This window comes from Lonchura striata, chromosome 19, assembly GCF_046129695.1.
Source record: "Lonchura striata isolate bLonStr1 chromosome 19, bLonStr1.mat, whole genome shotgun sequence".
Lineage (NCBI taxonomy): Eukaryota > Metazoa > Chordata > Aves > Passeriformes > Estrildidae > Lonchura > Lonchura striata.
The window spans coordinates 5250421-5390822 of record NC_134621.1 but is presented as its reverse complement, the minus strand read 5'-3'; the positions used below and the strand labels follow the sequence as shown (position 1 = coordinate 5390822).

Below are 140402 nucleotides of genomic sequence, written 5' to 3'. Positions count from 1 at the left end.
AAGAGGAGATGCATGAATCATCCCCACAGCATTTCCCAGGCCCTGCCACGAGAATATCCCACAGCCTGGAAGTTCATGGACAGACACAGCTGACACTTGTCACAGTGTCCAGCTGGTCCCCTCCTTACAGCAAACTGTGGGCTCAGTTTCCCTGCATGGACACACAAACTGCTCTGTGCGGGCTGCTGGTTCCTGCCAAAACTTTCCCTGCAGCTGGAGCCAGGGAGAGACTTTCCACAGGGATTCTCCTGTCCCACAGACACTCTATAGAGCCATAGCAGAACAAACAAGGACTCTGTTTTTAAACTAATGGATGGCATTTACATAAAACCCAAAGGAGCCTCAGATCTTTATAATTTTATTGTCCTGCCAAACATATCTAAACCAGCCCAAAGCTCCAGAGACTACCAAAGGAGATAGACACACAGCACAGCTCCATAGCTTATTTCCTTAGGAAGTCATGCTAGAACAGCAAGATAAGAGCTTTCTGCCACTGCTGGTGTGCTGGGATCCAAACCAGTTATCTGGTTATTTCATTGCCACACCTAAGGTCTGGGGAGGAACAGGATGAGCATGAACCAAATTAGGGAACGAGAATTCCAGAAATAGAACAAAGGGCAATTTTTCTCATAGATCAGATTGTAGGCCTTCCAAAAAAGAAAATTAAAAAAAGTCATGACCCCTTGAATTACCTGCAGCTTTTTTTTTTTTCACCCAGTATTTGTTTAAGGAATACTCATTTAAACAAAAAATCTTGTTTGTTTATGCAATGTAATAGCCAAATTTATGTCTACTGACTATATTTACAGGTTTCTGCTTCCAGGAACTTTTGACCATCAACAGTCATTGATCTGAACTCTGGCAGTTGGAGCCTGTGGAAATGCTGACTGGAGCCAGCACTCCTGCCCTTTACTCTGATGCAGAAGCCTTTCCCTCACTATGGAACAGGAGTGAAATGAATGTGAATTGTCACTTCTTAGCAGTAAAACTCCCAGGCCCAGTACAGGATCTTAAAATGAACAATTAACTTCTAAGGGAAAGTGTTCAGCACAGCCTGGATCAGCAGTTTCCTTGCAGAGTCCTGTAAGGCACTCGACTGTCCTGTGGTGACCATAAGGAAGCGTGAAGTCTGGATTCACAGTATTTCTAATTTTGTGTTTCATGCATGTATACTGATTGATAATCAGTGTCTTCTTCCAGGACAGCCAGCCCTTTACAGAGGGATGTGTGGGTGAGAAGTCTGCCATCAAACCATTCACTGAACCCTCTTCTTTACCTACTCATGTTCTTGCTCTTGCCTTGCAGCAGAACAATAACTTACTCAATGTTCCCTGAGCACTCTGCACGTGCTCACATGGCTCCACAGAAGGACAAGAACTACATATGTTTTATCTGAGTTTGTACAGAATGAAATCCTGCATCCATATTCCCTCTGCATGCCCTGACAAGCCAAGTGCACAGCAGGTAAGAGATCAGGAATAGCAGGAGAAAGCTGGTGGGACACCCTCTGTTCATGCAAAATGCTGCCATTTTTAATGATTGCTAATGGCTGAATGAGTAACAAAAAGGTCTGCAAGACAAAATTACAAATAGTGTAAATGCAGACTTCACCCTTCCTTCTGGTCACCACAGGACAGTTGAGGACTCTAAGGAAATGGAACAGATGCTGATCCAGGCTGTGCTGAACACTCCCTAGAAATTTGTTGCTCATTTTAAGATCATGTACTCAGTCTAGGCATTTTTTACTGCTAAGAAATGACAATTTCATTTCCCTCCTGTCCTACAGAGAAGTACAGGCTCCTGCCACTGGCCGATAGACAGGAATATGAATCCAGTCAGCACTTCCACAGGCTCCAAACTGCCAGAGTTCTGATCGATGACTACTGATGGCCAAAAATTCCTGGAAGCAGAAACGTGTAAACACAGTCAGTAGGCATGAATTTGATTATCTTACATAAACAAACATGACTTATTGTTTGAATATTAAACAAATCCCATCTAGGTATGCATGGACAAAAAAAAAAAAAAAAAAAAACACTGTCCCCGCGCTGAGCTGCGCACAGCCCGGGGCGAGTTTCCCGGCGGGGTGGGGAGGGTGTTGGCCCCGCGGCCGCACTCACCGCCAGCTCCTGCCGCAGGCTGCGGTACTGCTCCCGCACCGAGGAGCCGCGGCGCTCCGCCAGCTCCAGGCGCGGCTCCGCCGGGAAGCGGGCGCGGAATTCCCGCAGCACCGCGCCCTCCAAGTCGGCCAGGACCCCGTCCATGTCCAGCAGCACCCGCAGCGGCGCTGCCCATCCCCATCCCCATCCCCATCCCGATCCCGATCCCGGCTCGCCGCTCCCGCACACGCGGCCGCAGCGCCGCCGGCTCCGGCGCACGCGGAGCGCTCATGAATATTCATCATTTATGAATATGCATGAGACGGCGGGGCGGAGCGCCTCCAAGCCAGCCCCGCCTGGGAACGTGTGGTAAGCACATTTCTCTCTCAGGATTTTTCATAGAGGAGCACAAAGAGAAAGAAAGAGAGAACAATTTCTATTTCTGCTCCTTGTTTTTCTCATGTGGAATGCGTTTGGAAAATTGTTTACCTGGCGTGATTGCTTGGTTGGATTCTGGTGAGGATTGTTTGAGCCTGATGGCCAATTCAACCCACCTGGGGCTGGACTCTTGACAGAGAGTCACAAGTGAGTTAAATATGGCAGTTAGAGAAAGTAGGTTTGCAGTTTTAGTATCTTCCTTTATATAGCATATTAATGTATTATAGCATAGTTATAATAAAGAAATCATTCAGCCTTCCGAACTGGAGTTGGCCATCATCATTTCTTCCCACTGGGTTTGCCTGCATTTACAATAGGAACAGGGCTGGGCTCCAGCAGGAATAGAGCAAAAGCCCACAAAAGCCCCCCTGCCACCCCTCGGGACCCCGCAGTGGCCAGGCTGCAGCTGCCAGATCCCTGCCCCGAGGAGAAATAAGCACAGAGGAGCCTCAGCAGCCATCAAGGACCATTAACAAGCTCCCTGGGCATGAGGCTTGCAAAGGAAACATTAATTTATGGGTTATCCCCATGCTCTCTATGCAGTTGGTGCAGGGCACGGTGCACATCAGCTATAGGGAACCCCCCTGGATGGAGGACGGGAGGAACATGTCAGAGCAAATCCAGCACCCCAGGGCAGCGCTTCTCCAGCAGTGATCTGGGAAGCCAGGGTGTTTTCAGGCACCAGTTCTTCCTGGAGAAGGGTGGAAAAGGCACCAGCACACAGAGCTGCTCCACTGAGATCCTCTGCTGTAGCTTACCGGGCAACAGAGCCCTTCCAGAACAGCAGACAACATCATGGTTTGGTCTCAATTCCACCCTCTCCCTTTTTAGGGTCCTGTTTTTTTTCTTTTTAATGAGGAAAATAAACTTTTCTCAGTTTTCTTGCAAAAAAAAGTGTGTTGGATAAACTGTAATATTTATCAAGCCATATTCCACAGTTCTCTGATCGAGAAGCCAAAAATTAAGAGTTAAGTCAGATTGTCTCTTCAGGGGAAGCTGGCACATGGTGGTGACCTCAAGGCAGGTGCAAAAACTCTGTTAGAGCAGGGAAGATTGGCTGAGACAAGGACAACTGAGAAGAAACCAAAACCAAACCCGTGAAATAAAACCCACACAGGAAACACTGATTCAAAATTTCTATATTATTTACTTTTAAGCAACAATCCAGCTTTGTGAAATTACAACACACACTTTAAAGGATGAGATTTTCACCTCATGGTCAAGCACCAGCATGATCATGCACAGCATTGAGTCAGTTGTAAAAAAAAAAATGCCCTGTAATTCTTATTTATATGATCCACTCCACATTTACTGAATAAAGTCTGAATCAGCCCCTTCCCAGCACTAGGCCAGGTGGCTCTGGTCATCAGCCCTATATTTGGCACAGACCCTGTGTCATAGGAGTTCAGTATCAAGATTTATTTTGTTTTTAAAGGCAGCATGGTGTACATTAACCACTTAATGATTGATATGGCACAGCAGGGCTCAAGGCATTTACCACATGCAGTCAATGAAGCCTTTTAGATAGCTAAATCCCACATGTGGAGGAAGGGACTGCTCTTGCTGATTGTTTGCTGGCGTGGTTAACCAGGATTCTAGACCCTTTGTAAAGCTAAGGGGTTCTAAAAAAAAAAATCTCAGTACAAAAACCCTCTAAGCACACTTAGAACCAAGCTACTCTCCTTTGAATTACATTACAATACTTCATAAAGCTTTCCCTCAAGTCTATCACTAGAAAACACTCATGTCACTTGCAGCAGATCTGGGGTAAACACAGGACAGAAGTGGAAAAAAACCCTTAATTTCAAAAAAAGATGGAGTACATAAAGTGCTTCTTTTTAATGAACGAAATTTGAGATGTACAGTCAGGCTCAAGTTGTGCAGTTCACAAGCATGGGGGAAAAGAAAACAGACACGAGTTCAAAACAGTCAGGAAAGGAAAGGTTTAACCGAGCACTAGGCTGGACTTGCCACCGGGTGGATTTCTCCTGGAGGGTGCAGGTGCTGGTGCTACTGGGCTAGGAACAGGTGCAGCAGGCAGGGACTTTTCTTCACTCTGACCTGGGGCAGCTTCTACATCAGCCTCAGTGTTTTCTAGAAGAAAAGAAGCTTTTAAAGTGTTTGATGTGGATGATGAGAGCCAGATGTTTGGCTGGCTCAGTCGGAAGCTCAGCTCCTGTCAGTTTTGTCCAGGGGTACAGACACACTCCAATGCTGTCACCCACTGGCAGGGCAGACTCAGCCCTCAGAAGTGTTTCTCAGATCAAATCTGAGGCCTTACAGCTCAGTCTCAGGCCTTCAGGCAGAGCTACATTCAGCCAGCTGCTATTAAGAGACACCAGCAATTCATTTTTTTTTAATGACAAGCAGCTTAAGCTTAAGTCTTGTACGTATAATCAGTCAGCATTGTGACTGTGGCATTGTCATTCTGAGCAGGTGCTGGGAGCCACAGCAGCACCAGCAAGAGCTCAAACTGCATCCCCAATTTCCTAACTGGAGGGAAAAGGATCTGACACACTTCTGAGGCTTCACACAAGACACACCAGGGAACAGCCATGCATGGGGAGGCTCTGATTGTACACTCCCTGGAGAGCACATGATAGTTTATTTTAAATCCTTCTGAGCAAACCACAAGTGAAGACAGGGCACAGAAGGAATTCTTCACAGGAAGCACTTTAGATACTGGAGGAAACAACTAATGTATCTGCATTGTTGACAGCTGAGTACAGCAAGTACTTCAGCATCTCACCTTTTTACAGATTAGCATGACCAGTTCTGAGCCAAAGGCCCAAATCAGCACCAAGCAGCCCTTGATATTGGGAGTGAAGATAAACCTCACCTATTTTCAACAGACCCCTTTGCTTCCTCTCATGATCACTAATTCTGGGTTTTCAGAATTCAAAGAACTGCTGCACATTCAGCTTAAGTTTCAAGATTTAGTACATCTTGATCAGTTTTCCTCCCCCAGCCTTCTCTTCAAACTGGAACAGGCACAACTATTCCAATCTCCCCTCACAGAACAGCCACTACACCCCTTCATCTTCCCTGTCACCTCCACTACAACCCCCTGCTCTTCATGTGTGAAAGACTGTAGTCAATTCAAGATATGGGGGTATTACCACTGTTTGCAGACAAAAAGTATGTAATTTTCCATCCTCTCCCTGATGACTTTCATTTTGCTGGCACCTCCAAACACCTCAAAGAATTTCAAGGGGAAGACTCAAGGCAGATCCTGGGAGCACCACAGCACACAGCTGAACACAAGGCTGCCATGGTTTAGTTTTTGGGGTTTTCCCCCCTAGATTCATTACTTTACACTTGCTTACACAGGGATTATCCTGACTTTATACCTGCCTGCCTCATTTAGTGGAATCCTTCTAGCAGTGAGATTTTCCCACCATCAGCACAATTTGACTGCTGGAAAGAGGTAGTATCACCAACAAAACTGGAGACTTCACTGTTCATTACCTTTTCCAGGTCACAGACAAAGGCACTGACTAAAACCACCTCTAGCCTCATCTCCCATAGCTCATTTTTCCAACCTGAAAGGTAATTACTAAGTCCTACCCTTTGCCTCCTATTCTTCCTACCCCTAGCAGCAGCTTTCCTCACACCCCGTGTCAACCCAGTTTATTTTTTTCAGTGCAAAATGTAATGAGAAACCTCAAAACCCAACTTGTGCCCACTGAACCCCCCTATATCCATGCTTATAATAATCTCAGAACAACTCCAGCATCTGAGCACAGTCCTCGTGCAATCAGGAATAATCTCCACTAGAGATCTCTGCTGTGCTCATTAACTGTTTGTTTCAGCTGTGCTGGGTTAACACATTTTAATCCTGAAGCTCCTGTAGCTGCTGTGTCCCAGGGTCTGCTCTGACTGTCCCTGCCTGGGGACAGTCCCAGCACTGTGCAGGATCCAGGCTCCACCTTCCTATGGGTCATGTACAGCCAGGCACTGCTGACACTCAATTGGGCACTGCCTGATTCTCCTTAGCTGCTCACATTCATTCAGCTCACACTGCCCCTGAATCACAAAAGAAACAAGAATTACCAGCACAGGAGGCTTTGGGGGAAGTTTCTGTAGCTCCTTGTGTAGCTGATATATTTAGCACTTCCCACATAATCAAGGTAAGTTTGCCAAGCTAATGAGTGAAGTGGTAAAACCAACAGGATCAGATAAAATATTAAAGTTCTCCCTTCTCAGAAAGGGTCTAATCCCTGAGACAGCTCCCTGCTGAGTGCACTGGAAGCCACTGGGAACTCTGATGCCCAGAAAGGAACTACATCTCCCAAAGAGGAGACAAGAGCCCTGCTGCAAAATAAATGTTTTTTCGTTTTTTTTTTTTTTACCCTAGACAGGCTTGATTAATAAATATACACATCCCACCTAACACATACTTGGGGTTTTATTTACATACAGAAAATAATGTCCACATTCAAAAGATTAAACATTTTTAATGACAGAAACCTATTAGGAATCTGGTTATGCTGTGAATTTGTCAGCAGACAGCTTTTGCTTGGAGGTGTGTTCATTGTTCCTTTCCTAAGCCCAGAGACCCCTACAAGGCCAGCACAAACTCTCAGGTGTGCCAGTGGGATGTTCAGCAGCCCAGATCTGCCATCCCATCTGGAAAATCCAGGAGAGGAGGGACAGCCAGATCTGCGAGACTGGGCTCCACTGAACTACAACACCCAAAGCATCAGGGGTAGGAATTAATTTAACAATCAGATTAATTCATTTAACAATCAGGATGCTTAGGTATCTGCCACAGACACCATTTCCAGAAGGCATTAATTTCTACTCCTTCCTAAGTACCATCAGGGAAAGCTTAACATTCAAACCTTTGCCTGCCATTTTTATTTCATCTTGGCCACCTTAAAAAATTTATTTTTCAGTCCCGGCCAATATAAGAAGCAATCCCAGTGACCTTCCTTAACACTTGTTTTTTAACCACCTGTCAGCATAGATTCACCTGACCCTTGGTAAGAACTTCCTTCACTGTCACAACAAACCAAAAGACAAATACAACACCTGTGAAAATGTGAACTTTGTTAAACAAGTCAGGAATATCACTTTGCACTCAGAATTTCAGCCAGCTGTCCTGATCCCAGGCAGCCCTATTTCTGCTTCCTGGCATCTCAGCCCTTCTCACCTCCCTGCTGTCTGTGGGATCTCCTCTGCCCTGTGGGGAGCTGGTTTAAACAAGCACCAGGAAAAGCAGCAGAGCCCTTAGAGCAGTTTTCTTCTATTAGCAAACCACATCCTCCTACTCAAGGCATAAATACTAGATGCCTACAGTGCTAATTAAGACCAGACAGACATGGGAAAGAAATCCTAGAGCCTGTGCAGTTGGATTAGAAGCAGCCTGCTAGAGAGGCAACACTTATTTTAGGCACAGATACCACTCAGAGGTAGTGGAAATGTTCTGGACAAGCTCTCCCCCCTCGCTCCCAGCAAAAGTCTTTTCAGGACACGGAGGTGCTAATGGCCTCAGGGATGTCCCACCACTCCTAGGTGTTGAAAGCAGCACTTGGAAAGCAGCAGTCAACACATGCATTCCTGTCATCAGGAAGTCAGGTATTCTTAAAGTGAATCTTGCAAAGGAGGCATTTCCATCCTTAGAACTAGAAAAAGCACTTCAAGGGGAAATGCCTGTTTACAGATTTGCAGTATGCAGATCAACTTCCTTGGCAAAAATCAGCATTTAAAAAGCAACAGGAAGTCAAGAGCTGGTTAATACAGACACTTGCAGAAGCAGTAGCTGCTTTTGATTCTTCCTGTGAATATGGAGTTTGCTGTATCAAAAGACAATGGGAAAAAAAGGAAACTGCTAAACTAAAATCAATTACGTTGATGGTCCTATTTAATTTTAAGCAACTCAAACAGCAGCGTGGCCTTTCAGTCACTGAACTCTTTGCAGGAGTCTCCACCTTACCTTCCAATACTCAGGCAAATCTTCACACCAACAGCTGCTAGCAAAATAAACCAACAGGACAGTTTTCCTTTTTACCCTGATGAGCATCAGCACTCCACCATTTCACTCCATGCCCACACTCCACTGAAGCAGTTGGTCACTTTGTTGATTTGATGGGTTCCAGTGACAACCCCAGGCTGCCTCTCTCCTAATAAATGACCATTTATAGATCCTACATCCTTTTCTACTGCAAAGCCACCTGCAACAGGCTTTTACTAGAGGAGTCCAAGGAAGTTACTCACCAAAAATGTCACCACCAACATCTCCTCCCTAGAAAAGAGAGAGGAACATGTTACATCTTGTGTTTCACAAAGCATTTTCCTATTCCATGGAGTGGGTACTCCTCCATGATGTGACCATGGTGACTGGGAACACTGCTCTATGTGGCACCACATTCTGAGCCACAGGCTCAGGGAGGCACTTTTGGAGCAGCAACAGGCTCTGAGAGACCCCAACAGGCTCTGAGAGAGATCCCAACAGGCTCTGAGAGACAGAACCCAGAGTGGCACAGTGGGCTCTGCACTCATAATTCTGCAGATTGAAACCATGGGTTTGTAAGCACCATTTCTTACACACTGACTTATAATTTAACCAGTTCTTTATTTGCCTAACATTCTTCTAGAAGTTGAAACAGATATTGGATTAATCCTGATTACACATGGCACATTTGTTATTCCCATGGTGAAGGACAGAGGTGGGTAAGAACACTTTATTGTACAGAGCATCCCATATTAAGCAGCACTGACAGGACCTATAATATTCACACTGCCCAGCCAGAAGGGCAAAAAAATTACACTGACAACAAGCAAGAGTTGAGCATCCTCTGCTTTCTACTGAGCAACTCTTTGCATTTATCTGTTGGCAAGGCCAAGAGCATTTGCCCTTTCCAGGGTATTTAACTTCATTTGTGAAACAGATCAGCTTTATTTTTTTCCCCAGAAGTTTCCTTCACTACATGAACAGTTCAACATTATTTACATGCTGAATCTGTTTGCAGGCTGCAGCTTGACACAAAGATAGGGAGTCTCCCAGCAGCAGCCAAGGCTCTTCAACGGCATCAGGTTTATCAATTGTCATAGATTTAACATTGTTAATTACACAGTGAAACTGCAGAAATTCGAATTAAAAAAAAAGGCAGAAACTGACACAAATGTATCACCTTAAGTGCCAGGCGGTTTGCAGCAGAATTACTGCATAAAATATTCCACATGGGAAGAATCTCTTTGCAAAGCTGAGAGCCACAGTATTTAAACAATTTAGAAAGAATTAAACTAAACAGTTTAAATTTAAAGCTGCAAATATACAATAAAAAGTAAACTTGCTTATATTTGCTAAATTGAAATAGGGCATTTTCTGTAACAAAGAACAGTACAGTTTTGTGACTTAAAAGCTACAGCTAATAACAAAAATGGATTGTGATGCTTGATGCCAATTACCAAAATAAAATCTAAGATAAAAAGTGTCTGCTACAACATTCGAGATAATTATTTATCTACCCAGTTATTTTCAGAAAACCTAAGGCTGGAGAGTTTTAAATGAGATTTCTTTTTTCTTTGTTCATGCAAATACAGGCTATCCTGCATTCCTAGGGATCTAAGTTCAGACAAATTACTAGTTTTTTACTGAATTTACTGTGTAATCCAATACTTGGATTTATTGAATTCAAAAGAACCTTGTTTTTCCCATTAAATGTAATTACACATCCAGCAAATTTTACTTAACACCATTAATACTATGAATTATGCTTCATATTGCTACTAGGTAAAGAGTTTACATAGAAAATAACACATCTGATGGTATTATTAGAACAAAAAAATCACTAAAATTACTGAGGTGAGAATTTGCTGAGATGTGAACCCAAGTTTGTTGTCAGACCCACACAGAATGTGCTGTAGTTACTATTGTCTGTGAGATGTTTAAACCCACAATCACACACAGAGCTGAAATTAGATTTCACATCACTTCATTACTGTCTCAGCAGTTAAGAAGCTCTACAAAGGTGGTCCTTGTAAAAAATCCAGCCCTTTCTTTCTCAGCATACTGAAGAGTATCAGATGGAAAGGGGAACCTTCATGAAAAAACAAATTTGAGAGAAAGGATTCAAATCCTACAATGCTTCCAACTGTGCGAACATCCGTGATAAATCAATCCCACACAGAGTGTGAATTGTCCATTACCAGGTTCTTTGTAGCCAGGTACTGACCTTGGGATCTACGAAGTCTCCACAGTTTGCCTCAGTTGAGTTTGTTCTTTGTGGTCCAGAGGATTCACAGCTGTCTCTGGTTTCACCTGGCTTAGCCCCTACAACCAGAGATTGAGTCTAATCAGGCTGCAAGGTAAACTTAATGTGAAAGTAGATCACAGGTTTGGGTACTCTGGGAGAGGTTTTTCTTAGAAATTAAAGCTTTACCATTCTAAAAAGTCCTGGTCCTTTAGATAATACCTCACAAATTATTGTCTTAGAGCAGCACCCCATGCAGCGAGAATGTCATTTAAGCAGATGGAGTTTGGGGTCCCAAGGCCACCCATACTGGCAGTGCTCTGCAGAAAGGGAAGCTCAAATCCAGCTGTGAGAACACAAGGCTAAACTTCCTCTGAATAATCAATCAGTGCTACTCCAAACAGTACGACACAACTCCACTTGTGTGACCTGGAGAAACTGTACCCAAAACACAATTCTCTGCTTGCAACATGCACGACACTTACATAAAATAAACCCTTCTGGAAGAAATTAATGAGAAATAAACAATTCTCTGCTAGTAGGCATCACTTATAACCTCAAAGTACCAAGTGGAAAGGGAACTCTGGTTTCCACACCAGCCACCAGCAGCATCAGGCTGAGCCACAAAATGAATCAATGCCTGTCAGCATATATGGAAACAAAGCACTACAGCCTTACCTGATGCTTTAGCCCAGGAAGGTGGGTTCTCCTCAGGGGTTCCAAAGATGCTGGATGCCATTTTATTCCTCCTCACGGGCTGTTCTTGGGGCTCATCAAAGCCCAGGGAGAAGTTGGAGCCGCCGCCAGGAGGACGCAGCACTCTGTGGGGACAGGCAGCTTTACACCCTGTGCCAGCCCCCAGCTGCACTCCCAGCACATCACTTCAACCATCCAGGTAAGCTCCTGCCAGAATTCCATGCTGGCACTCTATCTCCACTGCTCTTCAGTGGCACATACAAAAATAAAACGCTCTCGTGCTCTATTTGTGCCCTTGCTCCATCCAGTATCACACCAAGGGCTGCTCCCACCAATCTGAGCCAAAAAAAAAAAAAAAAACAACTATGTGGGCATGTCAAATTCCAGCTTTTTTAAGAGTACCCTGGGAAGGTTCATTTTTAATCATCAAACTGGCTGCACAGCAAAGACTGAAGCTTGAACCAAAGGACTGGCTGCACCACTGATAGCTGGGTGCTGCAGCCTTTATTTAGATTTGTTTCCTCAGGAAAAAACCCTCAAGTCTGCAGCATGCTGCCGGTCTAGAAGTAAAAGTTGAAATTAAACAGCTTGGAGTTGACTATTATTAGGAGAGACACGTGTACCAAGCTCCAAATATGTAACCTAAATCTAACAATCTGCTCTTAGACACGAAAGAAACCTGCTCAGTACTTCAAGAGCTTGATTGTAGTCTGCTTCCAACCTGCAGAACCCAACCAAAATGAACAGCTGCAGCAAAATAAATCTTGAAACATAAACTCCTCCTGATCTCATTTTCATAAGCAGGAGATCTTCTGTTAGCTGGAGAAGCCAGACAAAAGCCAGGAGAACAAAACTGTGTGTGAGAACCTTACAAAACTGTCAGAGAGATGCGAGGACACCAACAGAACCTGGGGCTTCTTGGGCTTTCAAGACCTCCAATACTCCAAAATGAACACCAGGACAAATTAAGGATGGCGAACACTTCCTCTTCTTAAAAAATAATTTAATAAATCAGAGTTAGACCAGGAAACAGTACTCAGCTTAATGCTCCAAACCTTGGAATGAAACACAAAGAGCATGTTCAGTTGTCCAACTCACATCTTGGGAGAATTTGTGCCTGCTACATTCCAGCTGCAACACAAAAATGCTTCTCCAGCATACAGAGCTCAAACACCCCACGGCAAGGGAAATTCCTTAAGGTGTGTGACATGGATATTTACCATTACGTAACCAAAAAAAATACTTTTCCTAAAAAATTCTTTTTCTATGAATTACTAACACTCAGCTGCTAATGGGAAGATCCCATCAGACTGGAGAGTATGTTTTATTATTACTTGTTTTATCTCCTTTCTGAATCAAGATGTCGTGCAATGGTCTTGAATCACTCCTTTATCTTTTTTTTTTCTGAGGAAACGTATAGAAGGTTTATTTTCACAGTTATAGCTGTTGCAGTTACTATTCTGAAGAACAGCCTGTCCAAAGCAGGGCTTGTTCCCAAACCTTAGATCCCCTCTTTTTACCACAGCAGTGAAACGAGCACTCTCTTAAGGGCACAACAGTTTCCACTGACAGACTTAATGACATTAACAGAATAGACAACTGAAGGGGGAAAAAATATCCATCACTCAAACTGTTAAAAATGAATAATGCCTTCTATCAACCTCAGGTAAATGCTGACAGATTTTATTAGAAGCCTCTCACAGCCTCAAAATGCTGTAACCTGCTTTATGAAAGCCATGTTTAACACTTTAAGCAATGAAATGCTGTTGAATTCCACCTGATACCCGGTGATGTCCACCTATAATCCACCCACAGCTCCAGGAAGAGCTCTGGTAAAAGGTTTGGAAACAAGCTTTGTAAAGATGATTTTTTTTTTCCGCTTTAAAAAGAACCGTGGAAAACCGTAAGGGAACAGGAAGCATCCGCTTTGTCAGACTAAAACCCTTCTGAAAAAGGCCACGACAGCGTGGAAAACGACACGATCCTCTCCATCTGTGACTCCCGAGACCGCGGGTGCATCTCCCCCAGACCAACCTGCCAAGTTTTCTTTGTTTGCAGACAGGCTCCGCTCCCAGCGCCGGGAGCGGGGCCGCGGGGAACGGACGGCCCCGGCGCCGAGCACCGGGCACCGAGCGGGCCCGCCCGGGCAGCGCAGACAATGGAGCCCGCCCGGCCCCACCCAGCCCGCGGCGCTCGGCGGGGCCGAGGGGACGGGCGGAGGGGCGCGGTGCCCCCCGCCCCGCCGTGCCTGCGCGGCGAGGCGGGCAGCGCCTCCCCTCTTTGTTCGGCGGCGGGGCCGCACCGAGCGGCTCTCGGCAGCTCCCGCACCTCCCTCCCCCGGGCACGGCGCGGCCCCGGGGTGCCCCCACAGCCCACGCGGGTGGGCGCGGCCGCCCCCGCCTCCGGCCAGCCCGCCCGGGAGGAACCGCACAGCCACAGCCCCGGCCCGAGCCGCCGCGCCGGAGATGCCTTCCCTGGGACCCCCAGCCCTAACTGCCCCCCGCAGACCTGGAGCTGTTCCTGCCATTGGGGTCCATGCCCGAGAACGTGGCCGTGGTGGTCATGGCGGAGGGGTCGGACCAAGGGAAGGGCTCTGTACAGCGAGGTCCCAGGGAGGCAGCCGCCCCTGCCGGCAGCCCCTGCCGCTACCGATGACAACTGCGGCCGCCGCCCGCACCGCCGCGGCTTTTATACACCCCGCGAGCCCTGCCCACCTCCGGCCTTCTCATTGGGCGGTTCAAACGCAGTCGCGAGCTCTTACTGGACAGCGCTCTGCCATTCTCCCACCTGCCCCGCCTCTCTCTCTATTCCGAGGCGCCTTGCCTCATCGCTAAGTGCCCATTGGTGAAGCACTACGTCTGCTCTGCGGCGATTGGCTGTGAGCCGTGGCACCTGTTGTTGCTGATTGGCGGAAAAGCTGTCGCTCACAGCCGGCGAGCTGTGATTGGCTCGGCCGCACCTGCGGCCAGACAAAAGTCGCCGCGGCGCTGCCCCTCTGACGGGCCGCGGGAGGGGCTGGGCCGTGAGGGAGGTTCCGCTGCCCCCGCGGGGCTCCGGTCCCCACGGACAGCGCCCAGGGCACGGCACTAACGCGGCCGTGGCGCCACCAAACCCGCCCTGGTACCCCCCTGGCCCCTCACACGCACGGCCGTGCCCAGCCCGGGCAAGCCCCGCGGGTGCCCCAGAGGTGTCAGGGAGCGGCTCCAGGGTACAGGGATGAACCGCACCGAGGCCATGGCACGAGGCTGCTGTGGCTTTAAATGTTGGATCCAACGAGAGCTGTGTCCCTGCAGGGCCACAGGTCTGGTGGGGAACGCCAACACCTCAAAAATCATGGCAGAATAAAATAATTGGCAATTTATTATTGTAGATTATTGAGTTAATGGCTAGTGCAGCTGGGCTACAAGGCCCAGCAATGCTGCTCACCCGGCTGGGAAAAGCACGAGGCTGCACATTTTGGGTCACAGACTTTAAATCACCACGTGTTGGCCAACCCATCTGCCACATCCACCTTTGATTTCGTGACTGGGAGGTCCCTAAAACTTTCACAGACACAGATGCCTCCCTGATTACAATTTTTACTCCAAAACCTATGCATCAGCAGTATTATTTCAATGAGCACTTGCATAAAGGAAGGAGAAAGGGGAAAGAAAATCCATCTTTTCCAGCTACCCCTCCCACTTTCCACTAATAACAGCCCTTAATACCCCCAAAACACTTTCTAGATAATTTTTTTGGTCTGGAGAATACAAGGATTGTGTTACATCCCTCTATGCATAACATCCAGCACCTGAATTAACCACCAGTCTTAATATTAACACAAATTATTAAAGATAAGAACTGTTAAATATACACAAACAGGACCAATGTATTATTTTTTTTAATCTAGTATCCATTTTTAAAAATCCTGTTTTGTTTTGTGTTTTTTAAAGCTCCAACCACTATTTAGATCCCCAGGGAATTCTCTGTTGCATCACATTTTTTTAGAGGTAGATTAAAGGGAAATTTTAAGTAACATGACACAGTTGTTTTAATTCTATTATCCCTTAGGCTTGAGCATTAAGAAGTCAAATGATACCTACCTGCACACAGGTAAACATCTGCTTGCCCAGGAACTTGCAGAAGTATTTTGTCATCTAAATGCTTCTTATTCAAACCCACAGGATTTTACTCTTTAATTTGTACCCCTAAGACACACACACAGAGCCACTTTTTAAAAGTCAAGATGAAGAAAAACCCGTTCCCTATAACACAGCCAGTTTTCACACGGAGCTTTAGAATTCTAAACCTTAAGTGCTTCCAAGGGACCCCACTGGCCTCTCACAGGCCTGGCTGCAGGGTGCACCTTAAATAAAAGCTGCTTTTCTGATTATTCATCCATTACAAGATGAAGGGGTTTATGAAGATGGCTGGGCTTACAGTCCATCTCAGGATGATGACACTTGACCAGAACAATTCTCAGCAGCTGTCTGGAAGACTCACACCAAACAATTCCACCTGTTGTTGAAATTCCACCAGCAAGGAATGCACAGTGCATTGTGCATTCTGGAAGTCTGAACAAGACTCCAGGAAATGCAAGGGTTAGGCAAGGAGAGATACCATTGGTTTGAGAAAAGCCTCAGCTTAATCATCTTTCTGTGACCAAGGGTTTCTTCATGCCAGTCTCTGCTACTTATGGCTGTCACAGAGAACATCCTTCTTTATTCCAAGCAAAAGGCACAAAAAGAGGGTTTGACTCAGTTTTCTCTTGCCCCATTTCATTCACAGCTGAAGTGCCAGCTAATAAACAATCCTTGCCACAGCTGGATTTGCTCCTGTCAGATTTTTGCATCTGGAGTGATGCATGGAAGTTCAGTGGAACGTGGATCCTACAGATCCAATTGTTTGTCCCACAGAGCTGATGATGTTGTTTGCAAGAGCTGTGGAAGTTGCACTGGTACCTCTCTACATCTTCAGGAAAAGTTCCCAACAGCCTGTCACTGTTGGGGAAGCAGAATTGCACCACAGTGCCCAGACTCCTCTCAGAGCTGCAGAGATGTAGCTCTGAACAACACAAAAAGCAGAGTGGCCAACTCATGCTGCTGTTCTTGTCTGGACATCCAACACCACCAAGCCTGGCCATGCACTCCAAAATGTTCCTCCTTACTGGGAAAAGGCAGGGACTGCTGGAAGGGGAAGTCAGTGTCTCAGTCTTGTTTGGTTTCAGATTTCTTAAACAGTGATATTTTCTTATTCAAGTGATCCTTCAAGAGCCCTTGCAGGGCATCAGATGTGCTTGATGGGATCCATGTACTGGGTGCTGAAAGAGGGAGATCTAAGTCACCAAAACCAGCACAAAATTCACCACAGAGGGTATCTTTTGCATCCATGTTTCCCTGAAGAATATTCCTTTCCAAAGGATAAACTCTATTTGCTAGTTGGGCTTCCCCCACCTCAGCCTTTCTCCAGTACTCCAAAGCCATCCTCATACAGGGATTGTTTAAACCTACAGCTCCTCCCAGAGTCCCCATTCCCACTGCAGCTCCTCACTGACTCACACGCATCCCCTGTTCTTCTCCAGCACCTGCTGGGTGGGTGGAACAGAGATCCCAGCAGGGAAGGTCATTCCCTGCTGGGATTTCTGTTCCACCCACCCAGTCCTTTCACAGCACCACCCGCCCCACCTCACCCATCCCACATAAACCAAAATCTTTCCAGGACAAGGAAAAACTCTTCCCTTAACGGGACTTCAACCATTCCATAAACACCAGGTGGGGCTCCCAACACCTCACCTTCCCATGCTGCTAGGGAAGAAACCAGGAAACCCCTGGAATTAAGCATCTTGGAGACCAATCAAAAACTGAGAATAGGGATCAAAATTCCATCTTCAATTTATCCTCACACTCCTACATCCTAATCACCCAGGAGAAGTTCTGTACCACCAACTCCTTCTGCCACTAAGTACTAAAAAAGCAAGACAAACTAAAGGATTGATTATCCCCTATCAGAACACACTGTCTGGAAACTTGTTACAGGCAGAATGAACAAACATTAATAAACCAGAGAATTAAATGCATTAAATTATGCTGGTAGTATAATTAATAATAATCCAAGATATTTAAATACTTTTAGATTAATACTCCACAAGAGTCCACCACAGCAGCTGACACACATGTACTGAGAAGAGGCCACTACCTAAAATTCTAAGAAAAATACTTGGATTTATTGTTCACATGATGACCAAGGAGGCATCTTTTTATCTTTAGCTTCAAAAACAAATTGCAATTCCTTAGAAATTCAGTTACTTCCAGCTGGCTGAAGCCTAGGAAGTCTCCTCTCTTTAAGCCAGTCACATTATGCCTTTTCATTAATGTTGCAGTAAGAGACACAATAGAACCAGCATCCACCAGGCAAATGACAGCACTTAGATTACACTGACTCGGAAGTAATGAAGTGAAGGTACTAGAAAGGAAAATTCCTGCTTTGGAAAACCAACTTGCTTTGCCCTTAACCCTTGCAGAAATGCTGTCTCTGATATTGCAGCGATCTTGAAGCAGCAATTATCTCAGTATTACTTCAGGGATTTTTTCTTTTGTTAAAAAAACCTCCATATGCCAGTACAAGAATCTCTCTCATGTTACCACTTGGAGTATTTCCTTACAGTCCTGGCAGCCTGGAAGATTCCATGTCAGAGCAGCCTCGCACTCCTCACCCCCTTTTGAATCAGCACCTCTGGCCAGTTAGCACTGACCCCCACAGGAGCCCTCTGGGGTGGCTGTGATCCCCACTGTGCAGATAAACAAAGGCATTGATTTTTCAGGTGTCAACCACCCAAAACAGCTGTGATTTCGATCCGTCATTATCTCCCCTGCACATGAATAAAAATGCATTACTTAAGGTACCTGACAGAATTTTGGTTATCTATTTTTAAATAACTGGTCATGTCCATAACTCATTTGAGAGACTAAAACCCCAGCACAGGCTGAAGGCAGGGTCCACCCATCCACCAGAACTCACCAGGGGACTCTATCCAATTATAACTTACTCCATCCTTTTTCATTTAAAAACCATGGGAGAAATATTAACTAAATTGCATGGCAATCACTTTAGAACACATTATTTGAAAATTGTAGGTAATAATGTAATTTTCCCAGGCTCTTGAAAGATCCCAGCTGTTTAATAAAACATGAACTTACCTCCCAACTAGCCTGACAAGACCTCTTTGCCCAGTCTTCCTTTATCCTCTGACAAGTGGATTTCCTTAAGTTCATGTGGCTACCAGTTTAAACCTAGGAACTGCCACAAACCAAGCCAAGCAGCAAAGTGAGCTCCAAATTAGTTGATACAAAATGTCCATATCCTTATACTCCATACCACTTCCAAATCATCACTCCCAGCAGCAGCTTCCTTATAAGAGGTAGTCAAACCACTGAGGGTTCCAGCAATCAAGAATCCACAGGTAAATCTGTAGCACCAGAAGAGCAGTACAGACAAAAGCAAGTTCTGACATAAAGAGAGCATTCGCAAGACCACGCAGAATGAGTGATTTTCTTTTTTTAAAAAAAGGACTGTATTTCTGCATTACTGTTACACCAACATGTTATATATCAGAAACAGAAATCACCCACATTTGCTACACTAATGGAAATTCAATATTTGAGGCTCTTGAGGAATGAAGTCACTGAAGTCCAGATGTTTTTGTGATTAAAAAAACAAGAAGTTATCTCAGAAAATACTATTTAACACTTTTTGGCTGTAGTCACCACCTAACAACATCATTCAGCATTGTTAGAGGAATCATTTCAGGAACATGAGCAAGCCCAGGTAACAGCAAAAAGATGAAAAATGAAGGAATGTAGGTGAATGCTGCACATAAGTTCACAACAGATGAAGTAACACTTGACTAGTTCAGGAAATGAAGACATTGTTTTTAAAAGCTCTTCAGTACCTGTCATTTGACTTCTGGTTGCCTCAAGAAATAAAAAGTACAAGGCAAGATACAACAGGGAGTTTTGAGCTTCACAATCTTAAGTTGAACTGAAAAAAAAAACCCTGTATTTAAGGAGACCTCACCCTTTCTAACAGTTTCTCACAGAAACTAAAGCAAGTCCAAACACCTTTTTTTGGCCAAACAAGATAAAGACAGCTTTCTCCTGGGAAAAGTATTGGCACGACATCAACATGAAAGAATTTTATACACTGATATCAGAAGTTTAGTCAGCTTAAAAGCCAGAGATTCTAAAGCCAAAGAGCAATGTATTCCATGTGTAACCTAGGAAAGATGTTGAAATATATTTCCCCACCACCCTCTTCTTTTCTTCAAAGTAGATTTTTCTAGGCCTTTTAGAGTTTGGATATGTAAACATTTGTTCACAAGTAGGAATTTCAATCCTGCAAAACACCACAGAAGTCTACAAGATACATCCCAGGATGAGAAGTAATCTGCTTGGCAATAGCATTTCCTTGAATTAAAACAAAGGCACATAGTGGATTACATTCTTCAGCTACAGGCTCAAAAGCAACTGCAAAAACAGATGTTCATTTTCCCTGTATCTCCATTAGATGGAACTAATGTAGCATCAAATGTGTTATTCCTGACAGAAGACAAATAGATCACAACTCATCAGTTAAATGCACACTCCCATCATTCTGCCACAAAACTTTCAGCTCAAGCAGGCATAGGCCCCACATGTAATAATCACTCCTTGAATTAACTGCTACAAAAACTACCACCAAAGAGTGGCCTTTTCTAAGAAATTTATACTTTAAAAAGCATTAACTTGCTGCAAATACTATAAAATATCGAACATTCCTAGGACATCAGAGAATGCTGTGGGTTTAACAGGTATATAATCTTCCATTAATGTCCATGGATTTCACTCCAACCTCTAAATTTCCCCCAAAAAGTTCCCCAAGAACTCAAGCACTGTGGAAAAGACTTGTGAAAAACACCACCATCACTGTATCTCCCTTCAGTATTTCCAGCCTCTTTCCCTCTTCCAAGTAGAACAGCAGAGTGGGGTAAAGCAGAGCTTGGAATCTCCACCACCATAGCTAAATACACCCAAAAACAGAACTCAATTTTTTATTTTTGCTTTACATTTCCAAGCAGCTCCCATTTGATACCATGGTAAACTGAAGGTTGATGAAATTATTTGCTCCCTTTAACTTGATGTTTACATCAATAAGCATTCAAATACAGAGTCTTAAATAAACTACTGCAACAACAATATTGATGCTTCCATTAAAGACTGACAAGAAGAGCTCAACCCAAAGGCATTACTAAGTAGCTCAGTATTTTGCAGTTTGCCTAATCAAACATTTTTGGCTTAGCAGAACATTCACAACAAAAGAAAAATAAATCAAAATAAGAGAAAACAGACTTCTCTTTCCAGTTCAACTGCTGACTGACAGACCTCAAGGAAGCCTTTCCTTTTTTAACAGTCTTCTGCCTAGACAGGGGGATTATGCTTACTTACCACAGAGAAAGCTGAGATTTGAGAAGCATAAAGCACTGCAGAGAAAGAAATACAGGTGCTGAGTACTATTATTCCATAGAAAAAGAAAGAAAACTGGTTATTTTAAACAAGAAGTTTATTTAAACAACAAGACGTTTTACTTGAAGGGAAAACTATCTAGGACTTTTTTTTTCCTTTTTTTTTTAAAGAGTAATTTACCCCTACTTAGACAGAGATTGCTCTACATGTAACAGCTACGTACAAAAAAGTTATAAAATTGCCCTTGGTTTTACAACGATAAAAGAAAAACATTGAAATTATCCAATCAAACAAGTTATGCAAGGTTTTTGTTTTTGAAGATTGAGAGCAAAATAACTTACTGGAATATAAAGATAACTCGGCTTATTCTGTGATTCTGTAAAAGTAGAAGGAGCATGCCACTAACGGAGAGAGGGGCATTTTCACAGAACCAGTTTGTTTTCCCACCCCATCTCCATTAAATGTTGATCAAAACATACCATTGGCCATTTAGTTAAAAAAAAAATATGCATTATGTCTGTGCACATCACCAGTTACTTTATGTACAATAAAAGGAATAAGAAAAAAAAAATCAGAGAGAAGAGAGAAAACTATACTGCAGTAGTCAGGATGTGGCTGAACCAAGTCTCATTTTTCTAATTGTGAAGTGTCGCCTGTGGGAGCACAGTTCTGGAGAGGAAAGTAGCAGGTTCTTTTTTGTGTGTTTGTTTTAGTAAACTCCTCCTGTTTGCTGCTGGAACACATCAATTGTATCTTCATCCTCCATTTCCAACTACAGCAAAAAAAAAAAAAAAAAAGAAAAAAGGGCTTTCAACTCTTCTCACATCTCTACAGCAGTCTGGGTTGCACTTACAGTTCCTGACTTTATGTTTACTTTTCATGGAACTTAACCTGAGAAGCCCCACTCCCCTCCACCACCACCCTTTTGTACATTTAACAAAACTCACTAACTCAAAAGCAAAGAAACTGCACAGAAAAAAAATGCCAATTGATAATTGTTGACCTAGAATGAATTCTAGTACTAACTTCAGGGTACACTGTGTGACTTCTAAGAAACAGACTTATAAGATTTGATTTCTGTTGTCTGCTTTGCCATTGCATCTTTGTTCTCCTATTTACTCCCTCAGTTTACCTTAAAACATTGCCACAATTCCAGTTGGCTGCTGCAGCTCAAATGGCTACAGCACTGGGGAAGCAGACTGGAATTAAAGCCTCTGCCCAACCAGGCAGTAAAACCAAGTATCAGCAAGCACAAAAAAATTAAACACACTTGGCATATAACCATATAACAACTGCCAGTGAAGAACAGCAATGCTTCATTGACATAATTATCTTTTTTCACCCTAAGTTTTACAGTTGATATTCCTGGGATGTTAATGGCACCTACTGACAAAATCTGTACCAAAACTGAAGAAGCTGCTGTAACTAATTTAAGTGATACTTCTAAAGACTCAGTTGCTGCTCAAGAAGTCAAACTGGTCTATGCCATTTACCAAAGCTATAAACACACTGGTCTGAGCTTCAGCAAAACATGGATGGAAAATAAAAATCATACTGTTGCCTTAATTATCAGGATTGCAAATTAAGAAGTTGCATAGATTAGGGCCACAAGAGGCACAATCTTTGAAGCAACACCTTTGAAAATTCAGAACTGAAAACTGAAGTCCGTTATTCCACTACAAGCAGTTCTCAGATAAAACTATCACTTGGTCAGGCTGATTAAATACAGCTCCGTGGAGCAGGACAGAAAAATGCTCCAGGGCCACAGGGAACCATTCTGTTCTTGGAATGGCCTTCATTCAGACATTTACAGACAACCCAAACTTCACTGCATTCATTAATTCCATGCTAATGAAACAGCTTCAGATTACAAACAACAGAAATTACTTTTGTATTACAAATGCAAGCTTGCAATCATGATCTCTCTGATAACATCCTGGCAAAATTTTATATAAAAAATAAAGCCATTGCTTCAAAAAAACCTCAACTCTTAACTTGCCATCCTTATCTCAGAGCCATGAATCAATAACGCAAAAGTTTTACATGACTCACCATCTGTACCCTGTACTTAATTTCTCTGTTTTATTATTGCAGTGAGACAGATTTATTATTCAAAACATCAAAAGTCCTGGATTCCATTTCTAATTATCCTAAAGTAGTTACACCAAAATAATGGTTAAAAAAGATCCAGTTCTATCATTAACGTATACATTTACGTAAGTATTTGATAGGAAACAGAAGCATCAACTCCTGCAGCAAATTTCAAATAGTTCTTTAGCCTTGCTTGTGCTTTTACCTGTGCAGGTGTGTCTGTTTCATTAATTGGCTGCCCATCGAACCGGAATCTGATTTGCCTCATTGACAACCCCTGGATAAAGAGAAATAACACAAAGGGAAATAAACCTGGTGTAAAAGTACTCAGTAGTTTACTCTTGAATTTGTCACTGAATTGCAGCACCATCATTAAAAGCCACCAGAGATTCTGTCCTTCCCTCATGCCCTGACTTTTAGTCATTTCACTCCAAATCCCTGCAATCTGTTTTGTATTAAATGCTGCATTGTGTCCAACAACTCATGAGAAGCAACAGTGCCCCCACTGACTAAGTAAAAATAAAGCCATTTCTGCTACACCCCAAAGGCCAGCAGGTTTGTGCTTTTGAGTAATTAACTTAAAAAATAGGTGCAACACTCTAGGTAATAAATGTCCAACAATGACACTCAACACTCCTTTTTGATCTTCTCCAAAAACAAAGGTATTCTAAAATATTTATTCCACAAATGCAACAACAAAATTAGTCTGCAGCAGCAAAGAGTAAAAAATGGGAACTTTCTGATCTCCAATTCCTATTATAAAGAAATCAATGTATCAAGTTGTTCCATGCACAGATGGAAAAAATAAAGGAATTTTCTACTTCCAGAAATTAGCCAGTACTTTGGGATAAGCATTTCTACCACACAACACTCATTTTACTGACCTCTTCCACCCCTACAAGAATATCTCTCATCCTCACCTGAGCCAACAGACTGAAAAATGTAACTTGGGCATAACAACCAATCCCTGCTACTCATAACATCAGCTCCAAAATCACCAGTGAGTTTTCCAAGGTATTTTACAGCACCACGCATTCTGCAAAGGCAGGTCGGTGACATTTGGGGACACAAACTTTCTTTCCAGTTCTATCCATTCTCTCCAGGGTATCTACCCATCCAAGAGCCCAGTCTGGTTTTGAAGCCAATCCAATGGATTGCAGGGTCGTGCTTTGGCATCTCTGAGTTAGAAGAGAAGCCTTCACTCAGCCTGGCAAGAGCGGATGTCCCACACAACAGAAAACAATGTAGCAATTATTTCTGAGGAGTAGATTTGTCAGGAAAAATATTTTAATAAATGTGAGTAAACTTTTTTTATTAACTTTATGTTTCACAGTAAAATGCCTTCTCCAGCATGATCAAGACACTGCAGTATTCACTCAGAACATCATCTGGTCTAAGGAAGTGTGTGGCTCAGTCTCATGGCAGCAACACAATTCTGCACAGTAACATTTGGTTTGAGCCCTCTTCTCTGACATTGTGTTTCTTAAAACATGTATTTCCTATTCCCAGAGCATTGTTTTTGTCCAGGTTCATGACAACTTTATGAGCTAAATAAATGTTAGCTGAAAACATACTGAAAAACTGTCCTTTGGTGAGCTTAGTGTCCACAAAACATCAAGTATGGTCCATGGATGATTTTTTACCATTTAATCACAAATACTCTTGATCTTCTCAACAGGTCACTCAAATTTAATTACTTCCATTTTAGATCTACTACACACAACACATGATTATCATCCTTTATAGCTGCTAAGTTCTCTATCACCTTTCCAAAATTAAGGATTTAAGTTGGGATGTACCTAGTTAGATAAATAAATACTAGAATAAAATATAACTTTTAGAGACATGTAGAACAAATGTTTTTTGTTTAAAAACATTCAGCAAAATTTCAGAAGTAAGCACCTAAAGAGAAATCCACATCCACATAAATTTTCTTTGGATACTTAATAGCTTAAAACTAAGATCAGAAAAAAAGTCTCCCATTCTGAGGATTTACTGATGTTTTTCCTCGGGTTGATACCTGGGGTTTTTTTTGCTGGCTTTGGCTTTTTTTTTCTTTAAGCAGAGTAAACATTCTGGCAATCTAAGACAATTTGGAGTATTACTTTTGCTTGCTTCAAAGTAACTAACAATGAATGACACTTTAAAAATTTTGTATGCCAGGACTTTACAAATAACCAATCCTCAAATTCCCTGAAACACAGATATAACTGCACTCTATGACTGGAAAAAGCAACACAGTGATTTGCAAAATATAACAAGAGTTTGTATGACTGAGGTAGGAAAAACAAACTCACAGCTTCCAACAATCACTAATTTCTCCACAGAACACTCACAGAAGAACACATTCACATGTTCATCAAGAGCTAATTTTTCCTGTCTCTTCTCTTATTCTGTTGTGGCACAGAGCAAACTGAAGAGGTTTTACCACTCTCTAGGTGAATCACACCTTTTTTTTTTCCTGGTGATCAAATAGTTACACCAATATCTTACACTGACTTTATTGTATGCAACAGTATCCTTGAATATTTGTGTTTAAAAAAATTTAAAATTCACAAATTCTGAACAGTTTTGTAGAGCTAGAACTTTTTACAGGCAGACAGACATTAAAAAATATTGTGGATAACAGAGACAAAATATTCTTATTCAAGAGCTTCAGAAGGAAGAGTTCCATAGCTCTACTCAAACAGGTGTTTTTAGAAGTTGCAATAGCTGCCTGCAGTCTCACAAACTGGCTACAGCTGCCACCACATCAGCAAATCCATGGGGTGTGTTTGTCTCTTAGAAGATTCATTTGTCAACCAGGACACAAGAGAAAAGACAAAGCTCATCACTAAATGTACCAGCTCCTTCTCAAGGTATCTTCTCATCTCAGTACAATTAAGCTAATAAATCAGAAGCCAGTGACCAGTCCAAAAAGTCACTCAGAGCTATAAAAATCCCTGATTACCACTTAACTCTCTCTCCCCTGAGTTCATCCCAAACCCACCCTTTCCACACGAATATTTCTGAGTATTACAGCAGCAGTTACCTCCCAGAAGTCTCCACCTATAAATGCAGATTTCATAGATGACAACAGATCTTTATTTCACCCATTTCCTGCCACAACCCTCTCAGTCCAGCCTCTAACAGACCCCAAGGACAATACACTTCCCACAGCACAATTAGTTTCTGTTCTATCTCTATCATTTTGTGTATTTATTAAAGTTTTAAGACTTTAACTATCTTCCTCTATCCCTTTGGAGAGCAGCTCTCCCCCAGACACCGTTCTCCTGAGATCATACCTGTCGTTCACAATAGGCTTTCATTAGTTTACTAAGTGGTGTGTGCCTCTTAATCTTAAACTGCACCACAGACCCATCTTGCCCTGCCACCTTCAGATTAATGTGGTCATTGTTTTCAGTCTTCACTCCTTCCTGTGAGGGAAATAAAAGAAAAAAAAATAACCAACAGTTTTTAAAAAAGGTATGAAACTAGAAGTTAACATTTTACCGAAGTGCAACAGGTTATTGAAAAGGAGGAAATAAAGCTATTAAAGCAGTTTACTGACTTGAAACCTTGAATTAGGGAATAAAGGTCAGTACTTTTCAGCTGAAAATTTAAAGACAAAAAGCCACATACAAAGAAAAAAAATCTGATATTAGCTGTGATTCTGCAGACTGGAAATTTAGCAATGAAGAACCACCAGGCCAGGCATACAAAACAGATTAAAAAAAAAAAAGTTTTCCTAGCAAAAGCACAACAATATGCAACACCAGCATTCCCACTGAATGGAATTAAGTTACCTATGTTAAAACTCTGATCTGTTATAGCTGATTTGTGTTATAACTGTGATCCCAACCAAGGTTCTTTCTCATTGCAACACAAACTTTTTCCTACCGTTTGATGTCCTTATTAAAAAAAAAAACTTTGCAGATACTTTAAAGGACTATGTTTCAAACGGTGATAAAGCCTAAAACGGCCCAGGTCTTCTCCTTCAGAAAACGTTGAAAAAAACTCCCCATCAAGCAGCCCGACCCTGTCGGAGCGGAAAACTGCGGAAGATCAACTTCCAGCTCGGTCCCTCGTGTTCTGGGCGGGCCTGAGGGCAGAGGGACGGGGTCGGGGTGTCCGGCACCCCCAGTTCCAGATGTATTTTCCCTCTTTTCTGGGAGCTGCCTCCCGCCATGTGTCAGCCCGCGCGCGGCCCCGCGCCCTGCACCGCTTCCAGCTCGGTTTGAAAATAGTGTGGGGGAGGAAAAAACAAAAAAAAAAAAAAAAAAAGGAAGGAAGGGTGAGGAGAAAAAAAAAAAAAAAAGAAAAAAAAAAAAAGAAAAAAAAGTCAACCCCCCGGCGGCGGCCTCTGTTAATTCCTGCCGTGCGGAGCGGAGCCCCCGCCGCCCCCCCCGGCCCCGAGCGGGGCCAGAGGCGGCACAAAGGGGCCGGAGCCGTGAGGGGACCGTGAGGGGACCGTGAGGGCAGCGGCTGCCGAGGCAGACAGCGGGGATGCTGCGGCCGCGGAGGAGGAGGAGGAGGAGGAGGAGGAGGAGGAGGAGGAGGAGGAAGGCAGCAGCAGCAACCGCCTCCAGACCTGCCTCTCTCCCCGCGGAGGGCGGGAAGGCGGCCCGGGCTCGCTCCCCCTCTCCCCGGGGATCCCCCGCCCGCCCCGGGAGCCGCGGCCCCGGCCCCCCCACCCGCGCAGGAAAATGGCGCGCAAAGGCGGCGCGGGGGCTGCGGGCCGGCGCCGCCGCCTGAGGGGCCGAGCGCGGCGGCGGGAGCTGCGGAGCGCGCCGGCCTCACCTTGGGCTTCTCGTCGGCCATGGCGAGTCGGCGATGCGGGGGCGGCTCGGAGCGCGCACAAAGGGGGGGCAGAGCCGGCCGAGCGCGGCGGAGAGAGGGAGAGAGAGGGACACAGAGAGAGGGGAAGGCGGGGGGGGGCCGGGAGCGCGCACGCACGGGGCAAGGCGCGGCCCCGCGGCTGTGCGTGCGCGCACCCGCCGCGCTCTCCCCTCCCCCTCGGGCGCGTTCCCGCTGCCCATTGGATCTCGGCGCGCGGGGAGGGGGCGGGGCCAGGCCCGGGCGGGGGGGGGCGAGGCGGGAGGGAGGGGGCAGGGGCGGCGGGGGGAGCGCGCGCGCGCCCCGCGGCCGTTACATAACGCGGCGGCGGCGGCGGCGGGAGGGGAGGGGCGCGCGCGCGCCCGTGCGCCGCCTGCGCGCTGCGTGCGCGCCGCGTGCGCGCGCTCCCGCCCCGCCCCGCCCCGCGCGGCGGGCATTGTCCTTCGCAAAATGGCGGCCGGGCCGCCCTCAGCGCCCCGCAGCGCGCCCTCCCCGAACGGAACTTCGCCCAGCCGCCCCCAGCATCCTTGGCCCCCTCAAATCTTAAATCGTCTCAAATCTCCTCGAAGCTGCTGGGTCGCCTGCCACAGCCCCCTCAGAGCCCCCTCAGTGCCCCCTCAGTGCCCCCTCAGTGCCTCCTCAGAGTCCCCTCAGAGCCCCCTCAGTGCCCCCTCAGTGTCCCCTCAGTACCCCCTCAGTGTCCCCTCAGTACCTCCTCAGTGCCCCCTCAGTGCCTCCTCAGTGTCCCCTCAGTGCCCCCTCAGTGTCCCCTCAGTGCCCCCTCAGTGCCCCCTCAGTGCCTCCTCAGTGCCTCACACGGTGCTCTTGGCACACACACCTTCCCAATCGAACGGCGTCCCAGGGAGGTGGTGAGTCCCTGTCCCTGGAGGTGTTTAGGGGGAGAGCGGACGTGGCACTCAGTGCCATGGTCTGGTTGAACATGAATGCAAAGGTGGTGGTGGGGCATAGGTTGAACTGGCTGATCTCACGCCTTTTTCGACCTCGTTGATGCTGTGGTTCTGTGATCTCCCTGGTCTCTGCCTCATCAGATCTCTCCCTCCTGTTTGTGCCCCTCGCTCACTGTGTTGTGGAGGACAGTGATGGTGTGGCAGACGCCCAAAACCCTGGGCTGTCCCTGTGAGGAGGGATTATCCTCCACAGGAGAGATGCCATGTCTGAAGGAAGTGAGCACCTGCAGCACCCCAACAATTACACCACATAAATTACACTACATAAATCAGACCCACCAATGATGTGATTTCTTAAAAGTTCGTTCCAATGGGAGGGAGGAGGAAATTCTCAATAACTCCAGAGATTTCACAGGTTCACACAAAACAGTTCCTGTATCTTCTATCATCAGCGTTACACTTGCCATCATAATTTGTCAAATGCTTCTCTATGTCATGTAGATGGAAAAGAAACTTCACAAAAATTACCCCTGTCAATCCCCAGGGATGGATTTTCCAGGTGGGTATCACTCCACACTGGTGCTGTTCCATGTGGGAACACTCTTGAGTCATGACACCAAGGTGGCTGTGTGGTTACACACCCCCCGTTCCTGGTAGGACAAAACTTTCTGCACCATTTCAGAGATGTTCCTTGTCCAGAATAAACTGCTCACACAGTGAAATACTGACTGAAGAGAAACTTCACTTACTGGCAGAGCTGCAGACTTGCTCTGTCAGTTCTGGTCCCTCTGCTCTGCCTTTGTCATGTTACTTCACATTCCAGCTCTCTCCTTCTGAGCACAGATTGGAGTTTTTCTGCCATTTTCTGGAAATTGCAGAAGAGTAATACCCACTGGGTAGAGGAAGCTGAAGCCACACCTTTATCTGAGTCTCAAGTTGAGAAAATGGAACAGCCATGAGGCAGGAGGATGTCCCAGGCTTCCACCTGAGCTTCCACAAAATGTGAGCAGTGGTCTTTGACAATCCCTTGCAGTCCAAACTTTAGCCTGAAATTTCATAGAACCTTTAAGTTTTAGTATTTTACTTCCCCTGAAGAGTCTTAATGAGTCAATTCTGAAAAAATCCCAGGCATGGAAGTGTTCAGTTCAACCTAAGAAGGCAACAGATGCTGCTTCAAATTGTGACTGCAATTCAAACAGATCATCCTTTGAGCTCTGCTTTCCACTCCTACCTGTATCAATTTACTTGATTTATCATCAAAAGATCTATCAGTTGATCCTGCCTGTTTTCTCTGTGTTTAATTACTCATGCTATTATTTTTTTATTTGTTTAAGGTACTGGGAGGTGAGAAGCACCCTGGCTGGGGAAGACCATGCACTTCTGCCCAAATCCCACTTCATGTGTGATGCCTCAGGCTCCTGTAGTCTTCTTTCTCCTTTCATTCCAGCTCTGAAAAGCAATGGGCAACTTGGTTTGGTCATTCTCAAATTGATCATTACTACTAAGAAGTTGTCACTCTACTAGTGAGAACAAGGAAACAAAGCATCTTAATGCCCACCCTTCTATCTATCTCATCCATGGCTTTTTAAAGCAAAACTCCCAACCCAAGGGGTACTTCACAGAGCAAAAGATGAGTTGTGATTCCCAATGGACTTAAGTTCTATTTTTAGAGATGATGCAACATCACAGAGATGTGTGAGGAAGGGCTCAAGGGGTTTGATGGTCCTGTTGTATTTTGTTCTTTTCACTTCTTCCCCCTCCCTCCTTGAAGATCCCTGTGCTGCAGGCCCAGGAGGAGGATTTTTGGGGAGGTGGGATGAAGCTGGCCAAGGCCTGAGCGTGGCATGAAAGAACTGAAGGCAGAAATGACACCAAGTGAGACACACGTTAAGGCAGCATCACAAATAGAACAAATGTGCTAAAAAAGACAGGAAAATACTCTAGGATTTATCAGAACATATGGGAGTTAGATGTGCTCAGAAAGGCTGAAAACAGCTTCAGATGCACCAGCACTGGTCTCACCACCAATCAAACAGATCCCAAATCACAGAGCAGGTTTATACAAACCTCATCTCTGTGTGGCTTTTCTTTTTACATAGCAACAGAGGAAACTCTGAGAAACTGGAGCTGACAATGATCAGTACTAAAACCTGCAAAGGAACAGGCCAGACAGCAGCACTGGGAGAAAGCAGCGGGGGGAGAAGCCACACTGGGAACTACAAAAGCTCCACTCCTGCAGGGTCCGGGCTGCAGCAGAGGGGAGCAAAGCAAAGGTTTTTGTCCCTCTGAGCTCCTCCTCTTCAATGCACCAAGCTGAAGGGAAGTGAATGGAGAAGCATCACAGTGAAAATTCCTGAGAAATTCCATCTTTGGGAGAAAAAAATTCCACGTGTTTTTTTCTTAAAGTATTTCCATACTTTGTTTCACTCTTGTACTGCAGTTTTATAAGGAATAAATCTAGATTTTGCAGAGCTCTTTGGTTTAATTCTCCCCCCTCTGATGAAGAGGGCAGGGAACATGGGCATTCCATATACATGTTCTTCATGCTGGGATTTTAAAATATTAAGTTTTTTGATACCAAAGCAGCTACAGGTAGAAGGTGCATGCTCCTGCACATCAGCAAACATTAGCCTATAAAACCAACTCCAGCCCCTTCAAAACTGAGTGTTACTTTGTACTGAGTCCAATGCAATAACAAAAAGCACTCAGTAATTTGGTGTGAATGAGTGCGTTGGGTTACCAGCTCAGACTCTGCAGGTCTGAGTGCTTTCCTCAGGCTTTGTTCTTCATTAATTCTGGCTTAACCCTGGGAATAGAAAATACCTTTTGCCTATAGCCCTGCCTGTGCTGTGCCTTCCCTGTTCATGATGCTGATCATTCCCTCTGTTCCCCAAATAGCTTCCAAACCTCCTATTTCACAAGGTAGTAACTCCTGTCCTAATCAGATCTTTTTTTCTCTCTTTTTCTCCTGACTGTAAACCACACAATTTCTCTTTGCTTCCCTTGCTGGACCCACAGCCCATACTCCAAAGCCTTTCTGAGCAATGTGAAATTCCATGCTGACATGGAAATTCCCAACTCTACTCAATTATATGGACTGAGAGGCACAGAAGCCTCGAGCAGGAAGGTTTCCTTTCTAGGTATGTGCAGAGCTCCAGCCAGTGTTCAAGAGGACCAAAAATTGTCAAGATTTCATACCAAAACTCACCTTTTCCAAGATGATTTCCACAGGAACCATCCATTTATGAACAACAGATGCTGCGGATATGAAAAGCCACTGACACTTTTAGGGAGAGAGCAAAGTGGACGCTGTGTGCCAAGAGACAGCAGGAGAAGATCAAAGAGTTCCAGCTTTCAGTGTCTCTTCCCACAGATGGACCTGGGAGCAGCAGAGGACACTGTCCCACTCCTAGATCAACCTCCCACACGGTGGATCTCTACACAGTATTACATGGATGTTCTAAATATATTCTGCCACTCACAAGAATCTGCTGCAGTTATAAAAGCAGCACCTTAGCCTTGAGGAACAGTGGCAGGAGGCCTCGTACCCCTGGGTTTTTAGACATCCGGTTTTGAATTGCATATAGAGCCTTTTAGTGATGTGTGGAATGGTATTCTGGATCTAGGAATGCCCACAAACATCCTCAGAAGTCTGCAGCACAGAGCAGCACCATTGTGTAAGACAATAAGGTGAATTTGACTTTGTACAGCAGATTAAAATACAGGCACATCCTCAAATAACAAAACAGAGACCCTTACCCATGATAAACAACGACAGGTTTAAAACTGATGAGTCTTCAGTCTCTCAAGCAGCTTTTGGAATGTTTAATTTGTTCTACCTGCAAAAATTTATTCGTTCTGACCTGAAGAGACACCACTTTCTTTTCTCAGCATGACTGGTTACATGACATGCTCTTCCCAGAGATAACTGCTGGCCTTATTTTTATTGGAAATGATGGATGCAGCAGTTGATAAGTAAAAAAGGGCAATTTAGCCATGGAGTGTTGCACTATTTGTCATACAGGACAGCAAATTATTTACATTATCTTGAAAAGTTTCTTTTTAGTGAGCATTCTGGGAAGGCACCAGCCTAAGAGGGACTGGTTCCAGCTGTGAGACCAACAAAGCTGCACTGCTAATACTTGTCTTAAAAAGTATATTGCTGAAGAACTTGCTTATTGGCTAGCACAGGCAAAAAGTGAGGAGTTCACAGAAGCAGGGAGGAGAGCAGAATGGAAGGAGAGGAGCAGGGTGCTGTGAGTGTTTTATCACACCATGGCATTGAGTTGAATGCCATGGTAGGTGAGCTCCCAGTGTTAACAGAAAGGTGATGAGCCTCCAGCAGCCTCAGAAGGCACCTCTGCCCAGTGTCCAGGGGATATTCCACCTCCTCCTGGACCCTGAGGCAGGGAGTGAGTGAGTGAGTGAAGCACAGTGGCAGTTCTTCCTGCTTTGATCCTGCTTCATTACATGTCCTTCCCGAACCTGCAGGCAACTCTCTGAAGTCAGAGCACATAATTTGATTAGTCAGCTTTATCAATGCCCAAGAGCTCCAGAGAGCATCACCTTCAACATCCCAGAGGCTTCTCAACCTGCACGTGTTTGACATGTATGAGGAAATAGGAGACATGGGTTGTTACACAATGAAGCGTGAAAACACTGACAGTGACTGTGCACTTGGACAGAGATCAGGCAGGATGCGCAGTCTCCCTCACTGGAGATATTCCAGAACTGTCTGGACACAGCGCACTGCCATGCACTCTGAGATGAGCCTGCTGCAGCAGGCAGTTTGGACCCGAGTTTGTGGTCCTTCCAACTTAACCTATTCGGTGAATCTGTGAACGCTGACTGACCAACGACATCACTGCACGGCACACCTGGGGCCAGCAGTGCTCCCAGCCAGCATTGAATCTGTCCTGGCAAGAAAATGAGGAACACCGTGAGGGGCTGGCATCCACCCCAGCCCACCCCATCCCCACAGCCCGCTCGGCGCAGCCCCGGCGCTCAGGCCCGGCGGCCCGGGCGGTGGCGGGGCGGGTCCGTCCGCCTGGCGGGGCCTCGCGCACGGGCGGCGCTTCCGGGGGCAGCGCCGGTGCCTGTCCCGGGCCGCGGGACCCGCGCTCCCTCCCGTCCCGGCGGCGCCCGGGCGGCTCCCCCGGCACAGCGGCCCCCGGCCCGGCGGGGGCTCGCGGCACGCAGGCGGCGGCGCGGGCAGCCCGGGGGGCCTCGGCGGCCCGGCGGGCGGGAACGGCAGCGGCCCGGCGGGCGGGAACGGCAGCAGCGCGGCCGCCGCCATGGACGAGCCGGACGCGGAGCCGCCGCTGGTGGTGCGGGATGGGCCGGGCCGGGGGCTGCGGGGCCGGGGGCTGCGGGGCCGGGGGCTGCGGGGCTGAACGGGGCGCCGCTGACGGACACCGTCCCCCCGCAGGTGGTGCCGGGCGCGGACCCCTCGGCCCGGCAGCTCTGCTTCGCCTGGGGCCCCGCGGAGGTGCTGGTGTGCGAGACGCTCTTCGGCCGCGCAGGTGGGCTCCGCTCCCCGTGCCCATCGCGGTTCTGGGTGAGGGCAGGGCGGGCGCTGCTGCCGGGCGCTGACGGGCTCTGTTGCAGGTACCGGGGATGGAGCACCGAGCTCCTCCTGCGTCTTCGTGGTCCGCAGGGACCAGGACATTTACATCCAGACCCTGCGGAAACTCTTCAACGAGTCGCACGGGATTTTCATGGGGCTGCAGCGGAGCGAGGAGGAGCTGGCGGGGAAGTCGCGGAAGGCGCAGTGAGTGGATGGGGAGATGCGAAGGAGGCAGCCGCTGCCCCTTCTCCAGCCGGGGCCAGCGCCAAGGGCTGACGAACGCCTCAGGTGGGGCAAGTGCCATTGGCCAGGCTGCTTTCACCAGCTCTGGAATCAGCAGCGAGGCAGATAGAATGACTATTTTGGGGATATTTTATAAATCAAGGATCGGATCCTTCCAATAACCATGCTAGTAGAATGTGGTACAGTTTCATTGATTCCAGCTGGATCCACCCAGGTAATGGGAGTTGTTGCTGCAGAGAAACTTGCAGTTATAGGGGGCATAACACTAAAACTCCAACAGCTCCCTCCAATCAAAGTCTTTTTGTGTTTGGCAGATTGGTTCAAGTGAGTAAAAACTACCGGTCAGTGATAAGAGCCTGCATGGAGGACATGCACCAGGCAGCTGGTAAGTTTGTTTGTTCTCTTCCTGCAAGAAAAGGAAACACCAGTTGCAATTACAAAAGTAGGATTGTAATAGTAACTTACTGCAAGTGCTGTACAATAACATGTATAGGTTTCAGTAATTGGCAAGATTCTATTTCCATGTGGGATATTTCCACGTTGGTTTGTGAATCTGGTCATGGACTGGTTTTTTCCCACCATATTGTAACTGATTTTCTGGGGACTTGCAGCCTTTTCGTATCTCATGTGGCAGATATATGGAAAGCTATCAAAGCTCAGAAGCAGCTGGCAAATGTAAATATGTTGCTCTTTGACTTTATTTGCTTTTCCTTCAGTTTCGACCCAGGACCCTGCCCTGCAAGGCCAGTACAGCACTCAGGTAATCTGCAGTCCTGTCAGGTTGAACGTGGATTACTGCCTGGTGAATTCACCAGGCCACCTCTGTGGCACGAGGCACTTCAGATTTAACTCTGTCTTGTATATGAGATGCAGTTCATGACCAAGAATAAATTGAAATAAATAGTTAATTCCTGTGCTTCTGAAACAATAAAGATGCCAAACACCTCAATTCACTGCAATGTTGTAAACATATTTTCTGTTCTAGATGTGATGTTTTCTTGTGATCCCAAAGCTGACAAGAAAAGTTTCAGACTTGCTGTGTGGTGTTTCACCTCTCAAACTCTCAGATTCCAATCAGCAGCATCTGAGCCTCACAGCAACCTCTGGGTGTTGAGGGTGAGCTGTCAGATCCACCAGAGCGTTCTGGGAGGAGCAGAGTGCTCACACCAGCTCTGTCCTATCAGCTGCAGTGGTGTTGCTTCATTGGCTGTTCTTTCTGCCTTTGATGTTTGTATTGAATCTTAAAAGGCTGAAAATAAGACCAGTTATATTGCTCACTGGTGACAGATTATTGTTGCATTTCATTACACAGTGTCAGTGTTCTCTGACCAAAGAGTGTGAAATTGTGGCCTGTGTCTTTTAATTTTTATCTCTGCAATGTCAGTATGATGTTTCTCTGTAAGAACTGATTTCTGTGGACAGCAGATGCCTTTGTGTGGTTAAAAAACCCAGGTGGAATGACTGTTTCTGAAACTTGGCCCTGCTTTCCTTCAGGTTTCCATTCTCTCCGCAATGGAGCTGATCTGGAACCTTTGTGAGATTCTGTTTGTTGAATCAGCTACAGGTGAGCTGTGAACTATGCTGGTGTAAAGACTGATGGGTTTCTTCTTTGCATATTTCTTTGTTTAAAATGTGTATTATATTCCCTGTGTCATAGTTTAATGTTTTAGAGGTATGCAGTGTCAGTAAGCCTTTTAATATCCCTTCTGCCTCAGTTAACTGCCTTCTTTATACTGAATTATACCAAGCTATTCAATTTTCCTTCTACTTTTCTTCCTCGCTCTGATTTAAATTGTTTCTTTGTCAGAAAGGTTATGAAGCAGAGGGATATCAAAAGTTGTTGCCAATCTATTTTATTTATAAGCTTAAACATGTCTTTAAACATCAAATGTGTCGATGCCAGTTGACATTTACACAGCTCTGATATAACTCCTTTAACTTTAGGTTGCCATTTTTGAAGTCAGTCTGTTTACATTGGTCTTTTAAAGTAGGAAATAATTTTTGAAGGAAATCATATTATGCAAATAAATGTGCTACTTACACAGTCCCAGAATTCAGCAGAGACTTGCAAATTATAGATTACTTAAGCTAAATTGGTCACCTAGTACCAAATTTCTTCCACCTATTCAGTTAGTAATAATTATGCTAAAATAAATAGAAATATTCTGTTTGTCTCTTGGCATTGCAAGATTTATGATCTGGATCACTCATTTTTTATTTCTTCAAGTGTGGGTTTTCTACTGGACCGTGTTGCCACAGGAAAACCTGTCAGAGGCTGGGTGCTCCCAGGGCCTCTTTGCATAAGGAGCTCTGTAATTTGGGGGTGGCAGGTAGAAATCCAGTCAGTAAATCTCATCTAGTGATGTCAAACTGTTATAAAATGTGCGAGAGCAGTTTGGGAACAAAGAGGTGGGAACTGACAGAGGGAAATCTGCCTGCACAGCTGGGCCCCTCCTGCTGCGCCTCCTGGACTGGGTGCGGCTCCACGTGTGCGACGTGGACAGCATGGTCCGGGAAGTTCTGAGCAGTGAGAGTCCATCCAAACACAAGCTCTTCTGGAACGTGGTGAGTATCACCACCTGGAAGATTCTTCAACAACAGGAATTCATGTCTGTACTCTCCTTCCTCTTCCCTGCTGGACATGACACCTCTTTGCTGTCTGCCTGTGTAGGCTTTAGGATGAAGCTATTCTCATTCCCATCCTCATCCTTCCTGACCTGTAGAGGTCAAGCCTTCCACTGTTACTTGAATTACCAGTGCCTACAATTTAAACATTTTAACTCCACTTCCTGTGCCTGAATCACAGGTTAAAAGGCCCCTCTGATCCCTTTCCTGGGTGCTCCATAATCTTGCCCAGCGTGGAGCTCATGGACAGGGGGTTTTTGCAGGTGGATGTCTTTGTGCTGCAAGGCCGGATGGACGAAGCACGGCACCTGCTCTCCAAGGAGGCCAGTGCCAATCCCACATCCATGAACATGTACAAAATCTTGGATGACTTGATGAAGAAGATGCCTGTTCCCAGTGTATGTACAAAGTGTGTTTTCCATGCAGTTTGTTGGGAAAGCCTCCAGGTTGTATCCCCTGTAACAGTTTGTTCCCCTTTAGAATATCTCGTTCTTACTCCTTTACAGTAACAATATTTGTGTTCTTGAATTGCCAAAGACCCAGCAATTCAGATAAAAGTCCGTTAGGTGACAAATCAACACAGAAAGATGACAGGCAGCCTCATGTTTAGCTTTTTATCAGGAGTGACTGTGAGTTTGGCCCAAAAACTGTGGCCTGGTGATTTGACTTTGTGTTTCCTTTATTCCTTGTATTCCTTTGTTCCCTCTGTTCAGCTTAGCAATACCCAGACACTGACAGAGCTGGAGCTGAAGTGGCAGCACTGGCACGAGGAATGTCAACGGTATCTGCAGGATGGAACTTTTGCTTCCAATCCCCACATGGAGTCCATCTGCAAGGTGTGTTCTGGCTGGGAACAAAGGAAACTTTGGACTAAAGTATTGGATCTATCCTTGTGGATTTCAGGCACCCAATGTAGCCATTAGTAACTTTAATATCTCTCCTGTCCTCCCCTGATGGTTTGCCAGCCTGGGCAGTTGGGTTTCTCTCCCTGTCCAAGATCCTAAGGCTGATTTGTAAACTGAGCTGTGAAAAAGATCTTTGTTTATCTAATTTTGAATAAATCCTCACCTTTGCAGAGCAGGAGTATTGCCTCTGGAGAGCTGGAGTGCAGCTGTATCCATCACTGAGTGTGCAGCTTTCCTGCTGTGTTTTTGTCCCTTTAGATCCTGCTGGGAGATGAGGATGCCATTTTGGAGAAGAAGGAGCTCATGACCACCTGGTACCACTTCCTCGTCACGCGGCTGCTGTATTCTCACCCGACAGTGAAGCCATTGGAGCTGCGTTTCTATGCACAGGTAGGAACTACAATTAGTCTAATATTCTCCATGTTTCAAGCACAAAAGGGTTACTACACTGAAAGAAAAACCTAGGGAAAAGTCTTATAGCAACTGTATAGCTGTAAGATGTTGTCTGGAGTTTGTAAAAGGACTGGGAGAATTATAAAGTTGACAAAGAATTGTTGAAGGCCCACTTTTCAGTGGGTCACTTTTCAGTGTCATAACGTTCTAGTCTTGTTCCCGCAAATTGTTTTCCCATTTTCCTTATGCTAAAATGAGGAAAGTTCCATTTTGTTAATGTGTTCAACCTCTATGACCTATTATTTCCTATAAAATAACTGCTACATCCAAACAAATGTCTTGTTTCTGCATTTATCATGTCTTGTCATCTCTTTCCACAGTCTAGTATGGACCTGTTCTTGGGTGGAGAGAGCAGCCCTGAGCCTCTAGACATGATTTTAATGGCAGCCTTTGAATTTGAGATGCATCAAGTGATCAAGGAATGCAGGTTGAGTTTTAAGGTTTTGATTCTCTAGTTCTGCAGTATTGCTTCTGTGTATTTGGGGCGGGGGTATGGGTACACAGCCCTGATCATCCTTGCAAAGAATTTAGCAAAAGTACGTGAAGCTGGCAGCAATTAAAAGTATTCCATTGGGTTTAGGACGTTGCAGCCAGACCTTGGACTGTAACAGAGCTGTGTTTTGGTAAGAAATGCTTGTGGAAAATCTGACACAGTCCCTGGCAGTGTTAGGCTTAGTTTTTTCTTTTGCTTCAAACACAGCATTGTCCTGAGCAACTGGTGGTTTGTGGCTCATCTGACTGACCTGTTGGATCACTGCAAACTCCTGCAGTCTCACAATCTCTAGTAAGTATTTATTTGCATTATTTGAATAAAGCTGATTAAGATAGGCCAGAGGGGGGAAAAAAACCAAAATAAAACATGCTGCAGAAATTGACAGTACTTGTGAAATAAAGTTATCGGATTTTTCCAGTGAGATGCAAATAATAATATCTGGATATTTGCTTTCTTCCCCTCCCCCAGTTTTGGTTCAAATATGCGTGAATTCCTCCTGCTGGAGTATGCCTCAGGACTCTTCTCTCATCACAGGTATCAACTTTTGTTTTATTACTTATAGGCCAGACTTAACTGAGGCAGCCAAAACAAATAACTGCATGTTGATGAAGTAAAAGGGCAAACTTAGAGCAGCCACTTTTAGAATTTCAAGAGAGGTGTCCCTCAGGGTTTATACAGGATTGGCACATTTCCCTTCCTGAATGGAGACAAAAGCTGTCTGTTAGCACCCTTCACACCTAATGACCTGAGCACAGCCACTCCTGCCACTGTGCAGAGTGCCTTGCACTGAAGGTCTTAGGAGCTGCACATGTTCCAAAGTTATGTTACAGGGAACTGGCATAAGGTAGAAAGGAAAAGCCATTTCAGCACTGAATGCAAAGTTAATCAGGGCTAACAGTTATTAATACGGGCTCAGATTCTCCTTGGGGCTTTACTGTTGTGCTCATTGAAGATTTCTAGGGTTGGAATGGTGGTGATTTCTCCCCTCTCTCAGCCTGTGGCAGCTGGGGGTGGATTACTTCGACCACTGCCCGGAGTACGGCCGCGTGTACCTGGAGCTGCACATCGAGCGCATCCCGCTCAGCACGGAGCAGAAGGCCCTCAAGGTGCTGAGGATCTGTGAGCAGAGGCAGATGCATGAGCAAGGTGGTACATTTTCACTCTCACCATTTTGCAGCGGTCCAGCTGAACCCACTGACACTGATTCTTCCCCTCCTTTGCCGTGTTTCCCCCCAAGTGCGCAGCATCTGTAAGATCATGGCCATGAAGGCTCTGCGGAACAACCGCCTGGGCTCCGCCCTGTCCTGGAGCATCCGAGCCAAGGACGCGGCATTTGCCACCCTCATCTCGGACCGGTGAGGCTGAGCCAGCAGCTCCCAGGCTGGGGGGGACAGGGGCAAGGTGGCTGCTGTGTCAAGGGCCAGCAAAGCTCCCACTGCTGCAGGAGGGGCCAGGCACCTTCTTCTGGACCAAAAAACAACACCCTCAGGTGCTCTCCCCTGCAGTACCCCCAGCTGTGCCTTCCCTAGGTTGTTTTCCTTCCTGACATCTAGAGACAAAACAGATTGGCTTTATCTGAGAGTCCAACCCCCTTAGATCTTACTTGGATAAACATTTATTTTAACAGCTTCTGTCCTCTGCCCTTCACTTGCTGTGAGAGCTGTTTGGTGGGCCAGACAGTGACCCAGGGGGCTGATTTGGGTGGAGGATAGTCCCTACCTGTGCTTTATTCAGCAGATTATTTGTAATCAAGTTCACCTCACAACCTCCTAACAAGCCAGTAGGAGTCACTTAAGCCACTGTTTCTACTAAAAATCTCACTGTTTCTACTAAAAATTTGCATCAATGAATGGTTTTATCATGTCCCTGGCTTTTTATGAGCCTCTCAAAATTTCTGACCTTTCCTGGAGTGGGAGGGTTGTTATCAAAGTGAGGACAATATTGACACTTGGCTCAGGCCTCAGCAAAAGCTCTGGCAACTCTTTATGCTTTGTAATCTCTACATGTTGTGTGGATTTTACTAATTGGAAATAGGCAGAGACCAGTCCCTGCATAGTTAGAGTATAATTTTGAAATTACACTCTGGGCAGGTGGCCAGACAACACTGTCTTCAACACTGGCAAAAGGAGTGGTAAGAGATAGCTAATCTGAGGTTTGGGGTGGTTTTTTGTTTGTTATTTGAGGGAGTGGGAATCATTAAATTTCCTTCAACTGAAGGACAAAACAAAAAAATCACAGGAAGCAGCTCTGCAAAAAGCAGCATAATGGAGGCTGTGACAAAACAGATGAAAAGCTTTTAGCATTGTTTTTGTTCCTGCTGCTTATCAACTTTTTTACACAGCAGAATAACAGAGGTTTTGTTATGATCTGAGAGTGTTACTTATGCATCCACCAGCCTCAGCTTCCTGCCTGCCTTCCTTCACTTACTCCTTTAAAAAAATAGATCTCAACTACCATAGAATGCAGAAGAATCAGTGTTTGATAAATGTACATTACACCAGTTCCTTGGCCACTTCCAGGGAATGTTTGACAACTTCTGAAGCCCTTGGGGTGGTTGATTGAGATGGAACTGAGCTGTACAGTCAAGTTTTCTGGGAAGGAATTAGGAAGTACAGAATGGTTGTGGATGATGTCCTCCCTTCTAAGCTTTCCTTGTGTTCCATTTTCTCCCCAGATTCCTTAAGGACTATTCTGAAAGGGGGTGTTTCTCTGACCTGGACCTCATTGACAATCTGGGCCCATCCATGCTGCTCAGTGACCGGCTCACATTCCTTGGTGAGAGCTGCCTACAGTGTCCATACTGCTCTGCTATGGAGAACTCCATGGAATTACTTGGATTTGTGCTTTCTTCCATCTGGCTGCCTCCTGGTTTAATGATGAGGGGAAAGCAAATGGTGAATGTGGTTTGGGATGCAGCTTGTATCAGGGGTGGCCTTTACCACTCCTGTCACACCCGGTTCCTGCTCTGCTCTGAGCAGGACAGGCCCAAGTCCTGACACTCCAAACTTCTCCTTCCTTCTTTTTCCAGCCTGTATCACTGCCTTGAGAGGCTCTGAAATACTAACAAGTGCTGCCTTAGGGGGTTAATTGGAAGAGTAATCCATTGGTTTAAGTTATGTTCACCTTGTTATAATTTTACCAAGTTCTCCAGAGTCTCCAGTGTATGGGTTCAGTGTGCCAGTGAAGCTCACTGGAACAAGAGCCCTCCCTGCCCTCTTGTGCCAAGAGACAGTGAGGGCCTCCAGCTCATTTCCTTCAGGTACCACAGCTTCCTTCTCCTGCCTGGCACAAGGCAGGCTGTGGTAACCTGCCCCTCTGCCTGCATCTGCTCTGTAGCCTTTGATTCATGGTCCAAAACAGGAAATTGATTTCTCTGATGCTTTGAGTAGGAATCTCAATTTCAGGGGCCAGAATCTGATAGGAATTTGGAATAGCTGTCAACATTGGACTGAGTCCCCTCTACCTGATGCCACCCTTAGTGGGAGGGTGAGCTTGAGTTTTATCTGTTTCCACTTGGTCCAGCTTGCAAAACTGGAACTGATTTTCCTTCATTAAAACTGATCCTAAGGTAGGTCTAGAAGCTAAACATAATTTAACAAATTATCCCTCAGCTCTGCATGCCCAGCATCATCTGGTAACTGTCAGCCCCAGAGAAGCCTTTTCCCTTTCAGCTCTTTCTAAACAATCCTGAAAGGCCTGAAAATATTTCTGCCTGTTTTTCCCTTGGGGTTTTTAGAGCCTTGCTGGAGAACTTCCCCATGTCTCTGCTTTGAGCTCAAGCATTAGTCAAAGTGAATCTGAATGAGAATCACTAATTTCCAGTACTGTGACAGTTTAGTGGATACAGAATGAGCCCACTTCCATCCTCAGCCACTTCTCTCATGCTGGATATTGATCTCACTAATTCTTAGCAAATGCAGAACTTTCCCTATTAACAGAGATTCCAGTTTCCATTTAAACAACCAAGGAAGATGGTGCAGCCTTTCAGACTTCCTTATACTCTGTGCCCTCAAAAAGGACATTCTCTCTGCTCTCTAAGCCACTGGGGCATTGCTCCCCAGACACTCAGCCTGAGGCAGCAGCAGCCCCTGGCCAGTCTGATGCAAACCCTGAAGCTCACCCAGAACAGCAGCAGGGTTTGCTGTCCTTTCAGGAAGGCTCTGTTGTCACCTTCCTTCATGCACCAGATTCCCAACCCCCAGGGTGGGCTGCCTTGGGCTCGTTTTGGCTGGGGACGGTTCTTTGTGGGAGCAGAGGGATCCGCCAAGGCCCAGCAGCCCCTGATGCCTCGTTGTGGGCACCCTGTGGCAGGGAAGTACCGGGAGTTCCACCGGCTCTACGGGGAGAAGCGGTTCCCGGAGGCGGCGCGGCTGCTGCTGACGCTGATGACGGCGCACATCGCTCCCTGCTCCTTCTGGATGACGCTGCTGACGGACGCGCTCCCGCTGCTGGAGCAGAAGGAGGTGAGGTCCTGCTCACACCGACACAGCCCCCAGGGGGCTTCTTTTGTCCTGACAAGGGAGCTCAAAGTGGTGACCCTCCTTTCCTCCTGCTGCCAGGACCTGTCCCTGGCAGTTCAGAGTGTCCCAGCAGTGGGAACACACAGGGACCCAGGAGGGGAATCTATCTATTCTTACTTCGGTTCCCTGCTGTTACAACAGCAGTGGAATTAATCTGCTCTGGTAATTTTAGCACACACTGCACTCAGGTCCTTTGGGTACTTGGCTTGAAGGTTGTTCCAGTGCTTCTAAGCACAGTTTTTCCTTCAAGATCCATCAAGAAAAGGACAATTTGGCAATCACAGACCCGGAGCAGCCACTCTGACTTTATAGCCGACCCTGCTTGGTGCAGGTGGCACTAGAGACCTCCCGAAGTCACATTCAGCCTGAATTATCCTTGGATCCTGTGATTTCAGGGGTCAGAATGGCTCTGTGGGAGTGTAAAAGCATTCTCTCCAGCTGCACTATCTTCTCAGCCTGTGTGATGTCTATAAATTTGATCTTTTTAATTAAATATTTTGATTTCCACAGGTCATATTTTCAGCAGAGCAGACATACGAGTTGATGCGATGCCTGGAAGACCTGACAGCTGGGAATCCAGACAAGCGGAAATTCCAGGTAGTCCTAATTCTGGGGACAATGGGATAAGGAATTGAGGAGGGTCATGGGAAGGGTCAGGGAGGGAAACTCTAAATTTAGATTACTAGTGAGGTCATAAGAGAGGGACAGCCCAAGTCCCAGAGACTGGCACAGTGGGTTCAGAGCAGTCAAATGAAGCATCAACAAGAGACTGAAGTATTCACAAACACAGTGCAGGAGTGTTCCTGCTCCTCCTATTCTGATGGTTTGCACTGGACCGTGATGCTTTTCCAAGATGAGTAATTGCACATTACATGGGCAATGAAGAGCTAAGATGTTGCTATCCAACAGCTCTGAGCATTCCAGGCACAGAACAGGGAACCATTTGCTGCACATGCAAAGCCCTGTAGCATCCAGGGAATGAAAAGGCTTGGCAATGGTGTCTTGGATTGAGCTATTAAGTAGGAAATGTAGCTTTTGCTCTTCTCAGGAGGTCCCTGTAACAGGCAAATGCCTCTCACTGACCTGCATCTTCACTTTCCAACCCTGAGACAGACCGTGGCACCAGCTCATGGCTGTGTGCAGTCCCCTAACCCAGGCTCTGCTCCCTTGCAGGAGGATGACATTGAGACAACCAAAGTGGAAATGCTGAGACTTGCCCTCGCACGGAACCTCGCACGAGTCATCGTCAAAGAAGGCACCGTGGAAGGGTCTTGAAGACTGCAGGGTGTTCCTCTTCCTCTGGGGCTTGCTGTACATAAACTGACTTTTTATAAGAATAAATTGTTTTGTTTTGCAGATTGCTCGGTCATTTGTTCTTGTCTTCCAAAATCAACTTTACATAGGCTTTTTTTTTTTACCTTTTATGAAGCACTTGCATCAAAATGTTACAGCTGCTTGTTCTGGCAGCCCTCTCCTGGTGAAGTGAGCCTCACTACAGCTTTTCCTTGGATTTATGTTTTCTTTAACACCCAGAAGTGAAATGAAGGCCACCTCTTAAACCAGTAGGGTTTCAGAAATGGCAGCCTCTCTATTTTTGCTTAGAAGGTCTGGAGTCGATAGTTTGAGTCTGAGGCTTTCCAGAAGCAGCACTGCACTGCAGAAGCCGTCATGAGAAAGGGCCAGCACGGAGCCAGGTAGGGAAAATTATTTATTCAACATGCAGCAGCACAAATGCATTGGAGATGTATGTACAGGTAGGACTGCTGGGAATGAAGCAGGAACCTCACCCTACAGACAAGGAACATTCATGGTTTAATTTCCAAAGCAGCAGGACCGCGGTGCGTGTCCATGTCTGGGTGGCTGCTGCTGTTCACAGAAAGCACCTGTGCTCTCCCTTGCTCCAAGTCACAGTGAGATCCACACAGGAAAGCAGTGACCCTGCTCCTCAGGACACACCACCCAGGACTGCCCCCACGCCTACTGTGTCTGAAGTGCTGGCAAGAACATCTCTGAGGCACAAAGAACTCTCTCCTTGTCCATTATCTCCCAGTCCATCAATTTAAAACAGCTTTCTTCAGGATCCAAATAACCCATTCCTCTCCCCTGCCTTCTGCATCAGGGAGCTGACAAGGCTGAGATCTCCACAGGCTTCAGACCAGGACAAGTTTGGATTCCACCTTCAGGGGCTCCTGCAGCTGCCTGGTGCCTCTGATGAGGGCCTCAGGCTTGTGAATCCCATTTTTCATTTCTAGGGATTTTTACTCTGCAGCACAGTAAAGAAAATTTAACTGAATAACTGCAAGCTGTGTTTGCAGCAATGCTTTTACAGCCACCATTCATTCCAACATCATGCTCTCCCTATGGAGTTTTCCTACATGAGGCAGGAGCCTCTGTACTGCTTTTCTCTGTGCTGCTCCCACTCCATGTTTGAGAAGAGCTGTTGCTTGACAGCCCTGCTGGAAATGCAGAGCTGAGTGTCCAAGGACTGAGCAAGCACCGCTCTGGGCTCGTGTCAATGGGTGTTAAAAACCCCCATTAATCTATAACAGTCTGTCTCAGACCTCACTGAGGCACTGCTTGAGACTGGAAACTGAGAAGAAAGAAGGGGCTGCTGGAACCAAGTTTTGGTGATTTAAACCTTATTTCTAAGAGGTTGTAGCTAAGGGATCAGCTCTTCTGTTAGCACTGATGTCCAGCAAAACTCTTTTCCCCTTTGTGGGGACAATTGCACTTTGCCACTTAATACAGGGAACAAAGAAAATGGGGCATTAATCCAGCATGTGCCCCATCACAGCTCAGGGGAGCCTCTTCCTTTCTCTGCCCGCTTGTTCTGTTTTAATACTCTACGGCTCTATTATTTACACCCTGTAGGTCATTGTACTCAGCTCAATAAAACACAGTATTTGACTATACCAGTAACACTGCCTGCATGAGGGGACATGAGAGGCATCTCTCCTTATCCCTGGATTCAGTCACTCGCCCTGACTAGTGATTGTAAAGGCAGTTCTGTGCTCCAGGTGCTGTCCTCCTCCAATACTGACCAATACCCTCCAGCCCTCTTTCTTCCTCACTATGCATTTCTCTTTTCCCCACACTATGGAATACAATGAAGGCAAAAAAAATAACCAGTGTAATCATTTGCAGACAAAACTCAGCACCAGCTGCTCCAAATGGATGCCTCAGGGCAGCAGCCAGCAATGTAAAATAAATATAACAAGTAAAGATACAGCAGTATGGCACACAAGGAGCGAGGGGCTGCTTACACAGGCCCTGGGGAATGAAGCAGGAGAAGGGGAAGGGAGCTAAGTGCTATTTCAGTGTAAAAAAGGAAGCATTCCCTCATGGAGCAGCATTATTGCTCAGCATGCTCACGGGCCCGTGTGGCACAAGGAGGTCACAGTCCCAGGGAGGGCTCTGTCAGGGCTCTGCGCTGAGCTCGTGGCATCATCACCCCACAGCTTGTCGGGATCTCTGGACAGCAGTGCAGGAAACCCAACTAAATTCCTTTCTGCTGACAGGTCTTCCCTCAAAATACAATAATTTCAAGTTTAATAGAGTGGAAGATAGAACCAGATTCACCCAGAGGTCAAAGTAAAAGCAGTCAGCACTGCCTGTTGCTGGCTGCCTCTCAGTTCATGCTTGGCATAAGTGTTCCAGGGCCCCTTCAAATGTGGGGCACAACATTCTGGACTAAAGCTACAAGCAGAGTGGTCAGGACATGTAAACAAAGCTGAACATCACCAGTGGATAGCATGTGTGTCCCTCCCCACATCCGTTCCAGTCCTGTGGGATCCTGCCCTGGTCCTGTCAGAGTCTCTGGCAGTGTCCTAAGGTCATAGATTCCCCCACTGCTCTACCGGGGGGAACTGATCCACTTCGCCCACTTCTGTGCTGGGCTGATCTCCCAGGGTGAAGGTCAGTCTGTACCTCAGCCTCACCTTCTCCTGCAGGAAAGACAAAACCCAAAAGCAATGTGAGAACAGTCACAGCTCAACAGCCCTGAATAAAACATTTCACTGTTACAGCTCTACAAAGAGCACAAGACTTCTGTTGTACAGAGCAGGGGCAGGAGGGCTCAGGTTAAGTTCATTGAGTTCAGCTATTTACAAACCTGAGTTATTCACCTTACACTTCTTATACCAAAAAAATTTTACTGCTTAGCATGGAGCAGAACGAGAAAATCATAAATGATCTGTGAGCATAGACTACACAGACATGGACAATTGCTCAGCTGCTCTCCAGAGACCCTAAAGACTGCTGCTGGAAAAGTTCCAAAAATAGAATTTCTTATCATGTGGAGGAAGATAAAACAGTTCCTGCTCTGAAAAAATGCTTTGCAATACAGTAAGCATGAAATGGAAGCAGCCCTTCAATGACGGCACCTTCATGTACCCACAACATTTTTTAAACATCCACTAAATCCATGTAACATTCATCCTTTTATCTCAGAGATTTCAGCTGATACTTAAAGGGCACTTTCATTGTAATTCTCAAGTATAAACATCTAAATTGGTAAAACAATTAGAAAGTCCTTCAGCTTTGCACTCTCAGAGCTGGCTGACTGGCTGAGTGATTACAGCAAGGAAAAACAGCTTCTCAGATGCTCCAAGCATCATCAGCAGAAAGGGAAGCGTCAATCCTGTGGTGTCCCTTGTCACAGGTACTTCCTCCAGAGAATGATGGAACAGACAAGATCTGACATTTGTCTGCTGGTTCACCAGAAGTACTGCTACAGCACCAGTTAATTTAGCGTTCAGCTAATTATCAGCAAAGCCAGGCATGTTCAGTGCACAGGAGAGTCAAACTCCTGATGCAGCTCTGCTACCCTTTAAAGCTGAGCCTGACATGATCCTTGCCCTTTGGCTGGAAGAAGCATACTGCCCCTTTCTCATACCTCTTGTGCCAAAGACTGTTGGGAAGAGCCTCATCTGGCCCTGAACTGAAACACCAACACTCCATGGTAACCACTTCTGGAGGGCACATTAGAATCACAGATAATTAAGGTTGGGAAAGATGTCCAAGATCATCAAGTCGAAACTTTTAGGAATAAACAGCTGCAGCTGCTCAAATGTTTGGTCCCACCCCTCCACAGAGTTCAGTTGATCTCAAACGTGTCTGAAGAGGGCAGGATAAATCCCACTGTCCCTCTCACCTTTGCAGGATTTGCCAGAAGCATGACCTGGGTGATGGCAGCTGGTGGCTGGATGGGATTGAACGGAGACAGCTCAGTGCCAGAGGGTGGCTGGAGCTTCACCTTCATGGACTACAAATGAAACAGAGAGCAGAACCTCAGTGATGATCTCCTGCCTTGGGGACAATGAAGGATGCATACACTGGCTGGAGGGACAACAACACATATCCAAATGGAAGAGAATCAACCCACAAGTGAGAATGAGGGAACAAGAGCCAGCCCAGCTTGCAAAACACAATAGGATCTGGCAGATCTTGACTTTCAGATCTTTAGTGTTTTTTGCCTCTGACAAGAACTTTTGTGTTCTGGGAAGAGCACAGCCTATGGAAAGATCAGACCAGGCTGTCCCAAGCCCTCGAGCCCAGGGCCAGGCCTCCCTGGCTGCCGTCTCTGTCCTGTGAGTCCCTACCTTGGGCACGGCCGCCTGCAGCACGATGTTCCTCACGGGCAGCGGCGCCGTGTTCAGCATGGACACCACCACAACCAGCACATCCGAGCGGCCCGGCGGGCACTCCCTGGCAAAGTGCAGCAGGATCCGGAACCCGTTCTTGTCATAGGCTGTCACGGGCAGGGCACTGCCTGCCACAGGGAGAGAAGGGAGAGGATCCAGGTTCATGCTGCAGCAGATGGTCTGAAGCAGCATCAGGTGATCAGGATGTTCAGCTGGAGCTGCTCATCCCTTCTCTGAATTTCATGAGCTTTGACAAGAAGGTCTGCCTTTAAAATATATCCAGAGCAAAGTCAAAAACCTGAAATACTTACTGGGTTTAATGGATTCCAAGGGAACGTGGACATTGGCTAAAGAAATTTCAGGTGCTTTCAAGGGACTGCCTTGCTGCTGGAATGATGCTGGCTGGAAGAGAGGACTTCCTGATCCAGCAGTGCAGCTGCTTGGGAAGGGAGCTGGAGGGGCCCCAGAGGCAGTGGCTGGCAGCCCTGCAGGCGCTGCTAATGGGGCAGGGGTGACAGTGGTTGGCAAAGTAACCCCAGGGAACACTGAAGGTGTCGCCATGCCTTGGGTGGCACTCCTGCAAGACAGAAAAGTCATGGTGAATGGAGCTGGAATGAAGCAGGAATTTCACCAATACCCAGAGGTAACAGCTCATCATAAGGACAAAGCAGCAGCCTGGAGTCAGGCTGGAATCTGTGATGCTGCATGGTCTCACATGAAAACTACAAGGACAGGGGTGGTGGTCAGGTTGGGGTCAGGAAGGAACTTCCTTCCTCTCTCTAAGTCAGGAAGCTGTACCTTAACAGCTAATTCCCCTTCACACCACACCTTTGGATCACACCTTTGGATCAGGGAACACTACAGCTGTGTGCTCTGCCTGCCTTTCCCTCCCAGAGGTGGAAAATTCGTATTAGTTTGTAAACTGAAACCTCTAAGAAAAATCCCAATCCCACATTTCTACCAAATGAAAGAGTTGAAAGTCATCCTCAGAACCTGGCACTGCAGTGAGCTTGGCTTCTAACTGCAGAGCCAAATCAAAGTCAGGACTTTGGGTTACCCTTTGGCTTCTTCAAGGAGTTGTCCCAATGCATCCATCTTATGTGACATATTGCTCCCTACAGATGAGCTGAAGTACCCAGGAGCAGCTGGAATACTCTTAGGAGGCCCTGCAGGGGCAGCTGGCACAGCAGGAAATACAAATGGTGCTGAGTTTGGTGCTGGGATGCTGGGAGCAGTCTGGGAGGCTGGGAAAGCAGAAGGCAGCGTGGCTGATGTCCCACACGTTGTCTGTGATGTGTGATGGAGAAGAGAGTTCCCTGCAGGGTTGCAAGCAACAGTCACCACCTTCGGATTAAAGAAATCCAGATCCAACTGCTCATTCTGAAAGAGAGGACAGGCAGATGCTCTAACTCACTGCTGGCCCTGGTGCAGAGATAGCACTGCTCTGTTACAGAGGGACAGAGGTTTACCACAAAAACAGGTGCTGGCTGACAAGCAGCAAAGCCTGCGGCCTAAGTCAGAGCTACATCTGATCTGTAATCTAAGCAAAGCAAAGGGGACAGATGAGACACTGAGAAAGCCAAGTTCAGGGATACCTACTCTGTTTAAACACAGCTATCCCAGATTTTAGGGCTAAACCAGACTGCCCCTTTGCCTGTGTGTGTGATCACATGCTTCTCCAAGGTGACAGTGTCCTGAGACCTCCCACAATGTCAGTGTCTCCCTCCCTTCCCTTCCCTGAGACTCCTCCTTTGTACCTCAAACATGCTCCACTGGTTGTTTTCTGAGATCTCCTTCCCTACTGCAGGGGCTGGGTCATTCAGGCCTGAAGAGAAAAATAACAGGAGGAGAAAATGAATTCAGTGTAAAACTCCTTGGCTGCTGTTTCAGTACTATCAAAACTTGATTCAGCTCTTCCAGAGCCCAAGAACCTGATGAAACACTGAGATGGACTGCAAGTCTGTGACGTGGAAGAGACTGACAGCACCAGCAGCCAACAGCCATGCCCTGCACACAGCTCTTCTAATCCATCCTGATTAGCATTGCCTTCTGCTGTTCACATCTGGGCTCCACAGACAGGCATTCTGCAGGCTCCTATGCACAACCCCTCTGAGGCACCTTCTCCTTAGCACAACCTCACAATCAGGGCTTCAGCTGTCCCAAACTGCAACCTGTACATGCAGCATGTCACGCCAGCCCCAGAGATCAGACTTCAATTGCACTAAACAGTTACTTTCTTGCAGCCAGCTCTGGGAAGAGATTTTAATACCGACTCACTGACCAGGGCTTATATTCAGAATGCTGCAAGGGAGTGTTCCCTGGAATCCAGGAACATAGAGAACACAGAAGCAGCCTTCCTTAGGATGCATTGAGCAGCCCTCCTGCAGGCCCCTCAGCATCTTACCCAAGCACAGGAGCTCCTCATCCAGCAAGGACAGGGAGTTGGTTGTGCTGCCCTGCTGGGTGGGTGCTGGCTCCACGTGGCTGGAGGAGCTGCTGCGCAGCGGTGCCAGTGTCTGGGGAGGAGGAGGGAGGATGGGGATTTCAGCTGGGCCAGGGGCTGTGCTGGGGGCTGGTGCCAGGCTGCTGGATGGCATCGGAGGTGGCGGCGTGCTGGTGACATCCAGTCCAACAAGGTCAATGAGGGTGTTGAGATTATTGGTGGAGTTACTCCCTGCAGCAGACAGGAGAAGAGCATTACTAGGAAAGAAGGCAAAAAGCTCAGAGCAAACCCAGTGTGCACAAGAAGTTAGCAGAGAGATCCTCATCCAAGCATGGCTTAGGGCTCTTTGTAACAGAGAAAGGATATTTGCTGTCTGGACTATGTAAATCAACACAGATACTTAGAAGAATGAAAACCTGCTGCAACCACTGCTCCTTCCCCAGTGCTTCACAATTCATGGTATCTTCAAAAATCTTTTGAACTCAGATGAGGCTCTGGGAGATCCTACAGCATTATAATAGAGATTACCAGAGAGCTGGAAAGCTCAAAGAAATCCATACCACCTCAATCTTCATATTTAGAACAGTCTTGTCCCAGTAAGATGCTGCCAGGCAGCAGCAAAAATGTTTGAGTCCCAAATGGTAATTCTGTCACACTTGTGTCCAGAGCTTTCAATGGTGAAACTGAAGTGTGAAGTGAGCAACTGACCTGAATTCACAAATGGAATTACTTGCAAAACAGGAAAAGGACCCCTGGTCCAGCTCCTACTCTTCAGCTCTTGTTTTTGATAAAATTATCTTCTTCTTACACATTACCATCAAGAAACAGGACAAATGCGGGGAGGAAAATGTATGAGAACTTCCAGTCACACAAACTGCTCACATGGAGATTTGCTACTGATGTCATCAAAGGTTTCAATAATATGAACTGAGCAATGGAGAATGCAAAGCTGCAGCACTGCTGCTTCTGTCCAGAATTGCTTATCCACTGCTCAGGAGCCTTCTTGTTCCCCTCTGCTTCACAAACTGTTGGCCACAAAAACCATCAAAAGCTACTTTAACAAAACAGGAAACATTTTTCAAAAGACTTAGAATTGCAGAATTCAAAAATTAAACAATTGTCTTCCCAGGAACTCACCTTCCACTACGGACATCCCAGGGAGATCCACTTCACCATTGATCACTTGTCCCTCTATTATTTTTTTATAGGAATTTATCACACGTGATAAATTGTCACTGGCCTGCAGAATATCCCCTATAAGAGACATAAAAATTACCTCCAGGGCTTTAGTCACTTTGTTCCCACTAATGCTGAGAGTGCTTAGTTGTCAGCTAAATAATCAGCAAGAAAATACATGAATATTTGGCTATAAGCTCCATCACTCTGCCTCTGCCACATTACTATAAGCAATACCCTGACCTTTTCTAGCTCCATACACATTGCAGTACAAAGAAAAAAATGAGCCCAAGGCTGTTCCCCACAGCAACTCCCTTCCCCTCCCAAAGCAGCAGCTGTCCCCCATTACTGCTCCCATCCTCCTGAACCAACTTTACTATCCAGTCCTTTTCTGAACTGAAATGATAAGCACAAAGAGGGAAGGACTGTCCTTTATTAAAGCAACAGGAACCCACAGTGAAGAAATTGCTTTATAGCTGAACCCTTGCAAAGGCAAGGAGCACAAAAGCAATTTAAAAACTGAAAGTGTAGTTTAGTTTACCCAAACTGCTGTCATTATCCTCTGTCTCACTGGCCAGCTTGAACAGTGTCCGTCTTTTGGTTTCACACCTTTCATAGAGCTCCTGAAAGACAGATTAGGACAGAGGATTTCACCAGCCTGGAGCCACTGCCAGCAGCACCAGTCAGCACAAAATGACCCCCAGAACAGACCAGTTTCACTATGCTGACTGTGCCAGTGTGGCGGCACAGCCAGGATGGCCCTCTGTGCCCAGCTCACAATGCTGAGCAGCGTTACATGAGCCTGGGGTAACACAACCTGCATTCCCAACACATTTCTCAGTCCTCCCTCACATCAGCACTTATGAACAAGCTCTAATCCAAAAGAGATGTTCTTTCTTTGTAGAGCAGTCCCTAAAAGCCTGAGGAAGAGCAGAATCATGCTTTGGCAATTAGGCTTCAATTGTGCTGCAACCACTACTGAGTCTGCAACCACACAGCAGAAAGATGGCAGTAACAAAACTGCTCACAGAAACAAATACATTTCTTAAGCATCTTACCACTCTTTAAAGACCTTATTGTTAAAAATAAGTGGGTTTGATTTTTCTAATAAGATAATGTGCAATTCTTAAAGGCTCTGGGCCTACCAAATCATCCCTGGTGGTTGTTTCAATTTTCACTTTGCTGATGTTCTCCTAACCCTGCAACACAAGCTAAAACCCTTCCTCTGAAGGGGAGGGACTATTTTCTGCCCCATTCAGACTTTAGTTTATTCATCCACAGTGCTGCAATGGACAGTTATGACCTACAACTGCAGCTTCTAGGTTCTGCCACGCTGCACCTTTGGAGAACAGCTGTACCTCACTTCAAGCACAGATGAAATGGAGCTACTCCCCACCCAGTCTTTTGGTGAAAGGAACTAAAAACATGGATATCTTCTTGCCTGCTGTTTGCAGCAACTGCTCCTGTTTCTCACCACTGGTCTTCATTTTACTGTAGTGTTTGTAATTATCTGCAAAACTCAAGTCTGTAAGAAAGAACTGTGTCCAGGATTGCTGGGAAGAAGGAGCAGCTCAGACTCACCTTCATGAGCTCCCTGTCAGCCTCTGATGATTCCTCTTTGCTGTAATGAACCAGCATCTCATTGAGCAGCTTCACGTTGTTGTTCACCTCCTCCAGTGTGTGCATGCGCTTTGTCACCTTCTGGATGCGAGCCTCATCCTTCAGTGTGGAAAGCACAGACAGAAAGGGTGAGTTTCCTTCTAAAAGCTCACAGTAACACAACCACAGATATTATCTGCAAACATGTCAACTAATGGCTATTTAAGGTTAAGTCAGAAAAAAAGCAAACAAAACCCTTCTTTGTTCATGTGAGGCTTTGTTTATTTTATTGTGTTTTCACTACATTCATAAATTACAGGCAACCCCGTATTTCCAAGAAGTCTCATTAGATAGATTTCAATGTATAATTACACCACTAAAAAAAGTTCCCAGAAGTTCCTTTCTGACCTTTTCAGAAGATTTTTTTTTTGTTCACTTGATGCCCTTAACAAAAGAGATACGTTTGAAGCAAAACATTTACTAGGAACAACAAGCACACTCTGGTGGAAAATATCCACCCATCTCTGATTGGAGGTTCCAACTGAAGACGTAGGAGAATCTGCCCTGGGGACAAGAGGAGCCTGAATGAAATATCTTGGTAACCTATGCAACCACTATGGCCCAGAAGGTATCCTTTGATTTGCCAGAATCCCAGTGAGTCATTTCCTGGACTCTGGAGTTTGGAATGACTGCCATGGGTGGATGCAGTACAGCTCTACAAACAGGAAGGTGTTTCCATGAACTTGTTTTTGAGAAGACCCAGTACAGTGACTCAGTCCTCAGCACCCAGAGGTGGTACCATAATGCTCCTACCAAACCTTGATATGAAATCCCACCTTGAATGATGGGAATGTGGTTATTTACAACAAGAGATATTCAATTCTGGCCCCATCATCCACCAGAGATGCCAACTGTAGACATTTCCGTGACACAAACATCTAGGTACAAGCTAGAAACCAAATCCTAAGCTCTCCACCATGTGAAATCAAATTGCTTAAAATCTGGTAAACAGATTGCTGATATGAACCAATCCTACAGTAATTTCTTACCTCTTTTACCATAGATTTTATAAGTTTGTTGGCCTCTTGTAAATCATCTGGGTTTTTGCTTTTCAGCAGCTTGGCTAGAAGCTGAAAGACAAGAAAATTATAGTCAGGAAACAAATAAGGACCCTTGAACAAAGGGAAAGGAAGCTATATGAACAATTCAGAGGAAAAGGGATACAGCCCAGTGTTTCAAAGCTCACAGAGCTTCCATAGTTACAGGGAGTTCAGCAGGAGTCATTTAGAGTTTATTATCTATGCGAGTTGCTGCATTCCTGCTTTTACACAGGACGTATTCTGGGACATCTCAGTGACTTCTGGCACTAGATAGTTATTCCTCCAATACATTGTTTCTCCTCCTGTGTGTGAAACATTCTCTGCTTTCCAGTACTACAGCAGGATGGCACTTTAACATAAATAACCCCACAACAGTAACACAGACAAAGTCGTAACTGGAACTCTGGGTTAAGCAGGAGGACAAAGGAGTGAACCCCACAAAAGTACAGACCACCCCTCCCCAAAATAAAAACCACATTATTATACTTTGCTTCCTCATTATAAATGTGAGTAATCACTTTTCATTAGTGATTTTGACAAAGGCCTTCACTGTACCTTGGATTTCTCCTCATCATCAAACACTGGGTTCTTGGGACGAGGTGGTGGGGAAGGAATCAGTGTTCTGTCTGCAGGAATCACGGGATCAAACATGACAATCCCTGAAAGCACAAAGGGATCCTGTGGATCAGCACACACTCACACCAGGCAGGGCACACAGGTACTCCCAGGCTTCTCTCAGAGCCAACACACATCTGCCCTGGATGCTGCCACGCTGTTCCAGGAACCATACATCCAAATCCCTAGGCTGACTTTTACCTGGATGCTCTCCCAACCCCACAGCATGAGCTAAAACTCTCCCTCTGAAGGGGAGGAACCATATTCAGTCCCATTCAGCCTTCAGTTTATCCATCCACAGTGCTGCAAGGGACAGCTATGACTTGCAATCTGTGTGCCCTTGTAAGACAGGATGGTTTCCAGAGCTTTCATGGAATCTATTTTTCTTGTGAAGCTACTGAGTTTTTTTCATTGTGCCTACATAAGAAATGTGTGTCAGCTGAACTAAAGGAACAGCTGCAAAGCCATTTAGTTAAAAGAATACAAAAAGCTACTTGGAAGCCCTTATTTCACTTTAAATTAGACTTGTTCAAATAATCTAATAACGACTTCCACCAAAAAAAAAGAATTTTGAAAAGGCCCTTCAAACCAAAACAAAAGTATGTGCAAGGTATTTCACTGATTTAGTTAACAGAGCCAACCCAACCCTGCCCAAGGCATTTACACATAATGAAAAGCTTTTCAGTGAATTTCTCCCTTTTTCTATCTCCCCTCAGAGCTTGCCTTCATCCCATTTAATTAGAAGCTGTATATTTTGTGACACTCCTGCTCAAAGCCCAGGCTGGAGAGAATGCATGAGTAAGCAGCTGACTCCCTACCTTGTCTCTTCAGCATGTAGTAGGCATCCTTGATTTTGGATTCCTCTGGCAATGCCACAGTCCAGCTATACAGCAATTCAATCACTTTGGACTTCACCTTCTCTGAGACTCGGTCCCCCAGGTACTAAGTGTGGGAAAAAAGATCCAAATTCTTCATGTTCTTAATTTCTTCTTTAAAATAAAGGTCTGTGGAAGCTCAGCAAAATACATTCAAAGGTGTATGATCCAAGTTCCAAGATTGTCTAAGGTACATCTCACTATGAGGAAAACTTGCTCCTCTAATAGATTTCAAATAACAGTGAAGAGAAGCTTTGTGATTACATTCAGCAAAAGAAAAAGCAGCTATTCTGTTGGCTCCAGGATTTTGCTATTTTAAAAATTACAGCAATACAAAGAACCACCCCCTCCTCTGTCTTATGGGAGAGAATTTGGGAATGCATTGCTACATCAATCATGCCATAGGGAAGATTTTCAGCACATTAAACTCATCATGAATGTTGAGGGACTTAGCCTAGCACTCTTTAAACAGCAAGTCAGCAGAATGAGGACTAGAACTCCATGGTGTGTTGTCAAACCTCTTGTTTTAACCTCTGCATCACATTTCTCTTCCACAATCACTGGCATTTCGTTTTTTAAAACAATACTTAGAGTTATCTGAAGGATCAGAACAGCCCAGAGACTGCATAGTGATGGCAATTTAGTACACCTTCCTGAGAAATTTAGCAAGGCATAAAAAAACTCCAAACAACAAAAGCTTAGTTAAAAAGTGCTCTTGAATATAGACTAGCAAGTGCAATGAGCCAAAGAGAACACTGCAAATATTTTGGATGGTGTCTGTAGCTTACAGAGGTCAAACAAAAAGCAGCTACAGCTGTAATGCTCATGGACTAACCTTTGGAGACACAACTTTTATTAACTCGTTTAAAAAGCGAAACTTCCCAACTTCATTATGAAATCTTCTCCCACAATTCTTCATACAAGCTTCCAGCACCTGCATTCAAGGAACAGAAACAGGGGCTGAAAACAAAGGGAAAAATCCTACAATAACAGTGTGTTATTATTGTGTGCTTAGAGGGGAGGTGAATTGTCAGTGAGACAGTATTCCTGCTCCATGCAGACATCTATCTCCTATCTTTAGGGACGACACATCAAGACAGGCTGATGTCCCACCCTCATCCAATTGTATCTGGATCTGTGTTATCTCAATACTTGGCCTCAACAATAAAAACAAATCTTGCCTGAAGATAACAAAGGAAAGCGGCTCAAACTAACCCAGAGCTGTTTCTGGACACTTTATGGATGGAACTGTGCTCCCTCCCAGGGATCAGGGCACTCAGCCCCCAGCTGACCCCATGGACACAGCCTGTGCCCTTCTACTCCACCCAGGTGATGCAATAGGATACATGGCTGGATTTAAGAGGAGGGGTAAGGACTACCTACTGTCAAGGCTTGGACTGCCTCCCATTCCTGTGGTGACTGGATTTTATGAGCCAGGAGTCTCACAGCTATTTGTGGCCTGGAAGAGAACAGGTAAACACCATGGAGGATTTTAACACTTTCACAAATCCTGCTGTTTAAACAAAGTGTCTTGCCAAGTAAAGATTTTAAAGATGTGAAGCTCCACCAGCATTATCAGTGATAACCCCATTTAACAGACTGGCAAATTGAATAATTTTGGCCAGATGAGAACCCTGGAGCTGCTGAACCTGAAATCAGAAGCAGATTCAGAATTCCCAGTTTCCCAGTGCTCAGTCTGGATTAGCCATGCTGCCCTTCACAAGAGAGGCAGCATCTCTCTGTTGTAGCCAGCTCTTCCTTGTGATATCAGTATATATAAAAGAAAATGTAAATGTTTGATAATGGAATTTCACACTTTAAACTGTGAACATTGATTTATTAAGTCTGGAGCAGTTTGGGACACCCACCCTTCAAGCTCCTTGTTGATCTGGTCACAGAATCCGATGATGTATTCCCAGTCTTCCTGCCTGTTGGATGGATTGGTGGCTTTATCTTTGGCAAGGGAAAGAAAACATATTGCCAGTCAAGAGAAGAAACAGTATAAAAGGTCACACATTTCCTAGAGAAAAGCATTTGACATCATTGCCAGCTCTAAAACATGAGAAAGAAGTTTACATGTGGTATGTCTTCAGGAAAAAGGGTGTGTCCAAGTTGAGACATCCAAACATCCAGTAAAAACCACTGCTTTCCAAAGAAAACAGGTGGCCAAATCACAAGTGTTTAGAGACAGGCTATTCCCATATCCTAAATATGAGCACAGAATTAAATATTTCAGCTCACATTTTCCTCTGCCTGAAATGCTGTCTCTTTCTATTTGGCTGTAATAATAAACTTTTTAAAGGTTAAACCCTCACACTTTCTACAGATGAAATGATTTTTGTATTCCCCAGGAATTTTGCAGAAGCAAGAGCTGGAACATCAGATGTTTAATAACAGTCATTTAGCATTAGCACTTGCTTTTGGAGTGCCAGCTGATTTGATTGATGCCTTAGCATTTCTCCTGGGATTTATGAACTTAAATTTATTATTATACATTGAGTTCTTCTTGCAATTAATAAACACTGCAGCCTGCACCTGATCAGGAACTCAAATCCTACATGCTGAAGCTAAGAGATCAATGCTTTACTGGCAGGGCTATTTCAGGCTCCTGAAGGATCCTCCCTTAAGCAGCAGGACCTCACTGACTGTACTGATTGCAGAGTAGTGAGGCTATCAGCACTTCTTTGGTTATGAATGCATATTTTCCATGTATTTTACTTAACCCTGATGCAGCAATGAATTTACAAAAGATCAGATTCCTCCTTTAACCTAATTTTCCAGCCAAGATGACCAGACATAATGTTTTTTCTTTCTTGTATGGGAAGAAACAATGCACTGTACTTGTCCCTATGTATCTAAGAGCTGGCCTTTAAGAAACCTTCCTAAAAATTTTAATATAATGGAAAGAAGTTTAAGAAATTAAATACTGCTTAGTCAGATAGAGCAGGAGATGAAGAGCAGGAAAAAACCCAGTACATACCCCTGCACTTTCATCTCAGAGGGAAGCATAAGAAAACAAACACATGCTGCACTACCAAGTGTCATTTTTTATCATCATTAAAACATATCCTTTTGCTTTTCCAGACGGCTAAACAGCTGTCAGGCATCTACTCCAAACCCCCCATTTCTCAGTGCACCTCAGCCCTCCTACGGTGCCCATCCTGCAAGGTTTGCCCCGGTTTTCCTCCTCACTGAATGGTACTTGTAAAGCAAGTAAGTATTTTCCATGGATTGCATGGTAAAATATTCCAGTGGTGAATCTCTGTGCCCACTGCTGACCTTCACAGGACCCTAGATGAGCAGAAGACAGCAGCGAGGGAGGAATAACTGTGAGACAACATTCTGTAGAACTCACTGAGCTACCAGGCTGGTCCTAAACTCAAGAGATTCAAGGGAAGCTCAGTTTAAAAGACAACTTCTGCACAGCCAAACAACTGTTCCAAATATGTGGCACCTAAACATTATTACCACATTTTCAACTGATGAACACCCTGGAAGCATCATGAAACCATGGACTTACAACAATCTAAAGCCTCTTCATGCAAGTCAAACAGCACTGGGTGGTTTGGTGCCCCAAAGCACCTCTTGTGCTCAGCAGGCCCAGAAGAAAAACACTCAGTTCCTGCCTGGAATTAAAGGAAATTTACTCAATAAATGCAGGAGGAGCACAAACCGATATGGACACACAACCAACTGGACTCTATTGGCTGCACATCCTGAAATTTTGAAAATTATGTGGTACAAACAGGAAAATGTAACCAAGTTTTCCATGTTCAAAGTGCTAATTTTAAAGCTGCTCCAAATATCTCCAAAAACTTTTTGCAATGACACTGTATTATTTCATGCTCTCAGACTCATCTAAGTTTTTTTCTGCAAAAGCTCTGACACGAAGATAGTGAAGTCTCAGAAGGAGAGTGACTGCCAAAGGGAAGTGCTGTTCCACATGATGAAATTTTCTATTTCCAACATCCATAAAACCTCCATATGAAACCTTGGCTCATAAAAGTTAATGAGCTTGATCACAAGTCCTGCCCTGGCTCTGGAGATTGATGTGTTTGCATGACACAACACAACAAACAGGGTGTATGGATAGCTGTCCCCAGTCTCAGCACAGCCACATGAACTCAGCATCCCAGCAGAGTGGAATCACCTCTCTTCACCTTTCCAGCCCTATAGGAAGCTGTGTCACATCTATTAAGTTGTTACCTACAATCCTCTCTATTTTTATGCAGAATGCTTAAAATGTGGGTAAGGAGCTCATAGGTGCTGCTTTATAAATATGTTTCTACCCTTATGTGAAAAGATTCAGTCCAGAATGAAGAGTTGGTGCTCTGGAATATGAAGTCCTTGGCTTTTCTGTTGAAACTGCCAACCAAGGCCCACTTGGTACCAGTTATTTGCTTCCAGAGACACTTGTCCACCTGGGCCCCTCCTGAAAATCCCATTTCACACTGGCAACCACGTGAATCTAAACTAGCAATCTGGGGACTGAAGTCTTGGCACTGCCCCAGTCCTGCCACCACTTCTGCCTCAGTTTTCAGTTTTATTTTAATGTGCTCAGGACAAACAAAGCTGCTTTACAGCCACCCTGAGTATCAGAGCCACTCAGCCCTCAGGTGCTCTGCCAGATTGAAATGCTTATGAGGCAACATTAAGATTAATAATTAGATATGAAACAAAGGTGTTTGTTTTCTCTAGAGAGAACCGATATTGGAGAGCAGAGAACCTCAGAGCAGCTGGAACGAAGAGAACCACAGACCATTAACTGGCTGGTAACGAATGCTCCTGTTTTCCTGGGTTCACTTCTCTACTGAAATCAGCCACCCCAAAGAGTTTCCCCAGGTCAGGCTTAGCTGGTGATTCCCAGCCCAGGCATGTCCAGTCTAACAGTCAGACTCTGCAGTCCTGGCCAGAAAAGAATGCTGAGCCAGACAAACAAAGGAAAAAAGAAATTAAGACAGTTATAATATTTTATGAATTTACATGTGTTCCACAGTGGAACACTGCCTTAGCCTGACATGAGCGGGATACAAGGAGCTTCCTTTTGGAAGCAGCAGAAAAAGCAGCACTGAAGTGAAAGGCTCCAGTTGTGTTTGTACAATTGACATTATCTCCTAACCTTCTTCTGTTTCAGCTCAGAGCACAAGCAGAGCCTGCCTGCCAGGAGAGGACAGGAAGGATCACCTTCTCTCATCCCAGCTGCCTGGAATGAGGCAGGACATGCAGATGCCAGATCATCCCAGGCTGAGGCACAGATCTTGCTGCAGCAGCAGGACATGAGGATGATGTTACTTCATGGGTCTGTGACTCCACCTGATGCCAGAGGCAGGGAAGCAGGAAGCTGCACACCACCACAGGAAAAAAAATATGCAACATTTTCAGTAAGAAATTCTCCATCTTCCCGTGGCTGGGAAGTTGGCTGTGCTGCTGAGCCGTTCCCTCGGGAAGGGTACAGCATGGCACACCCTCAAGGTTGGCATTAGCCGTGGCTTTGTCATGATTATAGAAAAAACCCCTCAGGAGAGCCGGGGAAAGCTGGGAGCTGCAGCAGCTCTGCCTGCCCGGCCTCACGGCAATTCCCAGACACAGAAGGCTCCGCGCACCCTGCGATGGGAGGGGCGATACAGCCACACCAGCAGCGATCACTCTAGCAGTGACCTGGCATAAAAGCATCCTCCTAAACCCGACAGCAGCACTCAAACCTTGAAAAATGTGTGCCCCTCTGCAAGCAGGCTCGCTGCAATGCTTCTCACAGTGAGTAAGGCCTTTGCAACTCTTCCCTGTAGCCCCTTGGCCAAGGACACATCACCTCTCCTTTAACTTCCTCAATTAAAAAAATATCCCTGCAAAATAAGCAGTCAGGAAGCATTCCAGGCTACACAACCCAAAATATCCTTCCTACTAGAGACATTTTCACACACAAACTGAACTGAGTGAGTCAGCTCTCCTCAGAGAAAGATTGCAAGGAAGGGATGTGGGTGTTCCTTCTTGTGTCTCACTGGCTACAACAAAAGATATTGACTAATTGTGGGAGTTCAAAGGAGGAGCAAAAACGGTAAGGGGACAGAAGGGATTGAGCTAAAATGAGAATAGATGAAAACATCTTTCAGCCAGCATCTCTTATCATGACAGCATGTACATGTTTGAATTTTATATAAAAATACCAAGAACGAAGGAGAATTATCTAAGCTTGTTTATGGAAGGATAGCTCCAAGGGTAACAAGTTTTACACTCTGAGGTATTTGGGGTAATGCCCATCTTCTACTGTTTGCCCAGTACCTGACTACTTGGAACTTCACTTGCTGCCATAATCAAATAAATAACTATTAAAAAAAAAGGGAAGAAAATCTAGGCAACAGGCTATGATGTGCAGCATGGCCTCCCAGGGACAGCAGCAGGAGCTTGTGTAGAATATGCAAAAAACAATTACAGTTATGACTGATTCGTTCAGGAATCACATCCCTGTGTTCTGTACAGCCAGAGCCCAAATGACACGGGCAGCACAGACACAGGCTGGGGACACTCAGCAGGGGCTGGGCATCAACAAACACGGGGTACCTTTAAGGTACCTTAGCCTGACAAAGGGTTTTGATCCATTCCAGTTTGTACATGGATGTCCACAACTACCCTGAAACCGCATCCAGGCACAAAGCAGGATTTGTCTGCTTGAAAATCACAGTTAATACAATTAATTCATCTGGAAACCCCCACAATTCTGAACCTCACCAACAGCACTCAGGCTGTACACTCGACAGGCCACAACTCAGGCAAGGCAGGAGACGTGAGGGCCAGACACGAACCACGATTCTTTTCGGACAAGAAAAAGCAGCAGCCGAGCCGCGGAGCTGCCCGGTGCCCACACGGGGCTGGCACCGGCCCCACACCAAGCTGGCCGCCGGGACGGCGCATCCCCGGCGTGCTGAGTGTGCCCGGTGTGCCGAAACTCCCTCACGCCCGGGGGGGGCTGTGCCCAAACGTCCCCAAGGCGCTGTCACCCCCCGGCCTCCCCGGGACGGCCGCGGGGCTCCCGCGCGGCTGACGGGGGCGGCGGGGTCGGGCGAGCGGAGGCTGCGGGGAGGCGCTGGGAAGGGGCAGAGGGGGGCAGAGGGGCCGGGCAGTGCCCGCGGTACTCACTCAGCCACGACTCCAGGCTCTCCCCCTCAGCCTCCGCCATGTTGCCGGAGCGAGCCGGGCCCCGCCCCGCCCGCGCGCGCCGCGCGAGGGGCGTGTCCCGCGCTGGCCCCGCCCACGCGCGGCCCCGCCCACGCGCGGCCCCGCCCACGCGCGGCCCCGCCCACGCGCGGCCCCGCCCACGCGCGGCCCCGCCCCGCGCGGGGAAGATGGCGGCGCCCGGCGCGGCGGGGCTGGGCCGGCGGCTGCGGGCGTGGCTGCCCCGGTGAGCGCGGAGAGGGCCCGGAGCGACTCCCCGGGGGCTGCTCCCCATCGCAGGGACGCGGGCAGCACGGGAGGAGGCCCGGGGGCGGCTCGCCGGGGTGCGGGGAGGGTGTGCGCCGCGCTGGGAGCACGCGGACAGGCCGCCCGCCTGTTTTCGCCGGGCTCCCATAGGCATGGAACTGTCTAGGTTGGAAGGTTGGACCTTTAAGGTCATCTAATCCCTAAATTGCATCACCCAGCGCGAGTCCAGACACCTCTTGAGCAGCTCCAGGGATGGTGACTGCACTGAGCAGCCGCTTCCAGTGCCACAGGAACAGTGAAAAAAGGGATAGAATCCGCTTTGAGCTGCTCGCCCCACTGCCACTGGTGCCTGTCACATCTCGCATTCCTTCTGAGGCGTGTTCACATCTGCCCACATCTGTCTGCATCCCTGTCACGACACAGCACGTGCGCTGGGTTACAGCCCCGCTTCTCTTGTTCCTTGCAGGATAATGCCGGTGAGATGGAGCCGCTACAACCCCAGCTACCTGGAGCCAGAAGTGAAAAAGGAGTCGTATCAGAAACCTTTAGAGGAGCTGACTGACGAGGAAAGGGAACACATGGAGCTGAAGGCTGTTCGACCCATCAAAGCTGCTCCTCCCAGTCTCTCCAGTTCCGTGTTCAGCGACCCCATGATCAGGTCAGAGAAAGCAGCAGCTTCTCCTCTCCAAAAATGCCTGTGCCTCCCTCCTCTACCTTCATCTGCTGGCTTCACATTGCCTTTTGTTACAGCACAATCCCTATATTCTGGGTTAATCTTTTCCCATCAATGAGTCCATTGTTCTGCAGTGATTAGAGATAATTACAGCACCCACACTTAACCATGGGAACAACACAAAGGGATGGGGGTGGGGGGCTTATTTCTGTGGGTGATAAAATCAGAACTCCTATCAGATCCTGTCTGACTTTGTGCTTACAGCAAATTCACCAATATGATGATGAAGAGTGGAAATAAAGTGCTGGCCAGAAGCCTCATGTCTCAGGTAAGAACTCAGGTTTCTTCTCACTATTGGGTTAAAACTGGACAAAATGGAAGGCTGGGACGTCAAACCCACTGAAATGGGGAATACCAGAACTCAGGTGGTCCATCTCTGTAGTCCTGATGTGTTTCATTCTGCCATTGCAGCATGATTCCTCTGATAAATCCTGATTTGTCTGATAAAATGTACATTGCCCCAGCCTCGGTAGCTCACAGACCAGCAGGTGACAGCTTCGTGGAGAACTTTCTCTTTCCATCCTTCATTAATGCCTGTGTTCTTTTGTACCACATAAACACAGACAATACCCTTAAAAAGCATGATTTTCTCTAAAGATCTTTGCAGCTCTGTCGTGCCTTACCCTCTGTACAACTTGTCCCACAGATGTGTCACCTACATGACACAGCTTTGAGCCTGCTCTGACCCACAGCAACTGGTATTAACTGGTGTTGCCACCTGGTCTCTTCCACCCTTGAACTTCCTTGAAATGGAAACACATTTTGCCCAAATATTCCAAATTAACAGAAAAGCACAGAGGCTCTGGAGTCCAGGCTTTGCAGGGGAGGATGCTCAGTGCACAGCCCCCTATTCCTGGCTCCACTTTGTCCCTGCCTTTGCCTGGCTTCTGGCCCAGGTTTGTGCTGCTCATCCCCCTCACCCAAAATGCAATGACTGATAAAAGAGACAGAAGAACTGGAAGATGGTGAAGTAAAACTTGGGTTAAAGAATTCCCAATTGGTCTTTTGCCTCTGGGGCTGGTGGACCAGCTGCTCGGGTGAAAATGGGGTAAAAGTGATGTAACCTCATAGAGTGAGAGAATCCATCTGCCCTGTATGTCTTCTTTCTTGCCTTTCTTCCAAGACTCTGGAGGCCATTAAAAGGAAGCAGCTGGAGAAATACCACAAAGCTCCAGAAAATGAGAAGGAAACAATTGAATGCAACCCCTACGTCATTTTCCATCAGGCTCTCAAGAACTGTCAGCCCATCATTGGGCTCAGCAACATCACCAAAGGAGGCAAAACCTACCAGGTGATGAAAGGGGGGCTAGGAGCACATCTGGTTCAGAGACAATTAGCTAGGGAGGCAAATGAACTGGTTTCCACCCCATCAGCTCAAAAATATCTCTCCTTGCAAAGAACCACTTTGCAGTCTGGAATAAAACAGCACCTAGAAACTGTCCAAAATCAGGATCCCCACCTCTGAGTATTGTGTTTCCCCTAATCACTAAGGGGAATCACACAGAATCACTAAGGTTGGAAAAGACTTCTAGGATCAATCAAGTGCAACCATTAATCAGCAGCAGTCTCTGGTTCTCTGACTAGATGTGAGGAGAAATACACAGCAAGTATTTTCCAAAGAGACAGAGACTAGCAGCAAAGTAATTGGTTGTCTGGATTACCAGTCCCATCTTTCCACTGCACCATGTTGCTTGGGGAGAGGTCCCAAAGCCCTGGGGCAGGTCAGCGTGGCAAAATGGGTCACCTGGATCCAGTGGGGTATTTAAAACACGAGCAGAATCTGTCTCTGAGTACAGGCTCTGCAGCCCTTGGGGCCTAAAGGAGAGGTGAGATGTGGAGGCATTTGGAATGAGATGATCTTTAAGGTCCCTTCCAACCCAAGCCATGCTGTGATTCTGTGACTTCTCTCTATTCGGTGCAGAGATGGGGTGACCATCTCCCATCTCTGCTAACTCAAACCAGTCTGGACCCAGCTCCAAAACAGGCCAGATTTTCCATTTTGGTAGCAGTGGCCAGTTCCTATGGGAGAGAGCAGGAGAACTGGCAGGGCTCAGCTGTTGGGAGCAGCTCTGGCTGCAGAGAGCAGCACAGTGAACACCTGCAGGTGCAGCTGGTGCTGTGTGGCTCTGGGGAGGAGCAGGTTGATGATAACAGCCGTGGTTTATCCCTTTCCCAGGTGCCCGTCCCGCTGACGGACAATCGGAAGCGCTTCCTGGCCATGAAGTGGTTGATCACCGAGTGCAGGGAGAACAAACACCGCCGGACACTGATGCCAGACAAGCTCTCCCAGGAGCTGCTCTTGGCTTTCAACAATGAGGGGCCCGTCATCAAGAAGAAACATGTCCTGCACAAGATGGCAGAGGCCAACCGGGCGTACGCCCACTTCCGCTGGTGGTAGGGACCCTGCCTGGGACACGCTGCCACGGCCTGGAGAGCAGAGCCCCAGGGCTGCCAGCCTGGGACAGGGAAATCTGGAATATCCCTTGCAGACAGCTTCTGTTCTAACCCAGGGAGAGCTCACACGATCCCCATGAGGTTCACTTCTTTGTGCTTGTTTAGATGGGGGAAGGGGGAATCAGAGTTACCAGCCTCAGCGGGGCTGCTCCACTTAGTTCATAATCACTTCCCTGTGAAGACAAGCCTTACGTGTTTTTCTTACAACAGCGCTAAACAAAACCATCTTTCACTTACCTGTCTCATGAGGATCTGAAAGTCTTTCTGTTCCTCAAATCAGCAACGTTTTTGGCTGCAGAGCTGGATCCTCTTCCACAGGGATGGATACAACAGGCAATAAAAGGCTCGTTTTGATTTTTAGTTTTGCCCATCAGCAACATGGTCTGCACAGATTTGGTGGGAATGTTGACAAAATAAAACTGGTTTTATGGGAAGTGTTTCCCAATTCCAGACCTTTGTCTCTTTTGCTCCAGGTACCCTGGTTGTGTAAAACCCTGAGGCCCTAGACTGGAGCAGACACCGACTTATCTCAGCCTTAGGGCTTCAGTCAAGAGCAACCCTTCAGTATTGCTCAGAGCTCAGCAGCTGTGCAGGGAGAAAGCAGGGCATATGTTAGTGGAAAACTTTTATTAGAAAAAAATCCTTCAATAGACTATTTTGTTTCATTTCTTCCTCTCCCATTCTTATAAGAAATATAACATAGCTGAAACTTGCAAAATTCTGAAAAAAGTGACAGTTATTATATAAAATCTATAAAACCCATTCCTACATGTGCTCAAGGACCTCTTCTGTCGCAGGATGCCCTGTGGCAGGTATTCCTGGCTGTGGAAGAGGCTGTGTGCATACAGGTGTAGCCAGCCTGTTGGAAGGAGTGTGGGAATAAAAGCACCTGGTTGTGCTGTTTGTGAGGCCATGGTGTGTTCTGTGACCCATCCCAGAGAACCAGGTACAGCCTGAGCTGGGATATTTCCCTGCTGCCTCCCACAGCTCTGCTGGCTTTGGGGAAAAGCAAAATGTTCTCAGCCTAAACTGTGCTTTCCTTAACACTCATAGAAAATGCTGGTGTGAGCTAGAAGCCTCCCAAGCCCTTTGCTGACAGCAGCCCAATATTAAGACAAAATCAGTGGGAGAACTTGCTGGGTGAAGTGTGCTCTTCCCACTGCTCTGAACCTCTGAAGTCAGACCAGCACCAGCTGCATCTGACAGTAAGTGCAGAGAGGCTCTAGCTAGTATAAATCCTATTTACAGGGAGTGCTAGAAAATTAATGTGAAAAATTCCAAATTGGTATGAAGCTTGCTGGTGGAGGTGCTGGGGATTCCTCTGTCTTGGGAGGTTAATCCGTCACTTCACTGTAATAATATTTCTGGGCAGCGTCCGTCATCTTCCAGTCAGCAGCCCGGAACTCGATGATCTCCAGCAGCAGGAGCTGGGACAGGGAGCTGAGCCCCTCCTGCAGAAGGAAGCCATCTCGGAGCAGGGAGAAGAGCTCGTCCATCCGCTGGGAATTCATCTTCTCCAGCTGCTCACCGATGCGGTGGAGCTGCAGGACCAAGCAGTCCACCTTCAGAAGGAAGAGCAGATGCTGAGCACAAAGCAGTGGAGGCTCCTGTGCACCCCCCGGGCTGTGCTTTTTACAGGTCCTTGGCAGGACAGCAGGCACATCAGCAGCTCTCCCTGCACTCACCTCCTCCTCCTTCTGCAGGCTGTCGGGCTGTGCCAGCCGGAACAGGCAGTCGTACACGGGGTTCACCAGAGCCATCATGGGCATGTTGTTCACCTGCAAGGAGAGTGGAGCGTTGTCAGCCTGGGGCCAGAAGAGCCTCTGCAGCTATTTTAAATAGTTATTCCCTTGCTCCTCTCCGAAGGAGAAGGAAGCAGGATTGTGCTGTATTAGTGGGATTTACGTCAGAGATCAGACATTTGAGTCTCCAGGAACCAGAGCAGCTGAACAAATGATGTAAAAGACATCTATTTTTAAATGTAAGCAGGTAGTCATGGGAAATACACTTGTTCCAACAGTATTTTTCCTGCCTGCAGCTCTACTTGCATCGTTTTTACATCTACTCCAAGCAGAAATTCAAAGTTCACATACTGCACAAAGGCCTGAAGCCAAACTCCATCAGCAAACCCCACAGCAACTGAACGTACAAAATTAGGAAGCTGAAACTGTGACTGTTCCTGAAAACTTCCTCTGCCTCTCCAAGCCTGTAGATAGCACCAGCTCTGTCAGCATCCTTGTGCTAAGAACCTGCTCTGGCCCCCATGATCCTGGGGCTCTACAACACCCACCCAACACTCCTGCTCTGGTATCCTGGAATGCCCAGGCCCTCCTGGCACTCCAGGCAGCAGCAGCTGGCTGCTCCAGCTCCTTACCCTCAGGTAGTCGAAGATGTTGCAGATGAAGGTGACGTAGCAGATCCAGGCCTGCAGTGAGCGCGTGCGCAGCTCCTCCCTGTCCTTGTACTCTTGCTGCAGCCGGTTCAGCAGGCTCCTCCGGAAGATGCTCTGGCCAACTTGTTTGCTCTCTGCCTATAAGCCCACAAAAACAGGATGGATGGATGAAACAGGGGTGCCAGAGGGGCAGGGGGATGCAGTATCACACAGATACCCTTCTGTGATTCTCAAAGAGGCAGAAAAGCTGCAACTTGCTGCCTGTGCTAGCCCATTGCTCTTCTGGATGCTGCCACTGCATGAAGCAAGTGGCAGGACAAGAGAGATGGGCATGTGACTGGGGCAAAGCCCTTCCTGGCCAGCCCAGGGACAAGCCACACAACAGCCCAGGTGTTTCACTGTCCTGACATGAGCTCTCACCTGGATGATGGTGTAGCAGATGCGCCCAGCCTCCTTGCTGAACACAGAGTCTTTGAGAGACTGGTCCACTATAATATTGGCCACTTTCTCCAGGTCCACATTACTGGGGTCTGCAGAGAAGAGGAATACTGTTAGGACCTAGCCCTCTTTGGACCCTGATTGCTTTGAGGCACCTGGAAAGCAACCAAGGTCTGTGCAGGGGCCAGTACAGTCACATTAAATGGTGCAGAAGCCGTGCATGGCAGAGGAGCTCATAAAAACCTGCTGACCTTTGAGGGCTGTTTTCAGCAGCTTCTGGGTCTCGGAGTCGAAGGACTGTATTTTGTACTCTTCTTTGCCTGTTTCCCCCATGACTGGTTTTTCCAAGGGCAAGAGTCAGGGCAATGGATGATCTAGTCACAGTTCCTGGGGAAGGAACACACAGAGCTTAGCTGGACAGAGGCAAGCTTTCACCCATTTCCCATCCGGCACATCCCAGGTAGTTGAAGCACAGGCTGTTTCCTGACAAGGAAATTCCTCTTTTATTAGGGCACCAACTCTAGATCTATGCAAATCTTCATTCTCACAGCTTTCAAAGCCTTGTCTCCTACCAGCTGATGACAGAACTTCAGAGGCTTTATATTTTTCTGATATAAAAAACATGTTACAGGCAAAGCAGACTCAAAATATATGTGGCTGTATCACAGGAATGCACACGCTGCTCCCTTGGGCCTTTCATATAAAAATCTGGGAAGAATCAAAGTCAGTACAAAAGCATCGAACTCACACTCACCAGAGCACCTCTGCTGCACCACAGCCAGGCTTCCTCAGCTCCTAGCACGACACAGCAAACTCAGCAGCCAAATCCCCAAGAGCAATAGCTCCCATCTCTCTCATCCCTCTGCAGCACTAACGTGCTCCTAATGAGTATCTAGATTGATTTTCTTCTGCTTCATGATATGTTGAAGACAGCAAGAGGGTACGCACGGCACAGAGAGGAAGGACTTGCTTTGATTCACACAGGATCTGATGGATGGAAATGCAGGGCTGGCCAGACCGGCAGTACAAACAGGAGAAGGCAATCGTCCAAATGAGTTTTGCCAACTCGTCGAAATTCCTCGGCTATTACTCACCCCTCTCTGCAAACACGTCCCTACCCAGATCAAAGCCCAAGAGCCTTTAGGGGCATGGGACAAGTACCGTGGGCAGTCCCCTCACGTAGAGCATAACAGTAACTCAGAGGAGAGAGCAACCCCACCTGCCGACGCTGCTCTCACAGCCAAAGCTCTCACCTACCCTGTCACTGGGACAGAGGTTTCTTTCCCAGAGGGATTCACAAGCAGTTGGGTGCCCTCCGTGCCATGACTAGTTGGCAAACACCTTCCTAGCCGACCTCTCCTCTCTGTGCATCTGCACTCATGCCATGCTGCACTGCCAGTGGAGCAGCCCGAGATCAGCAGCAGCCCCGTGTCCCACCAGCAGCATCTCCACGCAGCAGGACCCCGGCGAGAGCGCAGCGCCTGAAGCAGCGCAGCGGGAAGCGGCCGAGCCCGTCCGGCAGCGTCTGTGCCGCCGCCCGGCCCGTCCCGGGGCTTCCGTTCCTGGGATGGCCACGGCTGCTTTGAACTGCTGTGCCAATAACCCTGCCACAGCAAACCACGGCGTGTGAACACTGAGCCAGCCAGGTCTCGCCGGCAGTAGAGACCCTCCTGTCAGCACCACCTTATCGGAAGGGCTGGTGGCAGTGGGTGACATGGGGCAGCTGTGAGTACCGACTGCTCCTCTGCCGCTGGCCCCTGCTAGACGAGCGGTCCCGGGGGCTGACACGGCTGGGGTCAGCACCCTCAATCTGCCGGTGATCCACCAGCTCAGGTGCCAGGGCACCTGTGACCTGCAGGGTCACACCTGGCAGCATGGGCTGGACAAGTCCTGGCCACTGCAAGGAGAGGGAGAAGAGCAGAGTCTCCTCTGCCACCCCATAGTGTCTGCAGCAGGGGCTCTACCAGTCCCCGGAACCCCCAGCGCATCCCCGCCAAGCCTCAAGTGGAACCCCCAGCATCGAGACGCCTCTTGCCCGGGGCAGCTGGACCACCGGACCCGCCTCCCGTCGCTCCAACCCCGCGGTTGGCACAAGCCCAAGGGGCACCGGACGGAGGAAGAGGCGGATCCCGGGGAAAGCAACACCCGCGCTGCCCCGGACAGGGCAGGGGGAGCCGGGCGCCGCCCCACCGACCTGCCGGCCGCCCCCGCTGTGTCCTCCGGCCGCCGGGACATCGCCGGCACCTCCCGAGCCCCGCGCCCTCCCGGCACGGCCCAGGTTTCCTCTTAGGTCATTTCCTCGGCCGAGCCGGGGGAGGGCCGGGCCGGGCCGGGCGGGAGAGCGGCGGCAGCTGCGGCAGCGCCACCGCCTGCGAGCGCCGGGCACGGCCGGCTGCTCCTCGGGAAACTGCTGCGCTTCCCGGGCACGGCCGGCTGCTCCTCGGGAAACTGCTGCGCTTCCCGGGCACGGCCGGCTGCTCCTCGGGAAACTGCTGCGCTTCCCGAGCACGGCCGGCTGCTCCTCGGGAAACTCCAGCGCTTCCCGGGCACGGCCGGCTGCTCCTCGGGAAACTCCAGCGCTTCCCGAGCACGGCCGGCTGCCCCCCGGCACCCTCCCGGGCACGGCCGCTGCTTCTCCGACTCTCCCCCACCAGGGGATCGCGGGCAGCACTCACCCCTCTGCCCCGGTTCCCCGCGGGGCTGTCCCGGCGCTCTACGGGTGACAACGGCGTGAATTCCGCCCTTCCCTCCGAGTCAGGGCATACTGCAGCCGAATGGTATAAAAAATGAGTAGAAAAAAGGTCAGGAAAGAGGAGAGGCACTAAACCAACGCACTGCAACAACAGCTGAGTATGGTATATAACACATTTCACGTTTTTTCTCTCAAATCTCAGCCATTTCATAAGGGAAGACCCCGCAGGGGGTGAAGCCTTCACCGCAGAGCAGGCAGGCTGCTGAAACCAGGGACTGGCTGAGGGAGCACAGAACGAACAGTTTGGGAATATTTTCTGTAGCACTACATGGCCTGGCTGGATACAAAGAAAACCTGAACTCAACCACCGGGGGTGTGAGGCTCAGGACTGACTATGACAGCTCCAAAAGCCCCTCTAGGACACAGCAGTAGGACTGGGCTGCAAACATCCCTCTTGGCTGATCCCTTTTGGTGCAGTTCTCAACAGCAACACCCAACAGAGACGGTACAGTTCTGCCTACGGCTGAGGGGCACCCACAAGCCATTGATGGAAAGTCCAAATAGCTCCTGTTGCCCTATGCTCTGGGCCCTGATTATCCTTCTTTTCAGGCAGCAGGAGGGCCACGATGTTCCTGCGGGGTCCAGCACAGGCATGAAGAGGAAAGGAATAAATCAACTGCAGCGAGCCACTGTATAAGAAAATATTTAAATTAAATTAAAATATTTAATGTACCTTGTCCACTCAGGCAACACAGCGAAGTGCCACAGTTACAGTTTCTACATCACAAGAGAAACTTAAATCCGAATTAAATACTATCTATTCCAGTCCCAACTGGAACATAATAAATGAATAAGCATTCATTTATTGTCAGAAAGGATGCCATGCAGCTCTGGATGAGTATCCTGAGAGTGGGACTGTCCTAGGAACTTGGTGAGCCAGCCAGCATTGCAGGAATCAGCATGTTCCTTGCAGATTTTTTGCATCTGAGGCTGGCTCAGTGCCATGGTGGAGCTGTAAACAACTGGGGCACAACTCCTCACCAACCCTCTGCCCGCTAAGGAGCTTTTGGACGTTCTCATGGTAAAAGGCACTAGCAGAAAACAAACTGCTGAGCAGCTTGTGAGGTGAACTGCAGGCAAATCCCCGATGATAGGATTAGCTTGGAAAGAAATCCCAATGGCCAAATCAGCCAAGTCTCACAGGGAGGCATTTGCCATGTTGAGTCACTTCACACTGAACGGGAGTGCACAGCTTCCAAGAGTATATCTGTCCCAGCACCTGGGAGAACAAGGTGTCCACACATCTCTTCCATTCCCTGCTCCTCTAATTCTAAGAGATTTAGGTCCTAACAGCATGTGTTTTACCAGAGCAACTTGAGAAATAAGACCTTTCCTCCTGATGCTTCATTCAGCTTCAATCCCCCAGAGAAATCAACACTCCTCTTACAGTGCTTTCCCCAGCAGTGCACATGAGAAATCTATGAGGGACAGGTGCTGCCGATCAGAGATGAAGAAGTGATTGTTGGATGCAGCTCCTAATATTGTTGAGGTTGTCACATCTTTCTCCTTCTCACTGGAAGCCCAGATGCCTTTATGGGCCTATAACATTTGTGACTCACAGCCTAAAGCCTCTGACCAGGGAGTGTCTATGGATATTCTCAGTTCAGTCAGAGAGAAAAAGAGAAAGATTTCTGCCAGGCTAAGCCTGGGAAAAAGTCTGGGAGGAATGTAAACAATTATTATCTCTCTTTCTGTTCATGTTGTTTCTGGATATGTTCTACCACCGTGTGCTGTTTTCACTTTGAGATCGACCATGTTTCACCTTAGCGATCCTGGTTATACAAGAGGAACACTACTTGTTAATAAAGCTCATTCTCTTCCATTCTGAAAATGGAGTCTCATTATTCCCATCCCTGCCTCAACAGCGACAAGTGTCTCTTCCACAGCCTGGGCCAGACAGGCACAACTTAAACTCTGGCTTTGCCATCTGTTGGGTGGAGGCAAGCTCAGTTAATGCAGAGTGAAGGAAAAAACAACCCCAGAGAGGAAAACCTGCTCCATATGCTCCAATGCTGCCCACACCAGCATCACCCTAAACTCCACAGCACCCTTGAGGAATGACATCTTAACAGAGCACAGGTTTTCCTGTTCTTTCCTGCTGCTGAGTTCCCAGCCAGTTTTGCCTTCTTTTGTGTGGTTTAACAGCAGCTCTTTGACAAAAAATGGAAAACAATTCCTGCAATGTTTAGACAGGATGGATGAGTCCCCATTTCCTAAGGAAGCCTAGGTCAGCACCGAATATTTTCTGCTCTGGCCTGCCCCTGCTAACCATGACGGCATTCCTCTCACCAGCAACAAAAGACAGTAACAAAGCCAACCTATTTATGTCTGTTTTGAAAAGAGACACTTCTCTCCCTCAGAAGGATGTCATGAGGCTGAGTTCATTACTCCTTATGATGTCTTTCCAAGAACAACAAGTGAACAATAAACAAAGGCTAAACATTGTTAAGAAGATTGAGGAATCTCAGAAGAACCTAAATAACACAGGAAAATGACAATAGGATTGAGGCACTAGGAGAAACTCCATATTTCCTGCATTTTCTGCTCTAAACAAAATGGCCATTCTTAGACTATACGCAGCTCTCTCTTCCTCTTTAAAAAACTCACATATTGACCTCCTGCCTGACACTGACACTGCTCAATGAACTTTATTTTACACAGCTCAGTCACCTGCAGGCCACTTTGTACTCCAAGGTCTCAAACTCATAGCAGACATAAAGTTATTTAGCCTGGGCTTGCAAGGAATTTCTCCAGATACTTCAGCCACCAGAGAAGCAGCTGTTTGTTAAAAACAGCCTCTCACAATAGCTCAGGGTAAGTGAGCAATGCTGATATGCTCAAAATTGCCAGGAGAAGTTGCGTCAATGGAATGGAATTGGTCACGCTGGAATCTGGCCAGACCATTTGGGATTAACACCCTGAATACTGCAAAAGAGCTGGGGAAAGCTCTGTGTTTAAAAACCATCAAACCACCCTCCAAATAACTGCAGTGCTCTGCCTTATCCACCCCTTGCAGATGACTAACATGCTTTTGTATGGCAGGGCTGGGAACTCTGCCTTCCACACCAGTCCAGCCACACCCCGCTAGGCTTAAAAAAACACGGCATAAAAGAGGAGGAAGAAAGTAATTTTCCTCTTTTCTACTCTTACGTAAATCAAGAGTTGTTGGTAGGTTGTTTTATTGGTTTTTTTACCCACTTGCAAAACCTTTGAAACTCCAGAAAAACAGTTTTCCATCTCTAATTCAATCATCCATGTGAAACAGCAACTCAGCCAGCCAATTCCCATTTGATGTTCATTCCTTTCACTTCAGCAAATCTTGTCAAAACATTTTCATCTGCTAGCACCAGTGCAGGACTCAGGTTCTGAAGTATTTTGAGGCCACTACAGAAATACTTGTTATACACATTCAGAGGTGATATTAAATAAATAATGATTTTTTAAAATTAATAGTTTCCACAGGACTTTCCTTTCATTATTCCAGCTTAGAATAAATATTTCTTAACTCTATACAGCATTTGTTTACTCACTGCTTTAAAGCAAAGAACCCTGAAGTAAAAATATAGTTTGTGCGTTGAATCCCCTCAGAGTGGGGCTCTCGATATGCAGGTTTGCTTGTAAAAAGTGTAAGTGAGGCACTGCAAATCCCTAAAAGATGTATGGCCAGACACTCAGGGAGAGAAAAGGGAATTCAGCATACAATCAAGTTCACTGGAGTTAAAGGAAAAACAAGTCTGATCCAGCATGATCAGAGACAATGCTGTGTTTAAGATGACAGAGAATGCTCAGCCAGCAAGTGGTGACCAAGAAGCAGCGACGGAAAGGAAAACTGAGGGTCTGTGCACTAATGTGGCTTTACCTGATTTCACACCAACAGGACAGAGAGACCTGTGCAACACCGAGACAAGAATCTGGAGCAAACAGCAGGCACAGAGCAAAGGAATAAAGCTGTGCAGATGCAGTGCTAGGAAGTGATGTTTGCTTGGTTAAGCAGCACTAGGCTGGGCCAGAATCCCCTCTCTGGGATCCAGGGTGAGCTCCGGGACGCACCCACTTTATTGGGTGCTTTTCCAGAGCACAGGCATTGCTAGGGAATGGTCTGTTGGTTCCCCCTCTCCCCACTAAATGTGCACTGATAGGAGACAGAAGGAAAGTGCTCTGTTGAATGGCTCCCAGCCAAGCAGTTCAGTGTCTCCAGCAGAACTGCAGTGGCCTTCTCCTTCTGTTTGGTCCCAGGAGGTGATTCCCCACAGGCTGGGGGAGCTCTGGGAGCTCTGACATTTCCAACATGCTCGTGACAGAGCAAGGCTATCAGTCTCCCCTCCTGAGGAGAACAGCAGGCAGCCACACACATCCCTTTCAGCCTTCCTTCCTCTTCATGCTGTCAGGGCTCTTCAGGGCACACAGGAGGCCGCAGAACAGCTCGTACCAAAAGAAGATGAGGCCAGAGGAGCAGGCAGCCTTCAGCAAACTGGGAGAGAGGCCTTTGAAAAACCCACCTGGGCCCTCCTCTCGCATGATCTGCCTCATGCAGTCCAGGAAACCCCCATAAGTCCGTACCTGAGAGAGGAATGACAACAAGGTTAAAGAAGAAAACTTCAAGACAACTGGAAAAAACCAGAAAGATCTCCAAACTATATCACAGAAACATTATCTTGACATGCAGCCTGGAGATGCCTTTCTGGATAATATAATAACTAACTGAAAGTTTCAGAGACAATTTAGAGAGAGCAGGATAGAGGAAATGTGGACATACAGCATCAGCAATGGCTTATCCACATCATTCACTGAATGGTTGTAAAACCTCTGCATGCAACAACAGCATGATTTTTAAATTTATGGCACAGGTTTGTGAAGTCATTATTTCAGATTGTGCAGCTGCTGTTTTCTATTCCCTTCACTGTCTAAGAAGGAAAAAATGTTGAGTTTTCTGACAGAAAGCACAGCTACAGCACGTAGGAGTTTCCCAATTAGCTGTCCGCATGTTGTCACATTACACTGTGCAGTTTTAACATCTTGTGACACATCAATGCTAAGAGCAAATTCTGCATCTTACTGCAAGAGGAAAAGCATCCAATGCAATGGGCTGATACATCAAAATGCTATTCCAGAGTTTCTTAGGGTACAGACTGATTTCCTTCTCAGATGCAAGGAATTTTAAGGAAAATAGAAAATTTCCACATTTTAGGGAAAAAAAAGAGAAAGTTCCTTGAAAGATCTATATCTGTCTTCAAATGTATTTCAAGGTGGTAACAGTGGTGCTGAAGAACACCAGAGTATTTAATTTGCTTTGAATTTCAGGCTATTCTCATATATAAAACACATGTTGAACACTTGGTGCTTATTTCTTGTGTCAAAATATTAATTGCAGAAGAGGAACCTGACAGCCAGGTGACCCAGCACAGATGACCCCAGTGTCATCCTCTGCTAGTAATTTGGTTCTGAGTCAGAAAAACCAAGCTGTAACTAGAAAAGTAAAGTAAATCAAAAGCCCTTTGCCTGCCTGACTCATCCCCAGATTGGAGAGGGATGACAAGCCAGAGCAAAGGTATACTGGACAGGTCCCTCCTGGGACCCATCATAAAATAAACCCAGTACGTTAATGTATAAATTCACATTATTAAATGAGACCAGTGCTCGTTGGGAGCTCCCAACCTAAACATGAACTCAACAGGTACCACTGGTGGATTGTTGCTGCATTCCAGTGCACTGGACTAGCCCATAATCAGGAAAATCCACGACTTCCAGCATTTCTCACCTGCCCAAAGGCTGCCCGAGCGTGCTCAAAGCCACCCACTTGCAGTCGCTTTTTGACCACATCCAAAGGGTACGTGAGGCTTTTGCTGACAACTCCAGCACAGCTGCCACAGACAAGGTTTTTAATGTTGGCTGAGAAGCAGAAAGGGAAAAGGATAACAAGGAGGAAAAAAAGAGGATTATCAGGGAATTCTGATTAAAGATCATAAGAGGTAAGTTAAAAATCACTTTTCACAAGAAGTAAGGTTAAAAAAGTCCTTTGAAATTACATCAACTCTTCTGCAGTAGTTTCAGCCAAAGAATCTCACGCTGTATTTTTTCAGGCTTGCAATGCCTGTTGGAATCAGAGGACTCGCTCCTCTTGGTCCGTTACACTGACTTATGGTTTTGCTCTGCTCAAGAAACCACAATCCCCAGCCACCAGACAACTTGCTGCCAGTGGATGAGTTTTCATGGCCTCCCCCAGTAAAAGCCTGGTCAGTGGAAATCTTGCACCCCTGACTGCTCAGGCTGATGTATTCTGGACTGGAATATCTCAAGCTGACACTGCCTGATGATTTCAGAGGTTTGTGGGAAATGAGTTCTGTATTAGACTTTTTCCTGACAATCATGACGTCCCAGCACAAAACCACCATCAGCCTCTGCCACCTAAAATTAAATATACAGACTTATAGTGCAAAGTCTGTTCATCTGGTGAAGAAATTCCATTGAGGAACAAAGTCATGCTGCTTGTTGCATTCCTCTTGCTCAAGAAGGCACAGGTATCTAGAACTGCCAATGTGGCAGGTTGCATCAGGATGAGGTTCTCTTACAATGGAGCTAGAAATTAACACAAAAATATCAAATCAAGAGCCTGGCAGCTTTAAATTAGAGTAAACGAATCCTCGTCCCTGAGAGCTGTGCTGTAATCTGCAGGCAGATTAACTACAGAAATCCAAGAGTCCAGTCCCCACAGCACTAATGAAACAGCAAGATTATGGCAGGACTGTCTTCCCACAGTATCAGTAACGTGACACTGTTAAAGGAAGAGCACCCTGGCCTGTGACACTTCACTTTCCCATCCACCCACTTTCATCATGGTTATTGTACAATGGGAGCTGTTTGTAACCTCTGCTGTACTTAATTTGGCATTTCCCTGCAGGGGTAAAAATGAGAGGTGGGAAATTGAGACGCTTTTCAGATGTTGCATCAAAAAATGTGAAAGGACTAACAGAGCTTACATCAGTCACCCAAACTAGCACTCATTTCATTCTCTCTGGACTGCAACCATCACTGTCCCAAGTTCCTACCTCTATTCTTTGCTTCAGCTGGAATCGCCCATTTGGAAAACTGCTGCAGGATGTTGTAGAAGAAGAACTGGAGACCAGCATATGGGAAGATAGCAATGAGTGTGGGGGTCAAACCTCTGTAGAAAGTCCGAGGCCCTTCTGTCTGATACATGGTCACCACTGCATGGCGAAGGTTGAGGTAAATCTGAACAACAAGGAAGAGGCTGAGTGACTTTCCAGTGAACTTAAAAACAGCAAACCAAAGGTCAGGTCATTTCCCAGTAATTTCCCACTGCCCAAAATACAACTGACTGTGTTCAGCACAAAGTGATGAGCAAGGTGATTTTCCACACCCTCACAGCGTCCTCTGCTAAGCCCTTGTGACTTAACAGAAACAAGGCATGGAGCTGAGTCCTGAGACCACCTGCATCACAGACATAATTATTTCTCTTTTAACAGTTCTTAACTCCTGCAACACAATTAATATAATACATACTGTAATTCTGCTGCAGGCTAAATACAGAAATGGCTCTGATACAAATCTATCCCATTATTACACAACTAGTTAGCACAGAGACCAATTCTTGTGTAAATAAGAACACGAAGCACAGGTGAAAAGGTGACTAGTTTCAAGTAGCATCCCCATAATTATCTAAATATGACTCTAGTTTCAAAAATGCAACGTTCAACAGTCTGGGAAGCGGGTTCTATAAAACGCCAACAGCCAAAGCAAAAAATTGAGTTATCCTGTTAAAGACAGTTTCTCCTTTCTGCATCACCTGTCAGGATCAGAAGCACCAAAATTCAATTAGGAAAGCTGTGCCAACAGCACGAAGGATAACTTGGCAACAGTGCAAACACTGTCCGTAACAGCACCTGCTCCTTCATTTTAACCCACAATGCTTTCAAACCTCCTGCATCCTCAGAGCTGTGAAATATTGCAACATGGAGTGCTAAGCCTCACCTTTGGCTCACCCTGGGCAGCAAAGCGGGTGCGCAGCGTGTCCACAGGGTGGACTGCGACCGTGGCCGTGCAGGCAGCCAGGCCCCCACACACCAGGTGCACGAAGGAGTCGCGGGCTTTGAAGGAGGTGGCCTTGTGCACCAGCTCCGTCAGGCTCTCGAACGCCATGAACTTGCAGAAACAAAAGCACACGGGTCAGGAAACCGATCCTTATGACTCACACAGGTTCCCCACTCCTCTCTCATTTCACCAACAGCTCCACCCCTCCCCGCTTGTTACTACCTTCTATGTCCTTCAAAAGTCCTCCCAAAGTTGCAACGTGTAAAAATCACCAAGCACCCCAGGGAATGCTTGGGATACTCTGGTGTCCGACACTTCTGCTAATTCTTGCATTTAGAGTTGTGAAAAACTCATTTTAACGTTCTGTGGCTCCAGAAGATTGTTTGCTATATCACAGATATGCTTTCCTTTACCCTTTCAGCCACTGCTCCTAAAGCAGTTACTAATGTTTTATACAGTGCTGTGCAAAACACCCTCATCAGCTTCATTGATTTTTTCCTAACAAGCCCTTAGGGTGACAGCATGACTAGAAGGAAAAAACTGCCAAGGCTTGGGGCATGAACGGGTAAGCCAAATGTCAGGAGTAGACAGGGCTTATCTATGACACTAGATACAGACAGAGCTCAGTGCTCCAGTCTATTCAGTCAGCTCAGGAATATTAACTTGGGAATTATTCACCAGATTTATACAGCTATACATCCTTCCCATTCCTGAACACAGATGGTCTGAGGGAGCAGAGCAGTATCCTGGGTACACACAGTTTGCCCAGGTGATGCCTGGTGCCCTCACCTGAACAGCTCCGAAGCCAATGGAAAGGAACTGAGCAGGAACATGGCCCTTCCAGAAGGCTGTCAAGCCCTCCTCCCCAAAGATGCGCTGCACAGCTTGCAGGATGCCGTGGTACTTGGCCGTGGGGTTTCTGGAGGAGAGCTGCTCAATCTGGAGCTGGAGGAAATGGAGAGAAAATATTTTCAGTCTCATCCTTCAACACTGGTTTAAGTGTCCAGTTCAGGAATTCACAAGCCTGTCAGCCAGCCAATGCTAAGGGATGACATTCTGTCTTCCCATAGAACCACATTCAGATATGACTGGGATGTTGTTTATGAAGGACTCTAAAAGAATAAAAATGTGCATGAACACAAAAATAAGCAGGAGAGATGATGGTGAAATTCAGTCAGAGAGTGTAAGTCATTCACAAAAACAGAAAGAGAATGAACTCTGAGAAACGCAAGATTCCATTCGCACACAAGTTAAGTTGTATAAATAGAAGTGGCGGACACAAGATAGCCCTACTTCCTTGCATAACCTGTACACAACTTAGGTGAGGCCTGACGAGCAGATTCAGTGCTCTCCGGCTGCACAGGTGACCTGTTCACCCAGGACAGGATCAGCTCTGCTCCCTGACAGGCTCGTTCATCCCTGCCCCCGGGCAGGCCGCGAGGTACCTGAAAGCGGATCTTGAGCACGTCCAAGGGGCTGACAAGGACGCGGGTGACCAAGCCAGACGCTGATCCTGCTGCGGCCGCTTCCACCGTGGACACGCACGTGGCTTCGGGGTCGTACCCCACCATGCCTGCCGGCTGCTCCCAGCCTAGGCAGGGCACAGGAGCGGTGAGCCCGACCCCACAGTCCCCTCACGCCGAGGCCCAAGCCCCTTCGCACCCCGAACTCCCTTCTCACCCCACGGGACACACAGATGCCCCTCTGCATCACTCCCTCTGCCCCGCTCGTGGCAGCCACCAGCGCGGGGAGGCCGGGCCGAGCCGAGCCGAGCCGAGCCGGGCCCGGGGGCAGCGGGGCTGTCCGGCCCTGGCCGATCCCGCCGCGCCGCCTCACCCGCCGCGCCGCACCGCGCCTGCGCGCCGCGGGGGCCGCTGGGACATGTAGTCCCGGGCATGGCGCCCAGGGCGTGCGGCGCTCGCAGCAGCGCGCTCGGCGCGGCTGCACAGCGCCCGAGACCGCCGAGACAGCTGCGAGCCACCCTTGTCCGCCAGACCATGGCACCGAGTGACACATCCAGTCTTTCCTTACTCACCCCCAGGGCCGTGACAGCTCCCTGGGCTGCCAGTTCCAATGTCGAATCACCCTTTCCATGAATAAATTCTTCCTGACGTCCAACCAGCTCCCCTGGTGCAGTTTAAGATTATGTCCTGTCACTTGTTACCTCGGAGAAGAGCCCGATTCCCACCTGGCTGCACCCTCTTATCAGGACGCTGTAGGGAGCAAAAAGGTCACCCCAGGGCATTCCCTTCTCCAGCTCCCTCAGCCCTGCCTCACCACACTCGTGATCCAGACTCTTCCCCAGCTGCTGCCCTTCTCTGGTCCCACGAGCCAGGGCTGTGAGAGGGGAAGGTCAGCACACAGCCCACACTGCCCTCAGCACTGCTCCCACCGACACCTTACACAACCACAAACTAACAAACCTTGTTTGATAAAGCACAGGGGAAGTGGTAATTTAAAGCAACCTACAGTAAAACACCACTTCGAGCAACATGTGCTGCTACAGCATTACAAAAAAAGCCAAGCACTTCAAGCCACACCGTGAATTTTCCATACTGACTTCGGCACAAAAAAAGAGAGAAAAATAAAGAACTAATTGTAGAAATATCCAGGCATTTCCACCTTGACATCATCAGTATTTCAGCATAACAACTGTTTAAAAACCCACTCAAAACTCCCATGTAGGCCTTTTCCTATTGTCTGTTAACATTGACTACAACATTCATGCTCACAGGAACTTTCTGACCATGAGTGAAGGCTGGGGAGAAGCTGCAGAGAGCTGCACACACACCCTGTTAGCCCAACAGAGCCGTTCTTCTTCAGGTAACAGAAGTGAAAACAGTCTGCAGGGCCCTGATGGAGAAGATCCAAAGCCACAACACCCTGAGCCTGGCTGCTGTGCTTACACCAGCCCAACATCACCTCTCCCTTCCAGCAAAAGGCTCCAGAAGTGTCTGAACTACAAGCTCAGTCACAGCTTGGTCAGTTAACTGAAATAATAGACAGATGCTCAAGTGAAGAATTCAATGTATATTTATTATTCACAGTTAATTACTATCTACCAAATGCTGCTGCAGAGTTAAAGGATTAAGTACATAGGCCTTTTTTTTTATTTAAACACAGAAAATTTTTTTAATATATATACACACACAAGACATATGTCTGCAAGGCTGCATGATATACACCAATTCCAAAATAAGGAAACAATCAAATGGTCCAGGTGTAGAATGCCATAGATTCCTTTTCCAATCACTTTACAAAGTGGGAAGAAAGTGAGTGACAGCTAGCAAGGAGAGGGGGGAAAAGTAATACTCTATGGGGTAGCTCTCTCTTTCATTTGCTGGAAAATCAAAAGTGTAAGGCAGAGTTCATCTCAGGAGTAAAACTTTTGTAACACTCACTACAAAAAAAAGGCACCCTCCAACAAAAGACTGCCCGTGCTGAGGCAGGGCAGGAGGAGATCTCCGCTGCAGGGGGGGTGTGTTGGTGGGGTGAAGGGATCCAGCCAAATGGCCACCAAGGGAAAAACAACGCAACTGAAGATTGGCACAGAGAGCGCGGCGGGCTGATTGCTTTCCTTCTGTCCAATTTAATGTCACACTGCTCTGGTGAGGAGCAAAGGGCCACCAGAAACGCCCTGGGGGTGCAGGGTGGGGAGAACAGTCACACACAGCCTGCTGTGAATGGGAGCGGGCGGGGAGCTACTTCAACAGGAACACTGACCTGAGGAGGGAGGAGAGACTGGAGAACAGGGATGCCAACTCCACTTCTCAAGAGCAACACGACTGCAAATACTGCCTATCCAGGCCGAGGAGACAGGCTGATCACATGCATCACGTAGAAACATTCACTAAGAGCGTAAAGTTTTTTTCAAGCACTATTTCTTGAGGTTTCTCTGCATTATGAAATTTTCCACCAAAGGAATGTACATTTTGTAGGACATCTCAGGGTTATTATTTCTCAAATTCCCCCCTTAACCCTCCCTCCCCCAAATATTTTTCCTCATTTTCCCTCATCATAACTTTCCCCTTTCTCTTACTTCTTTTGAGGCTCCTGGTTGCAGCTCTCCACCTCTGAGCAGCCTAAGTTGCCACTTGAATGCCGTGATTTTATTTTCCTTGGAATAAGGGAAGTTGAACAGTAAGACAAATCTGAAGATTAAAGCTCCATCTCTGTTCGTAGATTTTTCTCAAGTGTCCATTGATAAAACCACCCTCCTTTGCCCCCTTCCCCCAAAGTATTTATTTACACATAGGCAGAAAAAAAATCCTCTGAAAAGCTCTGGACTGTCCTTTTAACTTAAAAAATAATAAAAAAGAAAATAAGGGGAAGGCACTATGTAAAAAATTACAGAATGTGCTCAACCGTACACCTTTAAGAAAAAACAAAAAAGCTGTCAGCACAGCATTAATAGACTTCAGTTGTACGTTGGAGTTTCTCAAAGCAGCTCTGTGACTCAAAAGTAAAAAATAGAACAAAAAGCCACACAACTCTTCTCCCTTCCTCTGTTTGGAAGCTGCTGAGCTTCAGAAGAAAGTGCCAAAGGAGAAGAGACAATAAAAATTAGATTAACACCTCATCTTTCCCAGGCAAGAAATGCTGAATGTTGAAGGCAAAAGCAGAAACTGATGATTTTTGTTTTTTTTTAAAGGCAGGACTGTGGATTTGGTTCTTCTCTCATGTCCCTTCATGTCAAATGAAGACCGTTTGCAGAGAGAGAAAATACCAGCAGAGTTTCTCCCTTTTCCTTTAACTGCATGGCTAGGACTTTATATGGCATTAAAACTTCATGCACTGATGGACAGAGGAGGAGAGGGAAACAAGAAGAGTTGTCATGGTGAGACTTTAAGTGACCTTAAAACACTCATTCGCAACAAGAGTGAATAAAAGGGGATAACCCAGGAGCAGCTGAGGAAATTTGTTATTTTCATTTTTTTCTCTCTCTCTCCTATTTTCCTTTTTTTTTTTTTTTTTCCTTTAAGATAAGTTTTGGTGTGTAAGTTGAACTCTTCCCCCCGCCCCTGAAGTTCCGTACTGAGGGAAGGAGGATCACCTCATGGTGACAGGTGACTCTGGTTTTACTGCCATGTGATTTTTACGTCACTGGCTGCAGTTAGGCTCTGTATGTGTATTTACTGTTTCTCTGGTTTCCTTAAATAATCTCTAATATTTATCTCTAGATGTTCCGGTTCACTGGGGTCACGTAGTTGCGTGGGAACATGCCCGTCTGTCCACGGCACGCTCCCTTCCACCAGTTGGGGTCAGAATTGTCAAGGACTTGGATAAAGTCTCCGCGATGGAAGCCCAGCTCTCCTTCCTCTTGGGGATCAAAATCAAACAGGGCCTGAACATATGTTGGTTGCTGAAAGGGGAACAAGAAACACACACAGTGAGAATTATCCACAGCACTCCAGGCACCTGCTCCTGCGGGCAGATGTCTTACACTGAACATTAACAATAAACATTTGGGCTACTCCCTTTCCCTGCAAGCCAGCTCCCAACAGTTGCAACAAGGTGCTAAAACAGTAACAGATAGGCTATAGAACACCTCAGAAAAAGGTCAAGTTTCCGTGTAAGAATTGAAATAGCGCAGATGATTCCGATGTTTTTCTAGTATTTTTCACTCTTTGTGGTCTATTGTAAATCTGTGTTCTATAACAATACAATAATACTGCTGTTTACTTGTCCTGTTTTCATAATTGACAGCACACATATTATTGATCTACACATAGTTCCCCCTAAAAACTGGATGTTGACATTTTACACATTTTCCTTAACTCTTCTGTCACAGAACATTTTGCCTGGTCAGCAAGTCTTCCCTTCTGATGGAAAAGCTAACAGTTAATTTAAAATACATTTGCAGTCTTAAAATCATGAGGCCAGGAAGTTCCCTTCATGCTTGTCCTTTTCAGCCAGCTGTTTTCTCACCCTCTGTTTATCCCGCACCTGGCAGCACAGAGTCAGGTGTTAAGTTCAGACAAACTGTGACAAAGTTTCCTGTGGCACCTGGACAGCTACACCAATTCCACACCCTTGTCTTCAGGCTAGAACCAGCATGCTGCACAAGGAAGCAAAAGGATTTACCCAGAACTGACAAAACATACAGTTACATGAAATACAACACTCTGATTGATCTGGGAAATGGAACAAAAGAAAGAATTGGATATACACAAGCTGCTCTGCTGGCACTTGACAACAGTTTTTGGATTCTCTTCACACTGGCTAGATCCAAACAAGGGATGCTCCATATACTGTAACCACCTCTTCATGAAAGCCCAATATCAAAGCCTCACTGAGGGCTGCACTTCTGGCTATGATCAGGTATAAATCAGAACAGAATCACAGAATTCTTTAGGCTAAAGAAGACCTTCAAAAATCACCAAGTCCAACCATTAGCCCAGCACTTCCCTATCCTTTCTTACTGTGCCCTACAACAGGAGCAAGTTCATTTTTAATTCACAGGAATGTTGCTGCAACAGAATCTATAAACATTAAAACAAGCCAAATGTTCAAGCAGCAACAATAACTTTGCCTCAACTCCAGGGAGACCAGGAGTGCAGGTAGGCTTTACACAAGAATGCAGCTTACTTACCAGTAAAATTTTGACTGCAAAATCTAAAGATACACTTCCATAGGTAAAAAAACCAGTCAGCTTCTTTCTTACTCTAAAATGCAATCCCACTTCAGACTGTGGTTGCAATAGCCTGAGCAGGGCACTCTACAGGGACACTTCTCTTACCTGTGGCACCTGCTCAATGTCCCGGAGAAATATTTGCTGGTTCCTGGAGACAGATGTAGATCTGTGATAATCTACCAGCTCGTTCAATGAATTGAACTTCACCACCCAAAGGAAATACTTGCCAGCCCCATCTCTAAGCACCTTGAAGTGCTGTACATCATTTCCAAACCTGTATGGAAAGAATGAAGAACATAAAAGAGCACATTATTAGCCATGGGGAACTCCTTTTGGGATCATCAGCACACAGTTTGGAATGAAAAGGCCTTCAGAGCACAGTGAAAACTGTCAGTGACATCGATAACATAGATGCAATCCCACAGCTGGCATCACACATACTTCTTGATGTATGTTACATATGCCATCACCTGTGTTGCTGAAGATGGTGCAGAATCCCAAGGACAAATACCAGGGATGTTGCACGGTCACAGCAACACAGCTGCACCCTGGTGCTTTCCACTTCACATCCCCAAACACAGAATTGCTAGTCAAACAGCACAAGCACTTTGGTTTAGCTCTTCACACCCAGCAGTTTCACCACTGACTCAAGCCACTCTCAATCTGTGTTACTCTTGCCATGGCTCTCTGCTTCTCACAGCCCCAATCCCTCCCTCCCACAGCACCACTGGGTACGTGCAACAATGCAATGCATAAGCACCAGTCCCATTACAGGCAAATTCCTGGGAAAACACTGCCACAGGGAGAGCAGAATTGGCTCCTTTGGCAACCAGAATGGACTTGTGCAAAAGTCTCTCTTATGAAACAAAAGGACCTCTCTGGTCTTTAAAAAAAAACCCAAAACAAAATGTAACAGGAGAAAAACTCCTCAAACCCTGAAGTGCTCAAAGGTGATGCTGCACACATAAACCAGCAGCTTCAGTTCTGTGTTAACAATTTTTTTTCCGACAAATGATGGCATTCAATTGAAGCTACACTTCCAACAGTTTTACTCTGAATAAAGAGGAACTCTGGAGAGGTCTCCTGGGATTTTTCAGATGAATGGCACATTGGTAATTTTACTTCAGCTTAAAACACTAAAAACAGAAGACAACTGTTCCCCCTTGGCATGCATGGCTCCAACACATTAGTGGGGAAAGCAGACATTGCCTTGAAACAACTCCTGGGTGCTGCTTCTGCTTTGCCTTCCTCAACCTGTAAGCTTCTCACCATTCCAAATCCTACAGATGTTTAGGAAAAGGACTTTCCTAAGTTATACAAACAGTAAAAAACACCCAACTGAGACATTACCACCAGATGGCAACACCAGGCTGAACAGGCGGGCCCAGCTATGCCATTGTAACTTTCTGTTTCTTAAAGGAATGCACTTTGTGCAACTGAAGCTTCCATTCATATCTAATATTCCAGCCCGGATGACTCTATTCAAGACAAAAATATAAACATCTCTAAAATCAGTGGCTTTAATCCAGTTTGCTGGCATGACTCAGTACTGCTGTACAGAAGGACAAAAATTTGGATACAGACCAGAGATGACCAAAAAAAAAAAAAATCTTGTTGAGACAGATCACTGACAGCCACAGAAAACAGAGCCAGCTGGAATTGTGCATAAATAATAAAAATGTAATGATTATAAAGAAAATCTTGCTTATTTATGATACAAAATGAAGATTATAGAAAAAAAAATTTAAAAAAGAAAACAGCCAAAATCAACTGCTGAGGACAGATTCCTTCCCATCTCCATCCTACATTAAATCACTTCACATATATTTTCAAGTTTCTAATACCTCTATTTGAGTGATTTCAGATCAGATAATCACAGAATTGCTTGTGTTGGGAATCACCTAAGGACCACCTCATTCCAACCCTCATGGGCAGGAATACCTTCTAGACCAGGCTGCTCCAAAACCTTGTCCAACCTGGCATTTAACATTTCCGGGGATGGGGCAGGCACAGCTTCTTTGGGCAACCTGCGCCATGGCCTCACCACCCTCACAGAGACAAATTTCTTCCTAACCCATATGTAATATACTCATAAGAGCTCAAATGGACCTCTGGATACACAGCTCCATCTTCCAGTGCTAGTCAATGGGAATATTACCATGTGCCAAGCAGAGAAAAACATACTTGCAAATGTACAACACAGAGGGAAGATAAAGTAATAACTTGCACTGCAGAGGAGGAATGAAGGAGGATGGGAGGTTGTCCACACTGGGTGCTTTGTGGCTCTAAGAGGGAGGAATGGGATCCACAAAGAAGCCACCAGACAGTCAGTGCCTGGGCCTGTGTGAGCCATGTGCCACCAGGTCAGTCCAGTGGGCTCACTGCAAACCAGAGCAAAGACGTTTGTTCTATTAGAGAGGGAATAAATGTCACTAGAAGAATAAGAATGCTATAGGGTGTGAAGATTCACAGTCTCTAGACAGAGAGGCATAATGCTGTCTCTCAGGATTTCTTGGAGAAGCACAGAGAGAAGAAGATAAAACAACCTTTATCTCTGCTCCTTTGTTTTCCCCATGTAGAATGTGGTGTGGAGAGTGTTTACCTGCAGTGATTGCTGGGTTGGATTCTGGTGAAGGGTGTTTGGGTTCAATGACCAGTGGGATCCAGCTGTGTCTCGGACTCTCAGCAGAGAGTCACGAGTTTGAGTTAGATAGGTAAGTAAGAAGTAAGTATGTAGAATAGTATAGTATCTCTTTAAATTGTATATTAAATGTAATATACTATAGTTTTAATAAAGTTATCCTTCAGCCTTCTGATCTGGAGCCAGATATCATAATTTCTTCCCTGTATCTGGGGTTTGCAGCATTTTTACTATAATAGGGCATCTGTGAGATGAGATTATTCCTGCTCCTGTTGACAATCACCTGCCCTTTACTCACCAGTCCAAAGGAGCAGCAGATGCCTGATTAGCACACAATTGCTCCTGGGCATGACTTACTTGACTGAGAGGGAGAAGTCCCCAGGAGCACTCTCACTCTCCCTGATGAGGAAGGCACCATCGTGTCTCTGTTTACCCAACATTTCTTCAGCCTTCGCTCGGGGAATCTTTCCAAAAAACCACCTGTGTGGGGAGGAAAAGAAAACAATAGAAAAAGTTAAGAATTTTAATCCATTCATGGAAGAGCCAGAAACGCCACAGCTCCGGAAACAAGATCTTGTCTATGCACTGCTCCATCCTGCACACATGGAAAGTGCATTTTGTATCTAAATCAATTTGTTGTCTCTTTCAGATCAGATGGTAAAACACATCTACTTCAGCAGAGAGAATCAGTATCTTCATCCAGCAGCTGTGTGTTCCTGCAGCCCAGAGTCCAATCTCTGAGCCCTGCCAGAGTCCTATGGTCCGAGACAAGTATCATCTGTCAGATAGCTGAGGTAAGTGCCAGGACTGCAGTTACAGACCAAGTGAGAAAAGTTCCTTCAAGGTCTCTCTGCTCCGCTGCAGAGGAGTGCTGAGCTAGGCATGGATTCCATTCCAGAAAAGATGCTGATGCCACTTGTTTCAGGAGACTCTTTTCTCGCTTTCTCCCACAGGCAGGACAATCCAGGAGCTTTCACAGGAGAGTCACATGAAGTAGCAGCCTTATGCAAACCACATCCAAAATTCTCACCAGCCACAGGCTGACCATGACACCAAGGCTGAACCTACCTCAGGCCACCAGATCATCAGCACTGACCAACAGACTGGTCACGGGATCCTTGCCCCCATTCACATTTGCATTTCCAGACTAATCCAAGATTAAAGGCAAAGAAGGGATGAGTGGTAGGTCACATGGCATGAGGAAAGCAGAAGCATCTTCACAACTAAAAAGCAAAGCTTTCAGCTTTGAGGAACAGATCACACAGGACAGCAGCACTTATCACACCCATACCCACGCAGATGACTGACCTTAGAGGAGAGCATTTCATAACAAGAGCTCCACTCACACAGCCCACTGTCTGCAGTGAAGGTTTTGCTGCAGCAACAAGGCAGAAGTTGCAGAATCCTTGAAACAGTCATTCTTAAGAGAAGCTGGAGCTCTTGTGACGTCAAGAAGTCACCAGATCTTTTTCTCTAAGGGCAAGCTACCTCTAGAGCTGAAGAAGGACTGATTACTTGGTTACCAAACACACTCCACTTGCTTGAAACTCTCAGTGTGTTTTATCCCTTGAAATAAAAAGGAAAAGCTTCCTCCCTCAACCATCCTATTTCCAGTGGTTAAGAATTTCATGGCATTTTGTACATTCTAGGTGGCTTAGCACATGTGCTGCTTGTTGGTACCTGAGGTGAGGTGGTGGCAGATCACCATGGGAGATCCACCTGCCCCTCACTGCACTCTGCTGCCCACAAAAATCAATCAAGAGAAACTATTAAGTGAAACTCCTTCAGAATTCAAAGATAGTATTTAATTTCCTGGGCTTTTGGCACTACTGTCAGAAAGACAGGGAAGTCCTGAATTTTTTCTCTGTCAAATGCTGCTTGAAGTAAGCTTTTTATTATGATTTTAGGTATCTTGCCCTAATTCTTGTTTACAAAGTATCTTAATACTGTTTAGTTCTCAAATAATTCTCAATTACTCATGTGACAGTTTCATCTTGAACACAAACAAAAAACAACTTCACCTTTCTCTATAAAGGAAAACCTGAAAGAGCTTAATAGAATCCTTCCTGAAGCCTCAACAGTTTACCTGTTTCCCCCCTAAATTTTACTGAATCACTACAAAGTACAAGTGTACCATTCTTTTAAATGAAGTAACACTTACGAAGTGACTATGCCAAACTACGTAAGTTTTCTGCTAGCTGCTTCTAAGGCACTTCAAATAGACTAAAAATATTTCAAAATTCTTGAGCTTCCTTGCAGTTCTGTAGCTTTACTACCACATTAGCCAGAGTAAAAGAACCTCAATTAAATGAAAACTCCAGAGATGAAACAAAGTTATTCTGCAGGACTGCTGTCTACTTAAGAATACAGTTGTAAAGCAGCAGAAGTGTTGTGCATATGTTTGCTACAGAATGTCTAAAAATATTAACATATATCACAGGATGTCAGAAATCACTTGTGGAGAACTAGGCAAAGTGACAACGACATTCCCACAACTTTTCTTCTGAAGGGCAAGCCTGATAAGGCTTGACTCCAACAAGCCCTGTAATGCAGGTGAAACTCATCCTGTCAGCACTGCAGAAGCAAAGCAGGCATTCCTGCTGATGCTGCACAGCCAGAGGGAGCTGCACGGATTGTAGAGCCCAGGTTCTCATCGCTTCCAGCCTCCCCTCCATCGGCACTTTGGCAATTCCTTCGGCTTCACTTCGCACAATCATTTCACTTGGCCGAGTTCCTCCACAGAAATTACAATGCTGCAAAGTGAGACTTCAGCAATATCCCCAGGACAAGCTGATAACAAACACAAAGACCTCAGACAGCCTGGATCAGATCCATAGTGTGTTTCATAAACAGCAAAGTCTTCCCCTGTCCTCTTCAAGCGCAAGGTGTTGCTGTGCCTTCAAAGTAACCTCCCTGCCCAGAGCTTCCTGTAGCTCTTCTCTGTCCTGCCTAGTTCTGCTCAGTCTTTGCTTTGTTAATTGAGGTGGTAATTCAGATTAACCCTTCAGGTTAATCCCCAGGTAAGTCTGGTCACTGAAAAGTGTCACATTTTCCTTTTAGCTTCATTTGCTGGTAGTTAAAAAGTGATCTGTAAGATTTGCGAAATACAAGGAAGGAGAAACATGGCATTTAATACCAGCTGTGCAGTTGAAGATTTAAATCTTGGATTTTAGGACAGGATTTAAAGCCATAATCAGTTGCTTTATTTCCAAAACCTCTTGAAAACAATTTGATAATACCATGAGCAAAGGAACATTCTCTTTCTCACTGCTCAGCTGCCTGCAGTTTGCTTTTTGTATGACCTATATGACTAGAGAGCTCTGCACTACAGCTAAGTCAACATTATGCTATAAAAACTTTTGCATAATTTCCCAGAGTTGTTAAAATGCAGTAGCTAAGACTCCCAGCATTGCTGACACATGACACTGCCTCCATCCAGATGCCATCAGCAGTTCAAAATATCTTCAGATAAAATCAAATTAACTATGCTTAAAAACCAATACCAAATTCGCCCACTTGAAGGCTCAAATATTGTTCATTCCCTTTTGGTATAAAAACAAGTGGAAAACTGATAGCTCTATTCCTCTAAAACAAAACACCATGGAAGATCATAGAATAAACTGATCATTGTAGGAGACATCACTGCAGGATAAGTCAAATGCCTGGAAAATTTTAAGGAGAAGGTACAAGCATCAAATAAATGTGAATGAAATTGCAATGTGGATTTGTGATCCCCTGTGGACTGGTACAATCAGGGTAAACCAGACATGTTACGACAGAAAACAAAGGTTTAAACAATTTCAGAATTTTCTTGTGTGTCCTTGCTTCACTTCCCACTTGGCTACCATAAAGTATGACACCTCTTCTTCTTTCTTGGGGCCAGGCCCTCAGAAGCTTCCTTCTGCTGTTTCGAAAGGGCCCTTAGAAAAATAATTCTTGATTGCATTTAACTGCAATATCTTCATTATATAATGACAGTCAACACTTATATAAATCATCAGTTTTTGTCAGCAAATGAAATGCTACAGCTCCTTGTAAAACTCCTGATTACAGGTTTTGCTTCTCCCTCCTAAACCTCCCTTTGAATCTGTTATCCAGAGCTTGCTGTTCTTGTTCAGATGTTGCAGGATCTCAGAGGTTGGCAGAACCAAAATTTAGCAGAAGACAGCAGAAACACATAAACTGACACAAAGAAAATACCCAGTCATGTAATACTACAGTTTTCATAGGCTGGGTTCATTACACCTGGGGGGAAAGGTTTGAAGTAGTTACTGAAACACAGCTCTTTGGAGCAGCAGTTCAAGGCAACAATACTCGTGTAACAGCACTTTGAGGTCAGCCTGTTTAGTGAGGAAGGTGTTGGACCAGATTACTGTTACAGGTCCTGTCCAACCTTAAAATTCTGTGATTCTATACTCAGGATGTGACAGACATGCTACAAGTTCAGCTCCAAATACCCTTCATCTTTTGCAGTGCTGTGAATGCCATGATTTTTACACTTAGTTGCTCAGTGAGTAAAACTGAGAATCATCACAAGAACACAGACTCTTTTCTTGGGGCAGTGGTAGTAAAAACTCTCTACTAAAGGTTTTTTTGCTGGTTTATGGCTGCTAACTTCCAAGGTTGTTCTGACCATAAAAAACACCAGAGCAAACACCAGAAAAGCCTCCCAAAACATCCTGCTATGCAGCTACTATGAAAGGAGTAAAAGCAAACACTACAGCCAGAGACACACAACTCATCAGGAGTCCTTTATCTGTCCATACACTTGAGTAGAGCTGGTAAAATTTTAGCAGAAAACCATCCTTCTGTTTGTGAGGATGCCCAGAGTAACACCAAGACAGCCAATCCCATAAGATCTACTTACGGATGGGGTTTCATTTCTATGTAGTTCTTGGGAATGAAGCCGTCTTTTCCATTGAGTTCTGCCTTGTACCAATTCTGATCGCATTCTTCATTCAAAACCTGGAGGAAAGAAGCAAACAAAAATTAAGCTTGAGATACATTCAAGATACAAGCAAGAATGATGAAGGTACCTGGTTAATCCTTCCCATTTGTGTTGAGCAGTTTTTGCATTAAAGACATTCAAACAGCAAATGTAGATGAATAAAGTTTCTTCTTTTTATTTTTGAAGGGGATATTTTTCTCGCTGTAATTTCAAAAGTGAACAAAAGATCAGGAGTCACAAGAGAGGAGCCACATGAAAAGGTAGTTTTAAAAAGCACAAATTGATATTTCAAAGCATACTTGCTCTAAAAACTTTGCTGCTTTATTTTTCATTGAACTTCTGTTAACTGGTACGGTGCAATAGCCAAGCCTGGTGCACTGACTCTGCCCTGAAAGCAATCTCTCCAATATTGTATTATGTTCTGTAAATAAAGCCATGCTATTGTTTGAAATGACCTCTCCTCAAGATGACTTTTGTGTTTGTCAACACACACAAAAAAAAAAATCCTCAGATCACAAAAGTATCACATGATTAGCATTGCCTGAATGCAGGAAGATGAGGAAATGCAAAGAGAAAGAAACACAAATGCAAATCCAGATATCACATACTACACACACAGAGTTAAGGTGAAGATATCCAAAAACCCTCAAACTCTTTTGCTATGCCATTATGTTTCTTTATTTCAAGGGTGGTGAAAGGAAATTAAAAAAAAAAGAAAGAGAAAGTAAAAGCAGACAAGAATTTGCAAGTGCATGTCTCATTCTTACAGTTGACTGAAGTGCATCAGAAAATTAAACTCTAAAGATCACTGCTTGCTGCCTTTCAAAACTGTGACACACCACCACCCTAAATCTGCCTCACTGCTGACGGCTATGTATGACAGATAAAAACCTCAAAACCTACCGAAATGAAATGTGGCAAAGGAAAGAGAGCAAAATGTGAGCATCCTCAGCAAATTACAGGGAATAATAGTTATCTGGATGTTCCTTCACTCCCAAGGGAAGAGGCTGATGGGATGTACATTCCCCACGTGCCAGAACTTCCACTGGGGAGCTAGCATAGCAGCAGGGTCACATCTACAGAACTCAGGTGAGCAAAGATTTTTTGGCCTCTTTAAGGCCCATTTCTGGATATTTTCAGCTGAAGAGGCTTTAACACTTCAAAGATCCCAAGTACTTACATGTGGATGAAACATTCAAACTGTCCTTTGTGCAGTTACTACTTTGGGCTTCCATGCATTTATGTACAAGCACTGCTCCAGCACACAGCAGAATTCTCAGTCTTTCAGTTGGGATAATTTGAACACAGGTCATAAGCAGTTCAAGCATGGCTCTGTTACAGGCTCTGAGGTAAGAGCTCCCACATGGAGAGCTGCCCTGGATCAGCTGATGTCTGCTGGACTGCCTTGGAATTGCAGGACTGGGACCTGGGCAGGGACTGATTCCTCAACATGAAATACAGGCAGAGACACCAGCAGGAGTTCTGGGATACTGAACAAGGACAACAGAGATCAAAAATAGGTGCATCAAAAAGTGAACTGCGCCAAGACCTGGGAGGGCATGAGCTGAAGAGAAGATCTGTAACTCAGTCATGTAAAGATTTCAGCACATAGCTTCCAAGAATCAGCAATTTGGGGCTGTTCTGTACCTCAAGCTGCCTTCACTAGAGTCCTGTACAATAGAATACAATTCAAGCACAGCATATTTTAATATGATTTCTAATAAACCAAATCTTACACAACGGTGTGCATTCCTTTATCAGAGATATCTCCCATGAGCTTTGATAAGCTCATGTGCTACAGACCATCACCATTAGAAAGCAGTTAAGTGATCTGGCAGTCTGTTCTTTTCCCAGAAAGAATGGGTAAATTGTCTTTTCACCTGAACAACAGTGCCACAGTTTTGGGGGTTTGGCAGTAGGTATTAAAAAGTTATCAGAAATTCTAACACCCAAATGTAAATTATTTTAATGAGTTTTATCTTGCTCTGAAGATATGCTAATAGATTTGGAGGAGCCAAATCACATCGGGCTTGGGGTACTCATTAATGTCTGGCCTGAAGCCAAACGCCAGCAAGAGAGCAGTGCTGAGGGATGCATTAAAGCTTTGTGACCAGAATAAAAAAGTAGCTGATTAAAGGCAGGGTAAGGTAACTGCCTATATATCTGCACATCCAACCTGTTCAGGGGACTTCTGCTGTAGTAATGAGCCCTCCACAGCTCCCCCCTGAGCGGCTGTGTTTGCTCCCAAGACCTTTTCCTGCCTCACACCCAGCCCGTTGTCCTTTCTAGGATCATTTTAACGAGCTGTCACAGCTCCATTCACACCCTGGCGGGCAGCCAAGGATCCATGCCCTGGTTATAGACCTGAGAGCTCATACACACACACACACACTCACCCTTAAACACCCCTGGGTTCCCCTTTCTGCTCTTCCAGAGAGAATAGGACACACTGTTTGCTTTCCAAAGCTCCACGTTCCTGATTCATTTCAGCAGGAGTCATCTCCACAACACAGATCTACAAAACCACTTCTTCTGACAGTGTCAGACACCCATGAAGCTGCCACCAATGCTTAGCCAAGCAAAACTGACTTGTACTGAAGTGCCTTAAATTCAGGACAACTTTGCAGTCACATGCACAAGGCTGGAATTCTGGTAGTTCCTATGAAGTTATGGAGCTATTATCATGAAAACTAACAGTCCTGTAAAATTTCAGCTTTCAAAAAAAATTATGCCACTAACATCCTTTAGTGAAATGTAACTAAAAAGTAACATAGGAAAAAATACACATAGGAATCTTGTGCATTGATGTATCTGTCTTTGATGTTTACATCGACAGTGCTCTCTTTATTTTAAATCATAAATCCACTGAAATGAAAGAACTGACTTTAAGTAATTAAACCATTTTACTGCAAAACGTTTTTATGAAAAGCACAAAGTAAGTTCATCTATTCTATACTTCCAAGTGACTTCCAGATAATAAGCCATATTGAAATTTATCATCTGGATATTAAAACGCAGTGCTATGCCTCTAAGAAAAATAATGATTCTTAACTGAATTGCAGTAAGATTTCCCTGGATTTACCAAAACTACAAAATTTAATCTAAGTACCACATACATCACTAGATTTTGCTTTGAATAATTCGCCAAGTATAAAACAAAAAGACAAATAAATTAAGTAACAAAATTAAACTAAAGATTCACTGCTCCAAATTGGACAGCCTTCAACATCTGCAAAAAAGCTGAAACTTTGTTTTAGATCAACTGATGAGAACTGCTTCTCTTTGGGTAGGTCAAAAGCTAAAGCGTTCCCCTGCATCCAATCCCACAGCTGCCATAGATCCAACCAGGTCTATGGCAGAGCGACTCTTCCTTTCACACTGGGGCGTCTGTGCCCGAGAGGAGGAAGGAGGAAGGGTATTTTTATCCCCTCCATTTGAAGCCATGCTGCCATGTGATGTCCTCAGCCCACAGTCAGCCCTGTTTTACAGTAAGAGTGGCTCAACTGTGCCCCGCAGTTTCCCAGTTTGATGACAGCTCTTACCAACAAAAGCCCATCTGTTCCCATGGAAATGGGGAAGAGGCACCACAGAAGAGTTGCAGCAAGGCAGTTCCCAAGCTTCAGCTAGAACATTTCACACACAGCAACCATCCCCAGCCATGCTCAATTCCATACCTAGTAAGTATTTCCAAGCACACCCATGGGAATTGTATACCAGTCTCAAACCTCTCAAAACCAAACCACTTTCAGGAACACACAGGCACTAAACTGGAACACAACAAGCAGATTTGGCTTAGCTCTCAAGCTGACACCCATAAGCAAACACAAAAATAAATAAAATGCCTTGAGTATTATGTGCTGTGAATTTAGCCAAATTAATCAGCATGCTTCGGTTTTGGAGAGGCAACCCCCCAAAAAATGTATTCAGAGCGGGCTCTGAGTTTTGGCTGAAGCTCCTCTTTTCCCTGAACTCCAAGGTTTTGGGACTCTTACTGTGCTAACTGAAACAGAAAGTGTAACACAACTGCTGCAGTAGCACCTGTTATTGCCAATGTAGTTTTTCTCTTCCAAAAAATCACACTGACAATGTCACAAAAAACCCAAAGCAGTACATTAAAAACATTCCCAAAGTCTAAAAAATCCAAGGAAAGCACTCACAACTCTCAAACTAGGGCAGGAATTAAAATTTCTTAAGTGAACAAATGTTTCAAAGGGAGCACTTCTGCAATTGAATTTCTAAGCCTGGAAATTACTTGTCCCAGGATGGAACGGCCCTTGGCAGCAGGGTTCTCACCCTCAGAGAGGGTGTTAAAGCAGAGGTGCTTTAACACTGCTTTTCATTACAGAAAAATGGCTTCTTTTCTGCTCTGAGAGTTACAAACTAGATATAAACCAGCAAGTAAAAACTGTTTCAAGGGAAACTGTCTGAATTCAACAAAGCAAGTTTACCACCACAGCCCAATAAAAAACATTTTTGTTCTCTGTGTAATAAATGGATAGTGTAGTATTGGCTCTCGCAAATGTTGAATGTAAGAAGATCTGTTCAGATCTGGTTCTTTTATATGTAAGTTTTGTAATGTTGAAAGTTGATCTCCAACCATCAGAAGAGTTTGAGCACAAAGGACTGTACAGACTCTGAGAGGGGGAACGAAGGAGGAGCTGGGTCTGAAGAGTGACATCTGCACAAGTGTGGGATGGGTCAGCTTCCCAGGGGGTTGGCTTACCAATACCATGTATTTGGGATGGCTTACCAACAGCACATATTGGGGCTGACTTACCAAAAGCATCTACTGGGGTTGTCACAGGTGTGGGCAATGTGCCTCTGGCTGCAGCTAAGCACCAGTGCTGTCCCTTTTTTCCTTATTCAGTCCCTTGCTGTGGTTCAATAAGCCTTTTACAGTTTTACAATGTGAGGTGTCATGTCTCACATCTGCAAATTTATTGTAAATGGCACCACAGGATAGTCAAATTCATTTCTTCAGGGTTTTGCAAAGACAACCCAAGACATGGCTTGGTTACCTGCAGCTCCTGTCTCATCCTCGTGTTGAACAAATGAATCCTGTCTCTGGCTGTGTCACCAAGGTGGTTGTGAGGCAGGAATGGCATCTTAAGGAAACCTGGGGAAAACTGCCCATCAAAATGACACTGTGACTCAGACTGGGCCAAATTAGTTTTTCTGTTCTTGATTTACTCATCACACAGAGAAGAGTTAATTTTAACTGCAAACTTTCACTACATAAAGATACATTGGACAATTAGGGTGACTCAAGATCACGTAACTGCTGAAATATTTTAGGCTTTTCCTTAAATTCAATTTATCATAACACATAGGAAATGCAAAATATCCACATTTTTCAGAACAAAGTCTACAGTACCACATTTGGGCATCTTTTAAGACTGTGCATACTTGTTCTCTAGGTAGACATAAGAAGCTGTGGAAATGCTTAACAACCACTGAGCAAGTATTAGTGAAAACAGCTAGAGAAAGATTGTTCCTTAAATTGCACTCAGCTACCAAGTATTATAATATAATACCTAAATAATGGATGTAGATTGCTCTATAATGCAGTAATGTGTTATGGATACAGGTTTTTATTCTCACTCTCCCTAGTTCCCATTATAACTATAGAAACACTTCTTCCACCCACAGATTTTTAAAGGCACAAGAAGAGCACAAAACACAAACTCAAAGTAATTCGGAAAGTCTGTCCACCACAATGAAGTCCAAGGGTCTTTCTTCCCCACACCTCAGTGGTGCTTTTGTCAGAAGCCTTACCTGAAGTGACAGTGCTGCTTCAACACACACGGACTTTGCACATGCACACCCAAAGCCTTTTACCACAACAGCCAAACAGCTGGAAGCAGAGTCCAGAAGAGAAAATTTTGAAGCTTTTCAAAGCAGAAGGCTGGTATCTGGATTACCAACTGCTGTCATCAGTTTCTTTGCATAGAAATTATGTCTAAGTTACATCCATTCATCTTGAAGGATCCTGGAAACTCCTCCAAAGGAAAATACATTACAAAGCTGAGACAACAAACCAACAAATGAAGTCACAGGACAAGGCCTTACATCCCTTACTCTAGGATCTAAGCTTCTCTTTCCAAACCCTAAACAATATTGCCCTCCATATCTGCTATACAAAACTACTCACCACTGGAGGTTTGTGCAATATAAACACTTGCAGATAAATTCAGAATAACCCTAAACTTCTGAAAGGGTTGATAGGGAGAAGTAGCTATGTAAGAGTACAAGAAATGGTGTTATTTTTAACTGCATGAGATAAAGACAAGTTGTCACTACAATTCCATGTAATTCACCATGCCAAACTCAAATCCATAGGAGCACTGACTAAAGTCGTCAAGAAATCCACAGCTGCACTGGCTGGCAAGCACAGTAAAATCTGTTGTAACAAAGAAAATTCCAAAGAGAGGACTGGAGAAGGAATTAGCATTCAACCTTTTACAAAACCACCTTTTATATATTTTTGTAGGTAACACAAGAATACTTGACACAACTTTGTTAGCTGAGGTATGTCAAGTCTTAGCCCCAAGGACAGAACTCAGCACAGACTAACTTACCCTTCCTCCCAGGCCTTACCAGTCTGGTACTACCATGTCCCCTCTGGCAAAAGTCTTCAACTGTGAAGAGTTTTTTATTAAGTATAATTGGAAAAAGAGAAGCAAAAAAAGACCAATCTAGACAACAATTCTCATTCCCTATGGATCACCTTTTTCGGTTCACGTGGCACAAAGATGGGAGGAAAAACCCAGTATTTTGAAGTATACTGCAGTGAGCTACAAAATATCTAATGGAGATCCTGGAAGGAATCAATCAAGTTCAAGAAACTTTGCTATAGTCTTGCATTCTTGGGTAGGAAGCTTCCACCAGCACAAACACTTGGAGGTAATAGAACAAATGTGCCATTTCTGCCTCTGCTCTTGTGGTGGATAGAGAGTAGTCAGCCCCAGTGACTACAGAATTACCTTCAAATTAGTCGTGCTACTACTATCACCTTTATAAAGATTAAGCTGTAGATACCACAAATAACCTGTTTTCAAAAAGGTTGATGGAAAATCTCCCTAACAGAAAGCATAGCAGCCTGAAGCAAAAAATAAGTATTAGTGATTTTACAACTCAAATAAAAACCACTTTACAGAGCTTGAAGTAGCTACAGCTCACATTCTAATTAGGCTTTCCACATCTCAAAGACCCCCAAGTGTTTCTGAAACAGCAGGGACTCAGAAATGAGATTAATTTTATATCCAGCAACTTTTATGGTACTTAAGTAAACACTAATTGTGACAAACTCCATAATGTAAGGACTACTTCAACATTTGATGCTGCAAGGAATGCAGTTTCATTCCAGTGCCTGATCAAAATGGAGTGCAAACCAGTAAAAAGCTTGTTAGCACAGCTTGAGCTCCACAGCTTGGCCCCAATATGTGGAGAGCAGAATGCTCAGGGATTCACAAGTGCAATTTCTTCAAAAGAGGAAGGGGAGTGTTGTTTTTCCCCAAAAGACCAAGGATTAGTTTACAGTGACTAAAGACCAGGACCAGCCGCCTTTTATAACGAGCTGTAGTGCTCAGGATGTTATCACGGAAACAGAAGACAAAACATCCTTCCTTAATCTCAAACCCAATCCAGACCAAATTTGGAAGCCCTGAAGAGCACAGCATTTGGTCGGTTTTGTGTTGTGCAGCGTGGATTAATTCACTCAGGTATTAGTAGGGATGGGCATTTGCTTGTGAAGGAGTTATTCACTGTGGTTTTATTTAGAATTGCTTAATTTAAGATTAAACAGGATGCCAGCAAAACCACCATTGGTGAAGCACAAACTGAAGAACAGGTCATGTGCTGAAGACTAGAGAGCTCTATGCAATTCTCCCTCTTTTTTCCCCAAGGAAAGAAAACAGCCTTGAATTCTGAGGTCAAACCTACTCTATCTGGGAAAGGTTCAAAATCCAAAACCAGACCCCAAAACAACCCAAGTGCATATATGCACATGTGTACATATAGAACAGAGCACATATTGCTTCAAGCACCTAAATAAACCCTCAATTTTGAGAAGAAAAAGTTTGAAAGAAGTCTTTTTACTTACAGGTCAGAGTAAGGTCTCCTGGTTTCTATTCCTATATCTGCTGCTAACACCAGTGCTATAAATTCCAGGCCATCTTAAAAGGGCTGTTTCAAACTACAACTTCAAGTTTAGCAACATGGACACCAAGCATAAAAAACATCTGTTATCATATATTTATCCAAGTACAACCAACTACAACCTTTCAGACCTTTCATGAATTGTGAGGCTTTTGTAAGAGCTCTTGGCATAAACTCTGAGGGATGAAAGTTGAAAGTCACTAGCAGAAAATAATAAAAAAGGACTATTAAACACTCCAATGAGAGTGTTTCAGAATTGTTTTCGAGCTTAACAGAGAAAAAGCAGAAATATCAGCAGTGGGTTTGTGGCAGTTTGCAAAGCATATCCAAATTATACATTTCTCACTTTCTGCACTTCTCTCATTGTGCTGGCTCTGTTGTAAGCCAGGACTTGATAGTGTGGATCAAAAACTGAAAAAGGTAATGAAGAACAACAAGCAATCATAGCATGTGCTTGTCCTTTTAGAGCTTTACAATACAAATGAAGCTGATCACTACAGTAAAATTGAAAATACCCTGGGGAAATACACATGCCTGACAGCCTATAGGTCAGACATTCACAGCTTGCAAAATCCATTCCGTAACCTGCTTTGCATAACAATTCTACTTGAATACCCAGCAGTTCCTACTCCTATTTGCATGTGTCCTAGTTTGTCCTGCTATCTCCCACTAAAATGCAATGCTGGAGATCGTATTTCTCACCATCTCAGGAGGAAGCAGATACACCAGAGACATGGACAATGCCTCTATTTATAAAGCAGAGGCAGCATCAGAAGGCAGAGCTCCTGTCTGGCTGTCCCACAAGTTGCCTTTGAACACACCACAGTCAAGGACCAGAACATTCACTGGAGGACAAGGGAAGGTGTACATGAAGCACTGGATAGCTCACCACTAACAACCAGCCAGCCCTTGATCAATTCATGCTTGGTACCCCAAATTTCTACAGATAAAAAATTCTCAAAATTACTCCATGAAGAATGAAAGAAAAAAATACTGAAATTAGGACAGTTGTTCTTTCTATTCTAAATAGAGTGTGTGCACCATTACCTCTGCTACACTTCACTGCCCAAGAAACCATCAAACTCAACACTCCACTCCACTACTTTCACTCTTAATTACCACTTTCCCTAGCACAGAAACTCAACAATTTATGTATCACTTTTAACCATATAGGAATAATTATTTTTGGAGTGACATCCAGCAACTGCTTCATGTAGGACATTCTCCATTACAACCATTCTAATGCTTGTACACAACAGTGGGGCTGTGATGTACATAAATAACAGCAAGTAAAGTCCAACAGGACACTTTAAGGGAGGCAAACTAATTATGAACACTTGGCATCCTGTAAAAATACCACACTACATAAGACACCTCGACCCCAGTGCTGGAAAAGCTGTGTGGGAGGAATGATGATTATTAGTGGGACAACCTGAACTAAATCTTTGATCAGAAATTTAGGCTATATGACCAGAGGGCAGTTTTGCAGCAGCCCTGTGGACATCAAAGTACAGTATTCCCCAGCCACAGCCTCACATGCACTGAGTGGAAGAATTACTTTGCATGGTGGGCAGGTATTACAGTCCTGTCTGAACAGCTCAATATGAAATCACTGTGATTTCAACCAATTTTCCACTGTAATGTTTGGGGTATTTTTAGAGGAACTGATACCAAATGAGTTGCTCCCTGTCCTGCATTGGTGCAGTTGATTATTTCTACCTACAACTCTGACACTTCTTTGATCCTTGTTGAACACCTTCCTGCTTTCACATGTCTTCAACTCATCATGACAGGAGGTGTCACCTAAATGAGGTCACTCTGCTTGTAAACAGACTGACAATGACAGTGGACACAGTTCAAGGAGCTTTGGACCATGCCCTCAGGCACCTGCTGTGACTCTTGGAGTTGTCCTGTGCAGGGTCAGGAGCTGGACTTGATGATTCTTGTGGGTCCCTTCCAACTCAGGATATTCAATGAAACTATGACAACCAGGATTGATAACCCAGGATGCACTGGTAAGTAGGAGTGACTAACAACATGATGTACCTAGAAAACCTGGAAAAAGTTAAAAGAAAAAACATACATGCTTTGCACTGATCACCAGAAAGTCTGGTAAGGAGCAAGCCACATACCAACGCTGCTTGCTACAAAGCAAAAATTAAGGAAAAGAATGTAAAGGTTGTCCAAACCCCAACTGCGTTTCTGTGGGAAGTACAATTATAAACCTAAGTTGCTGCATTTTTAAAACACACTAAGAAAAGGTACAACCCCACAAAGGCCTTAAAAAAACCTTCCATGAGTTCAAAGCACCAACTTTAAGTTTTTGTGTCCAAAGGAAGCATATTAACTTGAGCTGCAGCTGCTCTGTTTTTTTCCAGTGAAAAGGCTATTGCAAATGCACGTGGAAAGGGTCCAACATGTTTCCAGGGATCAAAACAGGCAGATTTCTCCTATTAATGACAGTAATGTAAGTAAGGGCAGGGGGGGCAAAAAGGCTTTCAGCACATTGGCATACATTTAGAAGACAGATAACCTTTAAATTTTTTTTCTCTATATGCCTGGTTTTGTTTAAACTGTTTTATTACAGTACTCAGTACACATTCATTTTACACTGCAGACAAGTTAACAGCAATAAAAACCTCAACTTTGCTTCATTTGGTTTTAAAATTTTAGGTTTTAAAATTGGTTTTAAAATTTTAAAAGCTTTAGGATTCTACTAGCATATATTCTTATTTAATATTGATTGCTTAATATATTATAGCATTGTAAATTTTACAGCATGTGAAAGTCTTACTCAGGTCTTTGTCAGAAAGAGTCTAAGAATTATATTTGACAACTAATTATCTACAGGACAAAGTTTCCTAGGTTAATTACATCAGATAGGACATATTGAAAATCATATTTGAAAAAGATATGCAACACAGTAGTTATTATACTACTGAACTTTTGTGCATCTCTTATTGATGGTCCTCAAAATCCACAGTTAAGTCATGCCTTGAAAGGGATAAAAACTTATTCCACTAAATATAGAGCCATAAGCCAAAATCTAGTTGATTTATGCCTTTATTCTGAAATAAGGATAACTGCAGGCATCTCTCAACACAGTCAGCAATCACTGTTAATACTGGTACTGCACACATCTTGAACTTGGAATTAACAACCTTACTTGGGAATTCATACTTCTGAGCAGGAATTCCTACCCAGCTACAGAGGCCACACGCTCAGTTTGGGGTGGCTCCAAGTTTGGCAGCAGCTCTGTGAGCTGGTTTATGCAATGGCTGCACCCTCCCACCTGTGCTCCCCAGGCACCTGCTTAATTCCCCACGCTGATGAGCAGAAGAGTTTAGGGAGGTGCTGTATTTCTCACCTCCTTGCTTGGCTCCACAGAAAGTGCAAGGCACAGCTCTGGGAGCGAAGCAACAGAGGAGACAGGAAGGAAAGGAATAGGGCAGGACTGCTGGAGTGGGCACTGCCATGACGCAAACACCCTTGGTTCCAGTTTCAAAGGACACAAAAGGCTTCTCCAAAATTCTTGCAGCAATCCACCTCTAAATGTACACATGCGAGAACAGTTCCACTTGCTTGAAGATTTAAACACAACAAATTAGGGGAAGAAAGGGACAAGAGCTCAAGAAGGAGCACGTGGTGTAGTCCTTCTCTGGGGCAACAAAAATTCAGAACTCACTGACTGCAAGTACGAGGAAGGGAATTGGGGAAGCAGGAGCAAGTGACTCAGCTGAGACCTAGGATGTATTTGTGTTTTCTGATGACAGGCTTATTTGCACAAGTATTAAGACTGTTTTTTTTTTTTCAAACTGTATACAAGTTGGGACCTTTAATGGATGAAGATGGAGAGTCAGGTCAGCCATACCTTCATGTCAGCCAGCTAGGTCAAGCTAATGGATGTTGGCAAGACACATCTAAAGATTTCTGCACCATAGATAGAAAAAGCTCAGACTTCACGCATGAAACAGCTCAAAAGTTCAGGGACACACAAGAAATGCTGGTGGGCTCATCCATCAAGTCTCTTTTTGTGCTCTATACTGTCAACAATGACAGCTGCTGGTCCTTCTGACAAATTTAATTCTTTACAGGTTACATCACCCAGGTGCAAAGCAAAACTCATCTCTTCCATCCTACACACAATGCAAATTACACACAGGAGAAAGCAGGGCTTTATGGTGATGGAAATTACATGTGCACAAACCTCACACCTTTTAGATACATAACATCAAGTGAGTGCTAACTTCAATAACCTCTCTGCAGCAACTGAACAATCACAATTTGATAATCACTATTTACTAATTTCTTTCACACCTAAGGCCCACATGGACTTTTCTGCCTGTCCCCGGGGCATACTCTGCAATTTGCATCGGAAAGTACAGAGGAAGGGAAAGCCCAGGTTTCATTACCCTGAGAGAGCTGCCCCAAATGTCATCCAGGTCAGGCCCCACCTGCAAAGGCTCATCACTGGCCGATGAAGATCAAGTTGCCATTTCCTTTTAGCTCTAAAGAAGTTTTTACAGCCTCAGTGATCTAAGAATAGTATTATCACCATGTATTTGAACTGCATTTTCCCCAATTTCAAAATACATCCTGACCTCCCCATCCGTGCATTTCAGACCCCATCATACTGAGAAGAGTGAAACAAAGGGTGTTGAAATTTCATTTTAAGGTGAAAAATGAAAATTCCTTTTAAAAGGACCACACACCATTTTTTGAGCAATTGTTGCAAAGTGCTAGAAGATCCAAGTGTCAAGAGATCCTACACAGGGTCTGAAAACCCCTCCTCATCAACTACTGTCAGTCTGTGCAAATAAACCTCTTTAAATACATACCTATAAAATACATGTTTCAATATATTTCAAGATAATAAATACATAATTAAATTTATAAAAATACATTTTCCTATTGTTGTTAGGATGGGCAACCGCAGTTGCACCTGCACCTTTGGAAAAGCATAATCTGGCTGGGGCCATAAAATTTCCCAGGCATATTGATGGAAAACAAAATTATATAAATGCTTGTGGGATGTAAGGACAAAGATTTTTATTACGAAGTCTTCAGACACAAAATGGAAGAGAATAACTAGTGAAAGTTAGATCAGAAAATAGTATTTAAAGTAATCTAAAAAGCCTCATTACTTTTCTACTGTGTTATGAAAAATCATCATCCAATCTCCAGGCTATATGAGGCGTTCAGATGCAAGGCTTATTGCAGCTGCCTTACACCAAGAGACACCACAAATTAAAGATTTGCCTCATCAATCAAGGGCTTCAACAATTCTGTTTGCTACAATTTTGTGCAGGAGTCTTACGGATCTTGTTGACAGAGCCAAGCCCTGCCTCAAAAAGACTGAAATCTACGCTCTGCTTTGCCAAGAACCAAGTTCAAGGGAGAAAAGAAGAAAAGCTTTGTATTTGCCACACGAAGGGTTCACTGGTGCTTATTTGAATTATCCTCCCCTTACAACAGAGGAAATATGATTCATTATCAAGTGTCAAAGTCAACGAATTCTCAACATCTTTATTTTTCCTTCCACCCTTGACAGCTCCTTGCTGAAGTTATTACCAGTAGAGTGTCACAGCAACAGCTCTTACCTCACCATCTATTCCCCCTTCCTCCTCCACTACCCCAAATGGAACAGGCTTGCTATCACTGAGCCAGCTCATGCAATTCTTTATTCTTTGCAATTTCCTACCTCTCATTTGAAAAAACAAATACTTCACTGTTATCTAAAAATATATTAAAACACTGCCAGCAACTCAGCACTTAAAGCAAAACAACCATCACCACCCAGTGCGAATGCACAATAGAAGTAGCATTTTTGGTTAGGCAAGTTTTTAAAGAGTTCTTGAGAACTGCAGAAAAAAAAAAACCCAACTCAAGTTACAAAAAGAAAAGGCTGCTTTGCCATTGTGAGACTTGCCCAAATGCACAGCCCCAGGGCAGGAATGGAGACTGCCATCCACATCAGCTTGGGGTGGCTGATCCAGCTTGCATGGGAGTGCACCCAGCACAACTACTTTCTATCAAATCAAAACAACCTTACAAAGAAAGTAAACTCCCACACAAGTCCAAAAAACCAAGCCAAAACAAAAAAAGCCACTGAACACAAGAAAACCCAAAACAAACCCACAACAAAACCAAACCCAAAGCCCACCAAACCCTTGTCCAGTTCACAGTGCAACTCTAGGAATGTCTGTGCTACCACGAGTGACACTTCACACAGAGTGTCCGGTCTGTAAAGCTCAGGCATGTCCCCAAGACACAACTCCACAAGCAGAGTTTGTGACAGAGCTAAGTTCAGCTTCTCCCTGTATTTTCTTCCCTCCAGCTATTCATTCTCAACTCTTACTCTCTATCCCCATGCTATGCTGGCCCAAGTGTTTGAGGAGTCCGTCAAGACAGGTCAGAGTGAAAGTAAAAAACAAACATACATCATTTTCAAGGGCTCCATTTTTTCCAACACACTCAGTCTCAGTGAAGTTCCTTTACTTGGGTGAATTCCGTTTCCACAGAGCACAGGAATTACAACTAGAGGAGAAACTCAAATGGTCCCTGTACTGCACAAAAAAATAAGGCCTGATTAGAGTCAGACACACCAACCAGTTGCAGTTCCAGGCAGCAACTTCACTTATGTTCCAGCATTTCAGATTCTCTCAAAACCTGGTGTAACAATAAACACCACTGTACAGAAAGGCACCATTTAGATTACCTATAAAAATGACAGACCAAACACAGGAGGACAAGAACTTGCTTCTTCCTATCCCAGCCTCAAAGCACTATTACATCTCTTTCTCCAAATGTAGCTTCAGAATGGGAACTGGCAAATATGCTCCATGTTAAATATAACCAGTAGAATACTCAGAGTAATACCCAAATGCTTTTAAAAGAATTCTCTACACTATCTAATCCAGAACTCTATCAGTGTAGTACAATAAAATCTCAATTATCCCATGAATCCACTCAAACAGGAGTTACAATAAAATACCAATCTTAAAGACAGAAAATGACATTTGCTTTTTACCTCCCACCAGCAGCAGCTGTCCTTTTGCTTTCTTTTCATTTCCAGACCTAAAGAAGCAATACCCCTTGTTTCATAATTGATGCCCAAAACAGTGTAGAGAGGGCAGACCTTCCTTCCCAGGTTTCAAACAAAGAGCTCTTGTAATCTTCAAAGTCCACCTGACAATGTTTGCTCAGTAAAATATGTTAGTCCAGTGCAGAAGTCTCCTCTGTCACAAACTACAGAATTAACCCTTTATAGACAGTTTAAACTGAAATTACTTGCCACTAACCAGAATGAAGCTGTACATAAGGAAAAACCACGGAATTTTGTGCTCTATTTGTTTCTTCTGCATCTTAAGTACCCAGCTACATACTTTCCAGCATTTTGCATTAACTTCCATGTTCTTGTAAGAAGATGAGACACGCCATGAAGTTTTATATTTTTGTGTGTCAAACACTGAGACAAAACTCTGGAAAATCCTATTTTGTTTCAGGAAAGCTAGTAAATAAAATAATTCTGACCTATTGGGAACTAAGAATTTCCCAATCTTCTGCACTGTAATATCTACTACTAATTTGTTGTCATATGTGAATTGCATCCTTTGTAACTCAAAAGATTGAGTTGATTTACCCACCATTTTACACTGCCTGTTAAGACAAAATACCCCAAACAAACAAACAAAAACAAACAAAAAAACCCAAAACAAATCCAACCAATAAAACCTCCCAAACAACAAACCAACATCATCAAAGTGTATTGCCGCGCAACTCCACAGTGTATGACTCCAAGTAGCAAAGTCTTAGAGTGCTTTACTATTTCAGGATAAAATAAACATTTAATCTGACATTTGTAGAACACACCTCAAACACCTTTTTTCATTACTTTTTTTGTAGCTGTTGAAGAAAGGGTTAAAGCCAGGACATTTTCAAATCTAGAGATTAAATGTAATGAGATCAGAATAATAAGATTACCATAATCTGCCTCACACACATAGCTAGGATCAGCCCTAATCTCTTCATTTTGAGACAGATGGAAAAAGCATGAAATCAGAGATAACAGGAGGCCAATTTCCTAGAATCAGGGCTTTGCAAGGTTCACCATAGCTTTAAGTCAATATTTTGGTAGACTTGTACCTATTTAACCAATTCTAACAGAACATACTGGAAGGGAGAATCAGGCATCTCTAAATTCCTACTACATAAACAGTAAGTAATATATCAGTGTAATTTGTATATATTGCAGAATATTACAGACTAATTTACTGAGACTGCAGGCAGTACCATTTCCAAATGCTTTAACTGGGAATGCAGCGAGTAAACAGCAAACCATTTGAAAAAGATCTTAAACCTGCACATGACCAGAGGCTGCACATTGATTTTTCCTACGGGGTGGATATACATGAAGTAGCAATTTGCATCTGTGACCAGTCTGACAGAAAGGAGTCACAGGAAGAGACAATTTTAACCTCACTCTAAGACAGAGTATTAAAGAGATGCAGCATGGAACCATCCCTCAACTCTTTTTTCTATGTCTTCAGGATATGAATATTGGCATATGACTATTGGGAAGGTATGAAACAGCCTCAAATATACAAGAGAGTGGTTATGGTGGCTACTGTCCTCCTGCCTCGGTGGAAGCTGGACAAGAATCAACAGTAAGGAAACTTAAGAAAAAAAATAGAAAGGAAAAAAAAAATAAGAAAAGCTTGTTGGATTTTAGCACTAAATAGGCTCAGGATGATGCCTTAGGATTAAGTAATACTGTTAAGGGAAACAGAGGTAAGCAAGAAACCATCCAAGGAATTAAAAAGACTGGTAGCTGTAAGATAAGTGGAAAATTGTTTTTCAAACAGATAACAGCTCCTAACTTTTCCCCAGAAAAAAGTGGCCTTATGCTGCAGGACAGTAAAAGCCTCAGTCTCCCTAAATCAGATCAGAAGTTCGATGTGATGATATAGCAGCACTTTAAGACAGTTATGGAAAGACCTGAGAAAGGGAAAAAAAAGATGTGCCACAAGATCCAATCTCTTACTGAGCAGGTTCACCTGTCAGTTCAGACTAATTACTCTGTAAGTGTCAGAGCACAGTTCCCATGCATCTGCTCTTGGCCAATGACTTTAAAACATGTCTTAATTCAGCCTACAAAAAGCTTGCTTACACTCTCACAGCCCTCATGATTTTGTGTTGCATTATACAGACACAGCCACAATTAGGAATTTGGTCGGTCTCCACACAAAGCTCTTTATTGCCTCAGCTCTGTTTGTACCTATGCAGGACTTGCTGTCCCACCTCTTATCTATTTATTTAAAATGTTACATTTAACTCTCGTTTGTGGGAAAGACATGCAGATCTTCCAAAAGCTCTTATCACCATTTCATTTTGGGATGGCTCCCTGGGGAAAGCCAGAAGGGGAGATCCAATGCCCTCAGTTCTGCAGAGCTACACCAACAATCCCATCCCCACAAAAAGAACAGCAGTGCCAATACTGTAATTTTACTATCCTGGTAAAAACAAATTTTTGCTGTCAGACTTTTAATCCAACTGCATGTAATCAAACTGTTGCTTAAAACAAGACACTTTCACAACTAGATTAGAAATTCACTTATAAAGCAGCATTGACTAAAATAAAGATAAATTAATGAAGCTTTTCTTTGCCAGTACAAATCAAGGCAATTTCAGAGCATAGAGCCAACAACATTTTGGTTCAGTGTGACATGAGCTCAGTTTTCTACAATATAAAAAATACTGTTTAAGGTATTTAAACCACTAATTTACCACTGAGGAACTGCAATGATACTTATCAGAGATTTGTCACCTGCAGAGGGATGGTTTTAATCAGTGCATTTTTTGATTAGTTTATTTAATATTTTTACTGACTTATGTCTAGCAACCTCTTGAATTGAAGACTAAAGTGATAGGTATTTAGTCTGGCTGATCTTCAGAGAGAGAATATTTAACAGAAAAGGGAACTCTCCTCATTTTCCTGTAACTGCAAAGTTGTCCCCACTTCCTTGCTGCTAGCGGGACATGCACACACAAGAGGAAGACACTTGCAAATGGTTTCTGATCCCAGTGTTGAACATCTCTGACTCATTCCTGTCCCATTTGCACAGTGTAAAGCACCCCATGAGCCTGCAAACCCGAGTGTGACAGACCAGACCACGCTGGGGGCAGTTTGTGCCACTGGCTCTAGAACCCTAAAATCACAAACATCTCACAGGATGTCTGCAATCTCACAGAACCCAATAAGGAGAAAAGAGATAAAGCTTTACTGTACAACACTACATGAACAGCAGTGATTTCCCTTCTCATGTAACACTGAATGGGGGAGAAAGAAAGGATAATAAAGAGGCCATTTAATGCAAAAAAGATTTTTAGGGGACTTGCTTTTTACAGGCTTGAGAGGGCACATTGCTATTTCTTGCACCTGTGTTTCAATGGATGGGTGTAGGTCATCAGTTACACTTCAAAAGAAAGCCAATAAAAAAAAACCAACCTGGCTGGTTTAAAAACAACAGCAATAACAAAAACCCAAGGATTATGCTAGTGTTGCACTAATAACCCAAAGTTCAAAGAGAGCTCAAACAGTCCATTCTTACATACTGTTCAAGCCACCTTTGGAGGTGTTAAGAGATGCAACTCTGGTCATTCCCGCCTGGCCAGGTTCTACTAAAAGAAAAAGATTTCAAATAACAACTGTACTGAAAGATCTTTGTTCACCAAAACCATGACTAACACTGAATCCAAACTTCTGGGCCTGCAAGAAGCAAACCTTAATGTCAAAAAACCCCAGTCACCAAGGCAAATACATGAAATAAAATATATATTAAAAAACATACAGGAAAAACAGATTTCAGTGGATTTTACAGTTAACTAACCTCTATGAAAATACATTTAATCACAATTTAATCTTACAATTTAATCACAATTTAAACTTTGCTTCATAGGCTGTTCTGAGCAATTATTCTAAATTTTGAAAGTCAGTAGAACCAAACTGCACCAACTAGTTATGCTCAGTGATCTTTCCAAAACTAGTTTCCCAAATAGCTGGTTTCAGTTATAAACCCTTTATTTCTTTTCCAGATTTCCATAGGTCTTTGATAATGACAACTTGTATGTCAATATTCTTAATATTGTATCTTAAGTAATTTGATGATGAAGACTTGGGCAATCTACTTATCCCACCTTTTACACAAGTGCCAATATTCCAGCCTCTCCAGCACAAAGCTTCCTCAGTCTCTCCCACTGACTCGTGCCTTTAGCATATGCAAAACTCAGTAGGGCAAACACATCAAATTCTCTAAAAACAGAGTGGGGTTAGTATACCAACATCTCATGCTGATCTTCAATCCATGATAACTTTCAGAAGAAATGTATGATTGTTTTCAGGATGCTACAGTATAATGAACTATTATACCCCAGAAATCTTTTAATGACATTTAAGTTTAGCCCATTTTTGGGTCATAACAGGCCTGAGTCAAAAAAGCTATAATTTATTCCAACATTAATCCATTTTTCTTTCTTCTCCAAACTCATCATTAAATGAAGGTTCAATTAGTGGAGAACCAATAGGATACAGAATGGAACATGCACAATTCTGTACTCCTAAGTCCGGAATAACAAATTCTGGAGTCACAGTGGCCTCAATTTAACCATAAAAAGCTCAGCAATTTCTGGACAAACAGGAAAGCTTAGCCTTTTTTTTCAAAGAGAAAAGAAAAACACCCTCCCACCCAAGCCTGTAAAAACACACACTCCTCAGAGAATGAGAAAAGAACAGGCTTTGATGACTGCTGATGGAGAGAGGAGCTGGAGAGAAGGGCATCTGAACCACAGACATGGAATCAGATGGCAAAGGATAAGGATCATTCCTCTAAAACAACAAAAGCTATCAGAACTAAATGGCATTTGTCTAAGCACCACACATCATTGTGAATAGCAAAAAGTGGAAAGACATCAATAATCTCCTCTTTTGGAAAGGAGAAGGAAAGATGACACTGCACAGCAAGGACCACACCTGTGCCATAGCTGCTGATGGTCTGTGACATCCATTCATGCTAAAACATTGCTTTTAAGCTGACTTCAACTGGAAAGTACAAGGCCAAAGAACTCCAAAGCAACTTTAATTTTCATTCTACCTCAGAAAAAGTCCAAAATCACAGCTGTGGGGGATTACTGAAAGTAAACTGCTGAAGTACACACTAGAAGGGAGGGGAGAGGGGAAAATGAGAAGAATAAAAAAATAAAGAGGGGGTAACATCTGCACATCAAAGAAATGCTTAAAAAATCCCCTTGTGTAATGAAGTTCCTCTTTCACTTCAGAACTAATAAAATAGTATTTGTTCATGTCCAATTCTCTCCATAAAAGGAAAATAAAGCATTTAACTGCCATTTACTCACAAAAAGTTAGAGTAGAACTTTGTCTCATAAAGAGACTGAGCCTATACTAGTCTCTTGGAGCTCACTATGCCATGGATTGGGCTAAGAAACAGTTGTCCAAGGGTTACTCAGGGTCAGGAAGAAAACCAGTATCCTAATACGGGATTAATTTTTTTTTTAATTTAAAAAGAGACACTACTTACATTATCTCAGAAGAACAAGAAATATGAAAGTGATAAATGCTGCCTTTTTTTTTATATATATAACATACTATTAGAAAACCAGCTATATCAACAATAAAATTCTACTGCTGCTCTCTTGGCTTGCAGGCAAGAACAAAAAAATCCAAGAGTCTCCTTATATGAATAATGCAGAAATACAGATATGAAATGCCAAAAGCAGTAACTTGCTCCAAAATCTTAAAGTCAAGACAGCTGAGACACAAAATTCTTTATGGAAAAGATCAGAGATAACTAAAACCATCTCCTAATTAGTGTCTCAAATTAGAAGAATTGTTCCAGGTCAAGAACAAATTAGAACAAGAATAGAACTCATCATGGCTCCCTTGCAGTAACCTGGAAGGGATATCACAATGCAGGTCACTGACACCCGAGGGTGTATTATTTGACCACAGACTAATTTTAAGCTTCCAAGTACATTATAGCAGCACGGTATCTCCATTGTAAGTCACAATAAAAGCTAAGGCATTAAAACTCTCCCATACTGGGAGATTCCAATCAAGAGATCAATGCCTTGGCCACAAAAAATTCCCCCCAGGGCCCTGACAAAGGGTCAATCATTCCCACACAACAAAATGGGATTTTCAGACCACGCATTAGTGTGGATGCATCTAAAAAGATTCCCAACAGTGGAGCTCTGGGAAGACCACAATATGTGGAAGCCAGCTCAGGGATGTACTCACCAACCAGAACCAGGTCTTATCTAAAGACTTTAAAATACATATGATGAGATGACAGATGCTGGTTTGGTCCCAGCTGCTTTGCAGCCATATTGCCAGACCATAGCCATAAAACCTCCCTGGAAGTACAGCAAATATCCAATTAAGTTGACTCAGGCAGCTGTTTGGAGGCTGGGCTCTTCTGGCAAAGCTATAAAAGCAAAAAGCAATCATCACCTCAGACCTCCACTTAATCAGTGGCAGGAGAGAATGAAAATGTAACTCCGTATAGAGGGCAGATGAATGACTCATTGTGATAAACTGGAAATAGTCACAAGGCTTTTCAAGGGTTTATTTGAGCTGCTTCATTTAAAAACCCAACAATTCAACTTCTGGCTACCTGTCTCCACAAATGTGCTCATTAACAACACAAGAACCTCACCCGTGGTGGTTGAAAAAGAAACCAAAAGGTCAGTGTTTGCAGCACAGGGAGGCTGTGCCACAGGATCTCAGGACTGGCTGCAGCTTCAGGAGCCATCCAAGAAAGTAACAGAGAGGTGAAGTGGCAAAGTTCATCAAGAGAGTGACAAAATGTACTCAAACCCTAAAATTCATCAGTTACACTAATAACTTGTAATACTAAAAGGCCAAGTGATAAATGTGAGACTAAATACAATATGGAAAATCACACGTGTGAGGAAAAACACAGCTAAAAACCCCAAGGAACTGTGATTGTATGAAGCTAAGGATTTTAAACTATTACTCCTCAACAATTATAACACAATCAAAGGGACAGCAATCTGAAAATAAATTAGAAACATTACCTGTTTCTCATAAGAATGAAACAAACAAATATTTTGACACTAAATTTCTGTCAGCCCCTCCATATTCTGAGTACTTACATTTAGCATTCTTTGGAATGGGTTAAAATGAACTAAAAGAGTTGCAAAAAGAGCCAAGATAAAGCATGGAATGAGTTTTGGACTATAAGAGATCAGACTCTCCCTATCTCCTTCTCAGAAAAAAAAGAAACTGAGACAAGAAGACATTTGCAAATCAATTCTCCCCATGAGAGGTACAGGAGAGATGTTTTCATATAGTGTCTTGCAAGGAGATGGGGAGAGAAGAAAAGAGAAAAATCAGTAAAACTCCAAGGTAGCACATTTCAAATGAAGCAAGTGACTTTATTCCACACAGTACGTGTTTATGTTACGATGTTTTTATGCTGTAATGTACAGATGGATTCACAATGGGTTTAGAAAGATGCACAAAAGGTGTGGCCACCAATACCCAGACACAGCCTCCAGGAGAGTGAGTCACTCCAGCCTGACTGAAGGAAGCCAACACCTTACACAAAGAGGAAGATGATGTCCAGGGCTAAACATCTGACCAACACAGTCAGCATTGGAGGGGTACATCTAGTCCAGTCTAGAATGGCAAATATTCAGAGCACAGAGAATAACAATGGAAAAACCTATGTGTAACCAGTTTTCTTTTTATTTTAATTGTGAAAATGGCATAATTCACTTCAGACAGGAACTATTCCCAGAACACTGGGAAGAGTAGAATTTACTTCCATCGAAGAAACTTTAAAGCATAATACATAATTCATTATAAAGGTACAATAAACTGAGTATTATCTGTGGCAACCAACAGTGAGTGGGAGAAAGCTGACTAATACATCTAGCTGGCAGCACAGTACAAGGGCCACGTGAAAGGTCAGCTCAAATCTGTCTGTGGGGGCTGAAAAACCTTGGCAAACCCAAGCACCCCCCAGGAGTGTTACTTGATCCCTGCTATTAAGACGCAAGTTCGTTTTCACCCATTTGGATGATGGCCTCTCCATCCCAGTTAGTAAACTGGGAGTTTTGGGAACAATGAGTGAGGGAAAAAAGGAGCTTTTAGAAGATTTTCATTAGGTATGGTCAGACTTTTTAGTTTTGACTGCAATTCTGCCCAAGAACAGCTAAATCCAGTTAGAGTCAAAGCAAATTTGGAAATCTGTGTAAAAGTATTTTCTTTGTGAGGATTTTAAACTAGGGAGCCCCAAAGGGTTCAGAAAAATACCCTTGGGGGGTAAATCTGCCACTTCCACAGAATTTCAACCTGCAGCACAACTGTGTCACCTCCAGATCTTTTTCAATAGCTGACCAGCCTGTAGAGCAGCTCTTTTATCAACATATTGCCCGATGTTTAATAACTTCAGCCCTTCTGGAATGATAAAAATAATGTTTTCTTCTCAACAAACAAGCTTTAGGGGGAATTTATTACTCATCATGCAAATAGAATCAACAGTGCCTCTAATCTTACTGCGACATCATGCACGTGTTTGTAATCCAAATAGAGACAGGTGGACTGAAATACAAACTTTTCAAAGGAAAGAAGGCTCAACAAAGTTTATAGAAATGCTGGAAGCCTTTTTACTTATGCCTTTCCTTTTTACATTACCTAAAGAGAGCAAAGGTAACAGTTTGCAAGATTTCCAGACACAACAAGCTGTAATGGGAAGGGTGGAAATCAGGAAATGTGGGTCAACTATAATCACTTTGGTTATCTTTATCTTTTGTGACCCTGCAAAGAAAGTTGTTGGTTTCAATCCGAATTTTTCTAAGTAGGAAGGTTGGACATGATGATCTTAGGGGTCTTTTCCAAACTAAGCCATTCAGTGATTTTAGGGAGAGTCACAAGAGTCTTCAGCTGCCCATTCTGGCAGAGGGCAAGTGACAATCTAAACCTTACAGTCAATTTTCAGGGAAGAAAAATGAGGAATGTTATCTCTTCTTAGTAAAGTGTAAGGAAACACCAAGACAGCTTGAGGCTGGAAGAAAGTTTAAACACCCTGACATAAACAGTCAAAATAGACAAATCCACACCGTTTTTGACAAACTATAGTTTCAGGAGAGGTAGGGCAGAGGTGGTAGTGCAAAATATATTTTAAGAAATAGGGACAGAAGTGAAGGCAAGGAGGAAGCAGAAGCAACTTCTGCTTCCTCCATTCCAGTGGTCAGCAGGGAGCTGAACTGCCAGCCCATGCTTGAGCACTTCCAGGCTTAAGGATACATCTTGTTCAAGTAGTCTTTGTGGACATGTAGAACATTACAGAAACAAAATTTAGCTGTGAAATATATGCACAACAGGTTCCCCCTGATATAGCCTGGACAAGGCAAATTTATCAAACTGATGTTCATGTCACCAAAATTCAAGCATTATTCAAAGACAAGGTTGGGGAAAAGCACATTTTAAATGCCAAATTTCATCTTTAAAAGTGTTCACAGTCCTTGGGTGCCACTTTCTCCTCATCTTCTTCCTTGCATTTGGTTCTTTTCCCTTCTGCAACTGTAGGATGCGCTTTGAGTCCCTGTTTCCCTCCCCACTAATCAAATTTCCTTGATTAGTTGTGCCCCCAGAAGTAGTAAAGATTAGAGCACAAAACTTGAACTGCACAGGAGCTCAGGGAAATACCTCTTGAGCAAAAGTGGAAGATTTTCCAGAGGTACTCACAAAAGGTACACACTTCTTCAGCTGAAAATCCTACTTATTCTAAAATAAATCCACTTAGACCAGGAATCTAAGCACAGTTCTTTCCAAACAGACCATAATCTATTGTTAACAGCAGCAAGTAAAAAACAGATCAAATGGTTAAGTATCGTTTTCATACTTATGCTAAAGAAGTATAGGTAACAAAAAAAACCCTAAAAATTTTACTGTACATCAGGACTTAAAATGGAAAAACTCAAGCTCAGCAAGAGTTGCAAGAATTTAAAATTTTGTGCCAATTTCTCACAAACCAGAGGGCTGACTAGCTCATACTACAAGTCTTCAGTACTAGCAGAGCTGCTATGATTAGTGGAACCTGCTGTCTCATACATAACTCATGAAGAATTCCCCCCTTTCCTCCCAAGGGAAACAATTTTGCATAACAGCAGCACTACCCACACCCCCTTCCCCCACGTAAACCTGTAGAGTTTTAGTACAAGTTAGAGCAAGAAGTAGGTTGGCTCCATGGAGAAAGCATGAATTCCAGAGACAAATTATTTAAATAAGAGGTTTTAGAGACTAACAGTGTAATTACAGTTCAGCTGAAGAGAGAAAAAAAAAGCTTTCTGCTCTTCTCTGCATGAGGTCCAGCTGCAGTGGAGCCAACAGGCAGCTCCCAACACTGCGTGCAGGCTGACACGAACTCATGCAAACCAGTAAATCCAGCAGGTACAAACAGAATAATTCTACTCTGTTGAGTATTCTCCTATATTTTATTTATAAAGGGCAGTAACATTTGAACATCACCATTCTAAATTAATTACTCCACAGAGGCTGACAATCTACTTCTAGACAGAAATAGCTGTTCCTAGATTTTGCCTTATTCCAGTCACTGTTCTGATCTGCCACCACAGGATCAAAACCCAACTGATTTCATGAGTCCCCAATACCAGGACTATTTGCTTTTCACAACCTCAAACAGTTGGAGACAAAAGAATCCAGGATCAGGTACAGAAATTCAAGTGAGCAGTCGCTGCCGAAGGGGATAAAAAGCCTCTTAAGCTCTTCAATACATTTAAAACATTTTAAAAACTGGGTTCTAGTTAGTATCTATAGAAAAACATCATTCTTTTCTTAAAGAGAGACATACAGGCTGAGGAAAATTATGAACACAACCATTTAAAATGCAAATTTCAGATGCATCTAGTCACTAATCAGGAAGTATTGTAGAGTAGCATCTGAGATTCAGGAATATAATAAATACCCTAAAAATAATTTTCATGAGCAGTTTTGTAGACTGTCAGTTCACTTTTTGCTCCATTAGAGCTCAGCTGTACAACTCCGTGTGTTTAGCACATGTCATCATGAAAAAACACATTTTTAAGTTTGTTAAACCAATTCTCACTTGAGTTGTCAGATGGTGGCACCAATCATGCATACAAGCCATGGGAACAAGTTCAGGCTCCACCACAGACATTCTGCTTCACAACGTTTTCTGTTCCATTTGAACACCTACTCCTAGGAGGTGTTACAAGATGTCTTCAAAGCTGAAGGCATGTGCCACTCACACAGTGCTTTAAATACTCAGCAACAGGGCAGGAGCCTCAAAGTGACAAACAAGGACAAGCCCCAGGCTTGACAGATTTAAATGGACAATGCTGCTGGTCTGTCTAAGAAGATTTGGCTATTTGAGGGAAAGAAACAACTTTATCCAGCATCTCCTGATGTAGAAAATGAAAACAAACCCAGCCCACCACAAAAGTAATCAAAAGTATTCTCCTATCCTATTGGCTCTCCTCAAGGGCCAAAGCATCCAAAGGCCGCATTTATTTCCAAGTGTATATTGATTATTCCAGTCACTGGTGCTTGCCCAGCCTGGGAGATAACTGCCACTGTAGGATCAGCAAAGGAAATGAAAGAGCAAGAACAGCTGGGGGATAAAGCTGCAGATAAGAATTGTGTATCAAACTGCTGCAGTATCAGCCTCCTGATCTACCTTCAAATGCGGAACACACACAAGTCACCTACTCATCTGCATTTTAAATCTAACACAATTTTCAGAGAAAACTGGAAATGACAGAGATCAAAGAGATCCTAGCAAAATGCTAAATGAAGCAAGGAAAAAATAAAACACTTGGACCTAGTGCCTCTTTTCATCAGTGCCCCAGTGAAACAGATAGCTACACAAATGCTCCATTTCTAAGGCTGTAAGACTGGGCAGGGAAAGAACAAATGCATTCACTTGGTCACTTTCCTATGTAAATATTCTATTCCCAAGTCACAGCTTCATCTCCGTGGCTAGGACCCATCACACTAGCACTGAGAAAAGTAAGGGCAGGGGGAAGAAGGGAAATAAGGCTTATCCTCTGCTACACTGGGTTAATTAAGAGTAGCTGCTCAGACATCAACTAACAGCATTCATCCAGACTCCTGTGTGAGTTTTGTAATTCACATCGAATCCCACAGTGGAGCTATCAATTAGCCCAGCCACCTCGAGGTCAACTTGGCTGTAGCTAAAGAAGATCCAGTCTCTTCTCTTGACCACACGATGCAGACAAACCCATGGACCCAACAGACACCTCAGGTCTCATTGCTGCAACAAACCTCTGCTCTCACACCTGGAAAGGACATTCTGCAATTCAGACCAGAAGAAAGGTGATGCCACAGAGCAACACAGGAAAAACTCAGAACTCATCTTCACTAGGTCCTGTCTGCTATAGAATCCTTTGCTGATGTGAATGGCTTTAAATGTGCTTTTCTGGTGGAGCTGGGGGATGTGTGTAGGTGTGTTGGCTGGATTTATAAAGTTGTTTGTTGTTATGGTTCTAAAATTAGCTTTGATTCTTCAAACCTTTTAACATGCATATAAATAGAATTATTAAAAATTTAGCAAAGGTTTTAATTTAGGAATAAAGAGCAAGTATGGAAATCTGCCATCTTCAGTACAATAGCTTATAATACAACACTTCTGTCTCACACCAGTTGTGAAAATGTCCAAAAATTATCTTTAGTAGTTCTTCTAGTTTAGTTTTGTACTGTAAAATTAATCAAGTTTGGTAAATTAAAGCCCCTTTTTGCTCAATTTGAGATGATAAGATTTGGTCCAGTATTGTTAGGGCACTAATGCCTAATTTTTTTACGTTTTCATAGAATAGGATTAGTTTAGCCCAGTACCTTTTTTCCCCATGAAGTTCAGGCTTTAGTATTTGATTTATAGTATGTAGCCCCTGGCAATTTTAAAGCACAAGGGATTTTATCAAGGGGTCATACAGTTCACTCCTTGTTAAGCTGAGCTCTACACAGAAAAACTGGATTTCTTATCTTCCCTTGCTTAGTTGAATCTTATTAATTGTAGAGAGAAATCAGAGAAGTCTGAATATCACTACAAACAATTAATTAGCAGGGCTCTACACACAAACTGGAAATCTAAGAATACACTCCCAATCCTTAATACATGCCACTAAAAATCATAATCCTTTTCTTCCCTCAAGCTGCAATCAAGTTTTTGCCATTTTAATTTGAAACAGTAAATTAAATAAAAGTTAGTTCATTAACACCCAGGAGGTCCAAGAATAACAATGTTATTGATCTGAAATTCTCAATACCTCATCACAATAATTAACACAACAGAAATGTCACCTGATTGAAGAGGAGAGGCAGCATTTTTGTATTGGCAGTAAATAAAAACAAAAGCACATCAAATTTGTTGAAGTTTGACAAGCAGGTTGAACAAAGCAGATAAATAATTTATCAAGCCAAAATGTGATTTGCTGCTATGCCTGTGCTAACACTTGTCTGTCATGCCTGGCATATCACAAGCTGGACCTTCCAGAGGGGCTGTAACAGCTCCTCCATTAAACTGGCAAAGGCAGCTGAGCTTCAAATTAGCACCTTCTCCCTGGTTACCACAGAATGCAACATGTGCTAAGGCAGTGTCACAAAATCAGCTGAGCTGACCACTAGCTATAGTCAGTGTTTGTTCAACATTCAGAACTCCTACAACCTTCAGGTAGCTCACAGAGCTCATCTTTCTCTGCTTTCAGGGACAAGTTTAAATAATCATCATAAAAACCTTCTAAGTAAAAATAAAGATCCCATATTTAAGGTGGAGTGTGTTTATTCCTTGCGTGCAAAGACCACTTTACACCTTCAGACTGGAATACTCCATAATTATGTCTCCTGCACAAAAATACCTTCAGCAACACAAACTTTGTCTAAGCAGGTCCAAGCTCTTCTACAAATACAGAACACACACTTTGTTAAGATCAGCTATTTCTTTCCCACACACTTCATCCTGATGGCTACAGAAGTTGGTTAATGGAACATAACCCACTGTCATATTACTTTCATACATAAGAGGAACAGTATTGGAGAAGTCTGCACTCAAACCAGGTCTTGAACACTTCAGCAGATCTGAAGGATGCAGCCCCTTATAGCAGCATCTCTTTTTGACACAGATCTCCAACAGCCAGGCTGCCAAATCAACTACATTTCAGGTAATCGCACTTGGTTTTATGTCTCTGTAGTGTTCTGACAGTTTTGCCATCTTAGACTGCAATATAGATCATATATTGATGGCAATTATCATCTTAATTCAAGGCCACCAGCCAGAGAACATGACCTAAGCACCTCTACAAATCAACCACCACACACAGCAGAGCTGCCACTCACAGCTAAGTCACAGAATAAAGGAGCTTGGAAGGGCCTCTGGAAGACACCCAATTCACCCTCCTGCTCAAAGCAGTCTAATTAGATTAGAGTGCTCAGGGACTTGCCTGGGTAGCTCCAAGGATTCCACAACTTTTCTGGGCAACTAATTCTAATATTTGACCTATTTCACTACAAAGCACATAGTGCTTGCAATTTGGCTGAATCATTAATTCAGAAAATTGTTTCTCACACATTAAAATAATCAAGACCACATGGAGTCCATCCCATTACAACAAATAGGAAAATATGGAGGAGTGTGTAAAGAAGGGAGAGGAAAGATCAGTGTGAAGATAGCTTCACTCAAACCAGGAAAAATAATGGCACATCTTTTCATCAAGCCTTGAATTTCTGTTCTCTAGGACAGACCCCACAACACAACAGCCAATGCAGGTGAAGTCACAGAGGAGGGGAAAGAGCAGTAGGGAGACAGTGCTCCCTTCATTTATCATCTTCCTGCCTCTATTTGAAACTGTTCCACTCTATCCTGCTACAGAAAAATGGTTTTCATGCAGGAACTGAAAATGCCACCTCAGCATCAACTGTTAGCAAACACTCAATTCTCTTAAGGGCTGACAAAGAAAACAAGTGTGGTGACAAACACTCATGTGGACAGAACCTGTGGTGACTGTCAAGAACCATGATCAGAATGGGAAAAGTAATCTTGACTTTGCCGAACCAAACTGTGAAGTGATCAAAATCCTGTCAAGGAAATCTTTTAGCACATAAGGAAGCTGGTTTGTATGTCACATAAAAGCAAAAACCTCAAAATTCAAGATTATAACCTTCTACTTGACACACCACCTGGATAATTTGAGCCATAAAAACAATCTCTAAGCACCCCTGAATAAATTATGATGATATCTACTGGAAACAGTAGATTCCCTTCTTCAGAAAAACACTTTCCAGCTAGCCCCAACCCTATGACAGAAGGAGAAAGAGGAAACAGAGCAGTAGTTTATAATTTAAAAACAAAACAACTTTAACATACAAGATATTAATATGTTTAGTGCTCCTGCGTCAACCACACAAAAAGTTCTCAGAGCACCGTGGCAATAACTTCACGCTTGTGATTAGATTTAGGAGGAGTAGAGAAATTACAACGAGATGACAAAAAAGGGTGATTTTTCTTCTCTTTTCTCCCCCTGGTTCCTGCCAAACCATCAGCACATATTAATACACTTTAGGTCTGGGTATTTGGCACTTAGCACGAAGGCAAATAGTTTTGGGGGACATAAAACCTGAATAACAAATACTGAGACTAAATTCAACTCATCCCAACTTCAATATATACAAGAAAAAGAAAATAAATAAGGGTGAAGACTGTAAAGGCATCAGGACAACTGTAAACTGTTCTAAGTGAAAAAACAGTAAATCAAGATTTCAAGTAGGAATCCCTCAGGCAGGAATCCTTCAGCTTCCTTATTTTACTTTTTTAAGTAACAAGACAGGCCACCTTCACCCCTCCCAGAAGGACCCCAGTCACCAACAAGTTCCTATGAAGCAACAGGAAAAGCATGAAGCTAGAGAGCTGCAACACTGTCAGAAGGAAGCAGCAATCTTGCCTTTCTTTGGAAAAGGTTCAGCAAGTAGTATTTAGAGTATGTGAAGTTTAGAGAAAGCTGTCAGTGAGCATCTCCTGAGAGGCAGTACCACACACTGCTACTAGACAGAAGGGTAGGGGACCCACTGTCCTGCCAGGGTTACAGAAACCATAGGAGCAGCTTTTACCACCTAATGCCCACAAGCAAAAAAAAAAAAGAAAAAAGAGGCCAAGCACTTTTCCTCTTCACTCAGCTGTTTTACAATTGCAAGCCAAAGGTCAACTATCTTCACTCACTTTTGGAAACCAGCCACAAGATTACTAACAACCAGCTTAATGGCTCCAGTTCAAGTGCTATTCAATCAGGTCCTAAATCTGTGGGTAGGCAGCAGTAATGGCACATGACATCACAGGCAAGTTATCTGCTGAGGTCAGAGCAGCCAGACTGGGCATCTCTGCCTTCTCTCCACACAGGGAGAAGCATGGACTTCCAAGGAATGGGAATTAAGCTATTAAGAGATTTTCTTCTTGTGTTGTGTGGCACATTTTTCTACAAATCAATGCTCTGCCATCCTCTAACAGGCAGCCCTGTTCTCTGGAGCACATCACCACAGGTGTCTCACTGTTAAAAGGCTTCATCATACATGAAGTAACACATGGCCCTCAGCAAGGGACACTGAAGGATGCAGTGCATTCAACATGTTACAAGTCTATTCCTCTTCCCAACTCTTTTGAGGACAGGAGGATTGACCTGGTTAATGAGAGACATCACATGGGGCACATGACTGGGATACCCCTAAGATTTCTTAGTCATGAGCAGAGCTCTAACAAACAGATCTGGCATTTTGGGTGGAAATTAATTTCCACAACTTCAAACATATTTGAAGTGAAACAGATTTTTCAAAGCAACAAAGTTTGTCAGTATGGGTAAACTGGAACAGTGTTTGGTTTTATTTGTCTGAAATTCGCCAGCTTTACACAGTGAATCTCAGCACACTGCACAGAACTCAGCTCAACTATGTGCTGAAGGATTCCTGAAAGCCCCGATGCTTCCACTGACTTCAGTGATAATCTTGAGCGATTTACCACTTCTGTGGTTCAGTTTATGCATCAATAAGGTAAACATGTAAAATTTGTGAGCATTTTCATATGAATATGAGCTGAAAAGTAAGTAAATGCAGATTGAATAACTGAACTGTGCATAAATGCTTTGAGGAAGTGTTCAGCCTAGGTTTTGGGTAAAGTAGGAGAATCCTGTGTATTCTAGGAAAAATATAATTATTAATGTATACATATATTTATATAACAGCATACATATACTTTTATTTTTGTGCCAAAATTTGTATCTATGGGATGACATCAAGTAGCCAGGACTCAAGAACATCTTACTACCAGCCACTCTTCATAGATGCAAGACTTTTAACACAAACTAAACTTCAAAAATGCTAAAAAAAATGTATTTTTCCTTTAGTTCTTAGAGAACATATTTTTAAACAAGTGAAATTTTTATTATCTTTTTTAATCTACTTAAACAAATTTCTACCCCAAACTAAATGAAAATAGCTGAGAATACACTTTACAATAAACTATATTTCATTAAACTTCATTTATCCTTCCTGTTCAGCATTTTCTAAAAGCTGACTTCAGCTATGCTATACTTCAAATACACTGTAAAAGTTGAGGGCAGCTAGTAGTAACCCGAAAGAGAAGAACACAGCTCAGGTTTAAAACAAAAACAAGGTCATCACAAAAGGTTTCCAAAATTCTAACAGTCTCACACATTTAAAAATAGCACTAGGAAATATCCTGGTAATTTACATACACAGTGGCACTGAGGTGTACAGGTCTAACAGGAGTTTTTAGGCCAATTATGGGGCAGGGTCATGTAGGACATACACAGATGCAACCATTTTATAAGTTAAAATCTCAAAGCATGATATGCTTTAGCAACCTTTATCTGTTTATTGCCTCACACTTTTAACAACGCCACAGTTGAAATATCAGCTATAAAAGATACATAGTAGGTTTACACATAAAGGTTCTTTTTTCTAGCTTATTTTAAAGCAGTAGTTAAAATCAAGCTCTTTCCTGGTGAAAAATGTTGAGCAGATGAGTAATCCCACTGAGGTCTGCAGGACTTGATTTGTCAGCATACACACAGTTACAGCCTTACATCTGTAGGAAAAGCACCTCTCAAAACTGCTTCTACTCCAAGCATTTTAGAAAAAAAACAGCTTAAAGTACCTTAGCACCAAATATACCACATTAGGAAGGTAAAGGCCACCCTTATGGAGAAATAGTGACTGTGAATTAATTCCATTAAAGCATTCTGCAATATGGCTCTTATTACTTGAAAGTAACAAAGCTTTGAGCTACACTTCACCGAGGCCAAATCACTGAGGATTTTTGTATTTTACACCCCCACAAAATAAAATTTTAGGCTTGTTCTATGTATCCAGTTTTATTACAGTTGTAGAAACTCAACCGTTTTTTCAAATTCCTGTAATATAGGCAAGATGAAGTCTAAAAAGCCTTTGATATACTGAAAGAACTATAGACTAAAATTCCTTTAACGCACTCCAACATTCACTTACATCTGCACAGATCCATTATATATTCAGCCACAAGCTTATCACTTCAGTTCATCACAACTGAAGATAAAACTCAGCTTCAATATTTGACAGCCTGATGCTAAAAGATTATGTACTGAGAAATAATCCAATCACTGTTCTTTGATATTAGAATCCTTGGCAGGAGGCAAAGAAAAGCAATACCAAATTGATCTTGATTACTTCATGGGGCTTCCTCTCATAATCTCTACACTGAATTCCCCTTTATCTTGTACTTCTGCTTATTTGCTGCCGTGTCTATGACTAAATTTTCAAATATTCCAATCTCAGAAGAGATAATTGAGAGACATTAGGATGCATGCTTAATACTGAAACAAAACAGCCTCTCCTGTTCTAAGAGGTGACTGGGATTTAGAAGATCCTGAGGCTCCGTGTTGAAAGGAGACAGCATTCTCTGGGGACCTAAAAGAGGGTCAGGTCAGATGGACAGGAAGAGACTCAGAGAGAAACTGAACAGCCCAGCGCTAAATAGGGAACTCCCGAGCCCGAGCCCAGCACTTACCTTAAGGATATCCCCCCGTTTGAAGCTCAGCTCGTCATCCGCGGTGGCTTTGAAGTCGTACTTGGCGATGGCTTCCATGCTGGGGCTGCCGCGCCCGGCAGTGCGGGCGGTGGGCAGGAAGCGCTCCCCGAAGCCTCCGCTCCTCCCGCGGCGGCGGCTCCCGGCTCCGTGCGAGGCGCCGGCCCCGTCTCTCACATACAGGGAGGCCGGGGGACGATCCGCCCTAGGGGAGGGGGAGGAGGAGGAAGAGACGGGCCATTAGGGGAAGTGGCACGGATCGATGGCCGGGGCCGCGCCCAGCGCCGCTCCCTCCGCCCGGCGCGGCGCGGCCGCCGCTTCCTCCCGCCGCCGCTCGCCCGGGCCCGGCTCGCCCGAGTGACGCGTCCCGCGGCCAATGACCGCCCCGGCGCTCCCGGGGGCGGGAGCGGCACCGCCACCGGCCCGCCGGGAGCCGCTGCCGCTCCGAGCCCCGGGGCTCGCAGCGTCCCGCGGCGGAGCCCTCCCCGCTCCCGCCTCTCCCGGGGATCTCTCCCTCTCCTCGCAGCGGTAATTACAGCGATGTAACGGCGGGAGGACGTGGCCAGCCGGCCCCCCGGGGGCCCGGGAGGAGAGCCCTCGGCACCACGGGGCCGGCACAGCCCGTGGTAGGCGAGGGGATGCGCTCCGCTCCCCACCGGCTGCCCTGGGAAAGACCCGTCTGGAGATGCCCGCACCGATGGGTCGTGTCCCGCCATTCATACAGCTCCCGGCGATTTAAATACAAGCTAGACAAAGCAGAGAGTGCTACTGGGTTTTTGGAATGGAAATGCCTATCAGAAAGTGTCTTCAAATAATCTCACACAGAAACAAAAGTTTGGGCTGACTCTAAGCGAAAGCAACCATCCTAAAATTCCAGTGCTTTGAGTAGCAGAACGCGTTAAAAAATCTTTGTAATTCAGTGTGACAATCAGTGAGTTCGTGTCTCTTACGGGCTCAGAGAAGACATTAAATCAAACCGAGCAAGTCATAGATACACACCGAAACCACCTGAAAAGGCTTAAATCCTGCTCTCAGGTTTGAATGGGAACGATTTTTATTAACTCCAACTACACTTGATAGCACAGAAGCTAACTAATCAGAAAAATACACCAAAACACAAATACGACAGTCTGTAAGTTAAAACCCACCATGAATACCTCCTTGAAGAGCTAACAGAGAGCTGGCACTTGTCAGTGACAACTCAAGACCAAAGAGATCTGACAAACACTGGTGAACCCACGCACCTGCTAATTCAGGCTCTGGTTGTGGCCCAGAAAGAGCCCTGCTGCATGCAAAGGCAGCAGATGGCAACAGTAATTTCTCATTTCAGAGAAAAACCTGCCTTACATAAATGCAGTTCAGCAATTAACATGCTTATATTCCATGAGCCCCATGTTTGCCCAACCTTCAGTTCCCTGTAGAGAATAACGAAGCTCGAGGCAAACACTGGAGTTGAGATTCTATCACAGGAAGCTGGCAGAATCAAAGGAGGTATTTACAGGATTCACCTTGATCAAAAAAAGACTGGCTTAGTAGGGGTCCCCACATGGACAGAGCTTTAGGATTTCTCTCGTCTTCCTACACAGCACTACTGACAGGTCAGCAAGGGTGAAAACAGAGTCACTTGCCACAAAGATCCCAACAGAACTATCTCCCTGTGCTACCATAACTGATGGAAATCAATGTACTGGATCCAAGCTTTGACCAACACACATAATGAAATCCATGAAGTGGATCATCTTAACTACATTTTGGTAATTATGAAAGACTTAATTTTAGTCTCAAGGCTGATGAAAAACCTTATTTCTAATGTGAGTCTTCCACATCATACCAGCACACTCATCCAAACAGCAATTATTACTTCCCTTCACCAATAGTGTCTTCTCTTTGCTGCTTCTACTGTGTTGTGTTCACCATCTCCTCATCTTTCCAACCTGGCTTCTTGGGGTTTGTCAACTGATGGAACTGATAATTTTCTGCTATTATAGCACCATTATGGGCAACATGAATGACAATGTATGAAGCAATGGAAAATGCAAACTACTCAACGCTTGTTGTCTACCTGTCCTGTATTTTTCTTGATAAACATAATCTATTTCTAGTCCTTCTTAAATATTACTGGCAGCAACCTTTGAGTGTTTCTAACACCACCATGCCACATGTGGAAACACCTTCAGCCAAGGGAGCATAACTTGAAAACCCCAAATTCCAAACCTAAGAATGTAACATCAAGTTGCACAACGTAAAGTATACCCTAAAGGCTTGAGACACATTGAAAAAAACAAATGCTTCAACTTATAAATATTCCTTTTTTAGGGGCACACAAGTATTGCTACCCAGCACTGCACTACCAGCTAATAGTTAAGTTTTTTTAACTGAAGGTGTTAATACACAACTTTCTTAGAGAAACTGATGCAGCATTTCCAAGAACTATACTGGCATTTCCCTGAGCTTAGTAACAACACAATGTCGGGAAATTTTCCAGCACAATTCAAGATGAAAGAGATTCATCATGCAATACTCTTTAAACATGCATTAGTACTACTACCACCATCAGATATATTGTCAGCATACAAAGGAGTGATGTTTCCAGGTAACAATGTTAACAGCAGCTGCAGTGTGCAGCAAAACTTTAACTTTCCTGACTTTAGACAAAAGTGTAGCTGAAGTTTAGGCATTAAAGTTGTATCTGAAAGAGGGAAAAGCTTTGAAAATATTAAACCAAGATATTCACACAGCAAATATTAGGAAAGGTAAAGCCAAGGCATAATTCCCTTAAATTCTCTTAAGGAAGCATTTGCTGCTTACAATATTATTAAATAAGTTCTTACACACATTCAGCCATGCTGTTATTAAAACATGAGCAAGCCAACTGCGTGAGTGGGGAAAAAAGCACAGCTGTATCTGGTTCAGGCAGAGAGCAGTGCAACAGGACACGTTACTGCAGTGAACCCAGTCCACAGACTGCAAGTGGAGTAAGACTGGTATGAATGAATAACAGCCAATATATGAATACAATGATTACATGTTACAAAAATTTTCAGATGATCTTGCTAGAGAAATGACTAAGACTTCTCAAAATATCAGTGTTTCTCACCTTACTGTGACTTGGGTTAAGACTTCCTTTGCTCTTAAAAATACTGGGAGGGGTAAGAGGAAGAAAAGGCAGCAGATGCAGCCAACAGTAAATGCTCATTAGTAGTAGTGCTGCAGCTCAGGATGGAATAAAAGTAATTATAAATACAAACCTCCCTGTAGTGGCCAACAGGAAACAATTCTCATGCTCACTTCAACAGATATTTCAAAAAGCACACAGGCAAAGGTGAGCTTTTTTCATTACTCTTAGAAACAGCATGGTTTTTAAACAAAAGAGAGCTTTCTCATTGTTCTCTTTTCACTGTTTTACTGCTCTTCTGGAAAGTGATACAGGCAGGAATAGAACAACAGACAGTTTAGAAAAGCCAAAGAGAGGCAAGATAGATTCACTAGGAGATTTTGGAAAGAATCAGATCCTCAACTTCATCAACTGTTTTAGGACAAAACATTATTGAGGGTGTTGGAAAGAAAAATGTGTGCATACATCATCGGGAAGACATGCAGAAATGCAAGTGTCAGGCTCTAGACAAAAGAATAGAAAGTTAAAATTGTAAGGGCAGAACACTAATTCAAATTAACCAAATAAGGAAGTATAACATAATAAAGGAACAAAGTAAAATATAAATTAGATTATTAACATATAAACCCCAGAACATTCAGGATCACAATTATCCCCCTGATCTACCAGCTTAATGCGATTCAACTTCCTTCAGCACCAGACAACTCAAGATATTACTTACAAAACTAAGCTACAGTACAAAGCACAGAAAACTTCACCTCTGCCAGAATTTATTTACTGGCAGTTCTTTTTTTTTTTTTTTTTTTCTTATTTTAAACATTGTAAAACTGCTTTAAAAGTTACAAACTTAGCTGGTATGATGAAACACCCAAATATGGCATGACAATCAACCTAAGAGATGATAACAACTGAAAGGTCTTTTTGTGGCACAAATTCTAAATTTCCAAAGTTGGCACAGAAATGGATTACAAACAACACTGTGTTTGAAGATTGATTAACCATCTGTGGTCCTTCAGATTTTGTCCCTTGACCCCAGGCATTTAATAATTTTTGAAACAAAGAATTAACTTCCCTAAGCACTGTATCTGTGAATTGCTCTTGCAGTTACTAACTGTGCTACAGAATAGTTTTCACTGTAGGTTATAAAAGAGGTGTCTGAGTCAGATGTTGTGGGAGTTAACAAGGCTGCATCCTTGTCTTCTACAGATTATTTGAAACTATATTGGCAAGTCAAACCTTGTCCCACAAAACCAGCACTGGTTCTGAAGAAGGAGGTTCAGAAGAGAAGGAAGAGGCCAAGAGAAAAATGTCCTTCTCCGTCACAGAAACGCACGTTTGAAGCATGACCCCAAACGTGTTTGGAGACAGTGTAGCAGGGATGTTATCCTGCCTACAGGGTACTTGCAGCATTTTAACCTTTGGAAGCGGCCTTAAGTTACAGAACTCGTTTTGGGGAATACAAAAGGTAAGCCCCAAGAACCACGACCAGCCACACGCCGCAGCCCTAGAGCAGAGAGAAAAGCGACCCCCGCCCGGTGCTGCCCGTACGCGAGCCGGGAATCTCGCCGAGCAGATGACGCCTCTGGAGCCCAAAGCTCATTTCCACCACCCCCCCACCGGCAGAGCCCGCATCCTCTCCACCCCCCGCGACCCGGCCAGGCCCGGCGGGACACGGGGCCGGCGCCGAGGCGGAGCGCAGCGAGGAGAGCGGAGCACCGCGGGGCCCAGGCCGCGGCACCGGGGGCTCAGCGTGCGCCCTCCCCGCTCCCCGCCCCGGCACGGCCCCCGGCGGGCGGCGGCCCTGCACAGGCCCGGACTCACCGCGCAGCGCTGGGCGCTCCCGCCGCCTGCCCGGCCCCGCGCGGCCCGGCCCGGCCGCCGCTCCAGCGCCGCCTCAGCCGCCGCTCCGGCCCCGGCCCGGCCCCCCGCCCGCCGCGCCGCCGGTCCCGCCGCAGCTCTCGCGAGAGCCGCGCTGTCAGCGCCCTCCGCGGGAGCCTGCGCGCTCCCCGCCCCGCCGGCAGCGCGGGCACGCCTCGCGCGTGCGCAGCACCGGCCCGACCTGCCCTGCCCCGGCCGCGGGCGGGGACAGGCGGCGGCCGAGCGGCGCGGCGCGCACCGGCCGCCACGGGTACCTGAAAGGAGGGCGTAGCCAGGCGGGGCTCGGGCTTTTCCAGCCCACTAGCCATAGGACAAAAGCGCAGCGTGAAAGCTGCGCCAGGGGAGGTTCTGGTTGTATATCAGGAAGAATTTTTCCACCGAAATGGTTATGAACCGCTGCAACGGGCTGCCCAGCAGGTGGTGGAGGCACCGTCCCTGCAGGTGTTTAAGGAAAGACTGAACCTGGCACTCAGTGCCATGGTCTCGAGGTGTTGGATCACAGGTTGGCCTCGCTGGTCTCCGTGGTCTTTTCCAACCAAATTGAGTCTGTGATTCTGCTATCGAGGCTCTGTTAACACCTTGGGGAGGAGGCCCTGAGTTTCTGGAGGAGAAATCACGCTGGCTTTGTGCACAATACTTGCTTAATTTGTCAGTGTCTCCACTTCTCTGTAAGACAGGGCCATGTGCTACACCATGGAGCCAGCAAGGAGGAATTGATCTAGAAATTCTCTAACTACCAGAGATGCACCCCAGCTTGTCCAGGCAGTGTTTGAGCAGACACCGAGGCGTGCAGAGCTGCTCCCAAAGCTCAGAGCAGAGAACACACCTGGTGAGCCGTTCCTTGACAACTGCCATCTCTCCTGAGCAGTGATTAAGGCACCCATGCTGTAGGAACAAATAGTTTAATCACACATGGCAATTACAGCATCCACAGAGACAAAAATTCAGATTGCACAGGCAGCTAATGTCAGGGTTTGCATGGATGACCCTCCTGACATTCTTTTAGCTTGAAAATACTCTTAATTATACAGTAAAGCAGTTGCTCAGGTAAACATCAGGCCTCAATCCTTTGATAAAGGCATAAATAAAAAAAGCTTTCCTATGGCTCTAGGAAGGAAAGGTGGTTTCTGAACAAGAAAAGCCTCTCTAGGACTGTTACTATAGAGTTAACTGTTGTCTCTCCCCTCTCCCCCACCTCCAGAAAAACTGGAAGTGGGCAGTCGAAGCACAGCACAACCACAGTGTCCAGATATCAACTGCAGAACTCATGGCTGGGCTCATGTAAATTTAGGATTGTTGTGAACCGAAGTCTACAATTTAGGCACAGATAACTGATATTTTGTTGTATGACAGAGATGCACATTTTTAGCCTCCAATGAAATATTTTTTAAAAAACAAACCATGGCACTGGTTGCTCTCCTCAGCTGGAGTCTGCCAGGAGGGTTATGGTTACATCCATACCAAGACCACAGTACCATCAGAATATTTACCACAACCTCAGACAATCCAGCTTATAAAACATGTTCTGCAAACATTGCCTGCTTACATTCTCATTATAAATGCTTAAGAAGCTTGATAAAGATTGGATTAAATTTGTGTTTTAAATCCTTGGCAAGTTCATTTTCTCATCCTCACAACATTGTCTTTAAGGGGTTTTAAGTTATTCCCAGATTTGGGTTTTGGGGGAAGATGTGAGTTCCTCCCATACTTCATGCAAAACATTGGAAAGGGTGGAGAAAAGGAGCATTAGGAGTTGAGATGTTACAAATGTTTCAGACATTCTTTCTGAGGATGCAGAAATGATTCATTCAGAAGTGACACCAAGATTGATGAAATTGGAGCTGGATTCCAAGATTGCTCAAGTCCCCAGTACTTGTTCATAGAACAGTCCTACAGAATCTCATGTTTCATGTATGCCCTCAACATGGGGATTTAGAAGTTCATAGTAAGTTTCTCTAAGTTAAATAACATCTCAAAGAAGCTATAGGAGCTACTTTTAGCTGGACTTGAAAAGCCAGCTATGGCCAACAGCTGCCAGTTGAATGACAGCTACTTTATGGGGCTGCAGCTGCCTGACTGTAAAAGGGCAGTCCTAGAAAATCAAACAAGCAACAAATTTCAGAAATAGCAGAGATTAGAGTGTTACAGAAAGATATTCCTGACTGAGGAATTGCTGAGATGTACTTGCTTGCAAACCAATCCATGTAGAATGTTCCCCCAGCTTACAAACAAGTTAATACTTTATAGAAACACACAACTTATTGTGCAATACTGTGCAGCTTTGCTAAAGCAAAAGCCAAAAATCTTGACATAGCTGTGAGCAAGGGTGAAATAGGCAATAAAGACATTGTTTTGCCAAGGTTCAATTTCTTTTTTTTTTTTTTTTCAGTCTAGGAATAGCTTGAATTTTCTATGACAGTTGATGATAATAAAATCTAATCCAAGATTAGCACTGAGTATTTTAAGAAGGTAAGAAAAATTCTTGTGTCTGACCTTTCTTTTGCATACCTTTTTAAACTTCTCAGAGCAGTCTGGAGAAATAAATGTATGGGTTTTGCTATCAATAGATCAGAGGAATATTTGTTAAAATGGGTCAAGCAGCCACTAAAGGTTTAAAATTGCTGCTTGGAATAGTCCTATTAATGCCATGTTCCTAAGGCTGTTCTCCTCAGACATGAGGATCTGTCATCATCATGAACTACAATACACTGTTGACAATTTAAGGAACTTTGTGTTTGTTGCAATGTTTTTTTTTAAAGGCATCTGGCACAATAATTGTAATGAAATACATTTATAACATACACCTTTCTTCCTCTGACGCATTTCCTGCTTTCAAAGAATTGTAGTGTTTTTTTAAAAAAAAACAAACCCTTGACTAGCTCAGCACATCCTAAGATGCTTCAAACTTCATGCTGTGATTCTGCATTGTATTGCTGCAGTTTGTATAGGGAACACTCTGTGTGTTGTGTATAAGTTGTATCTAAGCAGCCTGATGTACGAAGCAGGACGCAAAGCTTGCTCCCATGGCAAATCAGACATTCTGCCACAGGGAATGTGGAATAGATGCAGACAGGCCCCGATCAATTTTCTTCCCTGTTGAAAATTTACTGCCAGGAGACTGTTCTGACAGCTGTGGGGGGACTGCCTGGATATACACCTCTCTGTGAGATGTGCAGGAATACAGTGGGGAATGACAGGAATGTAGGCACAGCATGGAGGGAATGGGGAACGCTGGGAATGGGGCTGTTGAGATTTATTGCATGAATATTACCTTCTTGCCTTTTTCTTCCCACATCAACCCATGTTTGCCTCAGTGTGATAATCAAACCAGAGACATTAGCCATAAAATCCAAAACTATTCAATTTACTACATATTTGGGTCTGTCTTGGAACAAAGTTGCTTCAAACATGCCTGATGCAACCAAAGAGCAACAAATATGACCTACTCTAGGAAGATACTGAATACCTTGAGAAAAACCTAACACTGAGGTTCTAAAGTCAGACCACAGACTGAAACAAAACTGCATGTACCACATACAGACAGAACTAGCAACAAATTCACTTTTTTGGTCACCTCATATTAAACTGGACACCAAGGAGAAGAGTCTACAAGACTTAACTGGTATTACAAGAGTTTCTCTAAAACCTTAATTCATGATTTAGGTTTCTGGTCTAGGATTTCCCCACATGCCCATATTTGGAACATCATGTGATAGGACTAATTAGGGAATCAGACAGCAAAGCTAAGGAAAAAACCCTGTCCAAATGTGTTTTCTGTGTCTATTCTTCAGAGTAGGATAATTAATGATTTTGGGTAACTGCTTTGCTGTCTATTGGTGAGTTGGTCTCATTTTGATTTGCAGCTTTAGGTTAGTGCTAAAGGCAACAATATCAAAGGGATGGAATAGATGTATGATAACAGATAATAGATGTGTAGACATATAAATATATAGATATCCATATTCTGCAAACAGGGAAACAGAGCAGAGAGGGCTTGCCCAAAGCCATGCAATAAACTAACGCCAGTGTTCAGCAGCGTTAGGAACAGAATTGGCAGTTTTTAACTTCTGAGCCAGCTGAAAGCCTCCTCATGCTCAGCCCTGACTTCTCACACACACCCTGAACTGTTATCACAACTGTCTCTGTAAATCTGCCCGAGTGCAATCAATAAGTGTTGCTGCTTGTGACCCAGACAGAACAGCTGATCTGCCAGAACAGCTTCACAATTTTACTCATTACAGATCTCAAGAGCACTTGTGAAGCAGTTTAATCACCATGTGAGACAAACAGGGGCTGTTCTGACTTTTATAGACCAGGAGATGAGAAAACTTAAGCTCAAAACTACCAGAAAAAAGGTCCAAACCAAAACCACCCATGAGTCTTCCACTCAATCAGATTTCTTTCCATACCACCGGTGTTTCTATGGTCACAAAGAAGAAATGACAAGATTTACAAAGCTGACTGTGTAGGAAAGGCTGTTCTACCTGGGACCTGAAATAGCTGTCACTGGCATTAAGAAATTAAACAATAAAAGCAGTTGGCTGGGGTCACCCAGAACTGCTTAAGCTCTGAAACAGATCCAACTACAGTGTGCCATCCCCCTTTCTTTAGTACAAAAGGACTTCTGCTTTCTTCCTACTCCCAATCCAGTCATCTGTCCTTTTCAGGACAGCTTGGAATTGTCAGTTCAATTACTTCTCAGTTTGGAGAAAAACAAAGCAGATGCTGCTTATTACAAAAAGGTAGAATCTCTCTCTTTTGAGAAATATCTTATCTCACTTATTTTTTACAATTAGACACTGAATTACATGCAACTCCCTTATTTATTAAGCAATACACAGGAGCTGGGAAGTAATGTAATTCAGCTAAAATGAAATGCTATCTTCCCTTCAGCCTTGGTAAAGGTGGTGGTCATCTCAACTACTCCTTTTGATTTTTAGGACTCAGACAGCTTTTGTATCAATCTTCCCCTTTCAATTCCTTTTTCTACTACACATATTATAATTATAGTCATTTCTTAGCATCTGTCCTGAAATATGCAAAGGGGTGGGGGAATCAGACAAACAGCCACTGCCAGTTCTAAACCATACAAAATATTCTCACTAATTTAATTATATTTAAATTCTTTTGTACGACTGTTCAGAAACTATACTTGTCAAATACTAATTAAAATGCAACTTCAACACTTTGCCAGAGAGCTTACCTTAAAAAAAAAAAAAAAAAAAGACAAAGAAAGGTTTGGGTTGTTTTTGGCTTTTTTTGCATACAATACCTGCTTTAAAGTGGTCCTAGTGAAATTTTCATGTCTGCTCTACCCGCAGCAGCCACCCTGGAGAGGATTGACTGAAAGGCACACGCAGGGAGGTCAAATAGTTCCCGTGGATGTGCAGGGCTTCACAAGCTGTTGCAGGCAGAAGCTCACAGCAAACTGAGTCTGATTGTGACCCCAGGAGGAGCCAGCAGATCCCTGTGCTGACACATGGGGAGTATGAAATGAAGCTTTTGCAGACTGCCCACATAGGTTTGAATTACTTAATTTCTATAAGCTCCCACCAAAATGATATAGGAATCTTTTACATGGTTTAACAACTCCAAGAAATATAAGAATGTGGAGAAAAAAAACACTCAATGAATAGTTTTGATAGCTATTTAGA

General features: G+C 44.6%; 9 protein-coding genes and 1 long non-coding RNA gene across 12 annotated transcripts in view; 3 read left to right on the top strand and 7 right to left on the bottom strand.

The window, feature by feature from the left end:
* NT5C (5', 3'-nucleotidase, cytosolic) overlaps positions 1 to 2814 on the bottom strand; it is a 7057-nt gene extending 4243 nt beyond the window's left edge. Inside the window, exons 1-2 of the mRNA XM_077787437.1 lie at positions 2802 to 2814; positions 2121 to 2287 (exon numbers count right to left, since the gene is read on the bottom strand). Of these exons, the coding sequence (XP_077643563.1) occupies positions 2121 to 2287; positions 2802 to 2814 (180 nt within the window). The remainder of the gene's footprint in view (positions 1 to 2120; positions 2288 to 2801) is intronic.
* A 1538-nt stretch (positions 2815 to 4352) lies between these two features.
* On the bottom strand, positions 4353 to 14104 carry JPT1 (Jupiter microtubule associated homolog 1). The gene is made up of 5 exons (XM_021554547.3): positions 13940 to 14104; positions 11414 to 11556; positions 10718 to 10815; positions 8757 to 8784; positions 4353 to 4631 (listed from the first exon to the last, which is right to left on the bottom strand). Exons 1-5 carry the CDS (start codon positions 13993 to 13995, stop codon positions 4483 to 4485), a joined length of 474 nt encoding a protein of 157 aa, XP_021410222.1. The 5' UTR covers positions 13996 to 14104; the 3' UTR covers positions 4353 to 4482.
* A 6377-nt stretch (positions 14105 to 20481) lies between these two features.
* On the bottom strand, positions 20482 to 27937 carry SUMO2 (small ubiquitin like modifier 2). Its single transcript, XM_021554538.3, has 4 exons — positions 27778 to 27937; positions 26283 to 26414; positions 23204 to 23275; positions 20482 to 21679 (listed from the first exon to the last, which is right to left on the bottom strand). Exons 1-4 carry the CDS (start codon positions 27796 to 27798, stop codon positions 21617 to 21619), a joined length of 288 nt encoding a protein of 95 aa, XP_021410213.1. The 5' UTR covers positions 27799 to 27937; the 3' UTR covers positions 20482 to 21616.
* Positions 27938 to 28606: 669 nt separating this feature from the next.
* Positions 28607 to 31192, top strand: LOC110484115 (uncharacterized). Its single transcript, XR_002467699.2, has 2 exons — positions 28607 to 29723; positions 30056 to 31192. It is a non-coding gene; the product is annotated as an uncharacterized LOC110484115 (long non-coding RNA).
* A 2788-nt stretch (positions 31193 to 33980) lies between these two features.
* Positions 33981 to 44882, top strand: NUP85 (nucleoporin 85). Its single transcript, XM_021554471.2, has 19 exons — positions 33981 to 34048; positions 34150 to 34243; positions 34329 to 34491; positions 34845 to 34915; positions 35247 to 35290; positions 36025 to 36094; positions 36974 to 37095; positions 37419 to 37553; positions 37869 to 37991; positions 38319 to 38450; positions 38834 to 38940; positions 39214 to 39297; positions 39475 to 39540; positions 40001 to 40152; positions 40244 to 40361; positions 41681 to 41781; positions 43318 to 43469; positions 44037 to 44123; positions 44700 to 44882. Exons 1-19 carry the CDS (start codon positions 34016 to 34018, stop codon positions 44799 to 44801), a joined length of 1956 nt encoding a protein of 651 aa, XP_021410146.1. The 5' UTR covers positions 33981 to 34015; the 3' UTR covers positions 44802 to 44882.
* A 339-nt stretch (positions 44883 to 45221) lies between these two features.
* On the bottom strand, positions 45222 to 64216 carry GGA3 (golgi associated, gamma adaptin ear containing, ARF binding protein 3). Of its 2 annotated transcripts, XM_021554458.2 has the most exons (18): positions 64111 to 64203; positions 62096 to 62317; positions 58845 to 58929; positions 58360 to 58435; positions 57812 to 57910; positions 56920 to 57043; positions 56042 to 56145; positions 55436 to 55516; positions 54369 to 54506; positions 53329 to 53410; positions 52749 to 52865; positions 51573 to 51842; positions 50926 to 50993; positions 50226 to 50548; positions 49480 to 49745; positions 49127 to 49296; positions 48679 to 48789; positions 45222 to 47470 (listed from the first exon to the last, which is right to left on the bottom strand). In XM_021554458.2, exons 5-18 carry the CDS (start codon positions 57893 to 57895, stop codon positions 47360 to 47362), a joined length of 2049 nt encoding a protein of 682 aa, XP_021410133.2. In that variant the 5' UTR covers positions 57896 to 57910; positions 58360 to 58435; positions 58845 to 58929; positions 62096 to 62317; positions 64111 to 64203; the 3' UTR covers positions 45222 to 47359. The 2 variants fall into 2 exon arrangements, with proteins under 2 accessions (XP_021410133.2, XP_021410124.2); XM_021554449.2 differs by lacking the exon at positions 62096 to 62317 and having other exon boundaries at positions 64111 to 64216.
* An 81-nt stretch (positions 64217 to 64297) lies between these two features.
* On the top strand, positions 64298 to 68013 carry MRPS7 (mitochondrial ribosomal protein S7). Its single transcript, XM_021554505.2, has 5 exons — positions 64298 to 64372; positions 64859 to 65050; positions 65330 to 65393; positions 66249 to 66416; positions 67302 to 68013. Exons 1-5 carry the CDS (start codon positions 64317 to 64319, stop codon positions 67521 to 67523), a joined length of 702 nt encoding a protein of 233 aa, XP_021410180.1. The 5' UTR covers positions 64298 to 64316; the 3' UTR covers positions 67524 to 68013.
* A 174-nt stretch (positions 68014 to 68187) lies between these two features.
* On the bottom strand, positions 68188 to 72723 carry MIF4GD (MIF4G domain containing). Of its 2 annotated transcripts, XM_021554517.2 has the most exons (6): positions 72604 to 72723; positions 70661 to 70796; positions 70392 to 70501; positions 69954 to 70109; positions 69265 to 69357; positions 68188 to 69141 (listed from the first exon to the last, which is right to left on the bottom strand). In XM_021554517.2, exons 2-6 carry the CDS (start codon positions 70740 to 70742, stop codon positions 68914 to 68916), a joined length of 669 nt encoding a protein of 222 aa, XP_021410192.1. In that variant the 5' UTR covers positions 70743 to 70796; positions 72604 to 72723; the 3' UTR covers positions 68188 to 68913. The 2 variants fall into 2 exon arrangements, with proteins under 2 accessions (XP_021410192.1, XP_077643481.1); XM_077787355.1 differs by having other exon boundaries at positions 68188 to 69357.
* A 3600-nt stretch (positions 72724 to 76323) lies between these two features.
* Positions 76324 to 83016, bottom strand: SLC25A19 (solute carrier family 25 member 19). The gene is made up of 7 exons (XM_021554492.2): positions 82891 to 83016; positions 82656 to 82801; positions 82000 to 82155; positions 81151 to 81321; positions 80208 to 80391; positions 78920 to 79050; positions 76324 to 77721 (listed from the first exon to the last, which is right to left on the bottom strand). The coding sequence occupies exons 2-7, from the start codon at positions 82779 to 82781 to the stop codon at positions 77521 to 77523; spliced, it is 969 nt and encodes a 322-aa protein (XP_021410167.2). The 5' UTR covers positions 82782 to 82801; positions 82891 to 83016; the 3' UTR covers positions 76324 to 77520.
* A 1209-nt stretch (positions 83017 to 84225) lies between these two features.
* GRB2 (growth factor receptor bound protein 2) lies at positions 84226 to 134735 on the bottom strand. The gene is made up of 6 exons (XM_021554434.2): positions 134692 to 134735; positions 129738 to 129960; positions 95353 to 95450; positions 90843 to 90965; positions 87950 to 88118; positions 84226 to 86572 (listed from the first exon to the last, which is right to left on the bottom strand). The coding sequence occupies exons 2-6, from the start codon at positions 129813 to 129815 to the stop codon at positions 86387 to 86389; spliced, it is 654 nt and encodes a 217-aa protein (XP_021410109.1). The 5' UTR covers positions 129816 to 129960; positions 134692 to 134735; the 3' UTR covers positions 84226 to 86386.
* Positions 134736 to 140402: the final 5667 nt, after the last annotated feature.

What these genes read in the sequence shown, in the direction of transcription:
- SUMO2 (XM_021554538.3), bottom strand. Translation starts at nt 27,798, where the DNA reads ATGGCCGACGAGAAGCCCAAG. An exon ending in TGGCCGACGAGAAGCCCAAG is followed by an intron (nt 26,415 to 27,777) that starts GTGAGGCCGGCG and finishes TTTCCCTCACAG; the next exon opens with GAAGGAGTGAAGACTGAAAA. An exon ending in AAACAGACACACCTGCACAG is followed by an intron (nt 21,680 to 23,203) that starts GTAAAAGCACAA and finishes TTTTTGCTGTAG; the next exon opens with TTGGAAATGGAGGATGAAGA.
- MIF4GD (XM_077787355.1), bottom strand. Translation starts at nt 70,742, where the DNA reads ATGGGGGAAACAGGCAAAGAAGAGTACAAAATACAGTCCTTCGACTCC. An exon ending in TCTGCTACACCATCATCCAG is followed by an intron (nt 70,110 to 70,391) that starts GTGAGAGCTCAT and finishes GTGGGCTTATAG; the next exon opens with GCAGAGAGCAAACAAGTTGG. An exon ending in ACATCTTCGACTACCTGAGG is followed by an intron (nt 69,358 to 69,953) that starts GTAAGGAGCTGG and finishes CTCTCCTTGCAG; the next exon opens with GTGAACAACATGCCCATGAT.
- NUP85 (XM_021554471.2), top strand. Translation starts at nt 34,016, where the DNA reads ATGGACGAGCCGGACGCGGAGCCGCCGCTGGTG. An exon ending in GCCACCCTCATCTCGGACCG is followed by an intron (nt 40,362 to 41,680) that starts GTGAGGCTGAGC and finishes TTTTCTCCCCAG; the next exon opens with ATTCCTTAAGGACTATTCTG. An exon ending in CAGACAAGCGGAAATTCCAG is followed by an intron (nt 44,124 to 44,699) that starts GTAGTCCTAATT and finishes GCTCCCTTGCAG; the next exon opens with GAGGATGACATTGAGACAAC.
- SLC25A19 (XM_021554492.2), bottom strand. Translation starts at nt 82,781, where the DNA reads ATGGTGGGGTACGACCCCGAAGCCACGTGCGTGTCCACGGTGGAAGCG. An exon ending in TGCTCAAGATCCGCTTTCAG is followed by an intron (nt 82,156 to 82,655) that starts GTACCTCGCGGC and finishes CATTTCCTCCAG; the next exon opens with CTCCAGATTGAGCAGCTCTC. An exon ending in CTGCCCAGGGTGAGCCAAAG is followed by an intron (nt 80,392 to 81,150) that starts GTGAGGCTTAGC and finishes CTTGTTGTTCAG; the next exon opens with ATTTACCTCAACCTTCGCCA.
- MRPS7 (XM_021554505.2), top strand. Translation starts at nt 64,317, where the DNA reads ATGGCGGCGCCCGGCGCGGCGGGGCTGGGCCGGCGGCTGCGGGCGTGG. An exon ending in CTGCGGGCGTGGCTGCCCCG is followed by an intron (nt 64,373 to 64,858) that starts GTGAGCGCGGAG and finishes TGTTCCTTGCAG; the next exon opens with GATAATGCCGGTGAGATGGA. An exon ending in AAGGAGGCAAAACCTACCAG is followed by an intron (nt 66,417 to 67,301) that starts GTGATGAAAGGG and finishes TCCCTTTCCCAG; the next exon opens with GTGCCCGTCCCGCTGACGGA.
- JPT1 (XM_021554547.3), bottom strand. Translation starts at nt 13,995, where the DNA reads ATGACCACCACGGCCACGTTCTCGGGCATGGACCCCAATGGCAGGAAC. An exon ending in AATGGCAGGAACAGCTCCAG is followed by an intron (nt 11,557 to 13,939) that starts GTCTGCGGGGGG and finishes CTGTCCCCACAG; the next exon opens with AGTGCTGCGTCCTCCTGGCG. An exon ending in GAGACTTCGTAGATCCCAAG is followed by an intron (nt 8,785 to 10,717) that starts GTCAGTACCTGG and finishes TCTCTTTTCTAG; the next exon opens with GGAGGAGATGTTGGTGGTGA.
- GRB2 (XM_021554434.2), bottom strand. Translation starts at nt 129,815, where the DNA reads ATGGAAGCCATCGCCAAGTACGACTTCAAAGCCACCGCGGATGACGAG. An exon ending in AACGGGGGGATATCCTTAAG is followed by an intron (nt 95,451 to 129,737) that starts GTAAGTGCTGGG and finishes TCTTTCCTCCAG; the next exon opens with GTTTTGAATGAAGAATGCGA. An exon ending in GACTTCTCCCTCTCAGTCAA is followed by an intron (nt 88,119 to 90,842) that starts GTAAGTCATGCC and finishes CTTTCCATACAG; the next exon opens with GTTTGGAAATGATGTACAGC.
- GGA3 (XM_021554449.2), bottom strand. Translation starts at nt 64,150, where the DNA reads ATGGCGGAGGCTGAGGGGGAGAGCCTGGAGTCGTGGCTGA. An exon ending in TGGGATGTCCGTAGTGGAAG is followed by an intron (nt 51,843 to 52,748) that starts GTGAGTTCCTGG and finishes TGTCTGCTGCAG; the next exon opens with GGAGTAACTCCACCAATAAT. An exon ending in ACCAGTGGAGCATGTTTGAG is followed by an intron (nt 50,549 to 50,925) that starts GTACAAAGGAGG and finishes CCTCTCTTTCAG; the next exon opens with AATGAGCAGTTGGATCTGGA.